Here is a 144,179-nt window from a genome sequence, read left to right on the forward strand (position 1 = left end):
ATTTCTACTTTTAAGTACATCAGCTGGACTCCATCGAATATCCGTGTGTTCCACTTCAATCCCACTATAACAATCTGGATCATTTTGATTTAATAGTAACGCCAGTTCTAAATTGTTGTTTTGCCGTCTGGTGGCTTCTAGCATTACTCGATCTCTACATTAAGGAATGCCCTCGTCTTTTTGTCAGATGCTGGCGCTGTGATCAGTGATGGGGCGCCAAACGCTCCTCTTTCAGCTAGAGACTATGTCCGAGGTTTACCTGAGTTTGTCAGGTTTTAGGCACACGTGTGATGGTTCATTCTTTACAAATTCGCCACTTACCTTCATTTAGTTGGAAAGCGAACAGTTATTAAGCGCCCAACGACTTTTTCATCTCTTCAATGAAATTTCAGACAGATTTGTTGTAAGTACTTAGCAGTCAGCGGATTGTGCTAATTTGGAATAGAAATACAAGGTCTCCGTTCACATCACTTCCAAGCAAGGCCAGTACATCAAAGTGTCGATTACTGACGTGGTGTGATTAAGTCTAGTTTATACCATTATTTAGTATGGCATCTGGAGGTTATACTTCCATGCATTTGTATTTTATCATTGCTATTTGTTTTGACGCACCATCTAGTTTCTCAGATGTGGCAAGATGTATCAGATTGCACTCATCACTTAATGTGAGGTATAATAGTGGTTCCTAAATAACTACCGAAGAAAATGCTTCTAGAAGAACGTAGAACTATTACCAGTATTATAATGTATGTCACTGAATAACTTATCAGTGTGTGCCGCTCAAAATTAGTTTCTACTTCTCTTTCGAACTTCAATCCACTGCTTGAGTCATTGTTTAGGAATAATTCTAGCCTTTCACTAGCCAGAAGTAGACCAGGGGTCCTTTTTTTACTAGAATCTATGACCTAAGCGTCCAATCTGTCTCTGACGAGACGATTTCCCGAAGTATTTATGAACTGTTATATTATACTCTTCATTCGCTGGCTTTAATTATGTGTTCTTAAGTAATATATTTTGTGCATTTTTAATAGGACGAATATCCAATACCGAGAACTATCAAATTTATCCTGATGTGAAGCTATAGGAGACACAAATTCAGATCGCTTGAAGAAAGCTTCTCGTCATCTTAAGAGCAGAAAAATTGTAGAGTATTCACTCGCAGCAGACTAAATTGCTTCGAAACTCTGACACTCCGACAGAATGCAGGAATGGTAGAGTTGTTATAAACTCTCAGAACTCTTCGAGATTTAAAATTAACGAAGCTAATAGAAAGCTACAGATTCTTGGAAAAGCATTCGACTGGATTAAGTGATCGAGCAGTGTTGTTTTGCTGTTGAGAAATTCTCGCCTTCCGATCATCTTCTCAATTGGTTCAATTCAGAGAAAGTCAGGGATTTTGACGAGTCCTTCTGTTTTTTGGATATAACACCTCGCCTCTCTCTTTAATAAGGTGTTACTTTAAGGGCGTGGCGCATCATTAATCTGAAGGTTAATACTAATGGCCTTTGATGAATACTGTGACTGTGCTGCTCCTGGTTTGCTAAGAAACGCCTGTTCTCGTGATGCGGACGGACAATGGATATTCTGTTGAAAGAAGAAAGAAAAGCGAAGTACTTTGTCCATGACAACTTAATCCAATTTTCTAATTGCATGTCACAGAATTCCATTCTGAATATCAGTTATTTCAATAGGCAATCCCATTTATTTCTTATAAAGAAATAAGAACTACATGTGAAACGACAGCGTGACACACCGGAATTGTATCACGTTTAGAATGTCCTTAAACATTGTACCTTCAAGTACAGACGTTATCTGAAACATAGATACTGCAGAAGAATTCTTATTTAGTGTATACGAGGGTTGCCCAGTAAATAATGCCCCATATTTTTTTTCTCCAGAAGTATTTATTCCACAACAATCAAATTTACATATGTGAAAGACTGATGTTTTGTCTACTTGCTTTATTTTTCCACATAATCTCCTTCAAGTTCGACGGGCTTTTTCCAGCGAGACACAAGAGCGTGTATTCCCTGCCGGTAAAAATCTGTACTCTGCCTACGGAGCCAGGTTGTCACTTCGTGAATCACTTCTTTGTCATCGGCAAAACGTCTTCCACGAATGAAATTCTTCATTGGCCCAAACAAGTGAAAGTCTGAAGGAGCCAAATCGGGGCTGTAGGGTGGATGGGGTAACACTATCCAACCCAGTTTCGCGATGTGTTCACAAGTCCTCAAACTTGTGTGAGGACGAGCGTTATCATGCTGAATCAAAACATCCTGTGGGTTAACATGACGCCCAAGGCGCCGGAAGCGCTGCTTAAGTTTGTCTAATGTTTTGACATAAGCCTCTGAATTAATGGTACTGCCTTTTGGCATCACATCAATGAGAATTACGCCCTCGCAATCCCAAAACACAGTCATGACTTTTCCGGCTGAAGGAACTGTTTTGAATTTTTTCTTCTGTGGAGAATAAGCATGACGCCATTCCATCGATTGTCTTTTTGTTTCGGGCTCAAAATGATGCACCCAAGTTTCATCACCTGTCACAATCCGTGACAAAAAGGCCTCCCCGTCAACGTGAAAGCGTCGCAACAAATCGAAAGAAATGTCTTTTCTTTGGGATTTGTGATCGACAGTAAGACACCGAGGAACCCATCTTGCACACACTTTTGAGTATCCAAGCTGATTGATAATCACATCCACACTTCCTTTGCTTACTGACAACTCCAGTGCCAATTGTCGAGTCGTAATGCGTCGATCCCGTCGAATGAGAACATCAGCCCGCTGCAACATGTCAGGCGTGACAGCCGTGGGAGGCCTTCCCGACCGCGGCAAATCTCGGAGCTCCGCAGCACCGCCATCTGATGCTTTCACCCTCTGTGCCCAGCGACCAACAGTACTCCTATCGACTGCAGATGTTCCGTAGACTTTGCACAAGCGTTTATGAATATTGCCCACGGTTTCTTCCTCTGCTACGAGAAATTCAATCACTGCACGTTGTTTATGACGGATGTCACCTGCAGACGCCATTTTAGAACATTCCTACACCACCGCTCTCTGTCGGAGGAAATTGAAACTTTGCGTACACACGCGGGAAACTTCAAATAACTCGCACCTAAAGTGTCACATTTCTAATATTTTTTATTTCGGAGAAAAAAAATATGGGGCATTATTTACTGGGCAACCCTCGTAGATTACCATGCCTATGTGCTCATACAGTCTGTTGGTTAACTCTGCTCAGTTATTTTATGACATGGTAAATTTTCCTACATCAAAATCTAAAGTTGTTATTTCGATTTTTCTGCATTTATAAATACTGAACTACTGCACATTCATCCACTTCTCCAGTTAAGGGCGTGTTTTACCTGCAGACAGATGTAAGCCCAAAAACTGTTTCAGAGTGAAACATTGCTTCATTGTGTGAACGTAACTGGCAACGCATGAATATGAGAGGTGAGTGTGCACTATAGAACGAGATGCTTAACGTTCTTGAAACAGTCCATGGGTATGGACAACATCGGTACAATTAGGTGCATCTGCTGAGTGCATTCTGTACAAAAGTACTGAAGTCGTGGGAACAACGATACCAGCGCGAATTTATTTGCATGCCATTACATATAGCCAAGTCATTGATGACTTACCCGTTCACAACAACAAGTGAGACTTAAACTTTCAGTTAAATGTTTCTGTAGTGTGATGTTACAGTTGACGAACAAATTCCAAGACTGAGGAAAGATTTGATAGCAGCGTAGGGTCAACCAAATGCTGCAAACCATTACTAGGATCGTGATCTCACCTTAACATCGCTGGGATGTCGCACTAGCACAACAGCGAGGCTGGCCGGAAAACTCAAAGCTAGCTTTTGGCACCATACGATTCTTATATTCTGTATTTTTCGTGTAACGTATGAGTGTAGCTAAATCAAGACTTCCTGTAGATTGTACAGTGGGTCGTTTCCGAATTTTCACAGCCGAAAGGAGAGTGGGAAAAGGACAAATGTGGCATTAAATTGACAAATGTGAATTCTAATTTTGTACAAAAATACTTCGTTGCTTGAATGAAATCCGGGTATTTAACAAATACTAATCAGTTATTTGAGGGAAAACGAATGCATCACGAAAAACTGAGGCTAGTTATGTAAGTAAACTCTCAAAAGAGTCATCTTCTCACTTTCTAATTATTTAGCGCAGAAAAAGTTACGTTAGTGTGATATTTAACACATAAAAAGACTTCTTTCGAATCAAGTACTAAATTTAGGACAATAGAGAACAGGAGACGATAGGAAAGTAAACGAGGTGTGAAAATGTTCTGATCTTAAAGGTTTAATATTTGATTTTTAAAGTGGTTTCCTTCCAATGAAATGCCAAATTTAATCCATTTAAAGAACAGCAGACATGGTTCCCTTCAAGCCAAATACTAAATTCATAGCACTTCGAGAACAGAAAAACTAGGACAGCAAATGAGTTCATACACTCCGAAAAAGCTTGAAAACAAATAAATTTTTAAAAACCAGTCAACTTCTTTTTGAAATGATTTGTCCGAAAGTAAGAAATGAAGTAGGTTAGAGAAATATGGTGCTCGGAAACATGTACACCAAATGAGGTGCACGAGAAGCTTCTCTAATCTGATTTACTTCCTACTTTCAGACAAATAATTTCACCAAACAAATGACCGACATTTATTTTAAATCCGTTCATCAGCTTTCTGACTGATTTGCTGCGTCCAGCAACAACTTCCAAACATGAACTAACCTTGTCACATGAGAACAGTGCCTACAACCAGTATCCTCTATTTTTGGTTGGATTAGCTGTAGGCTCTGTCATCCTCTACGGTTTTTTGCCATCAACGGCTCCATCTGACACTACAGCAGCTATTCTCTGAAAGCTTAGTACAAATTGTGTCATGCTGTACCTTCTTCTGCTTAGTGATTTCTATCTATTACTGTATTCTGTGGCTTTGAGATAAGCATCCTCATTTCTTATACTATCAGTCCACTAAATTCTCAGCAGACTTCTGTTTTGTCACATGCCAAAAGCATTTATGTTTCTCATTGCCTATGATTCGCATCTAGACAGTGTAGGGCGCCAGGATCATCGTTCTCTAGTTAAGACCACTGCTTGATGTTAGTAGACCTCTTTTGATGAATAACGCTCTCCTGCCAGTTAGTACGATCTATGATAGTAATGATAGTACTTCTGCCGCTGCTATTGAATACACTTTGCTTAACTCTGTCAGCACACTGTGCCCAGTGGTTTATGCATTCCATGTAATTGGCCCTGTAATTGTTACTCACTTTCATAGAGATTATAAAGAGAATCTTATATCCTGATCACTACTTCCATTCGTGAGACTTTCCTTTATTTGTCTGACATTTTCGTTGTGTTATAATGTTAGAACATCTCCCTTGGGCTCACATAGCCATATTTTCGTTCTTGGTTCTTCTACATATTACATACTATCGTGTAATTCCCTATACTGCAAAACAACATTTTAGGGTTTGAAATATCTTACAGATGTATTTTTGAGATCGACGAATTGTTTAAAAGGTTGTTTATGTTTCTGAAGTTTTTCTTTTGTTTCCAAGCAAGACGTCAGAATTGTCTTTACCGTTTGTAAAGGCATACAGGTCGTGTTGTAAGAAATTCTGAATTTATATTTCATGATTCTGCGTATTGTTTTTATCAATAATTTTCTTGGCGATTGTGCCACAGTTCTCAAATTTATCTGCACTTAATACTTTAGGGATTGTGTGTATGTTACTTCCGAAACTTCGACGCTACCGGGTGTGCCTCAAATCTCACATTCTGAACATCAACTTGAATTGTTGATTGCCACTTAGCACAATTATTTTAGAAATTACGAAGGAACCTTATTTATTACTAAAGCTTGAGTCCAAGTCTTCTGAAGCAGTATCAAACCTAATTCTGTCTTCAAAATCCATACAGATTTCTTTTTGTTTCATATCAGCAACCATTCATTCCCCTTGTAGATGCACTTTTGTCTGTTCGCTCTGTAGTCTACAACTCGTTTCGCACTCTTAATGTCAGTGACTTTACTTTTAATTTCGCCAAACCTATACACTGAATCTGTCCATCCCAAGATCGTCACTCTACGAACATATGACGGTTTTCCTGCAACCCTTAGCGTTTAGCTTATTTGTACATAATCTTATTATAGATTTCATGCCTAAGGGAAGTGTCTTGATACGAGTATTACACTTTCTTTTATTGAACGTTTTAATATTTCCTTATTTGGCTTATAAATCAAGTTATATCTAATGTTGGCCAAATTTCCTCAAGTTTATGTTTCTCATTACCATATTTCACCCTAACTTCTGTAATTATACACGGTCCAGTCATATTAGTGTGATCACCTGCTGTGTCCGATGTCAAAATTCAATAACCGCTCACAAACGGCAGATGGCAGCACTAGCAGGAGAGTGTATATAAAGATTGTCGGAGGGCAGTAGTACGCGGAAGACAGTGCAATCGTAAGGCGGAAACGGAGCGAACCCTCCGACGCCGAAAGGTACATGATATCACACTTTCTGGCCAATAGTGGAAGCATTTCCGAAATAACTAAGTCTTTAAACCGTTAGCGTGCAGCCGTGGTTAGAGCGTACCGTGGATTGCAAAATGGCGCTATCCAAAGCCGGCGCCGAGGTAACTGCCGTGCAACACGGGCCGTAGATGACACGAATGAATTATGGCTGTGGAGATGGATACCGGCGAACAGACGTGCAGCTGTTGAGCAACTGACAGCCCACATGAACCGAGGGGCTGCCAACAATGTCTTTTCAACGATCGTACAGCGAACGTTGCTGCGTATGGCTCTCAGTAGCAGGCCGCTTATTCATCCACCCATGCTGAATACTGTTCACCGGCAACCATGTCTGGAATACTGAAGCCAGTTCCGGAATTGGACGTCCGCTGTGTGGGGACAGGTGGCCTTTTCAGAAAAATAACTTTTTATGCTGCATCGGACGCAGAAGGTCTAAAAGCAAACCTGCAACAGACGTAGGAATGCTCCAGGCCGAAGGAGGAGGCATCACCTAGATTTTCCCGTTATTCTGAGACGCCCAATGTACGTCCGCATGTAAGCACCTATCGCTGCGGACTTTGTCCACCTCTGCAAGCGGTTTCTTTTATCCTCGCCACGATGGCAGGAGAATGCAACGTCTCACACAGCACACAATGTACGTGCGCGTTACGAAGAGCGCAGAAGTTTACCGTACTCCCCTGGCCAAATTCCACGAAATTAAACCCAATAGAGAACTTGTTGGACCACGTCGATGGGGCTGGTCGCGCGATGGGTCTTCAACCGAGAAACCTTGAGCAAATGGCCAAGGTACTTGAGCTGGCATGGCTTCACATTCAGTCGGTAACTTTCAGAACTTCATTGACTCTCTTCCTGCACGTTTCGCTACGGTCCATGCAGCAGATTGTAGTTAATCTGGCTTTTAATGGGTGGTTACATTAGTGTGACTGGACAGCGCACTTCCTAAAGATGTCGACTGTTCTCAGTAGAACTGCCAATTGTTGTACTCAGTATTGCAATATCTACAGCCTCAGAGAACTTCAGACATAGCTCAGAGTCCTACTTATTTGCACGTTGACTCTTCCTGACGGTTCTTTTAAGCCATATAGTCTGTTCAAAATTAGTTTAGGACTGACAGTTCAGCAGAAGCATGTGTAGAAGGGGAGCAGTGTTCCCACGCCGCGCACGCTACTCACGTGTAATCTTACATTCCATTAAAATCTCTCAAATGTGCCAAACACTCATTTTATAAATACGGAACTTGTTTCGTCGTGTTCTGGAAAAACTGCACTATGCTTCCATTTTATTGCGGCAACAAACTGTTAAGGCGATATACAGATTATTTATGATAATTTATTTTCTTACGACGTTACGGAATTTTGGACGTGCGGGAAAATTTAATGTTACTGAACTTTGGCGAACACCTAAAGCGAATCAAATTTCAAGGATACATCAAAGTTTCGTCTACTCCAATTCAGAACTCTGTCATAAATAATTTAAATAAGACAAACAATTCTCCGCTCGCGAATCAGGAACTAAACGGTCACCCGTATTGGTTTATTTCGAGAAACGGGTCGCTAGGTTTATATTTAGCCTGTTATTAACTTTTCTACACAACAAAGTATAAGATTTATGTGTGTTTATCTCTGAGAGAAAACAGATCCTAATCTTAAGTTGGTGTTTGGAGACAGAACAAAAGCGCTAAAATACTACCAGTCACTTAGAAATGAAATAAATAGGAAATCTAGCGAAGCTATGGCTTTACTATATGAAAAACATGAAGATATCGAAAAAGATACGATTGTCTGAAGAAGTGATTCAGCATATACAAAAGTCAAGATTCCAATGTCAAATGCATAGGAGGGAGCGAGTAGGTGGAAAGAGTATACTAAAAGCCTCTGTGAGGGGAAGACTTAATTCACGACGTGACAGATGAAAAATAAAAGAAGTCGATACAGAAGAGACAGGGGATCTAGTGTTAGAATCAGAATTTAAAAGAGCTTTGGAAGACTTAAGGTCGACTAAGGCAGAAGGGATAGACAACATTCAACCATAATTTCTAAAATAATTTGCGGGGTGGGGGTGGGGCGGAATGGCAACAAAATGACCATTCAGTTAGTGTCTAGAATGTTTGAGTGTGGAGATATACCACCTGACTTCAGGGGAAACATCACACAATTCTGAACAGAGCAAGAGCCAACAAGTGCGAGAATTCACAATCATCATAACAGATCATGGATCCATTGCTGACAGAAACAGTACACAGAAGAATGGAAACGAAAAGAATGGAAAACAATGAATGTGAACCTGCCGTAATTGACGAGATCCTTAAAAAGAACGCTGTTGAAAGAGTTACTACACTCGTCACCTTTGTCATTGAGTCCAACCAAAAGAAGAAGTTATTTTCTACTCTTTTCTTGGGGCCCATCTCCTATCAGATTCAACGCCTCCTTCGTAATAAATACAACTGCAATGTCGCCTTTTCAAGCAATAACAGTTTGAAGAAAAAAATATTCACAATTTGAAATCGACCTGTTCCCCTTTGAAAAACTCTGGTGTCTGTAAGATTTGCTTTTCTTACTACACAGGACGAACAGCACGTGATCTTACAGTCAGATACAAAGAACATCTATTAAGAAAAAATGGCACTAACACCCAGAATTCGTCTTTTGACGACCACCTTCTGGTTACAGGTCACGCACCCAAAGCTGTTCACGATATCAACATTTTGCACACTGAGAAGAAGGGGCGTAGATTAGATATTCTCGAAGAATTAGAAATTTTTAAACATCTTTCTAGAAATGATAGCCTCTTTCTTAACGAGCAGCTACAATTACGTAATAAAAGCTTCAGGTATAAGGCCCTTACTTGATATTTGATTTCGTGTTCCCTCGTGTAGTTACCGAAATATTTATTCTATCTAAGTCGATTCATATTTTTTTGTTTTTAAAAGATTCTATTAACTGCATTTCATGTTATACCATTGTTTTCTACTCGCTGAGTTATTCATCTCCTTTGTACTTCTAAAATGGCGTTTCCAGTCTTTAAACTGTATTTATAAGCTCTTATCTAGACAATTTGTTACCGTTTCTGCTGCTTTCAGGTAAAATTATTGCCCTTTACTTCATGTACAAAATATAGTTCATCGCACCATTTATCTCTCTACATTTTGAACGTTAAGAAGCCAGTTTGTATTTGCGGCTACTAGATGGCACTCATGATGAAATGTTCACCCGCCCGCAATTGCTAAGGCGAGCACCTCAGTTTACCATAGCTCGACGCATTTGAGCAGCCCATAGTTGCTTGCTTTTAATGTATTCTGTTGTTCAAATTTTGTGACTAAAGCTTTATCCTTTCATTTTTAGTTTAATATGTGACAAGCAAGTACTGAGTCTCTTCTTGTACTACTAGCCACTTGCATCTACACTTTACAAAATTTTATTATAATTTTGTAATTGTGTTATAGGCCAAAGTGATAGTTTTATTTCTGATGAAGACACTCGCAGCAGTGCCGAAACCTAGGTCGACATTTTTGCGACCGAGAGCTACTATTGCTGTTAATTTTATGTATTAAAGAAGAACCTTATATGAACAAAACTTAGGAATTTTGAGACAGTAAGACATTATTAAGGTCGCTAAACACCCATCACAACAAAATTTCAAGCGAAATTAAGGCGTTTCCCTCCGCCTCCTGCGGCTTCGCAGTGATTTGCAGAGCTCCACTCACCTTGTAGTGAATCCCTTCCTACAGGCACGATTATAGAAAAAACAGCACAGTACACATTGTAAACACAAGTCGCATTAAAATTGTTTTGTCGGTGGAAGGAACAGTTAAATGAAAATATTGATGTGCGCGAAATTTCACTCTGTTACGGTACGTTTGCGTGCACAATTAACTACCAAATCTTACTCTAAAAAGTCTAAGAAGTACACACATCATTCATATCCGTAGCCTGTTTATGATATTTATGAATTATTCTTCACCGAAAGTTAACAAATGGACTGTTCCTTTTCGAATAACTCGCTGAAATGTTGCTATAATCAACGTCATGGAACAAAATGTTCAAGTCCGTGAGTAAGCAACACCAAAGACGGAATTTTGCTATTTAAATGTCACCAGATGTTCCGAATTTCATACTATGATTTAAATGAAACTCTCTTTCACACTTTAAGGCACTTAACAAACACTTTGGTACCGAAATATTAATAATTTACATCGGAGCATCTATCAATAGGTCTGATCACTATGAGATCAAAGCCCCGACTCTACTCTTGTCTCTACACGAAAGAAATTTCTAGTTCCCAAAACACGCGCAAATATTCCAATCTCTGATTGGCAGAGAAACATCACAGCTAATCGGAAAGCGCATCAAGCCCGCTCTGTACCACACGAACATACAGAACCATTCAACATTTGACACTAAATCAGAACAGTAAATTAACATAAATAAATTTTGAAAATCCAAAAATATAAAATTAACTCTCTCTTAACAAAACTGCTTTACCGGAATTATAATCTCTTTTCCCCGGCACCATAAACTGAGAAATGTTTTATAAGAAATTCCCTGATACGAATGAACATTCCTCACGGGTCCAATTACTTCACTGTAAAGTATAAAAACTTAACATAAAACAATATTTCACATTCACACTTTCATTCACTCTTATAACTAAGTACAACTATAGTAGTAATTAACAAACAACTAGAAAATTAAACAAACAGAACCGGAAATAACATTGACATTATTATGACAGCAGCTCAAACAGTGTCCTTAAGGCAGTGACCTCAATCAGATCGCATAGAAACTACATACAACCAGACGCCATCTGCCCAACACGTGAATCATACTGCACGTCTGAGGATAAACCCGATGTAAACATTACACTATATATTCTTCCGCGTTTGCTTGAATCTCATTTGATTTCGTTTCATATGGAGCGGAAGCAAAGCTGTGACCAGTACAGTCAAGTACGATTATAAGGATACGTTTTATGCAGTGTTACACGGACATAGACTGAGCGATGGTGCGGGACAACAGCTTCACTGGCGCATTAAACTTGGACACCATTGGCCAGCCACCGGTCCAACTAACCTACAATGATGTGAGCAGTTGCAGTTCAGACGTAATCAGAAACGAGCAAAGAAACAATAGAATGTCATTTAATTTTTAAAGATAATGAAATAAAATTCGGAGAAACTCCAGCACTACCGCGCGCTTCTTCGGTCACCAGAAGGAAAGCGTAAAATGCACTTGTTCTCACCTGGCATGGTATTGATTCAAATGGCTCTGAGCACTTTGAGACTCAACTTCTGAGGTCATCAGTCCCCTAGAACTTAGAACTACTTAAACCTAACTAACCTAAGGACGTCACATACATCCATGCCCGAGGCAGCATTGGAACCTGCGACCGTAGCGGTCTCGCGTTTCCAGGCTGTAGCGCCTAGAACAGCATGGCCACTCCTGCCGGCGGCATGGTATTCTAATTACAAAGAAGAGTGATGAAAATATGTAACTTAAACATAGGGTAATTTTTCTGAGCGTGCTGTGCGTAACGCAAAAGCATACTGCAGTGGTTTCATCGTACCGTTGAATACTGAAGCCGCTGAAGGTATTAATTACAGTCAGTCGTCTGGTAATCTCTTAGCTCCTTCCTTATCCGAACTGTGAAATTCATTTCAGTTCCGGAAATGTCATGTGCTGCGTTGATAGCGAGCATATCAACAGAATCAATGAAGTCAACCAGACACCGCATTTTATCTTCTTCTTTAATGACGAGCCGTTCTATATCCCGCCATCCAGCCACATGTGAAAAAGCTGTGTGCATTAGTTCCAGTACCTCTGGCAGCTTAACAGTCATGTTACTTCTCGGGTCAAATCACGCAACTTGGCTCCAGATCAGTACTGTTGGGTTCATATTGTAATGGTACAGTAGCAAATGCAAAAGTGCAGCGTTTGTATACAGTGCTCGATGCTATGAAAATGATTGTTTTTCATGTTTCTTCGATACTTATCTACCTATGTGGTATAAAACGATGGATATAGTCCTAATAAAAAGGATTTGGGTTTTAAATTTTGCATTAAAAATTAAATTGTTATGTTTTCTTAATTTAAGAAACTTTTGTGAACAGTCTTTCATGAAGCATGTTCAATTAAGAATTTGTATTTGAAATGAAAAAGGAAATTCGCGTTCAATATGTAATTATTAAAAGAAGACTGTGGCCGAGCGGTTCTAGGCACTTCAGTCTGGAACGGTGCTGCTGCTACGGTAGCAGGTTCGAATCCTGCCTCGGGCATGGATATGTTGATGTCCTTAGGTTAGCTAGGTTTAAGTAGTTCTAAGTCTTGGGCACTGATGACCTCAGATGTTTAGTCCCATAGTGCTTAGAGCCATTTGAACCATTTTGAACAAGAAGATGTGCATCATTCATAAAAATGATGACGAGTTTTATAATTACGAGACGTAGGTATTTCAAACTGAACGAGAAAAAAAAGGATTCTGGGGAGACTTGAAGGATTAACTGTATTTTGTTAACATTCCATTACGCTGAAACATCCCCTTAGAGGAATTTATACATACGAAACGTCCACTTTGAACAACTTGTACAAGACTGTGCTTAAACTGACACACAGTATTTTTAGCGCAACGCAATCTGACTTTCAGAAATCCCTACAAAGGAATGGCCCTGAGTAACATTAAACTACACCTTTCAGAAATCACTTACCTCACAAAAATCTTCGTTACTGGAACTACGGCAATACGGCGAGCGCCACTACTGCCATCTAAATAAAAGATTCAAACTACTGAAGGCACTAACTACTGATAGGGATAGTTAGCAAATGAAAGATATTAATAGAGAACAAACACTGTATTTACCTTAATAGTCATCAATAGTCATAATATATACAGCAGCTCATGACATCAATTTTTACAAATTTCAAACTCCGCCATCTCTGTCCTCACATCCGCCACTGCTGGCGGCTCCCCTCCAACTGCCCAACGCTATCTGCTGTTCACATCCAGCTATAGCAGTTCATGACAACAATGGCAGGCAACAATGCAAACTAGCCACATACTGCACACAGCACAGCCAGTGATTTTCATACAGAGAGCGCTACGTAACGTTGCCAATAAGAAAACATAAACAGCAAACTTACATAAAGAAAACATAAACAGCCTACTTACATAGCCCCCATGCTCCCCACAAAAAATTTTACAAATGTTTTTGGCCAGTGGCCAATAATGATTTGATAAAATTTTTCATAATTACACTAACAAAGATATCCAATGCACACACTTATTGATACAATGTTGGTCAACAGCTAAAATTTTCTCACAGTCCATAAAGACAGTCCTGATCGTTCATCATAATAGTAATTACAGTTTTTTTTACAAAGTCTCATTAGTAAAAGAAATTGCACACAGAAGTAGTGGATTTCCATGCAGTCTTGAAGAAGTAGTGTTGTCCTTCCAACGGAAAGACAGTGCTGACTCTTGACATGCTGATAGGTAATGGGCCACAACAGCGCAAACCCACAGCAGAGTCAGTCGACGTTTCGAAGAATATTGGTAGGTAGGTCATCACAGAGTAGACCCACTGTAGTCCTGGTAGAGAGTATTGGTGGGCCACCAGACATGCAGACTAACTGTAGTCCTTGTAGAGATGGCCAGCAGCCATCTGCTGCGACTGTGCAGGTGCACAATCACCATTGAAGAGTCTTGCGGATAATAGAGCAAGTCCATAACCACCACTTGTGCACTCACAAAGTTTTTGGGAATTGTCCTTAGAACCAGCAATGCTGTTATCCAGTCCCTTGCTGAATTATTAACACACGTGCAAACACTATCAGTCCCCACTTCTCACATATTGTCCATATACTATGACCAACAGAAATGTGTGCAGTGAGATGGAACTTACAAGTTACTTAATTTGATCAACTGCTGTCAATTACAATTTTATAACATAAGAATACAATGACAAAGGTACAAAATACATAATTAAAAACATAACAATACAGATAACATTTGTAGTACAGGCTTTACAAAAGAATAGAAATAAACATATACATCAGTGTTACAGGAATGATGACATGAGTACAAAAATAAAAGATCAGAATCACTTTTGAAACGTCAACTTCACACATGAGCATTAAAACAAAACAGAATAAATAAAGTCTAAGCATCTTTACAAAGAAAATAACAGAGTATTAGAAAAATTCTACAACATAGCTCTCATCAGCTAAACACATAAAGACAGGAAAAACACAAATACACACGGGTACCCAAACACATAGTGGGATAACACAAAAGGAAAGGACAGGGTTTGTTTTCAGTGGAAAATTTGGTACTGCAGTCCACCCCACAACTTCATTCGATAGATCTTTCGTCTTATTTCAACATTTGTTTCCACCAAAAAAATCCTATCCAAGCATGCTTTCTGTATTTATATGTTCACATATTGCTTACCTCATCATTTATTTCCAAGAAAATCCTACCTATACCTCGTTCCTGTATTCTATTCATATTTCTTTCAAAATAATTATTTCTGATTGTACAATACTCATTGGGCCCAAATCTTTTTCATGTAACCTTGCAATGCATTCTTTACCTATTCTCCATAGTCAGTTTCATATATAGTCTACCCCCTCTTAAGCTAACTTAAATCTACTGAGCTCAGATATATATACCAAGGGACGAGGCAATGCAGCATCACAACAAATCAACACAAACAGAAATGACAAAAAATGCAAATTGGCAAAGCTAGCAGCATAAATTAGCAAAGCAAGTGCAATATTACAACTAATATAAGGCACTGTGCAGGAAACAAGAAAAACTAGCTTAGAAGAGTAACACGAAGTCCAATTCAGTAACACTATGCCTGGCAAACAGCAGCAATTTATACCTAAACATGACATAGCTCAAGCAGAAAAAATATTACAGTAAAAACAACAATGCAGACAAGGGAAATGCATATTCACATCTTAATGTCTATGTAATTAAAGTGTTGCACCATAACAACTTATTGTAAAAAAAATATTACCATGTACTTGAAAAGAAAATTATGTGTTACTGTTATTAGTTCCTTCTTATTGTTCTTTCCTTTCCAAGTGCTCCTTTTTTAAAGAATGTGGATCATAAAATAATTATTTAATAGATCTGTTGACAGAAAATATTCACATTAGCAAATGCATTTCATTTTATAAAAGCAATGCTGCAACACAGCTGGAAACCAGATATCAAATGAAATAAGCAATTACGCAAACCAAAGCATAAAAATATCATTCAGTAGTCATGTGACATTTCATTTCATAAGTTAATGGCTCTCAACTCTCGTAGAAAGACACTTGTCATAATCAGGTGAGCAGATGTACGAATATTTCCCATCAATTCATAAGCATTTCAATAATTAGCACAAAGTGCGAGTAATCATATGTTTTTAAGTAACGAGGGTGTCGCATTAGCGATGAAAGGCACACCTTAATGGCTTGTTCTCCAGGTGTTTGACACAGCTGTGTGCCCACAACGCATTACAAAAATCATATGTTTTCAAGTAACGAGCGTGTCGCATTAGCTATGCCCTCTACAAAGGAATGTCATAAACAATGGTATAGGCCTCTCTTTGTCCTTCTCTTCCACCTGTGCCTCTGGCACACCCTAATGGCTTTCTTTTCTACCTGAGCGTCTGAAAAGGCTTGTTCTCCAGGTGTCTGACACACCTGGGTGCCCACGTCACATTATGTGCAGGTGGTCACTTAACTTTCTTACGGAAATATTTACGACAGCAGTTTTCGCTACAGTGACAGTCTCATATAAAAATATTTCACAGGTCAAGAGTCCCTAACCACTATTCATTACTCCTTACCTTATTCGTCGACACTTTTTCCATATTTCATCATAACAGATACATAGCATAATCAAATAACTCATATAGCATCAGCTTATGGATCATAAACTTACCGCAACAGCATAATACACATCGTCGTCGTAAAAATAACCTCATAAAACCTCAGTCAAATCTCAAAATCGTCGTAGCTTCCTCCAATAATTTCAAAACCTAACAAAATTCTCTGCTCATGTCAAAGGTGTCATCTGCCTCAAACGTACTTTAAAATCATGCTCCCTTACCAAATACATCATTCAAAGTTCTCATAGTATCACAATGGTTCCAAAAAAATATGAACAGTGCACAAAGTACAGACAAAGTACAATTTCTTAAGTGTGAAGTAATCCAACTCTGTAATTGCGTAAACATGTGTCACTGACGTAGTAAAAGGATGTTTGTTTCTCTGTTAAATGATCAGATAGGTGTGTAATTTATGTGTTAGAGAAATATGGTACCGATGTGTAAAGTTGTATAAGCAAATACCATATTAGCTAGGGCTCCTTGTGCTTGCCAAACACATGGTACACAAAGTAGGCGTGTACCCCCCTGAGGTTTATTGTAATTATACCCTCAGGTGTTACAGATTACAGCAATGGAATGAAATTTATCACGGAAAACTTTCTTTGTAATTCAAAAATCTTTAAAAAGAAATGTTTTAAGTACAAAATTAATCACTCAAATACGTGTCCAGTAGCGCTAAATATGCGTCTTGCTGTAAGATAATCTCTGGGAAGTGTCGTAGTCATTGTCCTCCGAAAGCTAAGTTCTGCAGAAGTCAATGTACTTACCTCATGATAAACAAAGTGAAATGCTTTGCGTATAGATAACTTAGTTATTACGCTTATTGCCGTGATGAGGAAAGTACTGTGCTGTAACGTATTGTTGTCCTACGGAAAAGGCTGTCTCCTTGTAGCAATAGCACAAAAGTCACCACTAAAACATGTCTCACTTTATAGAAGAATTCAGAAAAAACTGTGCAGATATAAAACAGATACACCGCAAAAGCAACATTGTAAATTGTCACTCATTAGTAACGTCGTGATATAATCGTGTAGCTGTCACATAAACTAACCACTGTGTCATCTGGCATTTCACAGAAAGCACCTCAAATCCAGAATCCACTCGTAAGCAAACCAAAATGTTGCATGTTAACAGTTTCTTAAGTCTGACAAATTGTACAAGTAGCGTGAAGTGAAAATTGCAAAGACTAAGTTAAAAAGCAAATTATCTGTCAATAAATGGTTTGACATGAGAAATGTGGTGTAAACCTTTACTCTTCCTAGTACGCAGAGTTTCAACTTCAACGCAATTATCATGTGGTATACGTCGTTAAAGAATACTCGAATTTTGCTCAAGGTTAGCGTCAATGTTATTTTTCTCGGAGCCAGCCGGCGCACGCGGCAGCCTGCGGTGCAAGTCATTGTCTGTTTCTTTGTTGGCGCGCGCCGTTACTGGGATTTGGAGACCTAACTTCTACAAATTCATCGTGACGAGAGTGCTCTGCTCTATTTAAATCTCGCCAGTTCTGATGCAATTCAGGTCTGTCGTTACGATCATATCGTCTGTCGTCATGTCGGTAGTTTCCATAGTTTCTTTCTTGTCGGTCACATGGTGGAGAATTTCTCCTTGAATCGTAACTACGCGCTGGACCGTTGCGTCTAAAGTTATTCTGTCTCCCTTGATAATAGTTATTTTGGGTCCCATATTGTCTGTTTCTCTGATTGTCTCTGTGATAGTCATTACCGCGGAAAGGTGATCTTTCCCTGTAACTATTACTCTGCCAGTGGTTATCATATGGGTGGTGTCTGTTTTGGTCACGATTTACGTTGTAAGAATAGCCTTGTCGTGTATTATTTCTGTCATCGCGAAATTGTGACAGATGTGACCTGTAACTGTTGTACTCCTGTTTTCGCGTTCCGCGATTGTCAGTGTCAATTTCCAGTTCTTGTAACAGTCCCTGAAAAGCTTCAATGTCGTCTTTGCAACGTCCTGCTAAAATAATATGTCGTAAATGTTCAGGCAGTTTGATTAAACAAATGCGGATGAGTTCTGAGGGGCTGTATGGGTTTGACAGGTACTGATTCTTGTGCAACATGTCTTCAAAATATTTCACAAGACTGGAAAATTCAGATTGTTCAAAGTGTTTCATCATCATGATGCTATGTTTTACTCGGTCCTGTGTGGCTTGAGACCAATATGCTGAGAGGAAGGCATGGTAAAATTCTCCTTCACTGTGGCAATCGTGAATGACCGATCGCATTCTTACAGCTGGTTCATTCTCCAAGTAGCCACACATAAATTCTAATCTGTGTTCTAATGACCAGTTGGGAGGAAAACAATGAGAGAATTGATGGAGCCACGCTTGTGGATGAATGTCGTTGCCAGAATTCTTAAATGTTTTGAATTTACGTGTAGTAATGAACAGCTTATAGTCAAAATCATCATGTCGGCGAGTCACATATCGGTCATTGTTACGTCGTGTCGGCGGTTCCATCTCAAAATTCGGTGCACCTTGCCAATTTCTTTCATAATTACCGAAATGCTCTGTGTTATTATATTGTGGCTTTTCCGTATTTCTATGTCCCTCTTCCAGTATTGGGGCGCGAGTGTCCTCTGAAATACGTAATTCTTGTATCACCTGCGTCAACTGATCTTGTACTTCCCGGATTTCTCTTTTATACTGTGTATTAATTTGATTTTGATTTTGTTTGAATTTTCTTATTTGTTCATAGTCTTCTGTGTCAGTGAAGGCTACGGGTCTTGTGTCATTCAGATCATCATCTACCTTTGTAGATAAGTTAGTGACCTGATCCGAAAGTTCAGCTACTTTCTCCGATAGTGAACACATTTCCTCAGTGTGTTTTTCTGAACCAAGTTTCAGAGTGTCCATTTGTGTTGAAATCGAATCTACTGTGTTCTTTAAGTTTTCCTGAGTTTTTGCCAGTTGCGTAACCGAATCGGTAGATGCAACTGAGTCAATTTTAGCCCACAAGGTCTCATGATTTTCATGAACAATGGTTTGCAGTTCTTTTATGGCTGCTTCGTGATTCTGTAATGCATTTTCATGCAGCGAAAAAATAGGTTGGAAATGCTCACAAATTTGTGTTTTTACGTCATTACAGACTTTTTGACATTTCGATTCGATTTTATGTAACTCAGTAGTTAAATCTTCACGTGTTTGTTCAAGCGTTTGTTCCAATGAGTCTAACTTTTGAAGCTTTTGCTGTGTTTGTCTCTGATTTTGTTCCACTGTGTCTAACTGTTGCTGTGTTCGTCTCTGGTGTTGTTCCATTTTTTGCATTAATTGCAATAATAATGTATTAGTGTCTGGAATCTGTTTCTCTATGCTCTTTGGCAGTGCGTTTTCACCGGCAGCATTCACATTTTGACAAGCAGAAAATGTGTCTTGACTCATTTGAGAAACCGGTGAGGACCCAAAACCTAAGTCTACAGTATTTGCCATATTGTGTTCTGTCATTTCGGATTCCTGAGGCGAGCTGTTGCCGACCGATCGATCGATAATGCTTCCCTGTTCACTACCTGTTTCACTGCCTACGCCATTGTTTGACGCCCGCTCCATTTCCCTATGCACAGTTACCAAATTACTACTTTGAATATTAGTTAATTCATTACATGGTGGCGCTAACAAATTGCTTTCGTCTTCACTGTCGTTTCTTAGTTTACTTTGGAGCCGAGTGTTACGTTTTTCACACGCCATTATTGTGACAATATTTCACACGATAACACAGAAAAGCACAATTTGAATAGCAAAAATAAGAGAACACATTAACATAGCACTGAAAATAATATGTAGTTAATTACAAGCGCAGCTGCGAAATACTTGTTGCAAATCTACATGCATGCCACAACTGTTTTACATTACAACAATGAAAGACTGCAACTACAAAGGAGATTCTCTCTACAATTACGCACTATCAATAAACAAAAGCTACACTAAATACACAAACTACAAGAAAAAATCAGAAGATTCCAGTGAGGTATCATAGGCTAAGGGTCGACATATGAAACATCCCCTTAGAGGAATTTATACATACGAAACGTCCACTTTGAACAACTTGTACAAGACTGTGCTTAAACTGACACACAGTATTTTTAGCGCAACGCAATCTGACTTTCAGAAATCCCTACAAAGGAATGGCCCTGAGTAACATTAAACTACACCTTTCAGAAATCACTTACCTCACAAAAATCTTCGTTACTGGAACTACGGCAATACGGCGAGCGCCACTACTGCCATCTAAATAAAAGATTCAAACTACTGAAGGCACTAACTACTGATAGGGATAGTTAGCAAATGAAAGATATTAATAGAGAACAAACACTGTATTTACCTTAATAGTCATCAATAGTCATAATATATACAGCAGCTCATGACATCAATTTTTACAAATTTCAAACTCCGCCATCTCTGTCCTCACATCCGCCACTGCTGGCGGCTCCCCTCCAACTGCCCAACGCTATCTGCTGTTCACATCCAGCTATAGCAGTTCATGACAACAATGGCAGGCAACAATGCAAACTAGCCACATACTGCACACAGCACAGCCAGTGATTTTCATACAGAGAGCGCTACGTAACGTTGCCAATAAGAAAACATAAACAGCAAACTTACATAAAGAAAACATAAACAGCCTACTTACAACGCTATCAACTGCGCTATATGTAGGACGTGGACTAATGTGACAACTCTATTACATGAGGTGGCTGGGAACTTCTAAGACGATTATCTCCGTAAATTTATGAAAAACTTTAAGAACAGCCAGTTCATTGGCACTTTTTAACTGTATTCCACACGCCTCTTTCACTATGGAACAGAAAGCAGGCTCAGCCACTTTCATACTGCGCATTAACATCGTGGGAATCAGAGCACAACGCTGCAGAGGCTGTGACTGTACACGATTTTTAAAATAAAATCTACGTAGCTAAAGCGTGACTAAGAAAAACATTGATCGCTGTTCATACATTTGAATACCGTAAGGTCTCATTTAACGTAACTTAGTATTAATATTTCTAGTACATAAGTGGGACCTACTTCCAAGAGCGTAACAACACCGGTGCACGTGAGCTATGGCTTTTGACCAATCATCGCGTTTGTGTTTGTTTACATCAGATTTATTCCCTTGATGAACGGATTTATAATGTCAGATCTAATAGGGACGATATAGAGGCGCTACACCGCCCCCCCCCCCCTCCGAACTTCCACCACTTCCCCTTCCCACTACCAAAATGAAAGCACAGAATTCAAAAATAAGACAATTCAATCAGAACAGCGGCCCTCATCCGAAAATAACGAACACATTAAAGCGTTATAAACTCTAACACACATGAAGGTCATTGTTACATGTCCAATAGATATCTTCTTGTATACGTAATCCAGAACAAGCAGATGCCCAATGAGTGGCACATGTTAGCAGTACATATCATAAAGCACAAAAGAAACAGTGCAGTTGAAAATACCATAACTATAAGGAAACGGGACTTTTTAAAAAATCTATAAAACAGAATTGTGAATAAAATCTTTAGAACTTAAATAATTTTGCTAAAAAAGTCGTTACTGGTTTCATATCAATAGACATTCTTATAAAACATTTCGCTTGAAGATGTGTCTCTGTTGACACGAGATGGGTAGTGAATTTTTAATAAAAGTATTTTAACAGTCAGTGGGGAATATTTTATTACCATGTGGAATTTTGGCTACGGCTGCCTGAGTATTAAAATACGCACTGCTTTGGTCTTTCGTTTTGCAAGGCATCACAGATTCGTCAACCGACTTCAATAAAAGGTTGTTCGTGAGTGGAATTGTTTTTATCGAGACTATTTTGTATTACGAAAGGTATGTTGGTGGGATGGTGCTATTGTTGACTGGAACAAACAGAGATGTTGATTCAAAGACAGATAATAAGAAGTGTGTCTCTCCTGAGAGTCTTCAAGCGCGTTATCTCTGGTGTTTCGGCCGATATTTACAGTTTAATTTTTTGAAACGCGTTTGCTGGGATCTGCTCAAACAAACATCAGAGAAAATGTGCCCTATATTCCATAAGAGGGGCACCGTGTATAATACATCAAACACCAGAAGATTCAATTCACTTGTAAATTCACTGTGGTAGCTCTGCAGTTTTAGTAGGTTGGGTATTCCATGAGGAAACAACAGTCGTAGAATTACAATCCGCAGAATGCTCCACAACAACATCGTAATATGTGGGATTTTATGTCATCCAACTGTCCACAAGTTATCAGGCCTGCAAATCAGTGATGTAGGAAGCACATGAAATTCCACTTCACAAGGAAGATTTGGTTTTTTATTTTGGGTTATCAGAGTTCTGACTTTTTTTAATGCTGTCCGATGTGAGTCCCTCTCTTTTGCCAGCCCTCCCCCTCCCCCCTCGTCTTAGAATAGTACCTTACCCAACTTCCTAACGTGTGGAATTTGTGGATATATTCCAGTCTATCTGCCCCTTGTGTCTCTACCCTTTACACCTGTGTCTACACCCTACGCAGGTAATGTCTTAACACTTGTCTTGTAGCTCTGCTCTTTCTTTTCATCAACGATTTCCACGTGCTTCTCTCCCCGCCGATTTTGCAAAGAAGCTCATTATTTGTTTTCAGTCCATCCAATTTCCAACACCCTTCTGTAGCTCCGAATCGGGAACGCTTCGGCTATTTGCTTTTCCTGTTTCCATACAATCCATCAATCATCTCTACACAATTCTGTGCTCCAAATGAAGATCTTCATTAATTTCTTTTTAAATTAAAGATGATGGCTGATTGTAGTAGACTTCCTTTTCCACATGAATGCCCTATTTGTCACTGCTTTTCTTTCTTAGAGAATTTTTTGACTATGTACTGCCATTGTTTTTGAGTGGAAAATAGCGAGCAGTAATAATAAGTGGTGTTTCTCCATGGACATCATGTATGTACTCTTCAAGGAGCTACATAGTTTAACCACGCTGTTCAAAAATGGTTCAAATGGGTCTAAGGCACTATGGGACTTAGCATCTGAGGTCCTCTAGACGTAGAACAACTTGAACCTCACTAACCTAGGGACAACACACACATCCATGCCCGAGGCAGGATTCGAACCTGCGACCATAGCAGCAATGCGGTTCCGGACTGAAGCACCTATAACTACTCGGCCACAGCGGCCGGCAACTGCGCTGTCACAATACGTATATTCGCTAATGAAATTCGTCGTAAATCATCCATCACTGATTGAGAAGAATAGTGATGTCCATACCTACAACACCAGAAGGAAAAGTTGCCTTTAGTACCCATTACAAAGCAGTCAGAGGCTCATGAAGGAGTTCAGTATGATGGAACAAAATTTTTTTGTCATTTGCCCAATACCAAAAGAATCTGAAATAGGAAGCAAATCAAGTTTTAAATCTCACTTAAAGTAATTTCTTCTGGGGAACTCCTTCATGATCGATTAATTTAAACTTAAACACACACACACTTTATATATATATATATATATATATATATATATATATATATATATATATATATATATATATGCGGCGGCAGTTGTCAACAGGTGATTTCTCTCCCAAGGTTTTTAGTGCTTGCCGAAAACTGGTGAGCAGTGAGAATGTTGTAAGTAGATCTCACGTTTCGCAGGAACAAACAACCTTTGCTGAAGTGACGGTCCTACTAAGCACTTGGAGTTTAACATTGCTTGATAACAAAACAGTGAAAATTAGAAATAAAATTAAAAGTCTGAAATACCCAGTAGACTGGCGAGACGAGCTGTACACTACAGTAGAAGAACGTTGTTGCGGTGCATGAATGTTCTTGAGGAGGGTTACAGGGATAGCATGCTACATGTCGCAGATATTTTTTCCATTGTACTTGCGTTAAATTTATGGTTGGTGGAACAGTTTGTGTGTTCGACACAACAGCAGCTTCTGCTTTTGCACATTTAGGAAGTAGATTTACAGCACTGAACACCTATCTGTATGCAAATTCACCGCAAGCGGTAGTAAACACGAGCGTAATTTGCATTTTGTATAAGTCCGCAAAATTCCCAGCGTGCTCCCCTCGCAGCGTGCAACTGCGCACGACGACGGCCAGAGGGTCAGGAACAAGTTCCCGCTTCGGTTACACGACAGCTCCCATTCTCTGCATGGAACGCTCACAGCTCGCTGGCATTTCGCTGCAAAATCCAAGCTCTACAATGGACCAGGTCTCAAACCGTACGATCTGCACTCAAGAAACATATCTAAATTTGCAGAAGTGTCTCATCTGTCATTAATCAACTAATCATATCTGCAACAGTACTACGAAAATACGGAGGACAGAAGATATAGCTGCTAGTAGTATCTATCTTACATTAAAAATTTATGTATTTTATAATAAGAGTAATAATAACAACAATAATAATAATAATAATAATAATAATAATAATAATAATAATAGGTTGGATAAAGAAAAAACTGTACAGGAAACATGCGAATGGCAGCAGGCATTATCAGAACGATTGGCAGGATCGAGCAACTGGCTCTCCTACTTAAATCTGTATTCAGAAACTGACAGGTGCAATGAATGCAGCAATACAAGACCAGATCATTGCGATGAAATCTGACGAATGTATATGCTGGAGGAGCAAGATACAGATTATGCCTGTAGGAAGTGTGCGGACCAGGAGGAGAACTTCAGACAGACTACCCCTGGATATAAATATCTTGCATCTAAAAAATATTAAAAAGGAACGAAAACCTATGATGGTGTCCGCTATATAATCAAACGGTGTTTGGGATATAAGTTTATCTACACTACATAAATGATCCCTTCACTAGCATATGAAATGAAAACTTCAAAATAAATCGGAAGCCCAGTATAATAACTGATATACCGATTCTTTGTAATCGACATGATTCTTTACTTCCCGACCAAAAATATCCGAACACGTATTATTGGATATTAATATGCGGTTTGACCATCCTTTACCTTTATGACGGCTTGAATCATGCTAGGGAGTCTTTCAGTGAGGTGTCTGAATGTCTGTGGAAGAATGGCACCCCATTCTTCGCCCAGTGGCTGAAAGCAGAGTTATGGAGTGATTTCGACTTTCTAATTCATCTCGATTCTCGATGGTGTTCCACTCAGTTACGGTCGGGACTCTGAGAATCTCATTGTCCACAAACCTCTGCCTCGCGTGTGCTTCTCTATGAGAGGGCGCACTCTGATGATGACAAACTATCTACGGACGGTGCCTCTACTGAACGCAGTTTGCGATGCTGTAAAATGTGTTCGTTTCCTCCCGCACTTAACGTATTATTAAGAGCCATAAGAAGTTACGCACTAATCACAAAAAACACCCCCATACCATACCATCACCTCCTCCGCCTCTGTGTATTTGCCAAACCCAAACTGCTCCATAAATTTTCACACAGTGTATCTTGATTTATCACTCCAAATCACTCATTCCCGTCACTGGCTGTCCAGTGGCGTCCCTCTTTACACCAACCGAAATGTCACTAAGCACGCGTTGCAGAAATGTGTGTCTTATGAGAAGCTGCTCGCCCACTGTATCGACTGCTTTTAACTCCCAACACCCCGTCACTGTGTTTACTGTACTGTGTGACGGTACAGACATCCGTTACTAGATGAATAGGTCTAGTATGCAACATCTGTTTTGTGGAGAGCGAGCGCGCGACATGGTGCGCCATTCATGGAAGCGCATGGCGACCGCGCGAGATACGCAACGGTCGGTGGGATGCGTTCGTCGCCGGGCGGCCACGTGGCCCGCAGCTTGGGGCATTGTTTGATTTTTCGCGCATTACACGAAAACTATGTATCTTACCGTGAAGACAGATGCGGCAGTGGGTTTTGGTCAGCAATATGCATCTTCTGAAAGATCTATCTTTATTTTGAGTTACGACATGCCAGACCTATACTAACTTGAAAATTGTTTAATAACACGAATGCTGAAAGATTAATAAAAATAGTAAATAACAATTTAAGGGATGAGCGAGCGCTCATTAAAAACCGTCTCGCCTTAGCGGATCGAGTGCCTTAGTCATATGTTAAGATTCATAAATAATTAAGCTCGTAAAGAGGAATAAACAAAGTTTGATGGGAAATTGTTTATAAAATTAAATAGAAAATACATGACGTAAAGAAACGCACTGTATAATATTTTGGGTGGCATCACACGTATTGTAAACTAGTTAAGCTATACTATACACTTAACTTGCAATAGTGTTGGAAACAACATTCCCCCAAAACCCGATCGTCGGCTACCTCGTAAGAGCGACCTCGTTCATCACTACACTCATCTCACAGTTAATATCAGCCCAACCGGGCCAGCATATGGCTCACATACTAAACGCAGTAACAAAACTCTGTACTACCTACAATGGCTAACACACCACCACCGCCCCCTCACGCTAACAACCAAACACTATCACAGATCCTGTTCTGGATCGCTGACGGAATCGAAAACAAAAGAGGCGAACTGGCGGCACCAATGGAGAGGAAGGGTATCCCCATCGCTCTCATAAGCGAAACTTAACCGCACAACAACTTAAACTTCACCGGTCATTGCGTCTATCTTACCGACCGAATGGACGGTAGCGGTGGTGCCGGAACGGCCATCATAGTACACAGAAACACAGAGCACAAGAACATCGAGCTCCCTGTACTTGAAAAAATAGAGGCTACGGCCGTCAGGGTCAAGTTCAACGGAGCTTACACGGTGCTGATATCGGTCTACAACACACCTAGGAACATCAGCACACGAGATATCAGCTCACTACTCAACATAGCACCGCGAGTCATCGCCGCTAGCGATCTAAACGCCAACCACCCCGACTGGAATTCACGTGTACGAAACGCCAACGTCAAAAAACTATACGAACATGCACTAGATAGAAACTACATCACACTTGCACCGGTTGAACCGACTTATATTCCTTACCAAAGGAATCATAGAGCAGACGTGCTACACATGGCCTTCATCAAGGGCATAACAGTAACCCTCAACCTTGAGGTTGTAAACGATCTGCCCTCAAACCACACGCCTGTAATATTGCACACGGAAGAAACACTGCAGAACAACGAACCACGCAGGATACTGAACTATAAGCGCGCAAATTGGACGCTGTTCAAGGAAACGCTTGATAGTCGTATTCCTGAAACTCACGAGATTACACAAACAGAACAAACCGATGCGGCTGTCGTAGCTCTTACCACTGCTGTCCAAGACGCAATGGCTCACGCCATACCAATTCGACCACCACAACATCATTCAGCGGCGCTGCCTCAGGAAATACTGAACACTAACTCATTGAGAAACCGTCTCTGGAGATATTGGCAGAGGACCCGGCACCCGTTGTATAAACGGCACGTTAACAGGCTCCAGGGAATCATACGGAAAAAAATACGTACATTTAAGAACACACAGTGGGATCAAAAACTCGCTGGGATGGGTACCACACGTCCTGGAGTGTGGCAGCTAGCCAGACATTTCACCAGGGAAAAACACTACACCCCAACGCTACAGGGACCGGACGGCCCCGCCTACTCCGCGGAGGAGAACGCGGAGCTCATGGCCACCACACTAGCAGCGTCTTTCACACCGAACCTAGCTCCTTCCGACCCAGCGTTCATACTTGAAACTGACCAGGTGGTTACACAGTTTGTAGCCCAGCCAGCGCTCACCGAAATCACACGCACAACAACAAATGAAATCACATGGGCTATTATGCACTCCACACCTAGGAAAGCCCCTGGTCACGATGGTATTCAAAACCGCGTTCTCCAGGAGCTCACGGTCAAAGCCATAGAATATCTCACCTACATTACGAATGCCACCCTTAAACACCAACACTTCCATGCCTGTTGGAAGGCGGCCAAAGTCCTGATGTTCAGGAGGCCAGTGAAAGACCACTCCCTCCCACAAAATTACCGTCCCATCAGCTTGCTGAGCGCGCTCAGCAAGGTCGTTGAGAAGGTGATTCTAAAACGATTCACTCGGTTTTGCATTGACAATGACACACTGCGCCCGGAGCAGTTCGGAATCAGGAACCACCACTCGACAACACAACAACTACTGAGAGTCATAAAATATATAACACACTGCTACAACACGAACAAAGCAACTGGGTCAGTGTTCCTTGACATCGAGGAAACTTTCGATCGTCTCTGGCACAATGGCCTCATCCGCAAACTCACGGACGCTGAGTTCCCCGACGGACTCGTATGTCTCGCACACTCATACCTCACCAACAGAAGTTCCAACACTGACATTCAGGGTAAACAATCGACACAACATATTATCCAAGCAGGGGTACCCCAAGGAAGCATCCTAGGGCCCCTCTTGTTTAATCTCTACATTAATGATATTCCCGTGACACAAAACATGACAGTTGCCATCTACGCGGATGACACGGCCATCCTTGCGCAAGACTGGAAACCGTCAAACATTAATAACAGACTACAGACAGCACTCAGAACTGTCGAGCCTTGGTTGGAGAAGTGGCGTATTAAAGTAAACGTCGACAAGTGCGAGTCAGTTCTGTTCGCTCGCACGCCGAAATTACTGCGCAAACACCAAAACTGCAGACCAATAACACTACACGCAAGCCCAATACGCATCGCTGCGAGAGTCAGATACCTCGGTGTTTGGCTAGACCGGAAGCTCAGATGGGGGGACCACATACAATACATGACCAACAGGGCAAACGCGAGGCTCATACAACTCTCAAAATGGTTGAAATGGCTCTGAGCACTATGGGACTTAACATCGATGGTCATCAGTCCCCTAGAACTTAGAACTACTTAAACCTAACTAACCTAAGGACATCACACAACACCCAGTCATCACGAGGCAGGGAAAATCCCTGACCCCGCCGGGAATCGAACCCGGGAACCCGGGCGTGGGAAGCGAGAACGCTACCGCACGACCACGAGCTGCGGACTCAAACAATTCTATCCTATGCTCAACAGGAACAGTACACTAAAAAGGAGGATGTGTAGGACATTAAACATGACAATGATTAGACCGCGGATGATATACGCAGCTCCTGTCTGGGGATACGCAGCGTCCACACACCTGGACCGCCTCCAGAAAATACAGAACAAGGTATTACGTATCATAAGCAATGCTCCCCGGACAGCGGACCTTCACCGAGAATACCGGCTGGAGACTCTCCAGGAGGTGTTCAAAAAACTCGCCACACGACTGTACAAGAAATCAAGTCACTCGAACAATCCTCACGCCCTACACTTGGGCAACTACGATCACAACCATAGATGGAAACACAAGCGCCCAAAGACACTCCTTAGGGACTAGCCATCTACGGTAACTTCGTAACTAAGCAAACGACACAATGAGGCGAGCCCCTGCACACTAGCCACTGACTAGCATGCTAGCTGAGCCTCTGCCATGAGAACTGGCAATCGCAGGGAAGCCACACACGACGCACAAACAAACTCGCAACACATATCACCCTGCCAGTTCCTCTGAGGACCATCGAACTGACAAACCTAAAACGACATGGCTATGTTACAGGAGCGGCAGCAGCAGCTGGCCCAGGAGAGATCGTCGGCCCAGCAGCAGCCGCGCTTACCTCCTCGACAGGACTGATCATTCTATGACAATCTGGCATTACTTCTATGGTACTGATGCATGATATGCAACCGCTAACATAACCCTACCTTGCACGATCTGTCGCAGATAGCAAGGAACCGCTACTGCCCTTACTACCCAACCTGACACTGTGGCAGAGGTTTTTTTTCCCTTGGCACTTGCCTTGGCACTTTTTTCCCTCTGCCCTTAGAACCGCTCTTCTTTCAAGCTTGACTCTGTCGAGCTTTTTCGACCACTTCTATCAACCAGATGCGCCCGTATTAATGGATAACCCTACCCAGACGTACGGATAACATCGCAGCTCCTCGCTCCTGCGATCTCCTCGATGTAATTACTAACAACGCAGAGGTGACAGTAGACCTTTTGAGTTGGTCACCATGCTTGTGCGAGCGTGGAGGGGCTCACCCCTGGCCACAGGTCAGTCGTTGGGGAGTTGGCCGGTGGGTGGCGAGCGAGCCCCACTTGAGGGTGGCCCATGTGGTCGTTTGAGTAAGAATTTTTCGCGCCGATTCATTTCGACAAAGAGTATTGTTTAATAGTGCAACTGTGCAAGCACATATTTGGTGAAGTGGAAGTGCAATGATTATTTGTGTGAGTACGAATTACAATATACATCGGCGTAAGTGAACATGTGGCGGTCTGTGATTACGCGCGAAAACTGTTAGAACAAAGAGGACAGTGGGACTTGTGGTTCTGTTTGAGTTGATTGAGTAACTCTCGATTATAGCAGCCTACATTACTGCTGTTGTGGGCTCGGAGTCAAATTATTATTAAAGTAAAACTGTAAACCGTCTCACCAGTGCTAATTACATTGTGTGAATGAAAATGACGACGCCAATAAATGGGATTGAACTGTGCCGAGAAAAATTATTTTGCTATAATAATCGCCTAATTTTTGTTTCCTAGCATAAATTGTATTCATGTCTGAGTGAATATTAATTTAAAAACTATAACTAATGCGCGGGTGTGGAACAGTGTACTAATGTACCAAGTGTGGAAATCATCCCCTGAGACTTGCGTTAGAGCCAAAATTTGTGCTAACATTTTCTAACCAACATTTGTATATGCAAATTCGTGTAAACGCTTCAACCGCACTTATTTTCCGCTTCGTCGCAGCTCATCGTGGAACTTTGGGACTTACAATGAAATCTTTCGATGATATCGTTCTATATTTTACAACCACGCTCTGCAATGCACGGCGGTCGCTATTCGTCTGTAGATCACGTCTTGCCGGTCTTGACTTAGCCGTGGTCGCTCCTTCATGTTTACACTTCACAGTCATATCACCAGGAGTCTGTTTGGGCAGTCTAAGGAGGTCTGAATTGTGACGTTCTAGTCCACATCAGAAAGCACTGAGATTTACAGACTGGCCACTCTGCTCTTGCTGCTTCTCTGCTGAGAACAATGTACTCTTTCTAAATTGGTGACTCCATCTCTCGTGGCATGTAGCGCTCAGTTCCGCATTACACAAGCGTGTCCCGATTCTGTTGATCATACAGTGTAACAATAATCAGTAAATTGTGTGCTGTAACTCTGCCACAGTTGCATTTCATTAAAGTGGCTACTAGTTACGAACTAACAAGTTCATTTTCCAGCCAGACCTAATAGTGCTTGCTTAGACGACACATAGGTTCAATTATTCAAATTTGTGTGAATTTCTAAGAGACCAAACTGGTGAGGTCATGGGTCCCTAGACTTACACACTACTTAAACTAACTTATGGTAAGAACAACGTACACACATATGCCCGACGGAGGACTCTAACCACCGGCGGGAGGGGCCGCTCCATCCGTGGCATGGCGCGTAACCGCGCGGCCACGCCGAGCAGTGACACATAGGTAACCCACAAGTAACACACGGTCATGTGGAAGCCAGACCAATCTGCAATGTAGACATATTCACGAAGTGCAGTTCAACCAGACTATAGACTAGACCCCGGCGGGAACTAGAGTGTAGTGCAACTGCACTTCATCAATACGTCAACACTGAGAAAGTGGTCTGGCTTCCATGTGATTGTGTCTCGTGTGTGTATTATTTCTCTGTGGCCTAACCAAGTACTACTTGTGCATCTTTAATACGCCTGGCTTGAAAATGAAATTGATAGTTCGAAATTATTCGCCAGTTTAATGAAACGCAACTGTGACAGAATTACAATAAATTACAATAAATTATTATCCAAGTGGCTCGTCCTGACTTGACTTAATGTTGGAAATGCGCCGTAACCAGGAAGATTGAGAAAGTCACCTTCAAGTTACTGGTCCTGCCTTGACTTCATATTGGAAACGCGCCGTGACTAGGAAGACTGAAAAAGTCACCTTCCTCATTCATGTCGATACAACTAACACACAAAATTACCAAAGAAACATTGAGATGGCCAAATACAGAAGTCTGCCACATGAGATAAGAGCCATGTCGTAACTGAAGTATGTATGGTACGTTTTTACTTAACAGCTGTTTGTTTGACCTTTACATCTAAAGGGGGCGAAAGGGCTGACACAATAAAGTGAACATTTCAATTCCAATGGGTTTATTAGCTACCCAAAGCAATGACATAAGATTTGACAGGTGCCACTCGGGCAAGATTATTTAAGAGGCTTTCATTACATAAAATCATAAGTACGTTAATAAATTATCTTCCACAAACACTGACAACCGCCAGTCAGGCAAAATATTTAAGAAACTCTCATTACATAAGGTCAAAAACAAGTTAATAAATCATCTTCCATGATCTCGCACCAAAACTGACAGAACCCACTAAGGCCGAATTTAATCGTAACTTTGACAAACATCTCTAGTTAAGACACATTATTTAAGACCCTTTCAATTTCAACTTCAACATTACATGCAAAATAACAGTGGACACTCAGTCTGAACTTCATCACGAATACTTAAAACATATTTATTAAACGTGAACTCGGCAATCTTGCAGGGCGAACCCGAAATTATTCATATGCCAATTCACTTGTAATATGGACGTTAGGGCATTGAAAGTTACAACTTTGTACAGTGATAAATGTGTAACAACAGAAGCAAGGTCCAAGCTCGTAAGGCCGAAGTTTAACTACGAACGATGAAACCGACTGAGAGAAGTAAGCCGGTCGGAGTGGCCGATCGGTTTTTGGCGCTACAGTCTGGACCCGCGTGACCGTTACAGTCGCAGGTTCGAATCCTGCCTCGGGCATGGATGTGGGTGATGCCCTTGGGTTAGTTAGGTTTAAGTAGTTCTAAGTTCTAGGGAACTGACGACCTCAGATGTTAAGTGGTAAGTAGGCTGTTTAGGTTTTTATGTTGGTAACGCCATGTAGCGCTCTATATGAAAATCACTGACTGTGTTGTGTGCAGTCTGTGGCTGGTTTACATTGTTGAAATATTCTCTATTGTAGTGTTGGGCAGTTGGATGTGAACAGCGCATAGCGTTGCGCAGTTGGAGGTGAGCCGCCAGCAGTGGTGGATGTGGGGAGAGAAATGGCAGAATTATGAGACCGGACGATCTGGACGTGTGTCCATCAGAAAGAGTAAATTTGTAATATTGGATATCATGAACTATATATATATATATATATATATATATATATATATATATGATGACTTTGGAACATTATAACGGTAAATACATTGTTTTTTCTCTATCAAAATCTTTCATTTGCTGACTATACCTATCAGTAGTTAGAATCTTTTATATAGCTGGCAGTATTGGCGCTCGCTCTATTGCAGTAGTTCGAGTAACGAAGATTTTTGTGAGGTAGTGATTTATGAAAGTTATAGGTTATTGATAGTCGGGGCCATTCTTTTGTAGGGATTTTTGAAAGTCAGATTGCGTTGCGCTAAAAATATTGTGTATCAGTTTAGTGTTGATGAGAATAGGTAAAGAGCGAAATGTCTGACTACATTCAGTTCTGCTCAGCTGTTTGAAAATCAAATAATGTAAGAGGTTTATCAGCACAGACATTAATAAATTTTTCTAAGGGGACGATTCAAAGTCCCATAGTGCTCAGAGCCATTTCAACAATTTTTTGAGAGGAGTGATACTTAACTTCCAACCAAGACGTGGCTACGTTTGCAACCCCACGTCGAGTAGGCAACCAAAATGTGAGCCAAGCAAACGCTACTGAAGAGGAACACACGAGCTCAGGCGAAGTCCATCGCTCATAAGCCAAACTTGTAATGTAAATCAAAGCCCAGTGCTTCGATTGCCCACTGCCTCAGCTCACTGAAACACAGACCATACCCGACAACAGGAGGCAGAATAACTATAATTAACTTAAACACTTATGATTGACCAGTAAATTAACTCTACAAAATCAAGGCTAAACAACTACTAATTTCACTCGCAAGTGCTTCTGTTAAGTAAAACTGTACTTGATAAACAAACACTAAGAGTGGGAAATGAACTGGCCCCCGAGAACCGAAGCTCACTAGAACTTAATGACACACATCTGCAAATACATCAATGTTACGCGAAAGCAGAGCGCACACTTAATATGAGGCCTCAAATGAAGTCGAACAAACATAACATGACACGTATTGCCACGTCTTACTATAACAAAAGCGATCAAAATCACAGTTAACTGAGCGCTCTAAGTAATTAGCGTACTTAACTGGTCTTCTAGATGATGGGGCGATTTTGCGAAGATTTCAGACCATCACTTCGCGAGACCATAACAGCGCGTCCCTCCAAGCAAGCGGGCACATCCACAGCTCACGAGGTTGCCGGAGAATGCACAGCGCCGGCCAACTCCCGCCAACTCCAGTACAACCACGTGACAACCACCGCCCGGCCGCAGGCACGCCGTCTTCACTTCTGTTCGCCAGCCAATCGCCGACTCGCTCACCGCCGCGTTCCGTTCTCAAAGCGTTGTGTCCTCTCCTCCTACTCGCGGTCGGCACTCCCCTACATCTCGAGCCGGCCCAAGCCCAAAGACAAACTCCTGCACTAGGAAATCGATCTTACTCATGTCAGAGATACTACTGGCGCTAGAACCGCCACGGCTCAATGTATACATCGTTCCCTTCGTAATAATATCATCCCGAAAGAGACGGAAGAGCTTACAAGACAGAAAACTGTATCTTCCGCTGCAAAAGTACGTGCATTCACCACCTGCAGAATAGGTCGTCCGATTGTCCGAGAACGTAGTTAACTTCATGATATGTACTTATTTAAACCCATTATCAGTATATAAGTACCATCTTCTAAATGCGAGATACAATGAATTATAAAAGCAGTAATAATAGAAACTCCAAATATGTAAATACGATCGGAGTAAGTTGAAGCGTATGCCAAATCCATTACTTAGACTATGTTGTAACGAAATCAACTTAAGAAATATTAGCACAGGTGCATTGTACTCGCGATTGATGTCCAAGAATTTATTAGCGTAAACTACAAGTTTCGAACTGGGTATACAAGATCACGTTACTGCATCAAGTAACTTTGCGCGTTATGTTAAAAAAGACCATTCTGCCCCAAATAGCTGTCGTCACTACGGCTGCAATATTATAGAGAAGATACAGCTACAACGATCAGCTGTGTAACAACGATTGTAACAAAATATAAAAGCAGGAATGAAGTAGTTGGAGAAAAATTGCACTCAGATGAAACAAACTCTAGTGACAGACTAGTATACTTTGAATATGATTCTCCCCGAAGCAGCCCGTGGCAAATTCGTTGGAGCTAAACAATAAAACTAGAGCGCACATAATCCAGAGATGGTGTTGAAATAGTGTTCTGATTACATTGTTGATTAACATTCCAATTCCTAATTGCAGCAGTTTCGAACTATAGAATCTGTAGAAAATAAATAATTGTATTAAATCAACTGAAGCATAATAGAGACTGTGTCATATTGCACGTCTCTACCATAGCCCAATAATCTTTTGACGATAAGGAGTCATACCGCATACAGCGCGTGGAGGTCTAAGGGAACTAGGCTTGCCTTCGTAACTCTGAAAGCCGTGATACGTGCAACAACAAAAACACAGAAGATTTTCGTGAAAGTACGACCACTTACGCCGACGGAGTGAGATCTTCGCCGGCCACTGTGGCCGACCGGTTATAGGTGCTTCAGTCTCAAAACGCGCAACCGCTACGGTCGCAGGTTCAAATCCTGCCTCGGGCATGGATGTGTGTGATGTCCTTAGGTTAGTTAGGTGTAATTATTTCTACGTTCTAGGGGACTGATGGCCTCAGAAGTTAAGTCCCATAGTGCTCAAAGCCATTTCAACCATTTTTTGAGATCTTCGTCGTAGAGTCCGGCGTTTCTTGGCCGTTAAGAGATTGATGTTCAATTGTAGATTCCCTTCATTGCTTAACTATAATGAAGCTGTGAGGTAATTGACTTTCTTTGTTATATGTAGTATTTAGAAATGGTAAATCGGGCCCTTCATTGACTTATGCTGTCTTGACAAGCAGATCATTGAGTTATTATAAATAAGCATTTCTTTGAAAAGGAATATCTTTGAATGATGTGATGCATACATCTTATTGAACTGGAATTGTACTCCACGTAGAATTTCAATTTGAGTGACTGTTTGTTTCACGTAGTTGAACTAAAAACTTTACAAGAAAATATTGTATTTAACGGCTTAAGAAATGAAAGCAACAGCTGTAAGTAAAACGTATCGGAAAAATAGCCTGTTTTTTAAATCAGGTTAAGTAATTGGTTGAAAGTGGGCATGCATGTTATGTACAAGTAAAATGCGTCAAGCACCCAGAAAGGGAGGAGGAAACGAAGTGATACTTCATGTACTGAGAATTTATCTAAGCTTATTTCAGTGATGACGCAATCGAGTGAAATTTACTAAAACTTTGGCAGTTCGACGTCCCAACCCGTCTGGCTAAGTGACGTGCACCGATTCGGTTGGGAATGGTGTAATGAAGTCGTTGTGCCCTGTCCACAACTGTTGTAACAGGTCCTTCATATCGTGGATACTGGCACGGGACGGAGCTGGTGCCATACATGTTCTATCTCGCCGGCCACTGAAGTACATCGACATCATACAGGCACGTCTGATATGTTGACGAGCAGTGTCTTGTTGAAAAATAGCACCACGATGCTGTCAAATGACAGGTAGCAGATGGCGCATAATGTCTGTTACGTACCACTGTGACGTCAGAGTTCCCCCAGTCATTACCGGTAGTTCGGTGGCGCCGTACTCGCTGCTTCCCACACCGTTACCTTAGGGATAACGTCACTTTGCCCTTCCAGAACAATGAAAGACTGGGACCTCCTGCCAGGTCGTCCTCATACTTGCCGACGTTGGGCATTTAGAATAGTGCAGAACGAGGACTCATCACTGAGCACAATTCAGCGCCATTCATCAGCAGGGGCTTCCCGAGAAAGGCACCACTACAGATACAGGCATTGTGGTGTTAAGGCAGCCTATGCATGGGATGGAATTACCCAAGACCAGTGGCTGCTGGAATGCGACCAATGATGCGGGATGGCGTAGAATGTTGCACGAAGCCCGCTACTTGTTCTAGGATGGCAAATCCAGCTGCCAAGGGGTTAAGATGTGCTTGATCCACAATACGAGGTCCTCCCTTCTGGTGGTCAGGGTTGGTCGACCGGAACTCTGAAACGGTTGTCTGCCCCCTCGCTCCTACGCAGTCCAGCATCGGGCCACTGTCATATTCGAATGCCCCACATATTTGGAAGTTGTATAATTAGACCAGCCAAGCTAATGGAGACCCACAATTTCACCATTTTCAAATTTTATCCGATGCTGATAAACCGGTTTTAAACGAATACGCGACTTCTCCGTGTCAAAATCTGACGCTGTTCACGCCCTTTGCACACGCTGCCAGAGCAGGCAAAAACACTAAACACTGCCAACATTAATATACTATGGTGTCCACTATACCTGCCACAGAGGATTACATACCCGCAGATGGCGTGCACGTCTATGAAGGTACACTGACAACCGAATATGTCTTATGCATGCTTCACCTTTTTTTTATCAAGCAGTGTGTTTGTAATTTTGAAAGTGAACGTCGCCGGCTATTGGACTTAATTGTCCAGAACTGATGATTCAATTAGAAGTGTATCCAGTTATTTAGAAAGAAGAATGATGTTTCTTTCTTAAAATGGAATCCATAAGTATGTAGGTCACTTATATGCTACCTTTCGTGAACTAATATTTCATAAATCGGCTTCATATTTAGCATTAAAAAAGGCGTTAACGCCAGCTTACAGAAACTTCGTATTACAGTGGCAATGTTGTTTAAATTTTCATGTAATTGTAAATATAATTACAACAATGGGCCGGGCTGTGGCTAAGCCATGCGCCCACAGTATCATTTCTCCCAGGAGCGCTAATTGTGCAAGTTTTACAGGAAAACTTCGGTGAATTTTGGAAGGCGGAAGATGAGTTAATGGGGGAACTAAAGCTGTAAGAACGGACGATGAGTCCTGCTTGGGTAGTTGAGTTACTTATTCTGATTTTGGCGGCCGTGTTGAGCGGACCTCCGGTTAAGTCAAAGCGCCTGTTCCAGTAGTTAGCTGCGCTATTCGGCACTCTTGAAGGATTCATATTAGAAGCAGAGGTGGATCGACCTGATAGAAGAGACACGTTGAAATTTATGCTTGACCAGAAAGTTCAGAGAGCGAATTCGTTGGAAATTGAGACATGGGTAGTGGAAGTTGTGGAAATTTCGTATGAGAATATTGTAGGTATTCATCTTTCAATTGTGAGCAGTATAGTGTATGTAGAGCTTAAAAACACAGAATTTTGTGACAAAATTGTAGAATCTAGAGGCGGAACATTCAAGTACAAACCTCATGACGACAATGATAGTGAGGTTTTTGTTACAGATGCTGGATTTAGAATAAGGACTGTTCGTTTCTTTGAGCTATCTTTTAAAATCACTGCTGAACTGATCAGTTCTGTGATAGCTCCTTACGGAAGAATAATCGGTAATTTTGCAGAAAAGTAGTCTTCTGCCCACAGGTTCACCAGGTAGAATGGTGTGTGTATTGTGTATTGAACCGGGGACCTAGAAACGGTGGAGAGGCTTCATCCTCGCCGTAGCCCTCAGCGGTTCACAACCCCAAAATAGGCCATAGCAATCCAGTCACCCCACCGCCGCCCCACACCGAACCTAGGGTTATTGGCTGTTCCTTCCCCTCTTCCCCCTCCCCACCCCCTCCACCCCTGGCAACATCTCATACCAGAGGAGTGTACCCAAATGTTTACTTGGCAGAGTAATTATGGTGTACGTGTACGTGGAGACAGTGTTTTCGCAGCAATCGTTGACATAGTGTAACTGAGGCGGAATAAGGGGAACCACCCTGCATTCGCCGAGGCAGATGGAAAACCGCCTTAAAAACCACCAACCGGCTGGCCGCACACCGGACCTGTTAACAACGCCCGCATCATCAACGTTTATGCAGTGTCTGGCCACAATAAATGACGGGCTAGACTGGAAATTTTAAAAATTAAATCTTTCCTCTATTCGGTAAGAATCAAGATTACATAATTCTAGCCATTGGTTTTAATTCTGTCCTCAGCCCAAAAAACTAAACACCGAATTTCAACAAGTCTATGGAAATGGAAACAACAGACCACCAAATGTAGTTAACCGACACGAGGGAATACACCCATGGGGCACATCACGGGTTCACATATTTTACCAGCCAATCAGCAAGCAGGCTGGACAGGATCTACGTATCGTCCAACCTAAAGAACCATCTACTGAGGTCTGTCCCACTATGTTATCTGATCACGCTGCGTACAGCACTGAAACCTGGTTGGTAGGTACTCAGAGAGCGCAAAGGATAAGGATACGATTTTGGATGGGGCCGTAAACATCTACTGTGAGTTGCAGAGTCAAACACACAACTTTATTTTTCTAAGAACTACTTATTTACACATTTTTTAAAAGTCGCAGTCAGACGATACGGCTGAAGGCCTAGTTAAAGAAAACTTAGGATGCTTCCTGGGATAAAGGCCAAAAACCACATCAAAAATAAGAACGGCTGAAGGCCTGGCTTAGAAATTAAAAGCAATTAAAAATAAAAGGTAAATTTTAAAAAAAATTCAACTAAAAACAATTAGCGGCTGAAGTCCTACACTACACGTCTGAAGGACAACTCTAATTAAAACACATTAATAAATTTTTTTTAACCAAGAAATTTCTTTTTAAATTTACAACAGAAAGTCCAAAAGCCTAATTAATGAAATATTAACTCATTGCACGGCTGAAGGCCACAAACAAATTTGAAACAACGGCTGAAGGCCTGAACAACAAGTCAGACAAACAATTTAAAATAAACCCCTCCTTCTTATAAAAAATTCTCCTTTGAAGAGTACAGAGGCCTGAAGGCCTTATTAAAAGTGGTTCACATGAATCCTCAGCTGAAGGCCACACAAAACAGATCGAACCACTAACGGCTTAGGGCCTGGATTACAAACAATTTCACATAGAACAAATTTTAAGGGGAGAAAATTAAATAAAATCAATCTTGAAAATTTTAATTTAGCACGGCTCAAGGCCTTTATGTAAAATTTAAAGAGAACTGAATTAATACACACCGAAGGCCTCGAACAATACTTCAAACAAAAATGAAAATCACAATCTAAAACAAACTGAACAAGTAGTGCTCAGAAGTGTTCCAAGGGTCGACCTGAGGAGGTAGCTCAAACTTAAGGTGAGGTGAGAGAGGCAGCCAAGAGGTGAAGTAAGTAATCGGATGGCAACCCAAACTATGGACGGCCCAAGGACCGACCAACAGTTTAACAAATTCCGTTCCGTCCGACCAACAGCACTACGATGGAAAATATCGGCCGGGGACAAGGATACGAACACCACTACGTCTTCAGAAATTGGGGTCTAAAAACATCCAGGGGCAATAACCACTCTAATCAAAATATGAACCAAACAACTTAAAAGGCTGTCGAACTACAGGCTGTGCTGGACAGCATCAACACGACGAGGAAAGGCACACTGCCAAAAACCTACGCTAACGACCAGGGCAGGTAACTGGGGCGTTAACGGGCAAAGGGCTGAAAATACCGCTGGTGCACTTCACTGGCAAGTAACTGTCAATTTAATAATTAATCACAATATAGGAAGACGGCTGCAAGATTTCACGGACTCCAACACATCATACGTTGCTGCTAGCTCGAACGGCCCAGGGAGCAGCAATCCACAAATGAACGAAGAGATGTCACAACTGTTGAGGTTTGATAACAGGATAACTGATCACTCATCTTCAGCGTCCAGGTTCGGAGAGCAGCGAACTTTGTCGCTCTCTAAGCTAGCGCCTCACGATACGACAGCGCGTGCACGCTGGCCTTTCACCCAGGAGACTTCATCGCTGCTCCGTGCCAACCAACTGACTACCACCCGTAAATACTAGCGGTCACACCAAATATAGTACGACAGTACTAGTATCAATAAGCGCTGCTGCTGCCACTCAAGGAGGCAAGCCAGCAACTTCGCTACGCCAGTAAGTAAGGAAGAAACAAGACGCCACTCGATGAGACAAAATGTCAAACAACAAACAGCATGAACGTCTGCCACACACGGCTCAAGCACCACAATAAATTTGGAAAAATCATAGACTTACCTAGTGAGTAGCATATGAAAACTTAACATTTCACACCTACAAGATGAGGAATGTCAAGTGGCATTTACTAATGTATGGAAAGAATGCGAAAAACGATTCCCACTATTCAATTTGCCATAGTTACGTGGCTGCACTGCGCTAAGCCTAAAATAAGAAGTATACTGATCGTCTACTCACGACAGAAAAGATTCTGGATTAAAAAGATGAATGAGTTTTATTTTAGCTTTCTTAGAGACCTATATACCTGGATACAAGAATAATGGAGAACTATGCATGGAGTCATAAAATCAAAGCAAAACTTTTAGCACTGGAGCGGCGACAGTCAGAAGGGAAAGAGACAGCTATGTAACATGAAATGCGTGAGAATAACAGAGGAAACAGAAAAACAGTGACAGAAGTTAAATTACATGATGGGACCAGTCTCACAAAACCAAGTAAAATTAAAGACGCAGTTCACAAACGTATCTCTGATATGATGTCCAACACACCTACCGACGACAAGGTGCGGCAAGATCTTGTTAGGAACGTGTCAGACAGAATTAGCGCAGAGCAAAAAATGGTTCAAATGGCTCTGAGTACTATGGGACCAACTGCTGAGGTGATCAGTCCCCTAGAACTTTGAACTACTTAAACCTAACTAACCTAAGGACGTCACACAGATCCATGCCTGAGGCAGGATTCGAACCTGCGACCGTAGCGGTTGCGCGGTTCCAGACTGTAGCGCCTAGAACCGCTCGGCCACTCCGGCCGGCTTAGCGCAGAGAAGGTAGAAACTCTCAGAGCTGAAATAGAGGAGAACCAACTGAAAGTTGCAACTGCACAGAGTCCTAAGAATAAATCTCCAGGAGCTGATGGTATCCCTGTGGAGTTCTACCAAGTAGTCTTGTCACAAATGAAAAAGCAAGTTGCTACGCATGTTCAACGAACTCATGAACGGAAATGTTCAGGTACCCAAAGGATTTGCTGAAGGGATCATGGTTCTAATTTCTACAAACTCAGTTAGGAAATGAATTGAAAACCTTTGTCCGGTAACATTTCTCAACAGTGATTAGAAGCTTATGTAAGGAGAATGAAAATGGTAATTACCTCTACAGCTGGTCTGTACCAAATATGTGTAGGCAAAGACAGAAACAGCCTTAAGAATATGTGCGAATGTAGGGATGCAACCTCAATTGCACATGTATGCCGATATAATGTGCAATAGTTTCATTAGACTTCGAGAAGGCGTTTGATTGAGTAGACCATATGTATCTCCTCGGAATCAAGGAAAAAATGGGATTCGCACCAGCAGCTAATTCCAAACTGCATGCTATACATCACACAAATTCGCCCATGTGCGCGTCATGCAACCTTCTTGATACTGAAGAAGGTTTGTGAGTGAAAGAATAAGAGATATTTGGCATATAGTCAAGCGGCAGTCAACAGAATATCTCCCAACATCTTCACCGACGCAGATTTTGTGGCTAAAAGACCACACGCTGCTTATATCTTGCAGGCAGAAAGTAAAAGCACTGGGTGTACCTAACGACTCAGCACCATCATATCATAAAGACAAGAAAAATATAAAAAATAATTGCACTTGCTTCGTAATTAGAATCATGGAATAAAAGGGTTCAGAGAACAGTAATAGAAGAAAACTGGGATCGACTTCATAGATGTTAACCTTGCAGGTTTCCATATAACTTGTGCAAGAATGTCTTAGATCCTTTCATGAGGCACTGAAGAAACGTAATCAAGTCCCTGGCAAGAAATCCTCATGACGAATGTAAACAAAAAAATTTTTTTTGTAATCACCCTATCTCATTAGAAGTTTTATGTTCTAAAAATTTTTAACTTCAATTAGAAACAAGATTTTATGCTCTCCTTATGATTATGAGAGACTTCACGCTCAGTTTATTCTAACATTATTGTTTTTCCATTACCAAGGGGAGGATTTCCTTTGAATATCTTTAAGAAGGAGCATTTTTCCCCTTATGTTAACAAGCAAAAAAAGAAGAAAAGTGGTTTACGTGACATCCCACGCTCATCAGGAAATCAATGCTAAAAAGAAAAAAGACTGATAGAGAAATTGCCCGTGAAAGGCAAAGGTACTGGGTTCGAGCCCCGATTCGGCACACAATTTTAATCTGCCAGCAAGTTTATTATTTTAATGTTAATTATCCTATAATCAACATTTGAAGCTGTTGAATTATTAGCAGAATTTATGACTAAGAACTGAAGAATCGTGCTTTTGTTCTACAGCTAGTCTGCCTATTAAAATAAGATAACATAAAAACACAGTGGAAAATACAGCTACGGAGGTTGTATGTCCTTAACATTTTCATAAGGTTTTAGTTTTGTATTATTCACTTACTTTCGGTAATGACTGAAATGCAACTGAAAGCATATTATGGTATATCGAAAAGTCACAGACGATTAGAAGGTAACAATATCTAGGAATTAATTTTAAAGATGGCGGAATTCAATGCAAGTAGCTAGGGGCGTTACAAGTGTGATGCAGCTTACCAGGCTCTTTGGTGGCAAGCTAGTAGGGTCTTTTATAAATTTTACTGCTTTCGTTTCCGCATTAGGATCACCACACGCTGAGAAATTCATCCGAGTAGGCTTCAGTGCCTTGAAACACCCTCTAAGCATATCGCTAGGAGTTTACCCCATAACATGTATGTGAGGCAGTCAAGGATAGTAGACATAGAGCGAACTCGCAGCCATGTTGCTGGGGTCCTTACTGGCCAGTATAGCACAAACGAAGGCCTATACAAGAATGCCCGAGGAAGAAAAGTGGCTTTGCCCTCACGAAATGACGTTGAGTATATCCCGAGGACTGATGTTCGAGGAAGACTGTGAAGCAATTCTGTTCCCAGCTCGGAACAACTTGGTTAGAGGTCGTGAGAATACGATAAGTAGAACTAGGATGGTACGGCGGCATTTAGACAGTCATCGCTCAGTAGAAGGCGACGGAAATTCTCTATCATTGGTTAGGTCCTTGGGAGGTATTTGTGTGGATAAAACCCGAAATTATCGACCGACAGACTGACTGACTGGATGGAGAGTTTGCTTCTCTCTCAGCGTCGAAAGTAGGGGATGTTTAGGTATAGCAGCCGTCATCCTTTAACTCTGAGCATGATATTTCAACTGTACATCTGCTAATCATCTTCGATTACTTATCAAAAACCGATATTTTTTAACGTGAGGAACAATGCAATATCGTTTCTGGACCAAATATGCACACCAATTGTTACTCGGACTGAGGAAGGTGGAGGTGAGGACAAGGTTGCAGTGAGGAGCTGGCAGCTGTAGATGGATGACATGTACAATGACACTGTACTGTCAACTTGGACCTGAATGCATTAGATAATGACGCCACACATGTCTCTCTCCTCCTCCTCCTCTTGCCTCTCCACCCCATCCTAAGCAACACTTCGTTTTTGGAACTACACTCCTGGAAATTGAAATAAGAACACCGTGAATTCATTGTCCCAGGAAGGGGAAACTTTATTGACACATTCCTGGGGTCAGATACATCACATGATCACACTGACAGAACCACAGGCACATAGACACGGGCAACAGAGCATGCACAATGTCGGCACTAGTACAGTGTATATCCACCTTTCGCAGCAATGCAGGCTGCTATTCTCCCATGGAGACGATCGTAGAGATGCTGGATGTAGTCCTGTGGAACGGCTTGCCATGCCATTTCCACCTGACGCCTCAGTTGGACCAGCGTTCGTGCTGGACGTGCAGACCGCCTGAGACGACGCTTCATCCAGTCCCAAACATGCTCAATGGGGGACAGATCCGGAGATCTTGCTGGCCAGGGTAGTTGACTTACACCTTCTAGAGCACGTTGGGTGGCACGGGATACATGCGGACGTGCATTGTCCTTTTGGAACAGCAAGTTCCCTTGCCGGTCTAGGAATGGTAGAACGATGGGTTCGATGACGGTTTGGATGTACCGTGCACTATTCAGTGTCCCCTCGACGATCACCAGTGGTGTACAACCAGTGTAGGAGATCGCTCCCCACACCATGATGCCGGGTGTTGGCCCTGTGTGCCTCGGTCGTATGCAGTCCTGATTGTGGCGCTCACCTGCACGGCGCCAAACACGCATACGACCATCATTGGCACCAAGGCAGAAGCGACTCTCATCGCTGAAGACGACACGTCTCCATTCGTCCCTCCATTCACGCCTGTCGCGACACCACTGGAGGCGGGCTGCACGATGTTGGGGCGTGAGCGGAAGACGGCCTAACGGTGTGCGGGACCGTAGCCCAGCTTCATGGAGACGGTTGCGAATGGTCCTCGCCGATACCCCAGGAGCAACAGTGTCCCTAATTTGCTGGGAAGTGGCGGTGCGGTCCCCTACGGCACTGCGTAGGATCCTACGGTCTTGGCGTGCATCCGTGCGTCGCTGCGGTCCGGTCCCAGGTCGACGGGCACGTGCACCTTCCGCCGACCACTGGCGACAACATCGATGTACTGTGGAGACCTCACGCCCCACGTGTTGAGCAATTCGGCGGTACGTCCACCCGGCCGCCCGCATGCCCACTATACGCCCTCGCTCAAAGTCCGTCAACTGCACATACGGTTCACGTCCACGCTGTCGCGGCATGCTACCAGTGTTAAAGACTGCGATGGAGCTCCGTATGCCACGGCAAACTGGCTGACACTGACGGCGGCGGTGCACAAATGCTGCGCAGATAGCGCCATTCGACGGCCAACACCGCGGTTCCTGGTGTGTCCGCTGTGCCGTGCGTGTGATCATTGCTTGTACAGCCCTCTCGCAGTGTCCGGAGCAAGTATGGTGGGTCTGACACACCGGTGTCAATGTGTTCTTTTTTCCATTTCCAGGAGTGTAGAAGAATCAGTTTGCTTCTAAGCCAACAAATATTCTGTCTTGTACGGAATTTCAAACAAGCATGATAGGTAAAAAACACCATCTCCAAACAAGATAACATAAGATGTGTGTCAGAATATTTTATCTATCAAAATTTCTGCTTTCTTTTTTTTAGTTCCCTTATTCAGCCAAACACATCCAGAGTCGTTGCCAGTCTCGGTAGCAGCGCTGAAAAGCGTCAACAGGTAGAGCTTTTAACATGTTGGTCACAATTTATGAATGTTCTGCTGCTTCCCAAAATGATGTCTTTTAAGACATTTTTTTCAATTTATGGAAAAGAAAAACGGTCACAAGGACTCAGATGAGCTGAATGGAGGGGAAGGGGGCTGTGGAATGCCTATTGAGATCAAAAATTCCATGATGGAAGTGGCTGTATGACATGGAGCGTCATCATGATGCAGTATCCACTTGTTTGAAATTTCTGGTCTCACTCGATTTACCCTTTTCCTGAGTTTTCTAGGAAACCTTTGTAAAAGACTTGATTGACGGTTTGTCCTGGAGAAACAAATTCCGTATGCATGATACTCCTACTGTCAACAAAGTGAACCAGCATTGTTTTGATCTTTGATTGGCTCATTTGTACTTTTTCGGTCGAGGGTATGTCTCAGTGTGCCACTCCTCACTTTGGCGCTTTGTCTCAGGAATGTACTAAAAATCCAGAATACATCACCTCTGATCACATGATTAAACCATTGTAATAATTGGCAATACTTTCTAGATGATATGCAGACACGTTTCTTCGATTTTACTGCTGCTCAGTTAGGATATCTCTCGCACTATTTTGGCACAAATCTTTTTCGGGTGCAAACTTTCGGCCAAAATTTTACGTACGGTGAACGTGTTTGACAGATTTCATCGTCTTTGTTAAACGTCGGTTTACTCTCACCAGAGCACGGACGTATTCGAAATTTTCGTCGGTTTTTGTAAGCTGAAGGTCTACCTGAGCAAGGTTCATCTTCAACTGTTTGGCCTTTCAAAAATGATTTGACCCAGCTAAAACTTGTGCTCTTGACAATGAATGTTCACTATTGGCCTTTTTCAATTTTTAAAAAGTCAACTGACGGATTCCCTAAGTTTAACACAAAACTTTATTGTATAACGTTGCTGTAATGAAGAAAAAAGGAGTTGCGCAGACTGGACTTCGTTGTTTGAGGCTGGTTCAAAGTTTCGGTGCCAGAGGAAGTGTAGAACAAGGACGAGTAATAAAAACTTTCTACATCGAACTCATTATCAACGCGATTTGCCACTTTCATATGTGTGTCATTATCGATGCTACTGATGTAATTACAGTGCCCAACAATACAAACACTCCATAGTCGACTTGTAAAATTTAATTGACCTACTGTTTGCCACTCGCTGTCACTTTCGACGTCTTCAGTCTTAGAGCAGATTGTGGAAATAATGAGATATAGTGTACAATAAGTTATCTGTCAGTCATTAAGATAATCTGAAATCTGTGTCTCCTAAAGTGCCGCTTTTGTTGCCAAATTTACTCTTTGTCTCAAATTCTACTGGAAGTTCGACGAAGATACAGAGTCCGGCAGTATCCGACTTGGGATGCAAAAAGCAAATGCAGCCCCATGGTTACTTGAACACCCTTGCATGTTGCGTTTGTTCTGACCTTATTACGACACTGCACTCTCGTGTTATTTTATGATCTCCAAACTTCCGCAGTATAAATCACTCATAATCTCTCCCAGAATGCCTGCAGTATTAGATAAACTGCCAACATTCGGAACAAAGACCGTGGATTTTGTTGGAGTACTGTCCTTTGTGTCTAAAGGCTGGCTTTCATCGTTGACTTACAACGGCGTGTTAATTAGGTGTCTGGTATATTGGTTTTCCCTGAATACCGTTTTTATATGGACAAGCTGTGTTGGCAGGCTATCTGAATCGTACACAATATTGAGAGGTGGCATGAGCCCCCTCTCATATTTCTATCTTACGATTCTCCTCTCTAATTGCATGCGGTGGAAAGTTGCTATTCCTTCACACGCGGACTTCCCACGCAGCGTCTCTCGTCACCCGGGTGGTCCGGTGACAGGCGGGCTCTGCTGATCTGGAAAGCTTTAAGCCGACGGGTGTGAGGAAGTCGAGTGAATGCTTTGCAGACACCGACATTGTCAAGAGGCACGCCCGCAGAGCGTGAAGTAGCGGCTGGGCTAGAGGTTCCGTTACTTCGCAGAAACTTAGCGAAAACACTTTCTGACGGGCTACCAGCGAGACGTGGGAATGACTTGTGTACCCAGGCAGCTGTGGCGGGAAAATTCCCGCACTTTCTGCAAAATAGTAACTGTGATTGGCTTGCTCAGGGCATAGCTCCGTGACGTAGAAAGATCGGCGCAGAAATTGGCGCCAAGAATCTCCATTGGTGGAATGGTAGCGTTCCGGCAATGGAGTGGAATTTTCCGCCGGTTTTCGAGTTGCTGATTGGAACGTTTAACCACGGCCACTGTCGTGGGGGCGGGAATGTTCTGTGTTCGGTTTTTGTACGGGTGCTCTTGTAAGTAGTCGGCTCTCGCCTCTCGATCGAGGACGTCGAAGCAACCAGCCAACAGCTCCGGTACGCCAGATCGTGTCCTGGCAGTCAAGAAGACAGTTTGGTAATGTATGTCCGCAGCACCGGCAGATAGGGATTTTCCTAGGTGATAATCAGAGCTCAGCAGAGCGCGCCTGTTCGTCTTTTTTCTAACCTTGTTCTGTCTTGGGTAGCAGCAATTAATGTTGGGTTGGCTATGTGTTTTCTCTAAGATTTGAGTTGGAAGGAATTGGCTGCACATACCACTTCGTCATAATCCTCGCAATCTAGTTTAGGGACAACTTCACCTTCACAGCGTTTGTTTGAGTATCCCATTTGAGCCAATTTGATGTATTGTAAATGTTCATGTGTCTTTGTTTATTATTTTGTGTTTAGTCTTAATAAATCATATTGTTATTTTGGACCGAACTGTCATTCTGTTAATCGGTAGAGCAACCCCATCATTCCTCACTATGTTAATGAAACCTTCGTTTATTTAACTTATTTATCAAATTAAATTATTGCAGGTGCCAAACTCTCTTCTACTCCACTGGCAGGGTTGATTAGAGTCAGTTCGCGTATTTTTTTTATCCTTGTGCAACAGAAAAAGTTGGAGTTAGAATAGGGGGGGGGGGTTTAGAGCATCATGTACATATGTAAATTCTAGAAGAATTGAGTGTTAAAAACACTGCTAGCCCCGGCACCTCACATAAAATAGCGACCCTGCCAGGATCTTCCCTGTGAATCTCTGATAAGCAAACAGGATTCTTAGTAGGAACATTCAATTTTTTTCTCTATTTTTTTATTGATTAATACCCAAGTTTTTTTCTGGTAGTTCCGCGTTTAGTTTTAAGTAGCGGCGCATGATTACAGTTTTTGTTTTCAGTGTATATATTTCTTTTGTTCATTGTTTTTGTGTTCCTTTGATGGTGTGTCCGTATCACATCACACTTTGTCGGGTTTGTGTGCGGTTTCTGTACCACAACAAATCGTGCGTATAATTACAGTGTTGGAGAGGCGTTGTTGAAATTTTATGTCTATGTGTAAAAAATATATGGAGTAGATTAATTTTTTGTGCATTTTAGATAATTTGTTTTTCATGAATGTTAACGAGAAGGAAGGCACGACTATTATCGAGCGAAGCTAAAACAAAAGAGGATAGCATAATGGATAAGGGGCAGTTTACTGACGGGAATAGGTTCGGAGATGAGATGGGCACATTTTTAGCAGGACAGGACGCCAGGGTCATTGATGAGGAAGGTGATTTGGACGCGATCTCAATGCAGCGTTGCGGCCGTGATTATGATAGTGAGGTAAGGGATGAAACAGAGAGAGGCATACAGGTCGAGACGGTAGCAGAAGTTTATAATCAAACGAACGAGAGCAGACAGGGGCCAGCTCGGCCACGTCAGAGCTCTAGCGCCCAGGTGTCCAGAGTTACGTCACCCATGTGTGACGAGGATCAAAATGATGACATTAACCCAATACTGAGCTTCCTACGATCAATGAAAGAAGAAGCTGACGAACAACGTAAGAAGGAGAAGGAAGAAGCTGACGAACAGCGTAAGAAGGACACTCAGGCGATAATTTCGCATATAGGGAAAATTCGTGGGGAATTACTAACAATAAAGAAAGAATGTGGAGAAGCAAAACAAATGTCACTGGTAGCACCAAAAGTAGCCGGCCTAGCCAAAACGGCAGCAACAGGGGCAATGAAAGTCGCGGAAGCAACTTCTAAACTCGCAGGGCGCTTGCGACGTACAATTCAATCCCACTCAAAATCCCTAGCGTTCTTAAAAACTCAGGGTAATATCGCGGTTGCGAACAACACGAAACGAATGGAAGAAGTAGAGAGTCGGATAGCAAAACTAGAGCAAAACGGGCACACGAGCACTGCGCGTTCGGATACCAATGATGGAGTACACAGAACTGTGTCTCCGAGGAAAAGCCCGCCGTGCTCTAGCCCAATGACCGAGTGCGGAACTAACAATGCACACGCAGAAACAGCGAGTAATAGCTCCAATAATTGTAGCCCACTTGTGAATTCTGAGTGCCACTTCCACTGTGATACAGAGGTAGCACATCACAGTTATCAGCAGGCTAGAACAGGACACTCAACAGATGTGCAAGTATCGGAAACGAGTCACAACACCAGTGCGAGGATCGGACAGGATATTGATCAGAATCATTTCCTGTCGATACTAAAATTCCAGAAGTTCAAAGAAAATGGAGGGTCGATGCATCCGAAGAGCTGGGTGATGCAGTTTACAAATTCATTACCGGCATCATGGCAAACCCAGGCAAAATTAGAATTCATGTGTGGACACATCGAAGGCCAAGCCGCGGAAAAGATGCGGGGTGTAGCAGTGACGTGTCGGACTTATCAGGAATTTGTTGGTGCATTCCTGCGGACCTACTGGTCAAAGGAAACGCAGGACAGGATTAAAGAGGAAATAATATTTTGTCCTGAACTGGAAGCGTCCGGGTATAGGAGCGCAACCAAATTTCTTGATGAGTTACTCAAGAAGAATCAATTTTTAGATAGTCCATATAGCAACGGAGAAATCATTAAATTTTGCTTTTCCAAATTGCCAGTTAGGTACCAACAGACACTTGTCGGCAAGTGTGGATCTGACATAGAAGCATTCAAGAGTCTATTGCGCGAACTCGAAGTAGTCTTTGATAAACAAGACGCAAAGGACAGGAAGAAGGGGCAAAGTAACAAATACCACGGGCCAGGAAGGGAAGACGACAACAGATCGCATAATCGCACTGGTCAGTTAGGAAACCAGGGTTACGGAAGTCAAGGTTACGCTATTCAAGGTTATGGAAACCAAAGACACGGAAACCAGAACGTCAGGGAGCAGGGTCAATCTAGACTAGGAATCTGGGATAGGAGGAATAACGAACGGCAAAGCGACTGTAATTGGAGAGAGCGAAACCAAGGACAACAGTGGAACCAGGAGATTGAAACCAGACCCGCAAATCCTAATGCACATAAGAGGAGGGGGATCTTAACAAGGGATTGACGCCAGACTAGTGCGAACACAGGCCGCCGGAATTTCGCACGTAATCTCGGACCTGGCCAACTACGGATGATACATTACGAAGATTTATCAGAAATCCTGCTCGAGGAACATAAAGCAACTCCTCGACAAGAACGGCAGCCTCGTATCACAGTAGCAATAGCTGAAAAGAGTATGAATGCGATAATAGATAGTGGAAGCTACATAACAGCAATATCTGAGGCAGCATACAAGAGGTGCTCTCAGGAGATGGACTGGCCTGTCCTATCGGTTAAGAAAACCAAAATAAAAGGGGCATTAGCGGGTAAATGTACGGAGGTCACCCAACAAACAAGACTGGAATTCTCCTGCCAAGGACACGAAATAGAGTCTAACTTCTGGATCGTGCCAAATCTGGCGATCGACATGATAATAGGAACGGACTTCCTAAATGAACATGAAGCGATAGTTGATCTAGGACGAGGTGAAGTGGTTTTGAGGAAAGGGAATCCCGTCCACACTGATCCCAGCTCAACTACCGTCTAACTGTGTATGGATAAACTATGCGTGTCTGAAAGACAGAAAGGAAGAAGAGGTCGACGTTGCGGGTAGGGGAGAGGACACGGATGAGAATGAAGTCGGAATAATGGGAGAAATAAAGGAGAAAATAGGAGAAAAAGTGGAAGCAATAAAGAATATAAGATGCGACCACCGCAAAGAACTTCATAAATTACTAGTAGAACATGCGGAGGTCCTCCTTCCCAAGACAGGATCAATAAAGAACTTCCAATATGAATTTCGTGTACGTCCGCACAACCAGTTTCGTGTGCCACCCTATCCAATCCCCTTGGCATATCGACAGAAAGTAGCAGCTGAAATTGCGCGAATGCTGAGTGAAGGAATAATAGAACCTACGGCTTCAGCCTATAATAACCCGTTAAGAGTAGTCGAGAAGGCAGATGGTAGTATTCGTTTAGTCTTGGACTCGCGACAAATTAATACCATAATAGAACCTGAAACAGACAGACCGGAACGATTGGAGGAACTCTTACAAAATTTCCATGGAATATCAATCTTCTCATCAGTTGATCTAAAATCGAGTTTCTGGCAGATCGAGCTCCATCCAAATTGCAGACAGTACACAGCCTTTTTAGCATTTGGAAGATGTTACCGGTTTCGTCGTCTCCCATTTGGTTTGAACATTTCGTCTGCCGCATTCATTCGGGGACTGGACGGCATACTAAGCGATAATTTGAAACGTCATGTCACCAGCTATGTGGACGATTTGCTGATCGCGGAGAAATCTTGGGGAGAGCACAATGCGGTCCTCGGTGAACTCCTTGCGACATTCAAGGAATACGGAGTGACTATCAATATCGAAAAATCGAATTTTGAGACGTCCTCTGTCAAATTTCTAGGACATATCATCACGGGTGAGGGCATTGCGCCAAATCCCGAAAAGATCGAAGCGATTGAAAAGTTTCCCATTCCTACGACAAAGAAGCAGTTAAGGGGGTTCTTGGGGATCATAAATTTTTACAACCGCTTTATACATGTCAAAACTCAGAGCAGTCCTAGGTTGCATCAACTTACAGGAAAGAAGATTCCTTGGGAATGGGATGAGGCGGCCGAATCCGAATGGAAAGCATTAAAATTCGCATTATTACAAGCACCCATCCTATCACACCCTAACTTAGCAGAAGAGCTTTGCATAGTAACGGACAGTTCATACTCAGGTCTGGGTGTCATGGTGTTCCAAGACTATGTACATGAAGGAAACAGGGTGTGGAAGACAATTGCGTTTGGTAGCAGAGTACTAGCCAAGAGTGAGAGGAATTACTCAGTAACCGAGTTAGAGGCGCTGGCTATTGTATGGGCGTTTGAAAAATTCAGATACCTTCTGTTTGGTCGCAAGACGAGGGTCTACACAGACCACAAGGCACTCGAGTTCTTGATGACTGCAAAGCTTAATCACAGGCGGCTCATTAGGTGGGCATCATATCTGCAGCAGTACAACTTTTCGATAGAATATATCCCCGGCAGTCAGAACATTATTGCAGACGCCTTATCACGGTCACCGATCGGATTTGAGCACAACATGGAAGAAGATCTGGAGGAAAATCACTACTGCCTTTTCTATATGCAGAAAGTAGCCTTTGAAAATTTTATTACCTGTAGTATGCATGACATCAAGAAGGAGCAAGACAAGGACCCTGCCCTAGTGTTATTGAAACAGAAATGGATAGACAGAAGACACGCCACCATCAGGCAGTTCTACCTCTTGCGGAAAGGCATAATTTTCCACCGAAATTATGCCAATGACACTGAATGGGGGGTATGCATCCCTGAACACCTAATAAACAAGGTTATATGGCATACTCACCTCAGCTATGGACACTTCGGACCACGCAAGTGCAATCTCAAGCTAAGGACCATGTGTTACTTTCGAAACATGGAGCGTCGAATTCGGAGGGTACTGTCGGTGTGTAAAGACTGCCAAAAGGCTAAGCACACCACTGTGAGCATGCAGGCACCATTATACCCAATCGTACCGACCAAATTAAGACAATTAGCAGCAACAGATTTGATGGGAGCTTTGCCAAGAACAAGAAGAGGATATACTTACGTATTAGTGTTTGTTGAACTAACGTCCAAATACGTTACCTTTACGCCACTGAAGAGGGCGACAGGACGAACCGTATCACGAGCCCTAATCCGGGATTTCCTACCACAGGTTGGTCATGTGAGTAGAATTATTTCTGATAACGGGCCACAGTTTAAGTCAAAAACATGGAAGGAGACGTTGCGTCGATGTAAAATTGATCCCATCTTTATATCTTCATACCATCCGAGCTCGAATGCTGCAGAACGGGTTATTAAAGAACTCGGAAACTTGTGCCGGTTGTACTGTAACAAACAGCACACGACATGGGACGTTTTCCTTAAAGACTTCCAGGAGGTGATCAATGAGGCATCCCATGGGATAACAAAATTGGCACCCATTACAGTACTGAAAAACCGGATTCCTAAGGACTTGATAACCAAGGTCGTAAACTTCCCACCAAGATCGCGAACGCAGCACCAAGCCATAGTGGATTTGGCTCTCAAGAGGATACGGGCTGCAGCAGAGGTCAGGAAGAGACGTGCCGACAGGGGAGCTCGTCTACGACACTTCCAAATTGGACAAAAGGTGCTCGTTAAATCTTTCCGACTTTCGAACAAACAAAAAATGAAATGCCAAAAATTCTATTCTGTTTACAACGGCCCGTACCGTATAAGGAGAGCAGCTCACCACAATGCTTATGAATTGGAGACGCTGAAAGGAAAGAAGTCCATAGGACTCCACCACATCTCTCACATAAAGGAGTTCGTGGAATAGTAGTAGTGTACGAGGTGTACATAGTAGAATGGGCAAATACATGAACCTTGCTATAGTAGTAGTGTAAGTGGTGTACATAGTAGAATAGGCAAAGATATGAACTTTTCTTCGGGGAACAATACTCGTCGCATTAATAGATTAAGATTGTTAATTAAAGTAATAACACGCTGCGTTTTCTCGCATAAGAATGTACTGCTGTTAATTTTTTGTCTATGTTCTGGATCTCCTCTGTCGTTGCGATAAAAGGCACTACCTTTCCATGAGAAATGTTTTTGTCCTTTCCTATCTGGTGTCCATGTTGAGGGATAAGGATGAGTGACGAGATGTCGCACAAACGAGCGCATACAAGAACGTGCTCTTAGAAGCGTTCTGAGAAGCCGTGATACGCTCCATAGCGGCCACAGCCAGTTCGTGAGACGTTCATACCAATGCTTGCAGGCACGCGTCAGTGCACTGCAAGATTGTGGTATATTGCGTGATTTCGAGGATGAATATTGGCAGTATAGTTTTACAGTGATGCGCCAACATCGTTGTCTTGCAAGTCGGGGTGAACCTGTGAGCGTTTGACTCCAATGGTGCCCTAGGGCCTAGACGGTAGAAATGCGGGCATAAAGCCTACCATGCCAATGTGCTGGTTGGGGATTTAGCATGCTGCTTGCGACTGTCACAGATGAATAACCAGTGACTCATACTAGGATATTCGTGACATACTGTGTAGCTGGCGTGTGGTGGGCGACTGAATCCTCAACAGGAACCAGACTTGGCTGGGTCAAATTACATTGCCTCTGGAAAGGTGCACTTTCATTGCTAAGACTGCATCACATACAAAATTAAGTTCAACTATAAATTTATTGTCTTGTATAGCCATGGCTAACCCAGTCTCCGGAGTTTCAGTGAGGCGTAATGAAAACTTGGAGGTCATGTCGTACGGCGCGCACATCACTGTCGTCAATAGCGGCGAGCAGCGAGACATCTCAACGTAACAGGAATTATGTAACAGTATTGTATAAAGTAAACAAAAAAATAAATAAATAAAATAAATAAATAAATAAATAAAAGGGAAAGTACGTTATACTAGGATAAGTTAAACTGTAGGATTTAACAATAACTAGATCCTTAATAGTGTGGCGGTTTTCTACCACTAGTGTTCAGCACAGCGCGCCTGTTGAGATGCTATTTTTCAGGTCACCAAACCACAGACCCGAGATGGAGGGAAGACTGGCGAGCGAAAGTAGCATAGTTGCATGTTCTTTATAGCTCAGTAAAACTTAGACCTGCGTAACAACATAATTTAATTAAAAGACATTGTATGTAGATCGTTGGCAAATGGTAGTTAATTCCTGAGCATGTCTACTGTCGATCTATATAATTAATAGTAATATTAGTGCGGGCCCGCACATTTAGTTCTTCATCCAATATAGCGTCACGCACCATGTACAATAGTGAGATTGGTCTCTACACAAATATCAAGATAAATTATTTCCATTTTTTGTTATGATAGCTACAGATAAATAACTATAAAATTAAAATTACAGTGTCTGAAATGACAGACCATCAATGTATCGTTATGTAAATTTATTATAAAATAGAAGGTCATGGGGAAAAGTTAGGCATAGGATTTTTGTAAGAATTGTGCAGATGACGGGGATCGTGGCAATCCAGAGGCCAGCCGGAGGTCATCAGCTACCTGCAGGAGGAGAGCGTCGGCGCGCTACCTGACGTGAGGGGCGCGAGGGCGTCCGGTCCTACAAGCTGACAGTCACCAGGCCGTGTACCTGAGGGATTAGGCGGGATCCTCGCCGGGCCACAAGCGAAAGTGAGGCTGGCCGTTGACACTGGCACGCGACCCACGCGCGACAGCCCGCTAGCTCTCCGGTCGCGGCGGCCGTTTGGAGGGATTCCCTGCGGCAGGCCACGTTGTCGTGAGTACACGAAGAAGATCACATATCGTGTCAGAACCTGCGCCTCATGTGCCTCAGGACAGAAAGGGACGCTATATACTCACCTGTTTGGGTTTTTACAACTCACTAGCATTGGCCGATCTGCATACACAAAGCAGTATCGTGCCACACTAACAAATGTATGGTCTCATTTCTAACTTCTCCTCTCTGTTAGAGAGCAGTTTTAGCAATCGTCGCTCCTAGTTCGATCCTGTATGAATGACCTCACACACTTGTGGAGTCACTCCACGTGCCATCATCCCTCGTCGAACTGCAATATTGGGAAACGTAAAGTACTGTCCAGCGAGAGAAGAGACCTAGACTAGTGATGTATCCCAGCACATAGACCTCAGAGACAATTAATCGACATGAGGAGAGCCTATCACTGTGTCTTCCTACCGTACTGCCGTGATCATATGCGTGGGTCTGACTACAATCTCAACAGCGTACTGCAGACGCTCCAGCACTCCCTATTGCTGTTGCAACAACGTAGCAACAACACCCGACGTTTAGCCCTATGTGATGTCAGTACTGTGGCCCCATCCCAAAAGCCCCCCTCCAATGCTCAAGACATGGAACCACGTGCATCAATGCATATGACTCAACATGCCAACCCCCTCAGAGAAACTAATGAATTTGTGAAGTGCTTCGAACATTTCTAACAATGTGATTTAGTGCCTCATTCTCAGCACAGTCGTGAACAGTGTGCAATGTGCATGCACAACTTAATGTCCCATGAACCTTGTTTTTTTAAATTTCTTTCTCTAGTGTTGTTTTTGTAATGTATATGATACCTTGTATGTGTTTGTTTTACACTGTAATTCTTATTACAAATTACTGTATTGTTCTCCACACCATTTTTTTTATCTTGTATTTATTGTTGAGTGTATGGAAACAGTGTGCCTGAAGTCCCCATAAACTGAAGCAGATACCACCACTGTCATTGTGAATGGACCATCAGTTCAGGGAACATTTTGTAAAGGTTATTCTTGCTGCAGGGAGACAGAATGAATCGGAGGTTGTAATTAGATTCTGAAAGCTCACAAAGTGATTGTTAACTTAAATAGTATCATGTGTGAGTGAGTTCAGGTTAGTTTAATGATTAAAATTGTTGTAACATCTTGGGCATTTAATTGCGGAACACTCCAACTCTGATTGTAAAGAATAAATTGCTCCATATTTGGCTCACATGCCCGGGCCATATTTAGAGAGTGAATGTCTGTGTGAATCGGTATTTGGAAGGGGCTCCCTAGGTATGGATGTGTGATGTGAGTGTTAGTGTTCCATATTAAGAAGGTGAAGTTGGCTACATCATAAATAATCCTCCTTCTATGAGCTGCATTTTTCAGTTGCAGTTATTTTCTTTATAGAGTGCGGCATGTGCAGCCAGTTTGCGAGATTGTTCTTGGGCGATTGACTCACTACCTTGCTCCTAAGTGAGCCAACCGCTCACCAATTACAATCTAAAATGGCGTAGGGGCTATGAGAGGTGGCATGAGCCCCCTCTCATATTTCTATCTTACGATTCTCCTCTCTAATTGCATGCGGTGGAAAGTTGCTATTCCTTCACACGCGGACTTCCCACGCAGCGTCTCTCGTCACCCGGGTGGTCCGGTGACAGGCGGGCTCTGCTGATCTGGAAAGCTTTAAGCCGACGGGTATGAGGAAGTCGAGTGAATGCTTTGCAGACACCGACATTGTCAAGAGGCACGCCCGCAGAGCGTGAAGTAGCGGCTGGGCTAGAGGTTCCGTTACTTCGCAGAAACTTAGCGAAAACACTTTCTGGCGGGCTACCAGCGAGGCGTGGGAATGACTTGTGTACCCAGGCAGCTGTGGCGGGAAAATTCCCGCACTTTCTGCAAAATAGTAACTGTGATTGGCTTGCTCAGGGCATAGCTCCGTGACGTAGCAAGATCGGCGCAGAAATTGGCGCCAAGAATCTCCATTGGTGGAATGGTAGCGTTCCGGCAATGGAGTGGAATTTTCCGCCGGTTTTCGAGTTGCTGATTGGAACGTTTAACCACGGCCACTGTCGTGGGGGTGGGAATGTTCTGTGTTCGGTTTTTGTACGGGTGCTCTTGTAAGTAGTCGGCTCTCGCCTCTCGATCGAGGACGTCGAAACAACCAGCCAACAGCTCCGGTACGCCAGATCGTGTCCTGGCAGTTAAGAAGACAGTTTGGTAATGTATGTCCGCAGCACCGGCAGATAGGGATTTTCCTAGGTGATAATCAGAGCTCAGCAGAGCGCGCCTGTTCGTCTTTTTTCTAACCTTGTTCTGTCATGGGTAGCAGCAATTAATGTTGGGTTGGCTATGTGTTTTCTCTAAGATTTGAGTTGGAAGGAATTGGCTGCACATACCACTTCGTCATAATCCTCGCAATCTAGTTTAGGGACAACTTCACCTTCACAGCGTTTGTTTGAGTATCCCATTTGAGCCAATTTGATGTATTGTAAATGTTCATGTGTCTTTGTTTATTATTTTGTGTTTAGTCTTAATAAATCATATTGTTATTTTGGACCGAACTGTCATTCTGTTAATCGGTAGAGCAACCCCATCATTCCTCACTATGTTAATGAAACCTTCGTTTATTTAACTTATTTATCAAATTAAATTATTGCAGGTGCCAAACTCTCTTCTACTCCACTGGCAGGGTTGATTAGAGTCAGTTCGCATATTTTTTTTATCCTTGTGCAACAGAAAAAGTTGGAGTTAGAATAGGGGGGGCTTAGAGCATCATGTACATATGTAAATTCTAGAAGAATTGAGTGTTAAAAACACTGCTAGCCCCGGCAACTCGCAATATTTGATGTGTGCAAAACATTAAACAAGCCGATGGCTTCTGAAGAACGGTGAAATTTTTGTATGTTGTTGCTGCGGTCATCGGTTTGAAGACGGATGTAATGTAGCCTCGTCATCTCTGTACTGTTACTGTAATCTACATACAGTTGACTTTTTGATTGTTGTGAAACCTTGGATTAAGTCTAAATTTTTTATCGCTCGCACTTTTCTCTACTACAGAATTGAGACTTCCTTGATACTTCAATATGCATCCTGTCAACCGACTGCTTATTTTAGTCAAGTTTTGCCGTAAATGTCTCTTTTCTTCACAATACCATCCAGTTCCTTCTTATTAGTTGGCTTATCTACCCATCTAATCATTATGCTCGTATAGCACTAGGTACCAGAAGCATATATTTTCTTCCTGTCAGAACTGATTACGTCCACGTCTCACTTCAATAGAACGCCACACTTCCGACAAATACATTTAGAAAAGATTTTTAATATTAACAAACTTTTCTTTGTAAGAACTGCTTTTCTTGTCATTGATAATCTGTGTTTTAACTTCTCTCTACTTCCCTAGTCGTTAGCTACTTGTCAAATAACAAACTCTTCTAACTCTTTAAGTGTCTGCTTTGCGAATCTAATTCCCTCAGTATTCTTTGATTTAGTTCTACTGAAGACCATAACACGAAAAAGTGAGCGGGCATTGGATAAACATCAACGCTGAAGGCAACCATCATTATTCCGTATGATCAGACTATCTACGGACAGCAAAAGCCGCCATTCTGTGTCTCCATCGTCAAGCTATTCTTATAATTGTTTAGATGTTACAGCCCTATTAACTTCTCTTTTCCTAGTGGCCGTACTATGAAAGTATCGTCTCGGTACCTCCAGAGATCAAATGGTCTTAAGGCTGCTGATTTAAGTCCAGAAAGGCTTCTGTAAAAACTGACTGATTCTCGACGGACGGCTAACTTTTTTATGATTTTAGATAACATTGTTGGAAAACAGCGATCGGTCGGATAAATAAAATTATTAGAAACCGTCTCGAACACAATCATTAATTAGTAATGTAAACTGGTAGTAAAACTGCGACTGAGGTCAGCACAGCTGTTCCAAGCGTCATCATCGTGAGCCGGATGTCGCATTGTCTAAAGATGGCCTACTAGAAACCGACACTGGCCGTATTTTTAATGCGTGACAGTGCGATCGAGACGGTTTATATTAATTTTGTTAAAGTGTTTTGAGACAGCAAGCTGTTTAATATCTAGATTCAGCTCGGAACGAACGAAGGCTCACTGAAAATCAGAAAATAATCTTAAATGAGAGTTCATTACCACCGTTAAAATTTGTATGTTGTCTAGTTTGCTCCTAGTGTCTCCAAGAGCAGTAACTGTTAACAGTAATAGCTACTGTAAGGGATGTGGTACTGGCAGAGCGACATAGTGCGACACAGGTCTGATATTTAGTTCTGTGGAGTTAAATTTGAGTAAAATAGGAAGAAATGATTCGTTGCTACCGCGAAAGCTGTGAAGTTAGCTTTAATTAGCTCCAACGATGTTCCAGATAGAAGCAAGTGGTTAGAGCCCAAGGTGTCAGATACGTGTGCAGGATTAAACATTTCTCCCTGAGGATATGTTTGATGGATGAGTTAGGTCTCAAGTAGAGATTTTTTTTATCTTCTTTCAGTTATATGTGATTTATGCCTTAATTTACTGTGGTGAGTTACTTGGATAGCGTTTATTTATACGTGGGTTGTCCTCTGTGTATGAAACAAATATCAAAATATTATCTTCTTTCAAAGTCAGCAATAATACAGGATAACATATCCGATAACATCTGTTTTATCTGTATGTTTATCTTATGAAAAACACATCGTTTATTCACACATGCTGCATTTCTAATTATCGGCACCTGTGGGAAATCATACATCGCTCTGGGAGATAAACAGAGCACGGAATGAAAACATTGCAAAGCAGGGAGATAGGCATCGGCAGCGCAATTAAATGCGCTGGGGCGCTAAACAAGAGATTAAACATGGAGTGTAAATTCCAAATGCATTTCTCTTCAACTCTCAATCGTTGTATTCGTTCTCTTATTTTGTTTGTTTAAATATTCAGAGAAGTAATTCTCGCTAAAATATACACGATAGTTCAGCTAAGCTGGTCACCTTCGACATTCTCTGAGCCGTACTGAAAACTGTACCTGCTTGATGCTGGTTAGAAAATTTCATTTATCCTGAGACGTATGAGCTAGTGAAATATGCCGCTTGCCTATTCTCATTAAATTTAACTTTATCTCTGTGTCCTAACACATCTTGCTACTATATGGGCAGAAATTCACTATTACTGACCATAAATCATGCTTTATCAAGATTTAAAGTTAATTTAAGCAACTGAAATGGAACATTTTCTGTTTAAATTTCAGCAAAGTACGTTATTCATTAATAGTATGTGAATGGCTCTGGATGGGACATGGCTCGCAAAATAGAAGACACAGAGTTTGCTTAAGACTCCAAGGATAACTTTTTTTCGGTTCCAACAGAAACAAAAATCACATGAGCCAATAACACTCTACATAACGATAACCTGCGTTCATAATAAGATTAACCAGGAAGATGAAATTACGAGGGATCTACTCCCGTTTATATCAGTTGTGTCATAAAAGTGGGTGCAAGGTGGCAGGCCTTCTGGTCTCCTAATACACTTAGGTTTTCGTGCTCACGCTTCGATCGGTCTCCAAGGCAGATCATATCTCTAAGCAGTGACCGCTGATGAGTAGCAGCCGTTACCAGCACGCCGTCTTGCGCTCAAGTGTCAGTAATATACATCGCTCTGGACTATACGGTTTCACTTGATTTTTCAGCTGCCAAGAATTCAAAATGATGTTTCTTATCGGTGGCATATTTGAATCACTTTGCCACCTTAGCTGATTTTGTGGACTGCGGCAGAAGAGGTATGGTCACAGGATTCCAGTTCCATTATAGGATTTCATTTGTAGATGCTACTCTTGTTGTCTTATATTGGGAATCGAGACGAAAACACGACATTAAATTACGTAGTACAGTAGTGTTCATCGAACAGACTTGGCAAATATTCTCTGGTGCAGTAAGCACACGACTTCTCACAAACCTAGTGTTGGATAAATAAGAAAAGGATAATTAATTATAGACGATTACGTAACTACCCTGAGAACTGAGCTAGTTTACTGAGTGCTTATACACGTCGGGCTAAATTAAACAACATATTGCACTGTTAATAATATTCCTGCATTAGTTATTTCTCTTTTACGCTGAGCCATTGCATTAACGTGTATTTCTTTTTTGTATAAATCACGGCTCATACTTTATTTAATTACATTAAAGTACATGTGTGCTACATTTAAACTCTTTGCGTTTATTATGCATTTTCCGCAAAGAGATAGCATATCCAGTTCCTCCTGATGTATTTTGAAGAAGTGGTGCCCCACAGCTCGTAAATATTTAAAAAGAAAGTCATGAGTAATTGCCTTGAGCCACTGATAAGAATGTCTTTTTTGTACTACACGTTTCGGTCCTTAGACCATCATCAGGTATCATAAAACAGTTACAACAGCATTCAAGGAGCAGCGAAATTAAAGGCCACAAATAATGTATGGATTTTGTATTATTTGATACCACTGATTTTATTGCGGTTTGTATGCTGGTTTATAAATGGTCTGTGGGCTGAAATTGGTTGTATAGTAAAGAAACTCTTATCAACAGCTCTTAGTAGTGAATCATGTCTCTTACACCCAAACCTCCAGTTATTAGGCACTCATATCGATACCAAATGTTGTATGTCGATAGAGTATCAACCAAAACTCCGATTTAGTTCGTAGTGTGAGCTGCCGTCCATCTGAACGAGTGTAAACGTTAATTGACAGTAACACCAGAACTACAGAGCACCGGAAAAGTACAACTGTGAGTTACTAATACGTACAGCTTAAGTGGGCAAGTTAGTAGACCATAGTACCAAGGGTACTGGGTTCATCCTCCAACGATGAAATATTTTTCGTGTATTATGTGTGAAATTGTTATATGGTACTATTAATACTTCCGCAAGAGCGATGCAATTGTTTTATTATTCTACTGCTTGATGGTTTATGTTTATTCTGTGAAACTACAAATGCACTAGCTGCTTCATCATGAGTGGTGCCTGTACTGTCGCACATGTTTGACAATGCACCACACCTACCTTTACAAATGTAGACTATAGGTTTGCTACTTTCAACTAACGAAACTAACGAAGCGAAAGCAGATTGCCTAAAGAACACTGCCACAAACTCCAAAATATCTTTTTACATATCCGGAAAGTGTTCTCCCATATAACAGTTTCACGCATAAACATTTGAAACAAATAGTCACCTCTCGGGTTTTAACCCAGAATCTTTGCCAGGACGATCTCCTGCTTTACCAACTCACTCACGCAAAATTTTCAAAACTGTAACTCACAGATAAGCCTTTCCTGTGGTAGGCAGTTCTAGTGTTGCTTTTAATTACCTTTTATGTATGTTCTACTGGGCGACAGCGCAAAGCACAAACTAAATCGGAATTTTTGTTGGTACTGTATCTACGTACAACTTCTGGCACCGATCTGAGTATCTGACATCTGGAAATTTGGGTGTTAGTTTCTCTTGGTTCATAGAGAACATACAGTACATCTTTTCGATCGACCAGCACTTCGACACACATGAACGACCCAGTCACAATCAAAGCTTGGTTTTTTCGGTGCTCCATTTAGTACATCACCATGGTGCAAAATACTGTTTCCTTCTTACAAAAAATAACTTATTTCCTTATTTGACTATGAAATTACGAAATTCCGCATAAGGCGGCAGGCTGTTCTGTGTTAAAAATGAATAATCCCTGCAAATAATAATATGATTTTATGAGTTAATTATCGTTGAATTCGTCTATTCTAAAATTACAGTATTCCGAATTGAAAAGGCAAAGTTGATACTTATGGATCTGTAATTAGCAGAGCTATGAAAAGAGGGTCTAACGTGTGTCACACTGGATCTGATCTATCTTCCTACCACAGTTCCGCAAGGGTGCTTTGTGAGTGTTATTAGGAATTCGTGTTAAACCTACGGCTTGGAAGGTAGGAAGCCTCTAGCTCACCGTGCAGAGTTCAAAAGAGTGCAGCAGGATGGACAGTGATGTAAGGCGACAATGATCTCAGTGTCAGAGCCACCACACTCTCTGTAAAGGAATCATTATCGCTAACAGAAATTAGTGTACAGGTTCAGGCGTAATTATATGTTAGCAAAATATGAAAATCTTAGATTAAGTTTCATTTTTACTCTAAGTTTGACTTCATGACGTATCAGTCATAATTTTTATATACACAGGATCTTAAAATATTGATATTCGGTGTTCACAACTGTGATGCAAAATTCCGAACTATTATAAGGTTCTTTAATAGTAAGATGGTTGATGACCATGTCTGGGGGTCGATAAAATATAAATTAAGTAAATACAATTGAGGAAAGAGATATCAATTAAGCTAAAAATGTACAATTAAAATAACCAAATAACATGTGGGGGTCGGCAAAGAGCAATCAGAAAGAAATACACAATCAAATCAATTCAATAACTTCAGGATATAAAGCGCTCTACAGTGCCTGATTAATTCTTTTTGTTAAATAGAATATCTCGTGTTTGTTCTTCAGTTAAGCCCAAAAGTTGTGAATATGTTTAATTACAGGTCATTGTTGAATGAACAAAAAAAAAAGAAGGAGTGATGGAGACAACCACAGGTTTGAGTGTTAATTGAATATCACTTGATGATGTAGCGTGAGCATGTGTGTTTACCTTTTGTCGGCAGCGTCAGTGGCTGCTGTCGGCACTAGCTGTGTACCTGAGAATCTATTCTAAATTTCCCTCAACTGTTAAACACCAGTCTGATATGTTTCCTACGTTTTTGGTAAAGCCGAGACTCCTACTTTTACCATAGCTCAGTTAGTTGGTACAATACACGCTATTTGGCTGGAATAGCGAATACATCGTTGCCCTCAAATCGCTCGCGTGCTTTAACTGTCAGTGCTGTGTGCAATTATCCATACTAGGAGACTTTACAGCTTAACTCCTTATGAGTTAATACGAGCCTGTGAACAAGTGTTCACATGATTACTCTCGAAATTGTCTCAGTGTGGTGCGAGTCGCCTTGTTCAAACACTCGACGATTTGCTGCAAGAGAAGGAGCGCATTTCTCTGCCTACAATTTGCCTGTGTCAAAGGTGATGGCAACGATTTTTCTTTCTGGCCAATCAGAGAATTTGTACTTCTTATAACTCCACCCATTAGAGTTTCTGTAGCCTGTCACAGGCGTTGTTTCTTTCATAAGGCACAGTTTACCTTTTGCTATGTAATAGTGAAATAAGCAGCTTCTTTCCACATGGCTTTTAAGCAGGTGGCCACAGTGATTCACCAATGTCTTGAGTTGGATTTCTCAGGACGTTTATCTGCCATCTCCAGTCATGTTCTGTAAAAAGCTTGCCGAAGGGTGGTCTTTAAGAAGAGAGGCAAGGGCGGCTTTGGCCTACACTGTCGGCATCTCCTTGCGTCTGCTAGATGTCCTGCTGTGAATGTTTCGGCCTAACATTGGGACAGGCCGTTACTGTAGTGAAATTCTACTTCCCTCAGAACTGCATCCCATAGCTCGTGTCTCAGAAATTACTTGTGTGGGATTACTAGTGTGAGTGTTGGTGGTTTATATTCGCGAAATGCTTATTCGATTTGCATATCAATAAGATTCATCACATTTTCATATAACTATGTTGTATAACATAAAGATTTAATCAGAATTGTTTCAAGAATTCAGTGGAAGGTATGTTATTTGTTTGACACCTTACAAGGCTATATCTCATTTCATGATGACTCCTGCACAATTCATCTGGGAAAAAAAATACGGTATCTTAAACAGACCCAAAGAAACTTTTAGACTATCCCAGTGCCTGCTGCTTTGCTCATGTAGACTGTATGGTCTGTACAGATTCCTTTGCTTTTCTCTAATGGAATTTTTATCTTATTAAAAAACTGCAACAGCTTCTAAATTATTCAAGATAATTAAGGTAATATAAGCATGGTCTCTTCCAAATCTACTTCTGACCAAAAAAGCGGTCCTGGTAGATGGAGTCAGAGGTATTTGTTAATCCTGCCAATTGAGTTCTTTTGTTGATACTCCCATAGAAACTTTGATCACTAAAGATTTGTCTGTTTCTAACCAAGAAGTTAAATGTCAATTTTTTAATCTCTTGTTTCACTCCCTCAGGGGTTGAAATCCCAGAAACATTGAAACTCGAATTATTTTATTTCTAACAGAGCATTCATACAGCAGTTTTCATAGATGTAGCTTTAAAAATGATTTTGTAGTTCTTTGATTACATTTTGTTTTCGAAATAACTTTAACTCGCTAGTATTTTTCCTGCGTGTGAATTTACGAAAACGCTGAAACACTTACCTTTTTTCTTACTGAGAAAGGGTATCCCAATTTCCATGGCTCAGCCTTCAAAAGTGACTTAGCAGCAACACATTTCCAAATACCCTTACATCCTCTGTTTCACCTCCTTGGGAATGGAATGTCGAACAATCTCTCCTTAAACCATGCCTACAGTATAGCATGAACGGCCTCTTTAGATTTTGCGTATCCTTTCTTGATGTTCAAATGGTTCAAATGGCTCTGAGCACTATGAGACTCAACTCCTGTGGTCATCAGTCCCCTAGAACTTAGATCTACTAGTAGATAGGATATGTATGTTCTGGACCAACTGCCAAAATCAGCTAGTTAAACCCTATTTTATGGTTATTTTTAGACCATTTTATATCGAAATAAGCTATTGTTCATATGTTTACAATGATACAACCACAAAATTAGGTAAATGCCAAAATGAGACACTTTTATAATTTTTAACTGTTGATAGCAATGAAAAATGTATACATATATACAACTATAGATGGTGTTGGTTAATCTAAACATATACATATATACAATGAATGATGATGAAACAATAATACACAATATATTTACATATATAAAACATAGACAACAAATAGTGGACAACAAATACTTACATTTTTTTCTATAATAAATGGACAACATATCAAAGAAGTGTACCAAATGTGATATGGTAAAAGATATATCTGAATATGGACTTAAATTAGGTAAACCAAGGTCAATATGTAAGAAACGTATAAATCAAGATAGAAAAATAGATATTATTCAAAGAACACTAGTAACATTCAAAATGAAACAGTAAAAAAATGTACTAAATGTGAGATGATACAAGATATATCAGAATATGGAATGAAATTAGGTAAACCAAGATCTATAAGTAAGAAATGTATTAATCAAGATAGAAAAAATAGATATCATGCAAAGAAAACCAGTAACATTCAGAATAATGTAAAAAATGATGATAGTAGACTAGTTCAACAATTCGAAAAAGCAGTTCAAATTGATATACCCGATAATATACATTATCCATCTGAATATTATGCACCTGAATATTGTCAAAATTGTTCACAATGGAGTATTGATGGTACAAGATGTTATATTTGTAATTCTGATAAAGTAAGTGTTCATAATAATAAAAAAATATAGATTTGAATATTTTAATAAACATTTAATGAATTTATGTATAACTATAGAAAATGGTGCAATAGTAGATATGTTTACTGGTTATGAAAAGGATCGTATTATAGCGTTATTTGAAATGTTTAATTACTATTACAAAGGTAAGACATTACCATACAATTTATAATTGCAAAGATAGCTGAACTATTAAATATTGAACATCAAATAAAAATACAAAACACAAAACGTAATATTAGTATATGGGAACAATTTTTACATGAGAAAAAGAAACATGAAGAAAATGAGAATAAGAAACAAGAAGATGAAGATGAAGATATTGATATATGGGATTAAAAGTTCTCTGTCAGTATTCTGTGTTGTGCATCATAAGTGAGATTTTTCTTTCCATACATGACTATGTAGACTAGTGTATTATCAGGTATTTTATCATTAAAACTAGCATATAACTTCATAGTTGTTTTTTGTGTAACTACTGTATTTTTTCTATGTGCCATATTAATCATATAAATAGGATAATTTGTTATATAATTATATGGATTAATATCAACACTTGCATCTCCATATTGTTTTAGCCTTTTAAAATCACGAAATGAATCATAAGCTTTCAAACAATCGTATGGTGGATCTAAATTCCACATTTCGTGAGGAAATACTTCATTTCTTCCACTTTTCTGATATAGGTTTTGTAACATAACATGATTGTATAATGATGAATCAAGAAATTGATTATTTTTACGATTAGTTTGAAATACAACAAATATAAAGTAAGGCATATCAAAGTCCATTGAGTTATAATAATTTGTGATGTCTAATTCGAATTTTTTCTTACCATTTAATCCAGCTACTTCTACAGTTTGCAATTCATAGAATGATATCAGAATTTTTGGATTTTTCAGTATATTTTCTCGTAGTTCAAGTTCATAATTAGGTTCAAATTTAACAACAGGTACACGAATTTCCATATTCTCGACTATGATTTTACCTTCACTTGGAAGTGTATCTTTAATGTCAACTCCAGCATTATTATAATCAGCCCATCTCAAAATACAATCATTTGCACTTGATGACCATGTGAAACATACAGTAAGATCACCTTCAAACATCATTTCTTCGTAATCTTTAAAAAATCTGCCTAACATTTCAAATGGATATAATACTTCATTTGTCTTCTTTCTTAATTTTCCATTGTTAACTATATGTCCTTCCATACTTATTTTATCAGTAACACTTGATGTTAAATGCAACAGAACTGATGATGACATAAATGGATGTTCAATTCTAGATAAAACATGATTGCCCTTTTTTATGGTTATAAAGTCAAATAGTTTTGCTACATCGTTATCAATTAGCATCTTATTGGATTTTCCATCATATGTTGGATAATCAGTTCCATCATTTTTAATAATACTAAAATTCATGTGCAATTGAGTCATATTAGGATGCAACCATCCGTCACCAACATGTATGTTAATTTCTATATCCTTATTGGGAATATTTGGGTTATTTTTTGTTTTCTCATTCACTGGGAATGATTGAAATTGGTAGCTTTCAATTTTCTTCATTTATTAAAAATAAAATTCTAGAATGACAGTTACAGTAGCACCACTGAAATCGATTAGATTATCATTTTCATCTGTTATAGTTACCACTAAATCCTGAATTTTATCATGGATAGGAACAAATAAAGGATGATAAGGATCATAAATTATTGGCACACCAAATTCAACATTTGGCTTAAATGAAGCGATAATATTTGTTTCATGATGAAAATGATCATTATGCTTTACATACATTCCATCAGCTAGTTTAAAATTTACATTTATTAATTGAAATGGAATAATATTAGGAACATCTTTAGCAACAGTCTTTTCATTTGCGTTAATGGTCTGATTACTAAATCCTAGCAAACTTGCTGTATTATCCTCTTTTTCAGTGCCCATATACAGTTTAACATCACTCTCAATTGTAACTCTATTTAAATTTTCATCTGCTTTAATATGGATATTAGGATTCTTTGTATGAATATATTTTTCCAAACTTTCCAGAGTATATTGCCCAGTTGGAATTATTATTGTTGCACCATCACAGTATAATTTATTATTTTTTATTGTAACATTTGGAGTTAAAAATGTAGTATAAAATCCAACCAATGCTACACTTTTAAAGTTGTTTCCCATAGGAACAGTTAATCGTTTTTTGAGTACTGGTGAATTATCACTTACTTGAATTATTCTACTCATTTATTGGTAATTAAATGAGTCACAAACGAAACTCCTCCAGCTGTCACAAGACAGATTGGGAACCAAAAATAAGAATTCCAGAAAAGAAATTAAAAAATAAACATGGTAAATTATTACCTAATTCCTTTAGATGTGCAATTATAGGACCAAGTGGCAGTGGAAAAACCACATTAATGATTGATAATTATATTATAGCTCCAGGATGGTTAAACTGGAATACAATTAACCATTTGTACATCTATTCTAAAAGTCTAGATCAGCCAAAATATAAAGAATTTATTAAAAAATGTAAAAAAATTGAAGAATCAACAGGTGACTCTTTGACATCATTTATCAGTAGCAATGACGAAGTTATACCATTAGATGAATGTCTCGATAATTCAGTTGTAGTATTTGATGACTTTATATTGGAAAATCAAGATGTTGTAAGAGAATATTTTACTAGAGGAAGACATAAAGGAATAGATTGTTTTTATCTAGCTCAAACATATTCAAAAATACCTAAACAATTAGTCAGATATTGTCTCAATTTCTTAAATATATTTTGACAGGACGACACAAATCTGCATCATATTTATAATGAATTTGTTGGTGGTGATTTACGATATGATGAATATAGAAATATGTGTAATCATTGTTGGAACAGTGATGGTTTTGGTTTTATAACGATAGACATGACACGTAAATCAAATGATGGAAAATACAGATCACAAATAAAAGACTTTCTAACAACCAACATCAAACATAAATGTAAATGTGAAACATAAACATAAACGTCAAACATTAACGTAAACTTTAAATATAAACATTAACATAAACATTAAACATAAACATAACGTTAAACATACACATGAACGTTTTTATGTTCTATAAATGTTTGCAAAATACGATCGTCCTAAAGGACTTAGTACACTTTCAGTGTATGATCCAGAAGTTGTTAAACAAGCTAAACGAAACAAAAAGAAACAAGAACAATTAAAAGAAGAATTTAAAAAATGGAAAAAACAACCACCTACAGAATATGAAAAATATAAAAAAAAGATCAACCTGTTATTGATGCTATAGAACAAGTAAAACAAGGACTTGAAGGAGTAGGTGATAATGTTCTGAAAGCTATTGAAGGAAATAGAGAAGCTGAAAAACAAATGATTCCATATCATATACCAGAAATCGAAACATATGATAGCTATAGTGATTTAAATGAGTCTGAAATATACGATGTATTGAATAAATATGATGAAGAGCAAAAATCGAAAAATCGAAAAAAATTAATGTAAGTGAAAGAATGTTAAAATTTATCAATCATAGTGAAGATACAGTCTTTGGATTAAAGCCTGTTGGTATGTTTAAGTATATTCATAAGTTACCAGTAAAATTTGATGGAAATAAATTAATTATTGGTGGAAAGGAGTATGAAGGAACAGATAGATTGATGACACTTTTAACTAAAAAACATGTTACTATGGATGATTTGAATGATAAATTTAATTCTGTTGATTTATCAAATTATGCAGATATACTATACGAATCACATGCACTATATTCCGATAAAAATCCTAATAAAATCAAATCAAGTAAAGGTGTTAAATACAATAATTTGATAAAAGATATTGTTGATGTTTATTTCCCAAGTTTAAGAAAACCAACTATAGATAGTTCACCTGAAAAAACAGGTAAAGGATTTGTTAAAAAATATACTGAAAAACCAGTTGAATATGTTTGGATGAATGATGTACATGAATTAATCGATAGATTAGCAGTAATTCATGGTGAAGAATTAGCTGGAAATAAAAATTATCATAATGAAAAAGTTGGCAAACACAGATGTTAACAAACAAATTTAGTGATTTCATCATCAACAATCCAAAAGGAATTCCATACTTGATTCGTTTCTCAAACAATTTACCACACACTTTCAGGCAATGTGAAAAATATGGTAAAGGATTAGTCAACACTTTGATTAACAAACTTCCACTTGAAATGCATCTTCCAGGATGTAGATTTTGCGGTCCAGGAACCAAATTAGATGAAAGATTAGCACGTGGAGATGAAGGAATAAATAAATTAGATGAAGCTTGCAAACAACATGACATTGCCTTTCGTGATCGCAAAGATTTAGAAAAAAGACACGAAGCAGATAAACAACTTCAATTAGCTGCAAAAGAAAGAATGCATGCTTCTGATGCTTCATTTGGTGAAAAAGTTGCAGCAACAGCTGTTAGAGGAATAATGTATGGAAAACGGAAATTAGGAATGGGAATTTATCTTGATGAGATAGATGGGGCTTATGATGCACATAATTTTTAATCTATATAAATGAATACATTTAGTATTGACTATACTTTACTACATTGTGGAAAAAATAAACCAAAAGCAGTTAAAATTAAAGCACCAATGATCAACTAAATAGTATTGATCAGTTTTTAACTGATGTTCAGAAACAAAAGAAAGAGATAAAAACTGGTGGTAATTTACTTATTACACTAGGTATTCCAGTTGTGAAAAAGATTATTGAATATCTAACAAAAAAGAAAGAAGGTAAAGGATTAACATAATATGAAGGTGGATTTGTACCACTATTATTAGCAGTATTGCCATATTTAGCCAGTATTGGTACACTAGCTGGTGGAACAGCTGCTGTAGCAACTGCAGTTCTGAATAAAAAGAAAAATGATGCTGAATTAGAAGAACAGAAAAGACACAATTTACAAATGGAAAAGAAAGGTGCAGGGTTAAAAAACGTTCCAAAAAGTAGTCGATAAGTATCCAAATGCATTAAGTAACTTTGACATCGAAAAACTTGCAAAACATTTAAACATTAAACACTTTAGAAGTGTCTTCATGATTGACGAATTACCAAATAAAACACAAATTGTAGGATGTGGAATAGTTAAACTAGACACATCTGATCATCTTGGTACACATTGGATTTGTTACTATAAGAATAATGGTAAGAAATTCGTGTTTGATTCATTTGGTGGTAATGTACCTAATCAACTAGTTTAAATTTAATGAAGTAGTATGTAGTCATTTATATGTATTTATGCTAAAACTACTATCAGATGGTTATAAATTCAGTGATATATTGAATCTAATAAATGGACATTTTTGGAAACAAACTGTGACCTAAAAATGAGCAAAATAATGAAAAAATAAATAATTTAGTTAAGGAATTACAAAAAGATTTGATTAAGATTTTTAAAGTTACAAATACTTACATTAGTTTTAAAGGTAGACGATTAGTAAATATAAAAGATTCAATTAGTGGTTACGATGCAGTTACAAAACAGTATTTAGAGAAAGAATATGTTATGAAACCTGAATACATGTCTATTTTAACACAATTTAATAACTATGTTACTAAAACAGAATTTAATGAAAAAGTACCAGATCTAACAAATTACTTTACAAAAAAGGAGATTGAAAAGGATTTGTCACATTATTTCTCAAAGTCAGATTTATCACCATACATAAATAAAATAAATAATCTTGAAAATAAAATCTGTGATAAACAAACAATTGAATCTACTTTTCTGACTGGTAATGAAGTAATAGAACATCAGATCGAGTACGATGTAAAAATTAAGAAAATTATTATATCTGGAGCCAATATAAATGGTGAAGTGTATCCTGTTAACTTTACAGTAAAATTAAAAGAACTACTGATAAGATACAAAATGTATATACTGATCAACTATATAAAGTACATGAAATGAAATGGAGGGATAAAATGCTGATATCTATGAATCAAACAATTAAAACAGTTCCAGTAGATGTATAGATATTTTTATTTGGTGAACTGTTGGATTTATGTGAAGATGACAGTTTAGAACCGTAACATTTTCCCACTATATAAATGAATGATCACTTATATTGTTTAAAGTGCAAAAAATTTACAGAAACCCATTATCCTCTCAGAGTAACAACAATAAATGGACGACAAAGAATTGAAGGTCTTTGCACAGTATGTAAAACTGAAAAGAGTAAATTTGTTAAAAAATTTGTAGGTGAAGGAATAAAACCTAATGTTCGTGAAGAAATAATAAATGAATTACATAAACCTATGAGAAAAAATTACAATAGAAGAAATGTAGTATCATTTGGGATTGACGATTTAAGGCAAGCTGATTTAGTTCAAATGGATTCAGGAAATCTCAAAGGAATATCAAAAATAAATAAAGACTATAAGTATTTATTGACTGTATTTGATGTGTTTTCCAAATATGCTTGGGCTATTCCAGTTAACGATAAATCAGGTAAAAATGTTGCTGATGCTTCTGAAAAATTATTTAAATACAGAACTCCAAAAAATTTGCAAACAGATAATGGAAAAGAATTTTATAATAAAGATTTTCAAGAACTAATGAAATAATATAATATCAATCATTATTCGACATTTAGTGAATTAAAAGCATCTGTTGTAGAAAGATTCAATAGGACATTAAAAGAAAAAATGTTGAGAAAATTTAGCCTTCAAGGCAATTATAAGTGGATAGAAATGTTCTCAAAATTAGTTGATGAATAAAATAATACAATACATCGAACTATAAAAATGAAACCAATTGATGTTAATGATAAAAATTATAAACCTAATGTAACTGTTATACATCCAAGTAAAACAAAAAATTCTATTGGTGATAAAGTTAGAATAAGCAAACTAAAAGGAATATTTGAAAAAGGATATACTGCTAATTGGTCAACAGAATTATTTGAAATTCACGATGTTATATATTCATATCCAATTACATACAAATTGAAAGATATTAAAGGAAATTTTTATGAACATGAACTACAGAAAACAAAATATCCAGCTGTATATCTTATTGAAAAAGTGTTAAGAAAAAAAGGTGATAAAGTATTTGTAAAATGGTTAGAATTTGATAATTCACATAATAGTTGGGTCAGTAAGGACAACGTAATTACGTGAATAATTTTTATATATATATATAAATGAAGAAGTTTGCACTTCTGTTTTTTCTATCTGTCTGTTATCCTGATGATGATTTATCTATAATCATTAATCAGTTAAATGATGAATCTTTGAATTATGTATATGATCTGAATGATGAGGAAATATGTGTTGTTTCTGAAGATTTTAAGAAACAAACTGTTTATTTTTGAATTTAGTAAATGAGGCTGATTGATATATCTAACATTCCTTTTTATTTAATTGATATTTGTATTCCTAGTACTTGAAAACTATATCCGAATTTATTCCTTTTAGAATATCAATTCATGCATTCCCTATCTTCTTCTTTGATTTAATTTCATATCCTTTTGATTGAATTAATTTTTGAAATGATTTCCTAATTACATTTGCTTTGTTAGGATAGTCTTCATACAATTCAGAAATTATCAGAACTAGTTGATCGTGATTTAAGTCATCTAACACTATAGGTTTTATTTTATGCATTTTATTTCCAATCTGTAACTGTAGTATAATTTCTTGTTCAATAGCAATTGGATCAAAATAGATTGGTGGTTTAGTTAAAATATTGCTGTATATAGTACTTCTATATGAATTTATCATGTCAACATATTTATCTATATCCTGACAAAATAGTTTAATATACTGAGATAAATCTTTAAAATGTATTTGATACATTTCTTTATTTGTATCAATTCGATGTACACCTAAATATTTCTCAACTATACATTCAGTTAGTTTGTAATCATAACATTCGTGAATAAAAATATAAAATAATTTATCACCATCTGGCCTACCACTATTATACATAGAAAATCTACCTTGTAGATGCAATTTAGAAATTACACCACCAACTTTGAAGTAATTTTTTCTAGCATATATTTTAGATGTAGCAATATATATGATTTGAGCTTTTTTCATTTCTACTACATCAGATATTATATTTCTTGGTTATAAACATTATTCATATTTTTGTTTTAGTTGTTGTTGTAATTGTTCATTTTATTTCTAAAATTTATATTCACCATGTCTTCCAATTGATGGTAACACATCACTAGTTACCCATTTTTTAAACTTTTTAGCTTCATCCTTCTTAGATTACAAAATAAGTGAATATAATCCTGATTCATTGATAAATATGGTTTGTTTTTAGTTGTATATAAGGCCCTCCAAATTGGAGGGTCCTAACTTTTCTAATATAGTTTTATCATCATCATCAATATGTTTGAATGCTTTATCAGACTTCTTATATTCTAATATTTCAGCCACATCTTTTCCTTTAAACCATGGATTACTTTCTTTATCAACAAAAATATGACCTTGTTTATTATTGTATGTAAGTTTGTTGATTATGATATCTACAGCTGACTCCATTTATATATAAAAAATTTATTATGGATTGTGGTCCATTGGTACAAATAAATTTTTTATATAACAAATGGGGCTGATAGAATTAAACATTGATTTTTATTTACATAATAATCTTAGGGTTGGTTACATTAAATATGAAAAAAAATGTTGTATACGACTTATAGAATCATTATTTCTAATTATGATGAAAAGGTATTTATAAATTTTAAAGAATCAATTACATCATCTGATTGCGAATTTTCTTCAACTATAGATAACCATATTATTGATTTATATTTTAGTGATAAGAATGAGAATATTAAGATTGAATTTTTTAAGTGTATATAAATGAAAATAATTATATTCTTATTGTTGTTTAAAATTATATATGCCAATGATAAAAATGATGTTATAAAATATTTCAGTGACAATGGACATTTAGATATTACAAATGTTAATGATAATACTCATGTTAGTGATGACGCATTTAGAGATACAGTAATGTTATTTCAGTTAACATATAATCTTGAAATAAGTGGTGAAGTAAGTGATGATACTTTAAATTTTATGAACATGCCTAGATGTGGTGAAAAAGATGAATTTGGTAACTATAGAACTAGTTTGTATAAATGGAATAAGAAACATATCAAGTGGCATTATAAAGGTGCTACTAAAAAAGTGTTAAATGTACCTGATGCAGCATTTAATTTATGGCAAAAATATATTGATATTCAGTTTCATCATGATAGCAATAATCCTGATATCTTAATTACAAATAAAAGACAAAAACATAGGTTTGAAATTAGTAAAAATACCCATTGTTCAAGAGATTTAGATGGAAAAGGTAATGTGTTACGACATGCATTTTTTCCAGATATGAATAATAATCCTGTAGAAATACATATGGATGATGATGAATTGTGGTACTTGGAAATTGATGAAAATACACCAAAATATCAAACGAATCTATTTGAAGTGTTAGTGCATGAAATTGGTCATACATTAGGTTTACGACATTCAGATGATTATGGTTCAATAATGTATGCATACTATAATGGATCGCATTTAGAATTATCTCAAGATGATATTGATGCTATTGAAAGTTTGTATGGTAAAATGTCACAACAAACTTTACACCAAAAATAAGTGTAAAAATACCTACACCATCTACACCAATTGAACCAGCTGCATCATTATGTGAAATTAAACATTTCGATCACCTACTGTTCGCAAATGGAATGTTATATACATTTTATCAGAAATGGGTATGGATTGGTGATGATATGAAACCGAAATTAATAAACGATTGATTAAACTTTTTACCACAAGGTTTAGAAAAAGTAAATGGGATGTTTTAAAGACCTGGTGGTGAAGTTGTAATATTTGTTGACAATATGATCTATATGATGTATTTAGATACATTGAAATAAATTTCAGGATATACAAAACCATTATCTAGCACAGGATTACGTAATAATTTCCAATTAAATGGAATAGTCAACACATATTCAGGTAGAACATTTTTATTCTTTAATGAATTTATCTATGCTGAGTTGGATGAATGTAATTTTAAATATAAAGTACATGGTATAATAAGCAGACAATTTTCAGGATTACCAGCAGATATAACTTCAGTATTTAGGTACATTTTTGGAATATTGTATTTTTTCAAAGGTGAGACATTTTATGAATATAATGAATTCACGAATAGGTAATAAGAGTAGGTACAACTGATTTGTCGTTATTTGGAATAGACTGTGCAATAATATCAGGACTAAACAACACATTACATATACTTGAATATTTTTCTACTATATATTGGAGGTATTAACTAGCCTTAATAGTGTTAATAAAATTACACCATTGTTGAAATTATGTGACATTGAAGTGGAATAAAGTGTATCATATTACAAATGTAGAAATCAAAAATACTAAATTAGGTTATAAAATATTTATTGAATTTAATAATGAATTTAATATAATATTACCAGATTGATATGCAAAAATGATTGGTTGGGATGATTGTACAACTATAATTCGTTGGAATATTGTATATAAAGGAATGATTGACAGATCAGATAAAAAGGTACATGTATTGGAATTTAGACAACAATAATTGAATGATTTTTATCAATAATAAATGGATACTATCAAAAAGTGTAGTCGATGTAAAAATGTAAAAAATATTAATGAATTTCATTATGATAAATTTCAAAAAGATGGACATCGTAGAGTCAATCAGTGTGCATATTATTATAGTAAAAACTATTATGATAGCAATAAGGATAAAATTTTGGAAAAGGCAACATGTGAATGTGGTAGATCATTAGTTAAATGTTTATTAAAAAGACATTTAGACACATTAATTCATAACAATATCATGGCACTTAAAAATTCGGACTAATAATTATATATATAAAAATGTACATCTAGTTATTACTAAATATTCTGAATAATAAATATGTACATAAATATAAACATCTAACTGAATATTGTTTATATAAAAAGACAACAAATATAGACAACAAAAATAATAGTTTTTATCCTTAATAAATGGAGCTACAATCGATGAAGCATATTGAACTCAAGGCCTTTGCTAAGAGTGTAAATCTGAAACAATACTCTAAACTATGTAAAAATGAGTTGATAGAGTATATTCAATTTCAAACACTATTTCCATATGCTACAGATATATTTGATGATAATAACAAACCAAAAAGAAAAATAAGAGCTAAAAATGTATCTATTGCTGATATAGAAGATCAAGATCCATCAACAATAAATATTAATTAACTGAAAACTATAGCTAAACATTTAAATGTAAGTGGATATTCTAAATTACGAAAAAGTGATCTATTGAATATAATTCAAAATAGTCAAACACTATTTCTATTTGCTACAGATATATTTGAACATCCTAATGAACGAACAATTCATGTTTATCATTCAACTGAAAAAGCATTCCAAAATAGATTACAAACATACAATATTGAAAACAACTTAAAAATTATAGATCCACAACACATTATGACATCAGCAAAATCTATTGTATGTCAGTTAAAAAAAGATAATCTTAAAATATACAATGGATTAAAGGTTAATCTAATATTGTACTGTGAATTCAAATTGAATACTACTAATGAAATAAAATAATTTAGATTCTCAACCTACAATTGTACAATCACAAATGAAAAATATTTAAATATATTTTATACAGAAGGTAAACAACAAATATTAATACGCATGAAAAATTTTCAAGATAGAGGATCAGGCTGGATGTTAAATAGTGTAATTGGTTTACAATTAGGAATTTACAAATATACACCACTTAATGGTTCATCATATATTGAACTGCCTAAAACAATAAAAGATAAAAAAGCATGTATAAATGTTAAAAATAATGATGAAAAATGTTTCTTGTGGTCTATAGCATCAGCACTAAATCCAGCTGAAAAACATGTCGATCGAACTAGTAACTGTATAGAATGTATGAAACAATTAGAAACTAAAATTGGTCAAATAGAATAACCAGTTATAACTGATACTATACCGAAATATGAATGTAAACTTAATATATCGATTAATGTGTATGCATATGATGAAAAGTATGAAATATATCCATTAAAGATAACTAAAGATGAAAACTCAACACATATTGATTTATTATACATGAAAAATCATAATAACTCACATTATTGTTGGATTAAGAATCTATCTCGATTAATTAGATCTCAGTGTACAAAACACACTGAAAATATCCACCTATGTAAAATGTGCCTACAACACCTTAATTCAGAAAGTAAACTAAATACACATAAAGAAGATTGTTCTAAAATGAATCAGTTAAAATTAGAATACCAAATAAAGATGAATACATAACATTTCAGAATTATAAACATACAATGCCTGTTCCATTTGTTATATATGCTGATTTTGAAAGCTTATTATTAAAAATGGACACATGTGAACCAAATCCAAATGAATCGTACACAATGAAATATCAAAAACATGAGCCATCTGGATTTTGTTACTATGTGAAATACATTCATAATCATAACAAAGATCCTGTTGTTCATAGAGGACCAAATGCTAAAACTAAATTAATTGAGATGATTAAAAATGAAGTTGAAGAAAAAGGACATATATATTCACAAATAGAACCAATGAAACAGTTAACACATAATCAAATAAAAATTCATAACCAATCTAAAAGATGTACATTATGTGAATATACATATATATACACCAAATAATAAAAAAGTACATCATCATGATCATTTAACTGGTAATTATATAGCACCATTATGTAATGAATGTAATCTTAAACTTCAACAACCAACAATTGTGCCTATATTCTTACACAATCTAACTGGTTATGATTCGCATTTGTTTGTAAAAGAACTTGGTTATGATGATAAGGAAATAGAATTGATACCAAATAATGAAGAAAAATATATAAGTTTTGGTAAACAAACAACTTAAAAATGAGATTTATTGATACATTTAGAATCATGGCATCATCATTAGATAAACTATCATCTAATTTGTCAAAAGATAAAATGAAAAATATTGAATTATTCTTTCAAAAAGATAAAGTAGATCTAGTTGTTAGAAAAGATGTTTACACATATCATTATATGGATAATTGGGATAGATTCAATGAAACACAATTACCACCTAAAAATGAATTCTATAGTAAGATAAATGAATGTAATATAGGTGATGATGATTATGAGCATGCAAAATTAGTATGGAATAAATTTAATATAAAAAAATATGGGTGAATACCATGATTTATAATTGAAAACAGATGTCTTATTATTAGCTGATGTATTTGAGAACTTTAGAGATACATGTATGAAATAATACGATTTAGATCCAGCATGGTATTATACAGCACCTGGTATATCATGGGATGCAATGTTAAAAATGACTAAACAACCACTTGAATTATTACATGATTATGATATGATATTAATGGTTGAAAAAGGCATTAGAGGTGGTGTAGCACAATGTTGTAAAAGATATGTTAAAGCAAATAATAAATACATGAAAGATTATGATGATGAAAAAGGATCAAATTATTTAATGTATCTCGATGCTAATAATCTATATGGTTATGCTATGAGTCAATATTTGCCGTATGATGGATTTGAATGTGAAAATAATTTAGATATTGATGTAATGAACATCCCAGATAAATCTGAATATGGATATATATTAGAAGGTGATTTAGAATATCCAAAAGAATTTCTTGATTTACATAAAGATTTACCATTAGCACCAGAAAATGGACATAAATTATTAACAACATTAAATAATAAACATAAATATGTTGTACATTACAGAAATTTGAAACAGTATTTAAAATTAGGATTGAAATTAACAAAAACACATCGTGCACTAAAATTCAGACAAAGTGATTGGTTGAAAAAGTACATTGACTTAAATACAGATATGAGAACAAAAGCTAAAAATGATTTTGAAAAAGATTTCTTTAAACTATTGAATAATAGTGTGTTTGGAGAAACAATGCAAAATATAAGAAACAGAGTTCATATAAAATTAGTATGAGATGGTAATAAATGTGATAAATTAATAGCTAAACCAAATTTCAAACATAGAACAATATTTAATGAAAATCTGGTAGCTATTCATATGAATAAAACTGAAATTAAATATAATAAACCAATTTATGTTGGAATGAGTATATTAGATTTATCAAAAGAATTAATGTATAGTTTCCATTATGATGTAATGAAACCTAAATCTGGTACAAATATTGAGTTATGTTATCAAGATACTGATAGTTATATATACAATATAAAAATAGATGATTTTTATGAAGATATGAAAAATATGATTGAACATTTTAATACAAGTGATTATGCAGCAAATAATGTGTACAATATACCACAAATGAACAAAAAGGTATTATGCAAAATGAAAGATGAAAGTATTGGTAAAATAATGACTGAATTTGTTGGTTTGAGAGCTAAAATGTATGCATATTGTGTAGGTGAAAAAGAAAATAAAAAATCTAAAGGTGTTAAGAAATCAGTAGTAATGAATAAAATATCCATTGATGACTATAATGACTGTTTATTCAACAATACTGAATTATATAGATCAATGAATTTAATTAGAAGCTATAAACATGAAATATATACAGTGAAATTAAATAAAATAGCATTAAGTGCAAATGATGATAAAAGACACATTCTGAATGACGGAATAAATACATAACCACTTGGACATTATAGTTTATTGTAAATATTGTATATATGTATATATTATATTTACATAAATATTTGTAATTGTATATATAAATATGTACATAATTATTAGTTGTTTTATATTATATTTACTATTTAAACATCTTATTAGTAGTTTTATATATGTATATATTTTTCATTGCTATCAACAGTTAAAAATTATAAAAGTGTCTCTTTTTGGGATTTCCCTAATTTTGTGGTTGTATCATTGTAAAAATATGAACAATATCTGATTTCCATGTAAAATGGTCTAAAAATAGCCATAAAATAGGCTTTAAATAGCTGATTTTGGCAGTTGGTCCAGAACATACATATCCTATCTACTACTACTTAAACCTAACTAACCTAAGGACATCATACACATCCATGCTCGAGGCAGGATTCGAACCTGCGACCGTAACAGCAGCGCGGCTCCAGACTGGAGCGCCTTTCTTGATGTTTTGGTCTGGATGATGATCAGTCAGTGAATCGGTAAGGCCTATTTCCCTAAACAGTTAAACACATATCTTGTTATTTCTAATCGAGAATCAAGTTACAAATTTCGTAGATATGTCCTTAATAATACCTTCATAAGGAAATATTTTCATGAAACCTTCCATCCCCTAGTTCACCCTCTCAGGGCCTGAATTTGCAAAAACGGTGGAACACAAATTTTTTTATTTCTACCTCAAAAGGTAAATACAATTTTTCAGAGATTTACCTTAAATAATGCTTCAAATTGGAATACTTTCTTAAAAACTTTCATTCCATATATGACCTCCTTAAGAGCTAACTTTCTAAACACACTGAAAATATAGCTTTAAAAATAGTTCAGTAATACTTTAATAATCATTTACAAAACAAGAAATACCACCCACTATTTCAACTCCAGTATGTGTTAAATCTCAAAAATGTTGAAATACATATTTCTTAATATCTGACTGAGAAACCAGATAGCTATTTTCGTACTTCTAGCTTCAAACCTGCATTAATAGGACTTATTGTCATCCGCTATTTCTTTCTCTTGGGGTGGAATTTCAAGAATTCTCTTCTTAGAGACTGATGACCTCAGATGTCAAGTCCCGTAGTGCTCAGAGCCGTTTGAACCAGAGCCATCTCTTCTTCGAAGATGCCTACAGTATGAGATGATCATCGTTTCTGAATTTAAAGTTGCTTTCCTTCGAAGTCTGACCTGGGCAACGATGAGTCAGCCAGTCTGTGAGTTGGGACTGTCCTTTTACCTGTACAGAGATGAAGAGCGCAACTGAATCGCCCTGCGTAACACTAAGGAAGAAATAATTTTCTGAGTATGTAATCTACTAAAAATGAAAGCCAAAACGATGAAGTCGGGAGATACTAAACCCGAAAGGTACGAAACTTCATGACGGAATGAGGACACATTGATGGCAAAGGGACTTCGTACTTTGTTATCAAACATCACACAGCAAATCACCATGAGGAAAAGGAGATAGTCACCGTTAATAGGAGAAGATCAGGCATCTGGGTAACACACAACGAAACACCTATTAAAGTTATACCCACTCGGAATTGCGATTAATGTTCAGATGAATAACAACCATAGTTGTCTGATTACTTGCCTATCATCTTAGAATAAATTCCTTTTCTCATGAAATATTATTTCACTTTAAATAGGATGACAGAGATGCGTAACCCATGTACATGTGCAATTTGAAACGAGCACAGGTCGATTCTTGCTTGTGTTCTAAAATAATGTGCTGGTCCCACATGTTCCGAAAACGGCCTTGTCGCAGTGGATACATAAGTTCCTGTCAGATCACCGAAGTGAAGCGCTGACGGTCGTGGTCGGCATTTGGGTGGGCCACCATGCGCTTTTGCAATTTTTCGGAGAGTACTCAGTCTTGTTATGCCAATTGAGGAGCTAGTCAACCGAATTTAAGCGGCTCCAGTCAAAGAAAACCATCATAACAACCGGGATAGCGGTGTGCTGACCACACGCCCCTCCCATCCGCATTCTCAGCTGAGGATGACTCGGCGGTCGGGTGGTCCCAATGGGCCACTTGTCGTCTGAAGATGGAGTGCTTTTGAGTGCCACTTGTTCCAATAAAATTATGGTCCACAAGATGGTTTTTACTTTCAGACAATACACAGAGGCTCGAAGTTCCAAGGCAAAAGAACTTGTGAATGATTTGTGCCGATGAAATGACGTTTCTTCTTCCTTTTTTGATCCAGACATCCGCAAATGCTGCTTTTTCAACTTGGTATAGAAAAGTTGCAAACTAAATCAACAGAAGTGTTTCATTTTTAATTATTGGAAACGCGAGCCACAGTCGTTTCGATCAATAAAAATAACTTTACTATTTCTGGTGCAGCGCACTAATATTTGTCTCCTGTTTAAATTAGTGTTTCCTTTGTGACATGGATAGCATAAAAAAAACCTTGTGGATTCCTCTTTATGAAAATGTCACACATTTTATGAGAAATCTGGTTTTGCACGTGGTTATAAGCAACATTCGCCAAACGCTGCACCGATCTAGTACAATTTTGTGACGCTAACTCTCCAGGGAAACTGTACCATTCTCTTTCCTACCTTATGATTAAGGTGTTTGATATTCCTAAAGGCATCTTATAAATGAAGACAGTAACTGAAGCAATTAACTATTTGTCCTGAGGCAGCAACACAACTTTAAGAAATATTACTGTTGCATTTGGTAAAACGAGTCTCGTATTTGAATCCCATTAGTATTCTGCCACGGACGGAAACTGTGAGCAGTGAAGAGAAACGATGCCGCTCCAGCAACCTTCCAACACAGCTTCAAACTCTTTGCTCCATCTCGTTCAGAAAGACTTCCGGTTTTTAATCCGATTACACAGCTGACGCCAGGCTACAGGGCTTTGCTAACTCGCTAACAAGATCTCGCGATTGATTGTGGCCTGGTGCGCTGCAGTGACAGGGCTCTGTGCCCTTTCAGATTTACCTGTCGTTGCCTGATTCCACGACACCAACTGAAAACGTACTTTTCCTGAATTAACTTTTCATAACTGGAATTCACAGTCATGTTAAATTTCTTGGAAGACATCATGTTTATGCCAGTGACTGTTAAACCTTTTGTTTCCACTATGGTAATTTCGGCATTAGGCCATTTTCAAGTGCAGATGTTTTGGCTTTAAGTCAGGTCTACCATATACAAGGTGACACACATATATGCTGTTGTCATCTGCTGTTATATACATTCTTAACGCACTACTCAGCACTGCTTAGCAGTGTTACGAATGTATATAACTGCAAATGACAACGACATACAAATGTGTCAGCTTGTATAAAGTAGAAATGGCTTAAAGCCAAAACATCTGCACTTGAAAATGGCCTAAGGCCGAGATTACAATAGTGGAAATAAAAGGTTTAGCAGTCACTGACCTAAACATAATGTTTTTCTAAAAATTTTCCTGAATTCTTCATTCAGCCACCAGGAATTTCTCCAATACAGTATATCAAGAGGGACCAATGAAACATAAATTTTATTTTGAACTCTTAAATGGCGTCTAAAATACTACAAAACAATTATACAGTGGTCACAAGAGAAGCAATATTTTCAATGTGCCCAGAAGTTGATAACGAGATATGCGCCTATTGACCATCGTAGGAAAATGTCGGTTACATCGATGCTTAGGGAAATAAATTTGATCTTATCTTTAACTGAATTCTGTTTAAGAGTGAAGCAAACAAGCACAACCAACTCTCAAGGAAATGTGTCTGCTACATTGCAGGATGTCGAGTGCCTCGACTAATTTTGTTTCTACATTCTTTATGTGTGGCAAATGTACATGTTGTTAACCTGAAGGATTTTTTCTCCTGTATTGGTTCACTTCGTCTTTGAGTGTGCGGTGTGAGACAATCCTCTAATTTCCGATTACTTACACTCATAGGTTGAAAGCAAGAAAAATATACACAACTGGCCATTAAAATTGTTACACTAAGAAGAAAAGCAGATGATAAACGGGTATTCATTGGAAAAAAATATGTTATACTAGAACTGACATGTGATTAAATTTTTACGCAATTTGGGTGCATAGATCCTGAGAAATCAGTACCCAGAACAAACACCTCTGGCCGTAATAACGGCCTTGATACGCCTGGGCATTGAGTCAAAAAGAGCTTGGATGGCGTGCGCAGGTACAGCTGCCCATGCAGCTGCAACACGATACCACAGTTCATCAAGAGTGGTGACTGGCGTACTGTGACGAGCCAGTTGCTCGGCCACCATTGACCAGACGTTTTCAGTTGATGAGAGATCTAAAGAATGTGCTGACCAGGGCAGCAGTCGAAAATTATTTGTATCCAGATAGGCCCGTACAGGACTTGTAATATGCGGTCGTGCATTATCCTACTGAAATATAGGGTTTCGCAGGGTTCGAATTAAGGGTAGAGACACGGGACGTAACACATCTGAAATGTAACGTCCACTGTTCAAGGTGCTGTCAATGCGAACAAGAGGTGACCGAGACGTGTAACCAATGGCAGCCCATACCGTCACTCCGGGTGATACGCCAGTATGGCGATGACGAATACACGCTTCCAATGAGCGTTCACCGTGATGTCGCCAAACGCGGATTCGACCATCATGATGCTGTAAACAGAATTTGGATTCATCCCAAAAAATTACATTTGCCATTCGTGCAGCCAGGTTCGTCGTTGAGTACACCATCGCAGGCGCTCCTGTCTGTGATGCAGCGTCAAGGTTAACCGCAGCTGATAGTCCATGCTGCTGCAAACGTCGTTGAACTGTTCGTGCATGTGGTTGTTGTCTTGCAAACGTCCCCACCTGTTGACTCAAGAATGGAGACGTGGCTGCATCATCCGTTACAGCCATGCGGATAAGATGCCTGTCATCTCGACTGCTAGTTATACGAGGCCGTTGGGATCCAGCACGCCGTTGCGTATTACCCTGTCGAACCCACCGATTCCATATTCTGCTAACAGTCATTGGATCTCGACCAACGCGAGCAGCAATGTCGCGATACGATAACCAGCAATCGCAATAGGCTGCAATCTGGCCTTTATCAAAGTCAGAAATTTGATGGTACGCATTTCTCCTTTTTACACGAGGCATCACAACAACGTTTCACGAGACAACGCCGGTCAACTGGTGTTTGTGTATGAGAAATCGGTAGGAAACTATACTCATGTCAGCATCTTGTAGGTGTCGGCACCGGCACCAACCTTGTGTGAATGCTCTGAAATGCTAATCATTTGCATATCACATCATCTTCTTCCTGTCGGTTAAATTTCGCGTCTGTAGGACGTCACCTTCGTGGTGTAGCAATTTTAATGGCCTGTAGTGTATTTTATAACAAATATGACGTTTTCATTTCCTACAAAGATCCTATAGCAGAGGTAGCCCCGGAGTCGCTAAACAATGCATTCGCCCTCCTTACGCCTCCAAATTACCTCCTTTGGTAAAGATGTTTTCTTACCACGACGTCTCCATGTTGTCTGATGTAGTATAGAGGTACAGCACCATGTGTCTACGCCACCTGGTTTGTTAAACACATCTGCTTACTATGAGATCTGCATGCCATATGCATCGCAAGAAATAAGAGTATAGCAATAAATGAATCATCGATTAAGTACTTTGTTGTCCAAGCAATAGCATAGAAATATTATTATTTTCAGTTTATTGATTTGGGTAAAATATCCGATTAATCATGTGTACTCCCTGTCATCTGGTTTGGTGAAATATACTCACCATGACTTCTCCATAGTATCTACTGTAGTAAACACGTCTATTCAACACGACATACCAATACTACCCACTTTGGTGGTCTCATCCGAACAGTCTAGCTATCTCCTCAACCTCACGGTGCAGGGTACACTGGAAAAGTTGAGCTTATCAGTTACACAGGGTACCCAACTTTGCAGTAAAAAAGAACTCAACAGTAATCATAAGTGGAATCATGTAAGAAGCAGAGAAACCTAAGCGACACTTTCCAGCTCGGAAGAACATCCTCAGAAATAAAAATATGAGAAATATCGATCAAATAAAGAAAAGCCTTCTCCGTTAACAGTTACTTACACAGGCAGGTAAGTATATTACAGCAGTGTTTCCTATGACATCTTCATCTGCTCATACGCAGTTAGGAGCCACAGCGTAGAAATATCAAATCTCAATACATTTCATTTACCCTTGTTAATCAAGCAGCTCGGTATAATCAAAGAGCTCTGGGTATCAGACAGACGATAGTACACTGTTAGATCTTATGCAAGCGGAACGACCGCCATTTCCACCTGTTCAGGGATATAATCTGAGTATTTTGTCCTTTGGGAACAGTAATTTCCAATCGCTTGTTACAAATAATGTAATTGAAATTAATTAGCTTTGTTAATTCGATTAGCCTTGTTCTTGCTCAACCGTCTTGACAACAGTAGAAACCAAATACTTACGAGCAACAATTACGAACAACTGGTAAATTGGAAGGCTCACGTAGATAATTTTGTTTGGAAGGCTAACCAAAGACTACTTTTTATTGTAAGAAAACATGTCTACTAAAGAGTGAGGCTACGTTAGGCCGGTCCCTCTTCTGCTAGAGTGTTGCTGTGCAGTGTTGGATCATTGCCTGATAGCATTGTCGAAGGACATCGAAGAGCTCCAAAGAAAGGCAGCTCCTTTTGCATTATCGCAAAAGGGGGGTGAGATTGTCACTGATGTGGTAAGCGAATTGGTGTTGCAATCACTAAAAGAAATGCATTTTTCCTTGTGACGATATCCTTTCACGAATTTTCAGTCACCACCTTTCTTCTCTGAATGCGAGAACACTTTACTGAAGCAAAATTTCATGGCGAGAAATCATCGTCATAATACAATAAGAGAATTCCCTATAAGAGGAACAATTTATGATTTCATTTTTCCCACGCACTGTTCGAGAGTAGAATGGTAGAGAAACAGCCTATAGATGATTAAGCTCAGAATTAAAGGTAACAAACAGATTGGTATACAAAAATACACAACTTTTAGTTAGTAATTACTAACAAGCACCAAACATATGGGTCTGAGCACTATGCGACTTAACATCAGAGGTCATCAGTCCCCTAGAATTTAGAACTACTTAAACCTAACAAACCTAAGGACATCAGACACATCCATGCCCGAGGCAGGATTCGAACCTGAGACCGTAACAGCCGCGCAGTTCAAGACTGAAGCGCCGGCCGCGGTGGTCTCGCGGTTCTAGGCGCTCAGTCCGGAACCGCGCGACTGCTACGGTCGCAGGTTCGAATCGTGCCTCGGGCATGGATGTGTGTGATGTCCTTAGGTTAGTTAGGTTTAAGTAGTTCTAAGTTCTAGGGGACTGATGACCAGAGATGTTAAGTCCCATAGTGCTCAGAGCCATTTGAACCATTTGAACCAGACTGAAGCACTTAGAACTGCTCGGCCACACTGGCCTGCCAGCACCAAACAAGAGTGCAAATATTGCTTTCCTACTTAGGCAGGTGCAAAGGTAGCACAAGGACAAAAGCGTTGCCAGATGTGCCCGTAACTTAAGATGACAGCCTACTAAGCGAGTTTCCATAACACCGGGATAGGAATAGAAAATTACCATTACTTGGCGACAGGGTAAACATGAGGGCGCTTTATAAAATACAGGGAGAACATTAATAAAACCAATGCCTGACTGGAAATGGAAGAAGAAGGACCTATGAACATGGATAGTTGCTGCAGTAGATGGCGCTGACGAATGAAAGTTCCTCTGACTACGTGCCTTGTCTCGCTTGGGGGTTTCTGGCTGAATGTTCACGGAGCGTACTGTAAGCATCAGAATGGTCAAGTATTTGTGTCAGCAACAAGCCGAGATGATGTTTTTGTACGGTCAGGTAGATGGAATCACTCGAGAGGCAGCACTGTTGTATCAAAACAAGTACCCTCATGGACACAACCACATCACACAACATTTCAAGCCCTTTTTGGGCGTTTGTGTGACGGTGGATCCTTTCAGACTGAGGTCAAAAAGGGCTTGAAATCTAGTGTGATGAGCTTGGTGTCTGTGAGGGTACTTATTCTGATAAAGCAGCGTTGCTTCTCGACCGTTTCCATCTGCCTGCCCGCACAAAAGCACCATCTCGGCTTTCTTCCGACCATTAATATGGGTAATATGGGTAATAACCTGACTTCCGCAACCAGGATTGGTGGCCTGCGGTCCTATTTCATTTCATAACAGTGCCAGTTAGATTGTCTTCCAGGGCACTCTTACAGCTTAACAATATGTCGATGATTTTCTACACTCCTTTCTGTTGCCCTTTATGGCGAGCCATATTCGACTTACATTTCAACAAAATAATGCCGTCGCACACGACAAGGTTCTACTGCTTCTCTTCATACTTGCCTATACCTACCATGGCCAGCAGGTTCACTGGATCTCTCCCCAATTGAGAATGTCTGGAGCATTATGAGCAGTGCCCTCAAACCATCTCGGGTTTTGTCTTCAGGCTTGCCAAACCCCACGTTATCCAGCAAGGTCGGCGGATCGCTCCACAATTGAGTATTTTGGGAGCATTATGTGCGGAGCCTTCCAAACAGCTAAGAATTTTGTCGCTCTAAAGCGCCAGTCGACAGACATTGGCACCATATACATCTAGGTGCATCCAACCACTCCTTCAGTCAATGGCAAACCGAGTAACTGCTTGCATAAGGGCCGGAGGTGAACCAACGCATTACTGACGTACTCGGTTCCTGAAGCTCGTTGTCTTGAATAAATAACCTAATTCTTCTGAAACTGTACTAATTTCTTTATCTGTACATGTACATCACATCTGCTAAATTCCGTCCCATTCGGATAAGTTCTAGATGGTGCGTAGCGCTTCTTTTTTCCTTAAAGTGTAAAATTTCACACTTTTGTGGCGTCAGACGATACGCAAAAATAAAAGATCTAAGAGTAATATTGGAACTCAAATCTTTAAAAATTAGGGAAGGAAGAATTTTAGTTTTAATGACAGGAATATTACTTTAAAGGAAGATGACTTTGTTTGGGGAATATGGTAGATGGGTAATTGCCCATTCATATATTTAGCTGCTGATGGAAGACATCTAAGATGCTAATATGGACTGAGATGTTTAGGTCAAGTGAAGCCAGTACCTTCACCACGAAGACCACGTAGCTTCAGTCTTGCAGATTTTTCTCTCTAGGGTCATCTCAAAAGTGAAGCTTGCAGCACTCTTGAATAACTAGAACAATGAATCGTATATGTATGTCAGTGGTTGAAATGGCTCTGAGCACTATGGGACTTAACATCTGAGGCCATCAGACCCCAATACTTAGAACTACTGAAACCTAACTAATCTAGGAACATCACACACATCAATGCCCGAGGCAGGATTCGTACCTGCGACCGTACCAACGGCAGCGCGGCTACGTACTGAAGCGCCTAGAAACACTCGGTCACAGCGCCCGGCTGTATGTCAATGTTTACGAGATCGTCCTGGAATGTGTTTGACAGAATATGCAGAAAAGGGCGCGGTATTAGATACAAATATGTGATGATATGTGGAAGATCTCCTTTAACAGATACGAATATAGATAAGATACAACGTGATGAAGCAGTACTGCATTTCATTATGGGTGAAACATGAACTTGATTAGATGCTGATTTCTTCGGAAAGTGTACATTTCTAATTCATTTCCACTAACAAGGATTCAGCACTTAAGTCAATGGCTCATTTACACATTACTTTAACGATTTTGCTTCCACAATAATCCTGTTTTCGCTGTCAATTATTCTACACTCTGTGTATAAAGCACAAACTAAAATTTGAGATCATGTGAAAGACACATAACTTTGTGCGACATTTACTGAAATGCAAAAACCACCCAAGCACTAATTACCGGTAGCCTTTACCGTCTTTGGTATCGACGATCTTGTAATTTTCTTCAGGAGTGTGGAGGTCGTCGGCATACATTACTTATGACTCGTGTGGAGGAAACGGCTGCCAATGGGCTGGACTGATTTATGGGGGCGCGTCGGGGAGCGGTAGGCACCGGCCAGGGAGGCGCCGGCTTCCGCCCCAGAGGCCATTATCGCTTCCTCCCTCCCGCCCTCCACTTCCTACTTCTCGTCACCTTTCTGCTTGGAGCCGACCGGACCACGCCCTCTGCGTTCCTGCTGGACGAAATCCTGTTCTTCTCTCGTCTCCTTGCGAGTATGCGTATTTAAATTCTGAAAACAACGGCAGAAATATTTGTGCTAAGAGGGTAGTCTTAGTAACCTAGTAGACTCAATAGGCGCAGCATTTTGTGCTAGTAATTCTGCTTAGTGGAAACGACCTCAGAATTACTTATAATCTTCCATATTACACTACCTAACTTTCTTCTGTCCTCCACGATATGGGGTGTTTGCAGTGACGTGCCTATGTTTCGAGAGCAGAATTGTGTACCTCCAATATGAGAATGTCTAACATTGTCTCCGCGCATATACCATGCGCTCACGTCTGGTGTAACAACACTGTGTTCATTGTCTTATTGTACATAAGTGTTAGCAGTAGAGTTCAGCGAACATCATTTCCTCGTATACATGTGAAAGCGACGAACTTAAAAATCTTGAAATCTTGCTTGGCCATTATGTTCAGTTATACTTTGATCTTTGAGTTCACTGCAGGACATTAGTTTCCCTATTCCTTATTCGTCTTACATCTGTAACAAACCATGTAGCTAAGTGTCCTACACGAACTGAGTAACGCAGTTTATGCGCTTCTTGGTTCTTTCGTGGAATTTGTCCCTCACAATTTTTTCACGAGATTCAAAACATAAACCTCGACATGACAACCTCTCTTTATTAAAAATCGTTCCTTGGGAGTTCTGGTCATTAGGTATAGACAGTATTATCATTGGAAAACATTTGCAGTTTGCATTTCGCTTTTTCTTATTATACCTGTCAGTTTTCCTCGGAATGTACACAATTGTGAAACAAACACATTTAACGACATTCAGTCTCTATCATCGTTATGATTTCGGTGAATGCATATTCGGTTAGTTTGCTCACTACCGTTTCGTACTAGGTGGGTTTATTATTTGTCTCGTATCTCGTACTGCAAATCACGCAATAGACAAATAATAAAGTGATTGTAGAGTACAGAATGTGTAATATTTTATTGCACCCAGCAGCTGGAATAAGTTTCTTAACTATATATAACTGCAATACAAAAAAAAGAGAAAAAACTACCGTGGTGCTAGATTACAAGACAAATTTTCCTTGCCACACACTTACAGATACGATCTGCTAGATTACAAGACAAATTTCCCTTACCACACACTTACAGATACGATCCTAGAGGCTATGTAGCAACTGGCCAAATGCTCCGACTCGAATGATGCATAAAACTGCCATCACATTCTGTTCAACATCTTTAAAATGCACCCTTTCCGTGGGATATTTCAGTCTGACGTCCGCATGGACCAGATATTCGTGATCTGTTGTCAATTTTGGACCAAAAAGTGACACGAGAACGCTTCTATAGACCGCAAAATGATATAGAATAAACACGCTCCATTGTAGATCTCGTGCGCCCTAAGAAAGTGCCGTAATTCTTCATTCTACCTGGTCGGTCCATGCACAACAGTATACGTTAGCAATATGTCACAAAAAGTTGCGCACAAATTTTGATTTTTCAGGTGGTCATATCTCTGAACCTATTGGTCACAGGGTTAAAGGGGCAAGTGTTTTGGAAAGCATTGGCCTAGCGACGATTTATAAACCTATCGGAAGAATGGGCATATTGTAGCTACCCTACAGTATACGGTCAAAATTTAAACATTACGTATATGCTCCAATTGAGGCAAATTGACAAAAAACTGTTTTTTAGCCATTGTCTCAATTATCTAGATAACTAACCACAGCGAATGGCTCAAATTTTGACTGTGTATTCCTTAGACACTTATCTAGAAACGCCGTTTTCCCATTTTGGAAAATATTTATCCGTCATCAAGGTACACCAGGAAAACCATGAATGTTGGGTACCGGAAGTATCAATTGTAGGAATGTGCACTTCTGTAATTTCTGTTCACAGCAAAACGTCGAAATTTTTACCATACGTTGTTGAGAAGAGGTTCTCGTCGAATCATTAAACTTATTCCATATCATTATCTGTTACTAATATCCAGAGGTTCGAAGTTACAAGCTTATGCTCGCAAAATATATCCGTCCTGAGGCTGGCGTCGACAAATTACTCGTACCTTCTGCAGCACGGACTGCTGAGAGACATACAGGGAGAGAGTCACTGAGGTTCTGGAAGGTTCTGGCATGGATGTGGAGCCAAGAAGACTCCCGTGCCATGGTCAGCCGCGCAAGGTTTCTCGGTTGAATATCCACGGCACTAACAGCCCGATACAGGTAGTCCCACACATTGTCGATTGGGCTTAAATCGGAGCTTCTGGTGGCAAGAGGTGACCGGTAACACATCCTGATGCTCTTTGATATACGCAAGCACACTGCGAGCTGTGTGACACGTTACATTGTCCTGATGGTAGATGCTTTGTACCGAGGGAAAACGGCTGCATGTAGGGGTGGACATGGTTCCCAAGGCTAGATGAATACTCGTGTAGAACCACTGTGCCTTCCAGAATAACGAGATCACCCACAGAACGCCACAAAAACATTCCCCAACCCTAACTCTCCTTCTTCCGACCTGGACCCTGCTGACATTTGTTACAGTGTGTTTTCTTTCGCACATTTCACGCCTTACGGGCCAAGGCACACCTGCCTGATGGATCATAAACGGTGGTTCATCTGGAAAGGTCACCTGTCGCCAATCAGCGGACGTCGAGTTGCGGTATTGGCGTCACCATTCCAGCCTTCGTTGCCGATGAACAACAGTAAGCATGGGTGTATGGACCAGGCGCCTGCTGTGGAGCCCCGTGTGCGGCTACTTTCACTGGCCAGTCGTTGTGGAGACACTGTTAGAAGTCCCTCCATCGTTGGTAGTCCCTTCGTTCATTTGAACTGTCAGCTGCTTAACAGTTACCCATGTATTCGCCCATACACATCTTCAAAGCCGTCGTTACCCCCGTCAAATATGGCCACAGTTCCCTCGGCGCCAGTTTTCGGTGGCGCCATTTTCCCATGCGCGGCATACCCTAACAACGGCGGCACCAGTGCAGCTTAAAAGCTTAGCCATTGTGGAAATGCCGTTTCGGACGTCAGATAAATCGCTCCTTATCGGCATTACGATAACGACTGCACTTTTTCCGCATTCCCCTGAGACTCTTTTTATACTCTCCATTGCAAGTGCTGCCGTCTGCCGTCTGTGAGAGGTTATTACACGCTGACGTCGAACGTACGTGGTGGTCACATTAATGTGACTTGACCGTGTATATTGTCATACGAAATTCATTTTAATTGCAAATGAAACGTCACTTTATTATTATACTGTAGGAGAGACGTAAAAATGATGTGAATTTGTATCCAAGGAATGAAAAATGAATTTGCATTGATTGGGAGTCCGGTTCTCACTTTAAACAACAGGAAGCATCTATTTTGTGGTGTGTTTACTTTATATAGAAAACTTATACTTTAAAATTTATTTTTATTTCTCATGCGGCAGTGGTATTTTTTTTTTAATTTGGCATAGGATTTAATTTGTATCTACATCTACATCTACATCCATACTCCGCAAGCCACCTGACGGTGTGTGGCGGAGGGTACCTTCAGTACCTCTATCGGTTCTCCCTTCTATTCCAGTCTCGTATTGTTCGTGGAAAGAAGGACTGTCGGTATGCCTCTGTGTGGGCTCTAATCTCTCTGATTTTATCCTCATGGTCTCTTCGCGAGATATACGTAGGAGGGAGTAATATACTGCTTGACTCTTCGGTGAAGGTATGTTCTCGAAACTTTGACAAAAGCCCGTACCGAGCTACTGAGCGTCTCTCCTGCAGAGTCTTCCACTGGAGTTTATCTATCATCTCCGTAACGCTTTCGCGATTACTAAATGATCCTGTAACGAAGCGCGCTGCTCTCCGTTGGATCTTCTCTATGTCTTGTATCAACCCTATCTGGTACGGATCCCACACTGCTGAGCAGTATTCTAGCAGTGGGCGAACAAGCGTACTGTAACCTACTTCATTTGTTTTCGGATTGCATTTCCTTAGGATTCTTCCAATGAATCTCAGTCTGGCATCTGCTTTACCGACAATCAACATTATATGATCATTCCATTTTAAATCACTCCTAATGCGTACTCCCAGATAATTTATGGTATTAACTGCTTCCAGTTGCTGACCTGCTATTTTGTAGCTAAATGATAAAGGATCTATCTTTCTGTGTATCCGCAGCACATTACACTTGTCTACATTGAGATTCAGTTGCCATTCCCTGCACCATGCGTCAATTCGCTGCAGATCCTCCTGCATTTCAGTACAATTTTCCATTGTTACAACCTCTCGATACACCACAGCATCATCTGCAAAAAGCCTCAGTGAACTTCCGATGTCATCCACCAGGTCATTTATGTATATTGTGAACAGCAACGGTCCTATGACACTCCCCTGCGGCACACCTGAAATTACTCTTACTTCGGAAGACTTCTCTCCATTGAGAATAACATGCTGCGTCCTGTTATCTAGGAACTCCTCAATCCAATCACACAATTGGTCTGATAATCCATATGCTCTTACTTTGTTCAATAAACGACTGTGGGGAACTGTATCGAACGCCTTGCGGAAGTCAAGAAACACGGCATCTACCTGTGAACCCGTGTCTATGGCCCTCTGAGTCTCGTGGACGAATAGCGCGAGCTGGGTTTCACATGACCGTCTTTTTCGAAACCCATGCTGATTCCTACAGAGTAGATTTCTAGTCTCCAGAAAAGTCATTATACTCGAACACAATACGTGTTCCAAAATTCTACAACTGATCGACGTTAGAGATATAGGTCTATAGTTCTGCACATCTGTTCGACGTCCCTTCTTGAAAACGGGGATGACCTGTGCCCTTTTCCAATCCTTTGGAACGCTACGCTCTTCTAGAGACCTACGGTACACCGCTGCAAGATCTGAACGAAACGGACGGCAAATCCCATTCTTAATTAATTGCAATCTACAAACAAAGTATTCAGAAAAATGTGAAGGTGAGGATTTTGTGTTAACCTATTATTTTGCATACTTATTTGTGGTTTGCATGTTTCAAAGCATAGAAATGTGTATATAAGAAAAATATCAAAATTATACTTAAGTAGATAATTTGTTTTATATAAGCAGTGAACCTGTAATCCCTGGCACAGTACTCGTTAAAGCCTGTACTATGGTAAGTGAGCGGGATTCACCTTATGAGAAAGGATTGTCGCATAGATACCGACCGCGTGTACCTGAATGGTGGCAAATCAGACTTACATCCACACTGTAATAACAATGACCCGTCAAGTATGTTTGAAATGCAGTCACGAGTCAAGATGGATCAAAAGCAGATCCAGAAGATGCTACTAATGTGATAATAATACGGTCGTCTGCCTAATTAGGCATTAACTGAGTTTCTTCACTGTACAAGTTGGTATATATTCATGCAAAATAACAGGTTGTAACACTGCATAATACAGTAGAATTTTTGAACCAGATAATTTATTCAACTAATAGTTTCACATTCTGTACTGATATAGATAGTCATGAATACATAACACTACACTATAATGTTTACTTTACAAAACTTTATACTGTCTCTTAATCTAATTAAAATCGAGCATAGCTTACCCTAGAAATTGTAGTTTCGTGCCAAACACAAAGTGTCAATTTTAATAAAGATAAAAAACTGATAAATTTTAACTTTTATATTGACTTTAACTTTTGCTAGTCAAACCAAATTAGAACACCTCAGAATTCAAATGAATGAGGGAGGACCCTGAAACCGTTATGATCGCTCTATTTAAAAAATTGATTACTGAATTTATTATGCATCCAAGATTTTCAGTATATAAGTTACTACTCTTTTCATCTTATTTAATGCTCATTTAAATGCCTTTAAATCTGTCTCGAAATAATAAATTTCATTACTATGTCATTACTAAAGTTATATTTCGATTTCGTTAGACCTTCCCTATTCATTTACTGGTTCATTAATAAAGCATTTCTTTAAACATCATTCTAATATAGCTATTTCTGCAAATAATTATTATTAACACAAATTTTAAGTTTCATTTTGGGACACTCAGATTGCACAACGTTTGCCAAGGACCCTGTATAGGCTAGTTGTTAGGATAATTAAATAATGGAAAAGGTCCGGTAAAATTTAGGTTATTATTGCACCAGACAAACACAGTTCACTCTCTGATCCATACGAATACAATAGTAAAAGTTTCAATCTGCTAGTATCGATGGGGCAGTTGGCGGGCGGCTAGTTGGGCAGGCAAAGAGCACACATACAACCACAGCTATGGCTCTTGACGTATCGGCACTTTAATTCTTCTTAGCGTCGCAATATTTTTCCATTTAGTGCCTATGGAATTTTGCCGTGCTCTGTGGGCGTTGGAACGGCATACCCGAGGCTCAGTGAAGCTATGTCTTCCAGGAGAGCCTCCTCCCTCCAGAAGGTTTTGCTCAAGCCAGTCCCAAACTCCAACTACTCCTGTGCCCATCGTGCCGTGCAGTGCCCGCATGCATTTTCCCGCACTCACCTTCCATCCAACTTTTACCGCTCCCTGACAGACCGGGTATTCACCCGAGGTTTTGCATTCTACATATCATAACACTTTGCCTACATATGGACCAGATGCACAGTTTCAATTTTAACCATCTTACAACAGTTTCAACATCTGTTACATTTCAATTCTGTTACAATATTGCTTGACATTGACATAAACATTAATATTCACATTGAAACGTATTTACAGTTTTCTTAACATAAAGCCCTGAAGCATAAAGAAATGGAATCAGAACATCAATGACACAGGTTTATTGTAAAATCAGATGAAAGGAATTACTTATATGTACAATAGTACAGAGTTGTTGTTGTTACACATGCCCCTGTTTCCAGTAAATTTCACTAAGTGCAAATTTGATGTGAACACTAAACTGTATTTTTATATAGGGGTTCTGAATCTCTGTGTGAATGTACTATCATAAAATTTTTATATCACTAAACTTTCCTTCACTCACACCTTGTAATATATCAAGAAAATTTACCTATCATTTACTTAATTGCCTTTGGCACACACCTAACCTCCTATCACAACATGATTTAAGTAGCAAATTACTTATTATTATTACATTTGTAAGATAAATAAAATCAAAATTAGGAACACTAACACTTAAGTACAAAGCATATACAAATACCTACATAGATTATAAAAGAATTTGTTGCTGCTTGCATTGAATGGCAGTCCATTTCCTTATTTACTAATAAACACACAACGCTATTTAGAAAAATCACTACATATATTTGCTGCCTATTATTCATATTTGGGCAGTTCATTTCACATCATTTCATCACATCACCTGTTCCACACTTCACCTGTACCACACTTACAATTCTCCTTTGACTATTTATCTGCCTTCTTTGGTGTTTGGCAGCCCTTTATATCATGACTCATGTACTGCTCACTTTGATTTTTGGCAGTCCCATCTTATGTTTGGCTTGCAGCATTTGCTTCTTCTTTCCAGCCCTTTTTTCCATACATCTTAAATTTAGAGTGCATTTGGTAATCTGAAACTTACATAAGTACATTAGCACACTGACATTAGAATAGATACATTTACAAAGTTTTGTTGCATTTAGAATAAAATAGTTCCATCTTAAGATACAGTACATTTACTGCAGTTTGCTTTCTGATTGTACTTAGGTCACTCACTCCTAGGAACATACAATTTCAGGTCCACAACGTTTCTGGACCTGGTCTCTTGGATTTTGGGTAGATCAGGTAGTAAGCATTATCGTGTGGAATGTTCTGTATTATATACGGTCCATTATAAATATATTTAAATTTGGAAATTTCATGGTTCAGTTCACTAAATTTTTTGTGGTTTTTTTAAAGAACATAATCCCCAATTTTAACTTTTGAAACTTTCAAATTTTTATCATGTCTTTTAGATCTAGATTCAGCTGTTTGCTTTGCTTTTTTTCTGATTAATTCTTTCTTTTGACTGAACCCCAAGCTTGCACAAGGCGGAAACTCTAGTTTCTCCTCAATTAAACTTTTACTTCTGCTGCCTAACAAAATTTCTTCCGCAGGGAAGCAAGTAGACTAATGTAAGGTGTTCATGACATTCTCAATGTCCAATAAATATCTGCCCCAGGCTCTAAATCATGCCCCTTCCTGTTTTCTCCACAACGCACCTTGGTCGACTGTAACATCATCCCAAGATACGTTCCTGACCGTTGAACCATTTATATCTGGTGGCTTTCTCGGTTTCTGGAGTTCAAAGTCTTTACTTACTTGACCTCTTTGCAAAATGACACTGAGTCGTCCGGTGGCTCCTTTTTTATGTGTTCTGTCTCAATATCTGGGTTTTATTTTGAAACTTTGTCATCAGTAGGAACAATATTGCAGTTAGTCGTATTTCCATTGCTTTCACTAGTACCGAGATACTCGTCATCTGAACTGTTGTCAGAATCTGGCCATTCTGGATCGCTTTCAGATTCTAACATAAAAGCTTTTCTGAGTCAGGCAATAAGTTCTTCCTCTGCATTTTTGTCCGGCTTTAATTTTAACGCAATATCCTCTTTTGGCAAAACGACCTCATTATCAGCTTTCCTCGCATCCAATGTTACTTCATATTTAGTGCAATCATCGTGGACTTCAGTTACTCGTAGGTAATTACCTGCCCCTTCCCCATGGTGCCTTTCGGTAAGAGCTTGTACTGTTGGTGGATCGTTAACAGAAGTCACTTCCTCGACAAAGCTTAGGATTTCATCCTCCAATTCCTTCCTATCTTTAACCATCATCCTATCAGCAGCACGCGTACTTTGCACAGCGATATTTACTCTCTCCTCCTTAAATTCGAGCCACGTCACATTATCGATGTCCCCATTATTTCCTTTTTCACTAATTAACCTCCTTGCCTCATATTCCTTCTTAAAATCCTCCCACTCACATTGCTTGAGGTCCTTGTACAGATCATCGATCTGCACATGTCAATCAGTTACTTCTGCTAATTCATTCTCGCCATTTACTTCATTGCTAACACTGCTAACCACACCTCTGTGTATCCACTGTTCCGTCCACTATTTCCTTCACCACGAAATTACCACTTGTGATGTATTCGCCACCTCTTATGGCAATGATCGTACCTAATTCTGCAGCCTTGCTAGCGACTTCTCTCTGAACAGCTGATCTGCTAGGCTGGGCCGTTGCTCTCTGATGCTCCAATCGCCTGTTAACATGTAGCGCACTGTGCGGTGAAGATGAATCATCTGCGCACGCACCTGACACTTGTTTCACAACAACACGCTGCGTCGTTCCATGCCTGTCCCTAACCTGTCTCATAACTTTACTGCTAGTCTGGTATTGTTTCTTAAATCGGGGCCGGTATGTTCTGTCCGCTTCCGTTTCGCCCGCAACGTTCGTGGAAATCAGTTTCCCGAGTCGTTATTATTTTGCGCAGTGTACCCTCTACCGCGACCTGGACAACCCCCTCTTTCTCTTTCTCTGCCTCTACCTTTCTGTATCATGTTGGTGCGAAAACCATCGCCGTCATTCCTCTCGTCATTATTGCGGTTATTCCTGCTACTAAAATTCTGATAATTGGCAAGACTTTCGCGCCAGCGGTTTCGTCTTCAACCCTTTCGAGAAACGCTTGGAAGCTGCGATGATTGCTTCCCACATATCTCTTTGAATCTTATGGAAGCTTTTTATATAGCTCCCATACGATTTCAGAATCGGATCTTCTCCCTCTTATGTGTGTCAACTTTCGGTACCAATATTCGCTGAAATCTTTCAAAGAATTCCTGCCCTGTTATCACGAAGTTTGGCCATGATAAACTCGCGCCACAAATGATCCTGTTTTTGTTCGGACCAGTATTCTTCTGTAAACTTTTGTTTAAACTCTTCGAACGTCATTGGTTCGGTATTCAAGTTAATTCCCAGCGCATAGCGTCACCTGCTAAGGCGCTAATTACTACGTTTATCTTCTCCTGTCCAGATAAGTGTTTAGGAAAAATCGTCTCGCAATTTTTGATGAAATACAACGGATGTCATCCGTTACGGTTTTTGTCGGGATCGAAGCGTTCCTCACCTTCCAACAGCTTCGTAAGTGGCGTGCCATTTCAGACAACACCAGGCCTATCTTTGATTTTACTCTCGAGATCGAAAATTTTGCCTTTAATTTTCGATGTATTTTGTTCACACTTTTCTACACATCCGGTAACTTTTTCGCCTAAATCTCTTTCACTATCTGAAACTGCCTTTTTCAACTGTGAGATTCCATGTTGGTATTCTTTTACGATCTCAGTTTTAAGGCTGAAAACTTTATCGTCTACATTTGTATCAACTAGAGGCTCTACTTTCTCTTGGATGTTGAGAATTTCAACATCAAACCTACTGTCAATGTCTTCAATTTCCCCCTGCATAGTATTCATATTTTTATTAATTGTGTCAATTTCAGATTTCATAGTATTTACTGCAGAACTTAAATTACCCACTTTTTGTTCTACCTGTTCGATTTTTTTACTAATTTTAATTCCTTGTTCTTCGACCTGTGCTTTAAGCTGACCAACCTGTGTTTTGAGCTGAACATCGACATGTGTTCTGAGCAGATCAACGTGTGTTTCAAGCTGCCTAACCTGATTACTGACTTGTGTTTCACGCTGATCATTCTGTCCTGCAATTTTTTTGGTTGACCGTTCAAATAAGTGGTTCATGCTTAAAATTTTCATACTGTCTTGCTGTCTTGTTCTACGGAATCGGTGTGTTCCGATCCTACTTCAAAATTTTCTTTCAGTTCTTTCTTTATCTGTGGTGAATCAAACATGTCAGTGGATTCGTTCACGTACCCACTATCATCTACAAAGTCATCCTCTGATTCCTGCTTTATTCCTTGCTGTGTTCGAGGCGATCTCGACATTTCAATCTGTTCGTTAACATATTCGTGGTATTGTATGTACGCCAATTGTCTACCGGTAACGCAATCTGTTATCTGGCCGCGTAAACTCCTGTCATTGCCAGCCCCATCTTTTATTAAGATCGGCGCATCTACTGTGTTTACGTTCTTGTCCATACCGAACGCAAATTACACCTCACTACCGTACTTGACGTTCACTGCTATTTACTTCACTGGATATTATTGCAGTTCGTGCCACTGAACATCTAGAGTTCGGTATTCACGTTAATTTGTGACCGGAAACAACTGGATGTTGTGACACCGGAAAGCCACTTGTAACATCCGTGACACAGTACTCGTTAAAGCCTGTGCTATGGTAAGTGAGCGGGATTCACCTTATGAGAAAGGATTTTCGCATAGACATCGACTGCGTGTACCTGAATGGTGGGAAATCAGGCTTACATCCACTCTGTAATAACAATGATACGTCACGTAAGTTCGAAATGTAATCACGAGTCAGGATGGATCAAAAGCAGACCCAGAAGATGCTACTAATGTGATAATAATAGGGTCGCCTGCCTAATTAGGCATTAACTGAGTTTCTTCCCTATAACAGTTGGTATAGATTCATGCAAAACAACAATTTGTAACACTGCATAATACAATAGAATTTTGAACCAGAAAATCTATTCAACTGATTGTTTCACATTCTGTACTGATGTGGAAAATCATGAATACGTAACACTACATTATAATGTTTACTACAAAACTTTATACTGTCTCTTAATCTAATTAAAATCGGGCATAGGTTACCCAAGAAATTGTAGTTTCGTGCCACACAAAAAGTGTCAATTTTAATAAAGATAAAAAACTGATAAATTTTAACTTTTATATTAACGTTATCTTTTGGTAGTCAAACCAATTTAGAACACTTCAGAATTCAAATGAATGAGGGGAGGTCCCTGAAACTGTTATGATCGCTCTATTTAAAGAAATTGATTACTGAATTTATTATGCATCCAAGATTTTCAGTACATAAGTTACTGCTTATTTCATCTTATTTAATGCTAATTTAAATGCATTTAAATCTGTCTCGAAATAATAAACTTCATTAGTATGTCAATACTAAAGTTATCATTCAACTTCGTTAGACCTTCGCTATTCATTTACTGGTACATTAATGAAGCATTTCTTTAAACATCATTCTAATATAGCTATTTCTGTAAATAATTATTATTAACACAAATAATAATTTTCATTGCGGGACTCTCGGATTGCACAACATTAGCAAAGAACCCTGTATAGGCTAGTTGTGAAGATAATTAAATGATGGGAAAGTTCCGGTAAAATTTAGGTTACTATTGCACAAACACAGTTCACTCTCTGATCCATACGAATACAGTAGTAAATGTTTCAACCTGCTATTATCGATGCTGCGGTTGGCGTGCGGCTAGTTGGGCAGGCAAAGAGCACACATACAACCACATCTATGGCTCTTGACGTATCGGCACTTTAAATCTTCTTAGCGTCGCAATACTTTTCCATTTAGTGCCTATGAAATTTTCCCATGCTGTGTGGGCGTTGGAACGGCATGCCCGAGGCTCAGTGAAGCTATGTCTTCCAGGAGAGCCTCCTCCCTCCAGAAGGTTTTGCTCAAGCCAGTCCCAAACTCCAACTACTCCTGTGCCCGTCGTGCCGTGCAGTGCCCGCATGCATTTTCCCGCGCTCGCCTGCCATCCACCTTTTACCGCTCCCTGAGAGACCGGGTATTCACCCGAGGTTTTACATTCTACATATCCTAACACATTGTGTACGTATGGACCAGACGCACAGTTACAAATTTACACATCTTACAACAGTTTCAACATTTGTTACATTTCAATTCTATTACAATATTGCTTGACATTTGACATAAACATAAATATTCACATTGAAACTTATATACAGTTTTCTTTACATAAAGCCATGAAACAAAAAGAAATGAAATCAGAACATCAATTACACAGGTTTATCGTAAAATCAGATGAAGATATTTACTTATACACTCCTGGAAATGGAAAAAAGAACACATTGACGCCGGTGTGTCAGACCCACCATACTTGCTCCGGACACTGCGAGAGGGCTGTACAAGCAATGATCACACGCACGGCACAGCGGACACACCAGAAACCGCGGTGTTGGCCGTCGAATGGCGCTAGCTGCGCAGCATTTGTGCACCGCCGCCGTCAGTGTCAGCCAGTTTGCCGTGGCATACGGAGCTCCATCTCAGTCTTTAACACTGGTAGCATGCCGCGACAGCGTGGACGTGAACCGTATGTGCAGTTGACGGACTTTGAGCGAGGGCGTATTGTGGGCATGCGGGAGGCCGGGTGGACGTACCGCCGAATTGCTCAACACGTGGGGCGTGAGGTCTCCACAGTACATCGATGTTGTCGCCAGTGGTCGGCGGAAGGTGCACGTGCCCGTCGACCTGGGAGCGGACCACAGCGACGCACGGATGCACGCCAAGACCGTAGGATCCTACGCAGTGCCGTAGGGGACCGCACCGCCACTTCCCAGCAAATTAGGGACACTGTTGCTCCTGGGGTATCGGCGAGGACCATTCGCAACCGTCTCCATGAAGCTGGGCTACGGTCCCGCACACCGTTAGGCCGTCTTCCGCTCACGCCCCAACATCGTGCAGCCTGCTTCCAGTGGTGTCGCGACAGGCGTGAATGGAGGGACGAATGGAGCCGTGTCGTCTTCAGCGATGAGAGTCGCTTCTGCCTTGGTGCCAATGATGGTCGTATGCGTGTTTGGCGCCGTGCAGGTGAGCGCCACAATCAGGACTGCATACGACCGAGGCACACAGGGCCAACACCCGGCATCATGGTGTGGGGAGCGATCTCCTACACTGGCCGTACACCACTGGTGATCGTCGAGGGGACACTGAATAGTGCACGGTACATCCAAACCGTCATCGAACCCATCGTTCTACCATTCCTAGACCGGCAAGGGAACTTGCTGTTCCAACAGGACAATGCACGTCCGCATGTATCCCGTGCCACCCAACGTGCTCTAGAAGGTGTAAGTCAACTACCCTGGCCAGCAAGATCTCCGGATCTCTCCCCCATTGAGCATGTTTGGGACTGGATGAAGCGTCGTCTCACGCGGTCTGCACGTCCAGCACGAACGCTGGTCCAACTGAGGCGCCAGGTGGAAATGGCATGGCAAGCCGTTCCACAGGACTACATCCAGCATCTCTACGATCGTCTCCATGGGAGAATAGCAGCCTGCATTGCTGCGAAAGGTGGATATACACTGTACTAGTGCCGACATTGTGCATGCTCTGTTGCCTGTGTCTATGTGCCTGTGGTTCTGTCAGTGTGATCATGTGATGTATCTGACCGCAGGAATGTGTCAATAAAGTTTCCCCTTCCTGGGACAATGAATTCACAGTATTCTTATTTCAATTTCCAGGAGTGTATGTACAATAGTATAGAGTCGTTGTTGTTACAAACCCTCCTGTGGGAGGAAAAAGAAGGGAACCAACGCAAAAGCTCCTCTGTCATTACACAAAAATGGCTAATATCTTTACTCCAACAGGAAAATCGGAAACTAGTGAACTCTAACGTTATCCTGCATTTCTCATCAAAAATTTTGCCTTACAAGTATTTTCGCAACTTCTTGGACGGAAACAGACCAGCAGAAAGACGGTGGAAGAGAGAGGAGACAGTGCCAGTGGAAGAGAGAGGAGCTACTGCATGTGGGGAGATAAAGCGGCAGTGAAAGATAGAGATAGGTGAATGAAGACAATAGGAGTAGGAGCCAAAGAGAGAGGAGATATTGATTTTCAATATTCCCCTATCGCCGTATATCGAAATGCTAAAAGTAGTTTCCCTGTTTCCGCCATCCGCAGAACTCACGTGTTAAATTTTCCCAGACTATGGCTCAAACACGGAGCAAACATTCTCCAAGGACATGGGTGGGAAGGAGACAGTGGTAGTTGAAGAGATGGATGACAGACTCTAATCGAGAAATGAAGGGCGGCCGGAGTGGCCGAGCGGTTCTAGGCACTACAGTCTGGAATCGCGCGACCGCTACGGTCGCAGGTTTGAATCCTGCCTTGGGCATGGATGTGTGTGATGTCCTTATGTTAGTTAGTTTTAAGTAGTTCTAAGTTCTAGGGGACTGATGAGCTCAGAAGTTAAGTCCCATAGTACTCAGAGCCATATGAAACATTTTTTTTTGAGAAATAAAGAGATGACGGCAAAGGGAGAGAAAAAATGTCACAAAGATAATAGCAGTGGGGCAGACAGACAGTGAAAATAAGAGAGCGGTAAGGAAGATCTAGAGAAAAGGATGAAGACAAACTGCTAAGAATGCCAATCAGTGGGGGGGAATAGTGAGAGAGAAACATATATAGACATTGACAGTGATAGGGAGATGTTTCGTACGAAGACTTAAGTACATAAAGAGACTCATAAATGTATTTATAACGTTCTCTCATCAGGCGAAATTTTTTTGTCAAGGACGGGTTGAGGTTGCTGGCTCCCCGCTTTTCTTTCAGAATCTTTTAAAGAGGAACATATTCGACTTAATGTACTCAGAAAGGAGCATTTTATTGCTGGTTGCATATTTGTTCGAGTAATAGAGCCACTTGATGTCTCTTTTACAGAGGAACTTATTGGTCACTTTTATTTTTTACTTTTTAATTTTTATTTCTTTTTCACTTTTTGCTGATACAGAATCATTTTTCCACCAGCTGTATATTTGTTCGATTAGCAGCGACACTTAATTTCTGTCAGAGTCCTTTAGAGAGGAACACACTCACATTTTTGTGCGCTGACAGGAGTATTGTTCCGCTGGTTGCGTTTATATTTGAGTAACAGCTCCACTTAATTACCATGCAAAACCTTTATTACGAAATGGACTCGACTATTTATTTGGCGGTGAAGATTTTTTTACTCATTGACGATACAAAAATAGCTTTCGCTTGCACCATAATTTTTGTGATGCTAGGGATTTGTTGATGTTGACTGGTCCAACAGATATGCTGCTTTTCTTAGCTTAGTGCTAGAACGATCTAATCTCGTCCCGATTTTTTTATTAGTGAAGATGTAAATGGATATCCTACAGGACATTAGATACTTACATATTCGCTAACTTTGCAACCACTACACAGAAAAAGAAGCATTAAATTGTATCCAGATGGAGAAACTGACTGGAAAAGTGAAAATTGCACACTGGATTGTTTGCAAGTAAAGGACGAAATTATGGAATGGAGCAATGTGTAAGGATTAGCATTTTGTCTTGAGTTCATAACTTCTGACAAACCTATTTAACTTAGTTCCAACAAAATCTATATTGGCAGCTTTTGAGAAATCATTGGTATAGCTGAGATACTTACACAGGATGGTGAGGTATTCGAAGATGAAAGAGGAGTCAGTGAAGAATGTTCCATATGGCTGAAATTATTCTCAACAGTCCTGGAAGATGTTTTCAAATACATTGACGTAAAAAATGTGTAGCAGATAGATTGAAAGGGTACAGTACCGCCCGACATTGAAAATAGGTACAACATACTTCATTATTTTTGTCAGAACAACACTTTTTGTAAAATAACTCAATTTCAATTAATACAGCGAAGCCGGATACCAGTGTGGGAAAAAATGACAATTTATTTATTTAATTGATCACATGTGCACTCCCACAAAGTAAATCCCTACGTCCAGTTTGCTGAGATCTTTTGAAATGAATGAATGTATGGTCGTCTGCTAACCACAGATCGTGAATGTGAATATATGATCATCTTTGAGTCGATCCTTTGGCCAAATTTGATGGGACTAAAGAGACGAAATTTACCTGAGCTTTGAGCACCTGAAATGTGGCTGACCAATAGGGTAGTAAGGTGCTCCCCCACTTCGACAGAGGTGTGAGAGGACCTCGAGAACGGCCATGTTTCAGCACTCTGCCGCTGGATCCTGTGCTGTTAACACCTGTTTTAGTTGTGCTCCGTAACGACGAAAGAGTGGAGTCATGGTATGCATGTGGAATATTTAAGAGTAGTTTGAAATAATAATTTCTCTATTTCAGGAACTTTTGTGGGGAGAATTAAATGTCAGGCAGGTAATATTAATGGGATTGTAGTAATCTTCGGAAGTTACCAACGGTCACAATGAAACCACGTGTAGAAATAAATTGAAATACTTCTGTGTACTTAAGTTAAGCTGATTTACTAGCGTGTGTACAATAAGTTGAAATATTTAAGAAATAGCGTGTGCACCGTAAGTTGAAGACGAGTACTTCCACGTGGTGAGTACTGTGTGAGTCTCAAACTGTGTATGAGACAAAAGATAAAGAGAAGTACTCGTCCATGGTATCAGTTGAGGACTCGCGTGTGTGATGAATAAGTTCTTAATATTACATTGCGTGAAATGATTCCGTGTGACGCTAGATTCAAACTCTGAGAGAGAAGCAAGGTGAGTCGGCCGTCTATCCAGCAACGCCACATGGCTTGCATTGCACAGGAAGACGTGCATATATCTCCAGAGTTCATAGTAGGAAAGTAGAATTACAAAGTGGGGCAGTGTCGTGTGAAACTGGGATACATATTAATTGAAGTGGGAAAGCTGAAAGTGATAATGTGGTGACTATTCACTGTCTTGTATTTCATATTGTAGTGTGGTGTATGTCATGTAATTTGGGTATGTGTGGTTTGCATGGGAATGTAGCGAGGTAGTTTCAAAAGGTTAGTGGGTTATGCTTGTTCCTTCTGTACCGCTTGGTCTGGAGGAAAGTTTCGTGATGATGATTGTGAGAGTCGAAGTGTGAGGTATAATAAAAGATCCACCATCCTGTCCAGAAAGTGCACTGTAGCGTTAAGTAATTACGAGACCATAATATAGAGATTCACCAATGTATAGTCATGCCCACTGGGCGGAATTTCTCATGTGTTATTGTTGTAGGTTATAGAATTTGTGTGTTTAGGTTAGAGAATTTATCGGAATAAATAAGATTGTGAAAAGAAAAAGATTGGTGGACTTTTCCATTGAGTTGTATGTTGCCATAATGTCCCGAATTTATAATGTGTGCGTCGTTCATATTCAGTGCGGTGGCCAAGTGTAGACAAAAGCCATTAAATAAAGAAAGGAAAGAAAATGTGGTATTGCCAGTGCGTAGTGTACAGTCAGAGTTCTGTAAATTACTGATAGTCAGATGCGTGTTTCCGTTGCGTATTATTCATACACGAGGATAATTTGTAACTTAATTGTGAGTACGAGAGTTCATGTTACTCGATAAATAAGAATGAATCCACTCACTTGGTAGACCACTCATCTTGCAGGCCTGACTACTTGATGCCACAGTATGAGCAAGGCAGGTGGGTGCCTCTCATAATTTCGACCCTGCCAGGATAATTTGGCCAGGATTTATTTTGCCAGGATATTCTGCTGTTAGGGTTTGCTGTTAAGAATTTTTAATGGAATGTATTGTGATAGCTCTAAGAAGTAAAAAAAAATTTTTTGTTTGCAATTTCTTTCTGGATTGGTGAGGTTCTTTTATTTTTTTTGTAATTAATTGCTATATCTCCCAAGGCTGGAAGGTCGTTGTATAATTTTTTTTGCGTAATGTCCGTAGTAACTAGGTCGCAGTCGAAAAGCGTAGCCACCATGGAGAATAGCGATTCTGGGGTGAACGTAGCAGTGCAGCAGGAAGTAGCTGTTGACCATTTGTTAATGAGCGGGGACGGCAAACACTCGAAAGGGGCTGAATTGTTCAGTGGACCGCTGCAAGGTGATCCTTTGAGCGGCGGGCATTGTTCACAATCGGGGGCTTTTCCCGACGACGCGGGCGAACCGGGACTAGGTCAGGTATGCAGTGAAAGTGCAGCTACCCTTAGCAAAGCTACGGTTTCTCAGGCGAACGAGGTGAGCGCACCGAAAGTAGCAAATGACAGTGTGCTACTGCAGTTTTTACAGAGGATGGATAGAGATAATAAGGAGAGAGATAGGGAGGCTAAAGAGAGAGATAGGGAGGCTAAGGAGAGAGATAGGGAGTTTAAGGAAATATTGGACGCGATGCATAGAGATAATAAGGAAAGATGGGAAGCGATGGATAAAGGTAGTAAGGAAAGTATGATGGCATTGGATAAGGGAAATAAAGAGGCAATGAGGAAGCTAGACTCAGTTATCGATGAGCGTCTGCCCGCAGTTAATAATTGGTTAGAAGAGGGGGAGAAGAATCTGGGTGTGTTGAAGCAAGTATGTGATGCCGTGAAAGAAAAAGCTAATAATTTGGAGGTACAAGTATTTACAATAGAGAGTGATACTACTGAGCGTAGGGACGTGTTGCTGGATGAGCGAATCAAAGAGGTAGTGGTCAGAATGAATACGATTAGTGCAGATGTAGAAAAGCTCAGTATAAGAGGCGAGACAGGTTCTGACAGTACGCAGCGAGAGGTTTATGCCGACCAGGGGGAGATACAATCAGTATTACAGCTTAAAGAGGCGCAATTAGAAGTAAGTAGGAAACATAGGGAAGAACTAGCACAGTTGCAATTAGCGTGCAGTAGCGAAGGTGACACACCACCAGGTAGATTGCAGAGGGAGAGTGAGATAAACTCAAAAAGCGAAAATAGGCAGAAAGAGGAAGACGAATTCAGAGAGTCAGAAGAACGGTTGTGTCGGATAAAACAGGTGGCAAACCCAACTGGGTATAGTCCAAGGCTGTCTCAATTTCAAGATTCATTACCTTCATCATGGGGACCGCTCCACAAAATGAAGTTTGTGTGTAACCATTTGAGGGAAGAGGCTAGAGCGAAAATGCAGGAAGTTATTAAAGACTGTAATAGCTATTTGAATGAATTATGGACGAAAAGTAAGCAGGACCAGGTTACGCAAAGCATATTGATGATGCCAAATTGTAACAAAGGTGGTATAAGGGATCCAGTGGCGTGCTATCAGGAAATGCTGAGACGAAATAGGTATTTGGATGTGCCATACGAAACTGGGGAGTTCATTAGGATCTGTATAACGAAGTTGCCAGTGAAATTGCGCAGAGATATAGTGATGGCAAGCAGAGGCTTAGACGAGTCAGCGTCACTTCAGCACTTGTTACAGGAACTGGGTAATGAGAGCAATATCGTGAACGGAAACACGACTCATAGGTCAGATAGTGGCGAGGATAGGAACGGCAGAAACTATCAGAATGACAGGAGAGCGTGGAATCCTGGCATTTCATTCTTGTCATAATGGATTGAAGAATAGGAAAAACTAATCCAACATATCAGCCCTTAGCATCTTGCCTTAAAACACATGCAGCTGGCACTGAAAATTGTCTATGTAGCAGACAAACTCTACTGATATGTAGGAGTGCAAATACCACACATACTTCTGATCACAGAATAAAACACCAGTAATGGAATCTGTTAGGCTGGTATCTCAGAGCAAAATTTGCAAATTTTTATTTCGAACAGTAAAGTAAAAGGACTGTATCCTCAAAACAAACCAGTTGCTAAAAAATATGTTACGTAATAATGCCAATGAGTCCAGGTTAATTAGTGCGATTTGACTATTGCAGGTACTTAACACGTAATGTAAAAAGTCAACATTGTGATCGAAGTTTTTAGATTAGCTGCCATCTAATCGGTAATATGTCATTGTCATAGTGACAGTTATAATGAAGTGCTGTGTGGTTGTTCGGAGTCTGGTGTTAGAGAAAGAGGCCACTAGCACCTAAGTTTCTAACACTTGGGCTGCCCATTTCTCCCAGCTTGTATATTCTCTGCACACATTTAATTTTCATGTAAGCTCAGATTCCTAACTAGCGAATTCTTTACTGTGTATAGTGGACCATCCAGAGTGAGGCGGATTGTCCAGGAAACTACTGTACTGATTGAGACGATCAAGGGAAAACAATCTCGTGGGCTTCATCACATTTCTAACATCAAATTATGGAAAAGTTGAGGATAGATCGAAAGTAGGCAATTTATGGTAGATAGTCAGTGTATTTATTTGTGGTGTGTAATGTTGTGCAGGGGCAAATCGAACATAAGAATTTTCAGGCGGGATGTAAGGAAGTATGACAGAATAGACTGGTCGAATGAGTCATGAACAGGAGTCGACAGAGTGGTGTATGTACGTATTTTTTGTCATATGTATAAGGATCAAGCAGAAACGACGTGGTGATTAATGAGTGGATAAAGATGGTAGATAGGGAAGCGACGTGATAAATAGTAGTGGAGAAAGGTGATATTGAAGGAGAGAAGCGACGTGGAGCAGTGTGATTAATAAAAAGAGATTCGACGTCATGAAACAGTGGTAAATAAAGGTGAGTAGAATCAATAATGTGGAGATGTCTTAGATGTATGTTACAGAGAGGCCTGTGTATGCTGCAATAGAGATTGATGCCAATGGCGAAGGAAGACCAGGAAATGATGGAGTAATGGACGGACGGAGAGTCGAAATACGAATGAAGAGATGAGGACAACTGCACAATGTGAAGGGACATGAAGGGAGTATGAGATCCAGATGGTGAACGTTGTGGAATACTGACATAAGATGTAATATAAGTGTAAATCTAATTCTTACCATAACAGTTGCATTGTGAAAAAAATAATTTTTGTTGTTGTTGCTGAAGCCTGGTACCAGTATAACTAATCAAAACGGTACCAAGAATGTGTACAGTTATTTTGCAGGATGAATAATTTGTGTATTTTTTGTTCTTAGATGAAATGTCGCAATTCTAAGTGATATTTAGCAGAATGAATAATCGGTGAAATGAATGCAGAGGTAAGCCGATGGAGAGAGGTGCCATAGTGAAAGGACGAATTCGGAGACTGGAAAGCTATCTCTGAAACAGCTTCATGTGTTATGAGGTTGAGTATAAGGGAGGAAAGGTATGGTATGTTGTCGCGAGTGTGGTGGTATTAAGGTTAGCTGACTTCTAGACCTATTCTGTTAGTGTATTAATGGATTGAATGAGAAGGAAAATGTGATGTCTGGTGAGTGAGAGTCGTAGAATTTAGTGTGATCAATGCGCACACTCCTGTAAAGGGGATGCTACCGATCCATAACTAAAACATTATTGTGTTTTATTGTTTGATTGGGATGAACCTCGATGGCAGGTTACTATCTGACATCATGTGCATGGTTCATACATGTCCTAGAAATGTTGTTATATATAATAAAAAGGTAAAATATATAAAAAGATACTAATTTCAGTCTGTCACAAGCACAAAGGTGCATTGTATGTTGTAGATTTAGAGTCACCAGTTTCTAAAATGTTTATTGTGTTAGGATGTTAAAGTAGTTTACTGTTTAATAACATGTGGTAGGTAATTGTGAGCTGTGTAGATTATTTATTATTTTTTTGTTAGAACACTTTCAAGGGGTATTAATTTCAGTCTATCACAAGCACAAAGGTTCACTGTATATTGTAGTTTTACAATAAACAGTTTCTAATATTTTCACTGTGGTAGGATGTTAGAGTAGCCTACTATTTGATATTCTAATTATGAGCAGTATAGATTGCTTATTACTCCTTTTCGTTTTTTTTTTGCACTTTCATGTTTTGTAGGAGGGACGACAGGTACAATGAATAGTACGAGTGTGGGCTGTATAAAGAAAAGAGATAAATGTTGATGTTGTATGTGTAGAAAACTAGGGTGTATAGTTTTATGTTTTTTAGAACAAACATTCTTTTATTACCAATGTATCTAATACACTCCTGGAAATTGAAATAAGAACACCGTGAATTCATTGTCCCTGGAAGGGGAAACTTTATTGACACATTCCTGGGGTCAGATACATCATATGATCACACTGACAGAACCACAGGCACATAGACACAGGCAACAGAGCATGCACAATGTCGGCACTAGTACAGTGTATATCCACCTTTCGCAGCAATGCAGGCTGCTATTCTCCCATGGAGACGATCGTAGAGATGCTGGATGTAGTCCTGTGGAACGGCTTGCCATGCCATTTCCACCTGGCGCCTCAGTTGGACCAGCGTTCGTGCTGGACGTGCAGACCGCGTGAGACGACGCTTCATCCAGTCCCAAACATGCTCAATGGGGGACAGATCCGGAGATCTTGCTGGCCAGGGTAGTTGACTTACACCTTCTAGAGCACGTTGGGTGGCACGGGATACATGCGGACGTGCATTGTCCTGTTGGAACAGCAAGTTCCCTTGCCGGTCTAGGAATGGTAGAACGATGGGTTCGATGACGGTTTGGATGTACCGTGCACTATTCAGTGTCCCCTCGACGATCACCAGTGGTGTACGGCCAGTGTAGGAGATCGCTCCCCACACCATGATGCCGGGTGTTGGCCCTGTGTGCCTCGGTCGTATGCAGTCCTGATTGTGGCGCTCACCTGCACGGCGCCAAACACGCATACGACCATCATTGGCACCAAGGCAGAAGCGACTCTCATCGCTGAAGACGACACGTCTCCATTCGTCCCTCCATTCACGCCTGTCGCGACACCACTGGAGGCAGGCTGCACGATGTTGGGGCGTGAGCGGAAGACGGCCTAACGGTGTGCGGGACCGTAGCCCAGCTTCATGGAGACGGTTGCGAATGGTCCTCGCCGATACCCCAGGAGCAACAGTGTCCCTAATTTGCTGGGAAGTGGCGGTGCGGTCCCCTACGGCACTGCGTAGGATCCTACGGTCTAGGCGTGCATCCGTGCGTCGCTGCAGTCCGGTCCCAGGTCGACGGGCACGTGCACCTTCCGCCGACCACTGGCGACAACATCGATGTACTGTGGAGACCTCACGCCCCACGTGTTGAGCAATTCGGCGGTACGTCCACCCGGCCTCCCGCATGCCCACTATACGCCCTCGCTCAAAGTCCGTCAACTGCACATACGGTTCACGTCCACGCTGTCGCGGCATGCTATCAGTGTTAAAGACTACGATGGAGCTCCGTATGCCACGGCAAACTGGCTGACACTGACGGCGGCGGTGCACAAATGCTGCGCAGCTAGCGCCATTCGACGGCCAACACCGCGGTTCCTGGTGTGTCCGCTGTGCCGTGCGTGTGATCATTGCTTGTACAGCCCTCTCGCAGTGTCCAGAGGAAGTATGGTGGTTCTGACACACCGGTGTCAATGTGTTCTTTTTTCAATTTCCAGGAGTGTAGATCATACATGTAATCAATGAGTATTTAAATACTGTAAGAATATCCTTTTGTCTGTAATGTTGCGAGTTGCACGGAAGGGTCTGACTGATTGGGTGTCGTAGCGCTGAGGGCTACACCGAACACGCCCGTACCACATAAGCCAAGCAGACGTCGGCAACAGAACCGCAGCACTCGCCACTCCACTGCCGGTCGGGGTACGCTCCACGCGCCCGCTACAGCAGGTCAACGGCCTGGGGCGACACGCACGTACCACTGGCCATTCATAAGTTCCGCCACCCTTACAACTGGGGAAAGTATCCCGCGGAGGCAACAGCGGGTGGTTTCTTCTGTGCAACGGGGCGTGCAGCGGCGCCACGGCAGAATGGACGACGCGCGGCAGAGCCCGGCGGGCATTTGTTACCAGCAACTATTAACTAGTACTGGACTGTGGAGCCGTGAAACAAGACGACTGTTCGTATGTCTCCATAAGGTGGAAAGTGAAGGACTGGTGTATCCACGTTGTGAGTGGTGGAAAAGATTTTGTCTTTAGCAGACAGGACGATCGTTTTGTTTTGTTTTGACCACTGAATGGTGGGATCCATAAACTTTTGGCAGTGACTTGTTAAGTGTGCTTTGTGAATTGCATGTGGGACGCTTGGTATACTTAAAGAGGACAGTTGGCGTTTGGTGACTAATTATTGTATGAACGCAAGAAACTAAAGTGGGACATTGACATTTGCGTCTGTAGTAGGAGACACTTCTTGAATTGGTGCGGGAATAAGTGCTGTTTGTTGGAACTTACGACTTTTAATTACACCATGAACTGAAAGGACAGAACCGTGGTAATAGTAGTTGTAGGGCCATTTTCTGGACGACCAGATTCGTGTAGATGCTGTGACTATGACATTTGTGTTTGATGTGAGATACAGTTTACAGTTCAGTGCGTGTTCAAAATGCCGATTTGAGTGACTTAAAGACTTTCGTCCGGGTAACCATGGGAGAGCTTTGACATCGAGACAGTGTTTCTAGGGAACCTGTCAGCAACTTTTTAGACCCCAAGAAAATCACAGAATGAAATGATTCCGTGTGACTCGCAAGACAGGGAATAATGTATTTGTAATTGTAATTGTGTGAATTTTTTTTATTATATGTTTCATTCCTGAAGGGACAGCAAGTGTAATTGTATTTTATTAACATTTGTGTGTAGAATAGTTAGTGTGTTTCTTGTGTTTGTTCTGGGTTATCAAGTACACGTAACATGTTTATTAGAATATTTGGTACAATGATGCTTTAATTATTAGCCAGTGGCGTAATAGTAACGTAGCGGCTCTTGTTGCAATGGTCAGTAAGGTTGTCACAGGGGAGAAGAATTTGCATTGCACAACAAATATCGGAATTAATTGATGCATTTTGATGTCGTGGACAGTAATGATCTTGTTGGTGTGTTGACTGAAGCCACTTATTTTATTATCACAGTGGTGATATTTCACATTATAGTGTAACGAAGGCTAGTCGAAATGCAAGTTCTTGTCGTCTAAATGTGTTACAACGGAGAAATGAGCAGTAGAGTAAGATACAAGAGCTACTGGTGGATTCAAGCACTTATTGCTAAACTATTTACTGCGTGTATTGATCAAAGTTGATGGACTGACTGGCTCAGCAGCAGGTATTTGTACTGGTGGACAAGGATAAGGTTAAACTCACAGTCGAGTAGTGGTGGCAATTGCTTAAGTGATGATAGTTAACGAGGTATGACATGATGTCTTAGTTTGACTATATTACGTAACCAGTATGTAACTTGTGGTATATTTCATTGTTTTTCTTCTCAGTTTTATTTCTCTGTACGTTTGATGTATATTTTAGAGTAATGGTATGGAGCCTGACATTCTACATGTAACTGGTGTACGCTGTTTTTCTTTTGTTGATTTTGTTTTGTATTTAGACTTTGCTGTGTAAAGGTTTTTACCCCACAATTTATGAATGTCAGATTAGTTGCTCTGTGTTTGGACGGTGAGCTATTTAAAATTTCATGAGTACAATTAGTATTATTTTTATTTGTCATAGAATTAGTGAAGTTTGGATTACTCATAAAAATAACGAAGATCCCAGTAAATAAGCAAATTTTTATCTCACCATTATTTTTTATTTGTATGATGTAATGTTTTATTTGTCATGTGGATTGTTGTAAATTTGTATGTGTACGCTACTCCGGATGTGGAGAGTACAATAATACAACAACTGTGTCAATAATTTGGTAAAGTAACGACATTTGGTCGTCAATTTGAGGTCACCAGGGGCTAAGGTCTCCTCCTGGTTATTTTGATGACATGCTATGTTTGTTCTAATACAGTTTTCTTAAAAAAATGTTCGGAACTACCCTCGCATTGCAAGGATAGTACCGTGCCATTTTTTTCTACATGGGTAGCCGGTGGTGAAAGGGTACAGTACTGCCCGACATTGAAAATAGGTAGAACATACTTCATTATTTTTGTCAGAACAACACATTTTTTTGTAAAATAACTCAATTTCAATTAATACAGCGAAGCCGGATACCAGTGTGGGAAAAAATGACAATTTATTTATTTAATTGATCACATGTGCACTCCCACAAAGTAAATCCCTACGTCCAGTTTGGTGAGATCTTTTGAAATGAATGAATGTATGGTCGTCTGCTAACCACAGATAGTGAATGTGAATATATGATCATCTTTGAGTCGATCCTTTGGCCACCTTTGGTGGGACCAAAGAGATGAAATTTACCTGAGCTTTGAGTGCCTGAAATGTGGCTGACCAATAGGGTAGTAAGGTGCTCCCCCACTTTGACAGAGGTGTGAGAGGACCTCGAGAACGGCCATGTTTCAGCACTCTGCCGCTGGATCCTGTGCTGTTAACACCTGTTTTAGTTGTGCTCCGTAACGACGAAAGAGTGGAGTCATGGTATGCATGTGGAATATTTAAGAGTAGTTTGAAATAATAATTTCTCTATTTCAGGAACTTTTGTGGGGAGAATTAAATGTCAGGCAGGTAATATTAATGGGATTGTAGTAATCTTCGGAAGTGACCAACGGTCACAATGAAACCACGTGTAGAAATAAATTGAAATACTTCCGTGTACTTAAGTTAAGCTGATTTACTAGCGTGTGTACAATAAGTTGAAATATTTAAGAAATAGCGTGTGCACCATAAGTTGAAATATTTAAGAAATGGCATGTGCAGGACTTGAAATTAGAGACGAGTACTTCCACGTGGTGAGTACTGTGTGAGTCTCAAACTGTGTATGAGACAAAAGATAAAGAGAAGTACTCGTCCATGGTATCAGTTGTGGACTCGCGTGTGTGATGAATAAGTTCTTAATATTACATTGCGTGAAATGATTCCGTGTGACGCTAGATTCAAACTCTGAGAGAGAAGCAAGGTGAGTCGGCCGTCTATCCAGCAACGCCACATGGCTTGCATTGCACAGGAAGACGTGCATATATCTCCAGAGTTCATAGTAGGAAAGTAGAATTACAAAGTGGGGCAATGTCGTGTGAAACTGGGATACATATTAATTGAAGTGGGAAAGCTGAAAGTGATAATGTGGTGACTATTCACTGTCTTGTATTTCATATTGTAGTGTGGTGTATGTCATGTAATTTGGGTATGTGTGGTTTGCATGGGAGTGTAGCGAGGTAGTTTCAAAAGGTTAGTGGGTTATGCTTGTTCCTTCTGTACCGCTTGGTCTGGAGGAAAGTTTCGTGATGATGATTGTGAGAGTCGAAGTGTGAGGTATAATAAAAGATCCACCATCCTATCCAGAAAGTGCACTGTAGCGTTAAGTAATTACGAGACAATAATATAGAGATTCACCAATGTAAAGTCATGCCCACTGGGCGGAATTTCTCATGTGTTATTGTTGTAGGTTATAGAATTTGTGTGTTTAGGTTAGAGAATTTATCGGAATAAATAAGATAGTGAAAAGAAAAAGATTGGTGGACTTTTCCATTGAGTTGTATGTTGCCATAATGTCCCGAATTTATAATGTGTGCGCCATTCATATTCAGTGCGGTGGCCACGTGTAGACAAAAGCCGTTAAATAAAGAAAGGAAAGAAAATGTGGTATTTCCAGTGCGTAGTGTACAGTCAGAGTTCTGTAAATTACTGATAGTCAGATGCGTGTTTCCGTTGCGTATTATTCATACAGGAGGATAATTTGTAACTTAATTGTGAGTACGAGAGTTCATGTTACTCGATAAATAAGAATGAATCCATTCGCTTGGCAGACCACTCATCTTGCAGGCCTGACTGCTTGATGCCACAGTATGAGCAAGGCAGGTGGGTGCCTCTCAAGATTCATTTGAAATACTTGACCCAGTTTTGAAATGTTAACGAAACTGTAGTGTTTGACTCTAATGCAGATGAGATTGAATAATGAACTGAAGAAGGTACTATAGCAAATCTGAAAGTATTACTGAATATCACAATAAGGCTATAATTATGTGTAAGCAACATTTCGCGAATATAAATGCAGAAATTAACGATAAGTTCAAGGAACCTCTAGATGAGTTTCTACATATTATGCTGCTTATGATGACAACTTAATGGGCTACAGAAGAAATAAACACAAGACTGTAAGAGAGCTGGAGGCCTTTAGTAAACGACATAAAGTTTTCCAAACTAATTTCTCAGTACAAAGAAAACAGGAAGTCTAGAGACATAGCAACAAATGTCAAATGGTCACAGCTGCGCTTGTTGTAAGATTCAAGGGTGGACTGAGGACTGATTTCTGGGGAACCTCTTAGTGTAAGAGACACCAAACACAATCTATCCTCCAGTCTAATCCGCTGCAACCTTCATTTGCTGTTGAAGCCGCGCTCCATTGCGTCTCTGAGTTTACGTTTCCCAAGAAGTATTTTACGGTCTTTTCGAGGTTACATGTTTTGCTGGTTCTGCATTCAGAAGGGGAGGGCGTCCTTCCTGGTGGATAGATTACCTAGCAAAGTTTAACGTTTCGTGGTCGGCTTTTTAATCTAGTGATTTATTTTACAATGTCATGGAGGAATGCCAGCTAGAAACACCCGTACGCGATTTCCACCATTATTACTTATTTTGTTGTGAGGTATGAGGTTGTGATTTGTGTAGGGGTTGTAAATTCTATGAGTTCAACATAATTAAGTGCTGTATATTAAAGCTATTTGGACGATATTGCTTATTTTTTAGTTATTAAGTTCGTGGAATGTAAAATTGTGTATATTTTTAAAAGTAGTTACATAACGTGTGCACAGTTAAGCCATACTTCGTCGATTGTGCACCATTTGAGACGTTTAAACAGAAGAACGTTTTCTGGCGCGCAACATGGAAAATGGAAAATGGACTGACTTTCTTTAAGGCCTTGACAATTTTCTCTGTCTCTGTGTTCGTTACCAATAGTTGTTATTTAATTTTTCTAACTCGTAAGTGCTTTTTCATAATACCTCTTTTAATTTAATTTCATTTTCTGATTATTGATTCTTAATAGAATAGTAATGTAACAAATACACTACTTAGTACAGTACTGACAAGATTTGCTTTACGAGAGTTATTGATGCTAGGTACCGCCCACACAAGAGCTTTTCGCATTTGGATAAAATTTTCTTTTCCTGAGTAATTTTTACAATTTCAGAAAAGTCTGCCGTACACAAGTGGATGCTATCATTTAAAAATGGAGTGGAAAGTATATTAAACTTGCACAGGGTGGAGCAAATAAAAGTGGCACGGAGAACAGAGTTCCAGGGTACAAAGAAACACAGCAGAGGAAAGGAAATACAGTACTAACCTGACTATAGCCTATGTAGAAAGTGAGCACCATTCTTCTCTTGGCACTTCTGGGCCGTGGTCAGCACGTTTCTGAAGGCGGATCGAAGATGCACTGCTGGAATAAATGCAGTCTCATCCGAAATATTCTGCTTCAGTTCTTGAACACTATGAGGGTAGTTGCGATACAACTGAGACTTGACGGTTGCCCACACAAAGAAATCGCACATTGACAGATCGGGTGGCCTGGATGACCATACTGACACTTGCTTATAACTCTGACAGGCGTGAAGATTTTGTAAATGTGCTCCAAGTTTCGGCCGGCTGTATGGGCAGTTACCCCATCCTGTTGCAAAAAGCGGTAGGTCTTTTCCTCCTCCGTTAGTGTTGCAACAAACGGCTTCAAAATATTGCTAATGCAGCGAGTGTCTGATGAAAGAACATGGGACCAAAAATGCGGGCTGCAGACACTGTACACCAAACCCCAACCGTCTTCGAAATGATGCGGATTCTCTGCTTCCTAGAATCTGTGATTCTGTGAGTTGACATAACCAATCCTGTGAAACCACGCTTCATCAGCAGTAAAGAACAGATTCATGTCCAACCAATTCATTGTTATGTCAGTGAACAGCCACTCACAAAACAGGAGGTGCTTAGGAGCATCTGCTGGCTTTAATGCATGAACAACAGACACACGGTAGGGATTCATGTGCAGGTCCAGGTGGAGTATTCGTCCGCATGATCGACGTGATATGCATGTCCCTTGCGGCAGGTGTCTAGTTGATTTGGTAGGACTCTGAAGCATTTTCTGGTAAACTGCTGATACATTTTCTGGTGTGTAGACACTTTTGGGAATGTTTTTTGATTTGTTTAAAACAGACTCTGAAGCCATTTTCGATCTGAGCGTTGCACGTTACTCTTTGCTGGCACTTTAACAACACCAAAAATCTCAGCAAACAACTGACCACACCGTTTCAACGACTTTTTTGTCACGTAACTTTCCACAACGAACACCCGCTCCTCCACTGCACCACCGTCCCCTCAGCGCTGTTCCACTCTCACTGACAAAGGCCGCACTACGCTCTGAAGCCGTGTAGATCACGTTGAGGGCGTACTCGTGGTGTGCGGGTCACGGGGTTTGGCTATACGCGGTCCAATCGTATCCTCTCGTCTGGGTCACTTTCCCCACTGTGTACTAGAGGGTGCACTTGAGGCCAAAGTCTTAAAAGTGTTCCACAACAACTCTCCCCACGGCGTAGGAGGACATACTCATAAGAGGTATTCAACAGGAAATTGAGACTTCTGTGTCTACAAATATACATACATACTTCGAAAACTACCGTACAGCGCGTGGCGGAGGGTAACCCGAATACCCTGTGACGTACTCGCAAAATCATCAGTCTGTGTACCTCCGTATGAGGCTAACCTCTTTAATCTTATCTTTGTAGTCCTTACCGTATTATACGTTGGTGGTAGTAGAATCGTCCTGCAGTCAGTCTGGATTGCCGAGTCCGTAAATGTTCGCAGTAGTGCTCGTCGTAAAGAACCATCTCCGTAACATCTGCGTATTGCTCGAACCTAAAATTTAGAAGCCCGCCTCTGAGTTGCTTCGATGTCTTCCTTTAATACGAAGTGCTGCACATCCCAAACACTCCAACCGTACTCAACAATGGATGGCACTAGTGTCCTAAATGCGGTCTCCCTTACAGTTTGGAAGTAGGCTATTTAGGTTTTTATGTTGGTAACGACACGTAGAGCTCTGTATGAAAATCACTGACTGTGCTGTGTGCAGTCCGTGGCTGGTTGACATTGTCGGAATATTCACTATTGTAGTGTTGGGCAGTTGGATGTGAACAGCACGTCGCGTTGCGCTGTTAGAGTTGAGCCGCCAGCAGTAGTGGATGTTGGGAGAGAGATGGCAGAATTTTGAGAGCGAACGATCTGGACGTGTGTCTGCCACAAAAAAGGAAATTTGTACACATTGTTGTTCTCTATCAAAATCATCATTTTCTGACTATGCCTATCAGTAGCTAGTGCCTTCCGTAGTTAGAATCTTTTATTTATCTGGCAGTATTGGCGCTCGCTGTATTGCAGTAGTTCGAGTAATGAAGATTTTTGTGAGGTAAGTGATTCATGAAAGGTATAGGTTATTGTTAGTCAGGGCCATTCTTTAGTAGGGATTTTTGAAAGTCAGACTGTGTTGCTCTAAAAATATTGTGTGTCAGTTTAGTGTTGATCAGAATAGGTAAAGAGCGAAATGTCTGAGAACGTTCAGTTCTGCTCAGCTGTTTGAAAGTCAAATAATGTAAGAGGTTTATCAGCACAGTCACTCATAAATTTTTCTAAGGGGACGTTTCACAGTCAGTTGACAAAAGCGATCGGAGTGGGAAGGGGATATGGATATGTACAGGAGGCGGCAGTATCGGGTACACAAGGTATTCATGTGAAATGTTTCCGATGTCATTATGGCAGCACGACGGGAATCAACAGACTTTGAATGAGGAATGGCAGTTGGTGCTCGACTCAAGGGACATTCCATTGCGGATATGGGAATTTTTTAATATTGGATATCATGAACTGATATATATATATATATATATATATATACACATATATATATATATATATATATATATATATATATATATATATATATATATATATATATATATGGACTTTGGAACATTATTAAGCTAAATACATTGTTTGCTCTCTATCAAAATCTTTCGTTTGCGACCTATGTCTATCAGTATTTAGGGCCTTCAGTAGTTAGAATCTACTATTTAGCTGGCAGTAGTGGCTCTTGCTGTATTGTAGTTGTTCGAGTAAAGAAGATTTTTGTGGGGTAAGTGGTTCATGATTGGTATAGGTTATTGTTAGTCAGGGCCATTCTTTTGTAAGGATTACTGAAATTCAGATTGCATTGCGCTAAAAATATTGTGTTTCAGTTTATTGATGATCTGAATCTGCATTAACTTATATTTTTGTACATTTAGATCCAGCTGCCATTCATAAAACCTACTAGATTTTTTGTGAAAGTCCTCTTAAATTATCGTACGTTATTCATCTGCGACACTTTCCCGTACAAAATAGAATCAAATCAAACAACTGAATATTGCTACCAACCTTGCCCGCCTGATCGTTTATGTACATAGAAAATACGAGGGCTGTCCAGAAAGTAAGTTCCGATTGATCGTGAAATGGAAACCACAGTGAAAATCAGATATGTTTTATTTGTAACTGTTAGCTGCACCTTCCAGCTACTTCTCTACGTATTCGCCGTTCTGACTTAGACCTTTGTCGTATCATTGTACCAAATTTCCTATACCCTCATCACAGAAGACAGCCGCCAGTGCTTTCCGCAAATACTCTACGCTGGCCTACAGCTAGTTGTCTGTGCCAAAATGTTGTCTTCATAGCCGTCGGTTCATGTGAGCAGAGATGATACTCAGAGGGAGACAGTTATGGACTGTGTTGTGGGTAATCAAACATTTCCACTTGAAAACGATGCAGGAGCGTCTTCATTGCCCCTGCAGAATGCGGCTGAGAATTGCCTTGAAGACGAAACCGCACGATAGTTATGTACTGTTGGCTGCATAGCTTCAGGCGAAATTTCTCACCAGGCCCTCGTACATGGCGGGAGACACTGTTCTAGGTATCTTTATGTGCTCCCTGTGCTCTCAGAACTAAAAAGAACGAGGTAATACGATTGACGGGCATACTAGGGACACTGCCAAACACACCTGTGCAAAATGTCATCGGATTTTCACTGTGATTTCCACTTTGCGACCAATCGGAATATATTCTCTGGACACTCCTCGTAACAGCAAATCCATCACACTTCCTTGGGGTCGTCCAGGTGATTACGTTGTCTCCGATGCACACTTGGTATCGAGGAAAAGTCGTCGAGCCTTTCTCTGGGAAAAATGTCAAATGCATGCCGGAAATCTAAGAATGTGGGATATGCCCATGATCAGTCTTCCATAGCTAGCAGTACATGATGTGGAAAAAGGACAAGCTGAGTTCCCCAGCCAGCCGTGGTGGCCGAGCGGTTCTAGGCGCTACAGTCTGGAACAGCGGAACCGCTATGGTCGCTGGTTCGAATCCTGCTTCGGGCATGGATGTGTGTGATGTCCTTAGGTTAGTTAGGTTTAAGTAGTTTTAAGTTCTAGGGGACTGATGACCTTAGAAGTTAAGTCCCATAGTGCTCAGAGCCATTTGAACCATTTTTTGAGTTACTCACGAGCGACGCTTTCTAAGACTATGAGGATTCGTGGACATAAACTACTCGTTGTCAGGAAAATTTACTATATTCTAACTGAGAATATATTCAAGGATTCTGCAGCAAATCGATGTTAGGGATATTGCTCTGTAATATTACGGGTCCGTTCTTTTGCCCTTGTTATACATAGAGGTCAGCTGCTCTTTTCCCAGTCGCTATATACTTCCTGAACGAGAGATTCACGATAAATGCAAGCACAGTAAGTGGCGTATTCTATATAGTAATATTTGTAAAATTAAACTAGGATTCCAACAGGACCTTGCGACTTATTTGTTTTCAACTCTTTCAGTTGTTTCTCTATGCCAGGAATTTGAGCTTGTCACCTTTCCTAAAGAGGATCTTCATAACTCAATTTTTCATTACGCATTTTTAAATCTTCCCATCTCCTCCATATATCTCTTTTGTTGTTACGTAATAACCGTCTCCTCTATATCTCTTTTGCTCCCTTCTACAGTAACCTATGAAACCTTTCCTTAGGGTTCCTATCTCTTGCTTAATAATAACAAATGAAATCTTCCCTTTGAAATTTATTCTCTTTCTCAATCTTCGCATACAAATTTAAATGCTGCTTATTAAAAGTGATTTTCTGATTATTCCGACGTAACACAGAATGTGTCGTGGTCGTGGCCCTCAGTCGTTACCTGCAATAACCCAAAACTGTTCCTTACCTGTTTTACTGTTAGTGGATCGCCATCTGACTGCTACATCGAACTGCGACATGAATATACTTAGTCTGGTTCACTGTATTTATTACCAAGGCTGTCGTTATTCTTTAATACCAAAGCTGACATCATTCTTTAATTAATTTGACTGAAGTTACGTAATTCATAGTTACTCTTTTTCTTGACAACAATAAAATTTTTGCAAAGTTTTACGTTGATGGTTTTTGGGATTGATTATAATCTGTAATGCAACACTGCTGACAAAAATTATATTCTGAAGACGTTTGTCTTCAAATGTGACTTAATTTTTACAATAATCTTACAACTGGCATTGCGCAAACATAACTTCAGTAGTCTTTAGTTTCGCAAAGGAGATAATTCAATATTATTAGTTCCTCTTAAGGTAATAGTTAGCTGATGTCTCTGTAGATCCGTTTACAATAACTTGTATATCTTGTAGATGGTGGCTGGCAGGCACACTGCTCCTCGCAACCTCTCGCTTCAGACCTGCTACCGGCTCGCTTCACATCTCGCTTACTAGTGACTTCATCAATGCGCGGTCTTCCCCGCTCTTTTCTTAAAATGTTTCCATACGCGGTCCCTCCCGCCCTTTTTAAAATTATATCAATGCGCGGTCTCTCTCTTGCCAACAATACTTTGGTGCAGACATTCCCTGCTACCACAATTATTTCCAACATGACAAATATTAATTATTCCTACTTAATCCTATTAATAAAATATAAACGTCTTTCATAAATTGTGGTTTGACAATAGACAATAGAAATATACACGTCTTAAAATTTTTTCACATTTCAACTGCCTACTGTGACCACTACTTCGTCTCTGTCCTCACTCCACTGTTGCAGTATCCCGTACCTCAGTGCTTACACTTCGTGAGTTTGGGGGCTGGGATGCGGAACTGGGTGAAATTATAGCCACCAACTAAGCAGAACAGAACAAGAAGGCCCGGCATTGCTCGAAGCCGGGCAGACGAGTTAACGGAAGATGGCGATAAGGAGAGCAGCTGGAACTTCAAAGGCGGGCAGCGCGTGCTAGCGGACACCACCCACCGCTTCCGCCCCCACCAGACTCTCCCACCCCCGCCTCGCTGCGACCGCTGTTTAATTATAATTTGAATGCGGCTGCGGCACAGCCTAACGAGGCCCGCCATTGTTTCGCGATGCGGGCTCTGCTGCCGTTCCTCCGGTCTGGTCTACCGCTACCACTACCACAGGGCTGGTGCACTGGTTCCCGAACTTCCGGAGCCAGACCACTGGAGAGGAGCTACTTCGGTACGAACCACTGGAGAAATATTGGCTCGGGAACATACTCCGTTTCAAATAATGTGCTTTCACTGTAGTAGCGAAATTTTAGTGGCGCATGCGGGACAATAACTTGGATGCTTTGTGTCCAGTCTTAAGACAAACCTAGGTAGTTGGGTAATGTCACTTCTAGTGAAAGGATAGAGCCTGCCCGCATCTCGTGGTCGTGCGGTAGCATTCTCGCTTCCCACGTCCGGGTTCCCGGGTTCGATTCCCGGCGGGGTCAGGGATTTTCTCTGCCTCGTGATGGCTGGGTGTTGTGTGCTGTCCTTAGGTTAGTTAGGTTTAAGTAGTTCTAGGGGACTTATGACCACAGCAGTTGAGTCCCATAGTGCTCAGAGCCATTTGAACCATTTTTGGATAGAGCCTAAATACAGTGTTGCACACTGTTAGAATCTGTAAGGACTCTCCACTGTGTATTATAGAGCCACGGCTAGAGACCAGCTCTGCCGAAGCGCAGTCGTGTTCAAATTATAGATATTTTTTCTGACGTCGGATCTAACGCTGTTTCGAAATATATAGACAGCAAATTAAAATACAGGTTGTATCTGTTTTTGAAGAAGACTGACATTCAAAGCAACTGTTTGGCTCCTTTACATTCGTTTACTCAACTCTAACCGTCGCCGAAAAGTAGCCGTGTTCAAAATATTGATGTTTTGGCTCTCTAACGTATCTAAGGTTGCTTCTAAATAAATGTACAGGAAACTGGAAATAGGTTACATATATTTCTGAAGAAGATGGGTTTGCATCCGTCTAAACCGTGATCAAAAACTGAAAAAAAATCTCGTTTAATTGCAACCAGATGGCTACATGGTATTCATTTACTGATTACTAAACAATTTTGCTATCAAAATGAAATTTTCCGATTATCCACTAGATGAGTTCGTCGAAATGGCCATCAATGGTGGGAACTCATCCCAAGGAAGCGGCTTTTCGGTGACCTCACCGATTCAAACCTGGAAACATACTGAAAGAACTTAGAGCAGAAAAAGAGCTAGATTATAGCGAAGAGATTGAGTACTTTTCCAACTCCCAAGGAGATTCAATTTCAGATCATTGCAATCAAAAATATAAATGAATTTACAAACATAGAAACATATATACCAAAATAAAACATAAGACCAAAAGCTGCTACTAGTACCTCAGAAGACAAAAGTAACGAAACTTCGTAAATCACTCAATGTACATCACACGTTAAAAAAAAAAAAGAACAGTGAGTATATTCCGTGCAAAGTGGAAAACTGCAGTCAATCAGTCTTAATTAAGGTTGTAAAGCCCCACCTGCCACGTGAGATTACACGGACAGCACTCAGTAAACGCACGAAAGGATTAGAAGCCTGGGAGACAAATTAGCTTCATTGAATGTCATGTTCATTGCCACGAGATTAAAAAGGGCCACTCTTTACTGTCTCTCGTGGCAGTATCAGAGTCTGTGATCACACTCATCGCGATAATGGCAACACCACAACCGCTGCGAAGTTCGCTGTTTCCTACGCAAGCGTTCGAGGCCCACACTGACTAATTCGGTCCCATTACCACAGCTCAGCAAATATGTCTCGAGTCAAAATCACGAAGCTCGAGGCAATAATGACGCTGTGATTTACCTCAGATGTTAAAGAAAGGCAACCGACGTTTCTAGGTTTATAGGTTTGTGATTTACTGACTATGTTGATTGGAATAAATTCTTTGAAATTCTAAAGGTAAATGGGAACGAATGGTTATTTACTGCTTGTATAGAAACGAAACTGCAGTTACAGGATATGAAAGTCTTGAAAGGGGAACAATGGTACAGAAGGGAGTTGGACAGTGTTAATGATGTTATGCAGTATGCGCTGAATAAGCAGTAAAAGAAACCAACGAGAGATCTGTGAAGGAAATTAAAGTTCAGGGACAAGATAATAAAACTTTGACGTTTGCCCATGGGATGGTAATGCCGCCAGGAGCGGACTCGGAAGAATAGTTTGATAGTATTCTCAAAAGAGCTAACGAGCTGAAAATTAACAAAAATAAACGAACAGCAAGAAAAATAAAGCAAGTGAAGGCGAATTAATTCATACGATGCTGAGGGTATGAGACTACGAGTTACGTTATTTGGCAGCAAAATAAATGACGATTACTGAGGTAGAGAGGATATAAAATGCAGATTGACTACTATAACCAAACGTTTCTAAAAAATTGGAATTTCTTGGGGAAGTCCTATCTGAAGGCATTTCTTTGCAGTGTAGCCTTGCACAGAAGTGAATAGTGGACTATAAGTAGTTCAGATAGAGAACAAACTTTGGAAATGTGATGGAACAGAAGAAAAAAGAAAACGCTGAAGAATAGTTGGGTAACTAATAAAGAGGCACTGAGTGGAACCGAGGAGAAAATAAATGTATGACACATCTTACCTAAAAGAAAATATAAGTTGACAGGGCAAATAATGAGGCATCAAGGAATTGCCAACCTGGAAGTGAAAGAAAGTGTGGAAGTCAAAAACTGTAGACGGAGACAAAGGGATGAAAACAGTAAGAAGGTTCAAATGGAAGACGGTTGTAGCAGTAATTCAGTGATGAAGAGGCTTGCGCAGGTTAGACAGACATGGAGAGCAGCATTAAACCAGTCTTCGAAATGAAGGATATAACAATACCTTCAGCTCACCCATCACTCTTGCACCTACTAACACAGTGAGATGTAGCTATGGTGCTGCCAATTAGACGCTGTCGTATTCGATGACTCTAGGCCTTTCTGGCTGCTTGACATGAACAGTATCAACGGCCTTGCTACTGCTGTGTTTGCTTTTACAGCCCACTCTTGTTTGCCTACGGTGAGGAACTGACACGACATAGTTTTCCACATTCACTCTCAGCCGAACGATGTTTCCTCACTCATTACATCGTTCTTCTGGACTACCATTTGCTTGCAACTAGAATCACAATCCGGAGAGCTACACATTTCAAATGTATTATCCTCCATTTTGTTCTAGCAGATTGTTCTAAATACTCTTGACGTTAACAGAGAAACCTCGTTAAATTTTATATGTTTTAAAATAAATTTTCTCTACATTGTGCTATTACGTAAGGTCAAACAACAATGAAGCTGCAAGTAATACTCCAAACCCAGCAGTACAACAATTTAAATATGTCATCAGCCCCACCCTACCCTTGCTGCAATGTTTAGCTCGCTGTAATAAACTACGAGGGGCGTCCAATAAGACATCCTACACATTTTCTTTCTGAGCCAATTTCGATTGAGGAAATGCAGACTTCTTTGTGAGACACCGCGGAATACACCCGCTTCAGTCCCTATGGTTGCCGGAAGTTCAGATAGGTAGCGACGCTATATGTAGCCTTCAAAGTGTCTACACTGGAGGAGAGATGCCTTTGAGTTTCTTTTGGCGAAAAATCAGAGTGCACAGATATTCGCAGGTGACTGCAGTTGAAACGTCCCCTTAGAAAAATTATGAATGACAGCGCTGGAGAAACTCTTACGTTATTTGATTTTCAAACAGCCGAGCAAAACTCTACGTACTCAGTTTTCTCTTTACTTATTCCGGTCATCACTAAACTGACGCACAATATTTTTAGCGCAACATAATCTGACTTCCAATAATCCCTACAAAAAAATGGTTCTGACTAACAATAACCAATACTTCTCATGAATCACTTACCTCACAAAAATCTTCGTTACTCGAACTACTGCAATACAGCGAGCGCCAATACTGCCAGCTAAATAAGATTCTAACTACTGAAGGCACTAACTATTGATAGGCATAGTTAGCAAATGAAAGATTTTGATAGAGAACAAAAAATGTATTTACCTTAATAATGTTCAAAACTCATCATATATATCAATTCATGACAACCATGTTTACAAATTTCCTTTTTCTGGCGGACACACGTCCAATTCGTCCGCTTATAGTAACCTCTCAAAACTCCGCCATCTCTCTCTCTCCACATCCACCACTGCTGGCGGATCACCTCCAACTGCCCAAAGCTACGTGCTTTTCACATTCAACTGCCCAACACTACGTAAGCGAATATTCCAACAATGAGTCCAACCAGCCACAGACTGCACATAGCACAGTCAGTGATTTTCATACAGAGCGCTACGTGGCGTAACTGACATAAAAACCTAAACAGCCTACATACACAGTGAACAAAAGCAAGGTGAGTCGTTGAGCGAGGCGTTTGTCATCATCCCAATAAGTTTGCACAATCCTGTCCGACTTCTCGACTGCTGGCCAACTGTGATTACTTCAGTGTGGGATCGTGCAGACACTCTCATTCGAGGTGATCAACAGATCACAACCAAACATCTCGCGTCCAACTGGACGTCTCTGGTGGTAGTGCTGACACGCGAGTTGGGATACGGAAAGGTGTGTTCCCGCTGGGTTCCTCGCCGCCGTTGACCATAAGGAATTGCTTTTGTGTTACGAGGTTGATCGTAACAACTTTTTGCAAAACATAGTCATAGGCGATGAGACATTGGTTTTTCACTTCGAACTGAAAGGAAAACGGCAACGCTTGGAGTAGATAGGAGTATACAAGTAGCTATTATGGACGCTATGATAATAATACAACAGCCACAGTTATTTTCGTGAGCACTATTTTTAATGACACGTTTCTAAAGTATCATAATCAGTTTCTATTAAGGGAACAGACACCACATAATGTACTCAGTCAACTTAAGTAATGATATTTTCTAAATGCGCCTTTAAAAAGTGCGGTTACAAAAATAAATGCAGCATTTTACTGTTATCTTAACGTCCGTAACAGCTATTCAAGTATTCCTATTAGTATACCTCATTTGCGATTTTACATCGGAAATTCAACGCATGGAGTGGCGTCACACTTTCTCTGAAAAAAAATTTCAATGCCACACCCTCAGCCAGTAAAGCCATGGCGACGGTTTCCTGGGACTCTTAAAGGGTTCTGTTTGATGTCCTCCTTCATGGTGCAACAGTCACCTCTGAAGCGTATTGTGCTACTCCCAGGAAATGGAAGAAACTTTTTCAGCATGTTCGTCGCCACAAAACACAAACGAATTCCTCCTTCTCCAAACCAAGCTAAGGCCTCGTACAAGTCTGCGCATCCGAGAGAAGCCCATAAAACTTCGTCGAATTGGTCTTCCACATCCACCATAAATCCGGATATCACACCTTCCGATTTCTGTCTGTTTGGGCCAATGAAGAGTGCACTCCGAGTGTATCAGTATGTTGATGATGGGAAGATTGTTCATGCAGCAAGACGTTGGCTCCGATGTAGAGTGGTACCTTGTGGCCCTTGGGGCCCTTCCTGTAAGGTGGCAGAAGGCTGCTTTCAGAAGAAAGATGTGTTACGTTATTTACCGAACGCGCTCATACTTGTTCAATGCATTTAGGCTGAGTTTCAACGAAATAACTCAATCATTAAACATACTCGAAACACAGTTTTCATGTGCTAATAATAATTGTGTGCGTATCTTACTTCAGATAGAAACTGTCATGTATACTTCACAGTTCTTGAGTTTCGTTTTAATAAAATGAGTATCCCAAGTAATGGGGATTACGCTCACCAGAAATTGTAGGCTGCACCATAGAACTAAAAATTCTGAAACGTGTCACTTACGATCGTTCCATGGATAATCCACAAATCAGACAAATCTGGATTCCTAGTAGCATTCACTTACTTTGACGCACATAGGGGATCATAGCGAGAATATTTCATAACCTGATGCAGCCAGCCTGCTATATATTTTTTTTAAGAAGCACCAGAACTGCAGTTTAGAATTTCATAGTATGAACAAAAAACTCTCGTCCCAAAGTTTAGTAAGCTGTGTAGGGCTAACTTTAGTGTTTGGTGACTAGGCCCTATGCTACTACTTCCCGATCCGACTAGAAGTCTTGAATGACCGCCGATTGAGGAATGAGGAATACGAATTGCATTTAGATCCTTATCGTCATTCTTTGGTTTATCCTGTGGTTATTAAATTTTCAAATCTTTCGTTCACCTTAGGTAACAAGTGTCTTCCCGCACATTGTTCCCAGCTTCACTGTACTAATATTAAAAGCTAGATTCTCTTTCCATTCTAACGCCAGAAACAATAAACGAAATATACTCAGTTTCAGACACGTTCAAATGTTGCGTGGGCTCCTTACAGTCTTGTGTGTTGGTCTCATGCGTTCCCCCCGTGCATCAGAGCTTCTGATTCTGCATTGGGAAATTGTGTATTTGCTAAATAAATGCTTGAACTGCGTGTTTTAAATAGTAATCAAAACGTCCTCGGTCCCGTGTTCGAAACCCACAACCGCTTAAATTTTGATTAATAATCAGCATTGGCGGCCGAAGATTTCTAGCATAAGAAGTTACCTTGCCAAAGAGGGTGGTGGGAGTGGAAAGAGGTTCAAGACGCTCTCTTGTCCTTCGGGTGGGGACCTGCCCCTAAGGGCGGAAGAATAACAACGATAAACGACATGAGGATGCAGAAGGAAATGTCAACCACTCCATTACAGACACGTAACGTGTATCCACAGGACATGTGCCCTGTAATTGAAAAAGTGTCATGATGATCTCTCCATTGGCAAAAGATTCCGGAATAGTCCCCCGTTCGGATCTTCAGGAGGGCTCAGACAAGGGGGAGGTGACCATAAGAAACAGACTGAATAACCAACCTACGATTCGGGGCGTGGAATGCCAGAAGCTTGAACGTGGTAGGGAAGCTAGAAAATGTGAAAAGGGAAATGCGAAGGCTCTATCTAGATATGGTAGGAGTCACTGAAGTGAAGTGGAAAGAGGACAAGGATTTCTGTGCAGATGAGTAAAGCATTATATCCTGTCCGCCGCTCGTGGTCTCGCGGTAGCGTTCTCGCTTCCCGAGCACGGTGTCCCGGGTTCGATTCCCGGCGGGGTCAGGGATTTTCACCTGCCTCGAGATGACTGGGTGTTTGTGTTGTCCTCATCATTTCATCATCATCCAGGAAAGTGGCGAAATTGGACTAAGCAAAGATTGGATAATTGTACGGGCGCTGATAACCACGCAGTTGAGCGCCCCACAAACCAACCATCATCATCACATCATCATCATTATATCGACAGCAGCATAAAATGGTACAACGGAAGTAGGCGTCATTACGAGTAGGAAGGTAGGGCAGAGAGTGTGTAACTGTGAACAGTTCAGTGATAGGGTTCTTCTTATCAGAATCTACAGCAAACCGACAGCAACAACGACAGTCGACGTCGCAAGCTGAAGATGATGAGATAGAGAAAGTATATGAGGATACAGAATAGGTAATATTGTATGTAACTGGAGATGAAATACTAATAGTCATGGGGGACTGGAATGGAAAGGAGTAGGAGAAGGAGTAGAAGAAAAGGTTGCAGGAGAAAAAGTGCTTGTGATAAGGAATGAGACGGGAGAAAGACTAAGTTCTGTAATAAATTTCAGCTACTAATACTCTGTTCGAGAAAACAAGATGGGGAGGTATACTTGGAAAAGGCTGGGTTACAGATGAAGAATTCAGGTATATTACATCATGGTCAGACAGAGATTCTGAAATAAAATACTGGATTGTAAGGCGTACCCAGGAGCAGATATAGAGTCGGATCACAATGTAGTATTGATGAAGGGTAGGCCATTGTTTATGAGATTTGTCAGGAAGAATCAATACACAAAGAAGTGCGATACGGAAGTATTAAGGAATGACGGGATACGCTACAAGTTCTTAAAGGTCATAGATACAGAAATAATGAATAGCTTAGTAGGCAGTACGGTTGAAGAGGAAAGAACATCTCTAAAATGGGCAGTCATAGAAGTCGGACAGCAAAACATCGGCACAAAGAATGTAACTGCGAAGAGACCATGGCTAACAGAAGAAATGCTTCAGTTGATCGACGAAAGAAGGACGTATCAAAAGGTTCAGGAAAATTTAGGAATGCAGAAATATAAGACCCTGAGGAATGAAATAAATAGGAAGCTAAGACGAAATGGGTGCATGAAAAATGTGAAGAAATCGAAAACGAAATGGTAGTCGGAAGAACTGAGTTAGCCTATGGGAAAGTCAAATAAACCATCGGTTAAATTAAAAGCTAGGTTGGTAATATTAAGAGTGCAACGGGAGTACCACTGTTAAATGCAGAGGACACAGCGGATAGGTGGAAAGAGTGCATTGAAGAATTCCATGAGGGGAGAGATTTGTCTGATGGGATAGAAGAAGAAATAGGAGTCGATTAGGAAAGACAGGGGATTTAGTATTAGAATCAGAATTTAAGAGAGCTTTTAGGACTTAAGACCTAATAAGGCAGAAGGGATCGATAAAATTCCATCACAGTTTCTAAAATAATTGGGGGAAGTGGCAACAAAACGATTGTTCACGTTCGTGTGTAAAATGTATGATTCTGGCGTCATACCATCTGACTTTCGGAAAAATAGTGTCCGCAGTATTCCAAAGACAGTAAGAGCTGGCAAGTGCAAGAATTGTAAAACAGTCAGCTTATCAGCTCATGGATCCAAGTTACTGACAAAAATTATATAGAGAAAAATGAAAAAGGAAACTGAGGATGTATTAGAGGACGATTAGTTTGGCTTTTGGAAAGGTAAAGGCATCAGAGAGGAAATTATGATGTTGCGGTTCATATTGGAATTGAGATAAAAGAAAAATCAAGATACGTTGATAGGATTTGTCGACCTGGAAAAAGCATTCGACAATGTAAAATGGTGCAACATGCTCAAAATTCTGATAAAAATAGGGGTAAGCTATTGGGACAGACGGGTAATATACAATATTTACAATATATACAGCATTGTATGGTAGCGAAACATCAGCTGTGGGTAAACCGGAACAGAAGAGAATCGAAGGATTTGAGATACAGACCAATGTTGGAAATTAGGTGGATTGATAAAGTAAGGAATGAGGAGGGTCTGCGCTGAATCGGGGAGGAAACAGATATGTAGACAAGACCACTTCCGTGGTAGTAGAGAGATCTCTAGAGGGCAAAACTTAGTTGAAGACAGATTTTGGAATACATTCAGCAAAGAACTGAAGACGTAGGCTGCAAGTGCTGCTCTGACATGAAGAGGTTGGCACAGGAGAGGAATTCGTGGCGGGCCACATCAAACCAGTCAGAAGACTGTTGATTAAAAAAATAAAAAAATAAATAAAGTAAAAAGGCACCTCTTATCTCTTTCATGTGGAACTTATTATCCCGTGTTTATGTTCAATTAATGACAGTAAGTGTTGGTGGTTCACAAGGGCGCTCTGTTCATGGGATGAATTAGGAATCTCCGTTCCCAATTTCCGGCAGTGTGTTTGATCAGCGAGTATGAATAATTTTAATGGTAAACTATAATAAATAATCGAATCATACGCAGCCATTGACAGATATATCGTATTCATTAATATATACTTGAGCACTGAAAAACCTGTTACCTACGTTGGCTGTCTTTAAAGATGAGACAGAAACAACAAGGAATAAAAAAAATAATTTAACAGCTCGTTGTGCATTTATCTTTTGATTTGTAATATTGGACGCTTATTTGTTTGGGTTATGTCCTCTGACGTTCCAAAAACACTACAAGATAACTTTATTAACAATTTGCTACGAAATGCAGTCAGATGTGAAAAGAATTAGCACCAGGTGCAAAGATTCGCAGCTGTTGCTGAACCTAAATAAATGTAATATAATCCTTGGAAACCGACGAAACGATTCGATGCCGATTGGCTGTTTCATTAGAAACCAATCACTAGATTCAATTACAAGCTGAAGAAATTTAAAATGGGACAGTAACACAAAGAGGGTCATACTGAAAGTGGATGCAGGACGCAAATCAGTTACGCGGAAAGGATGCCACTCGCAAGATCTTTGTTGAACCAACTATGGGTTACTGCTTGAAAACATGGGGTCCTCGACAAGTAAGCTTAACGGAAGAGGGAGAAAGATTTCAAAGTAGATAAAGGTAATTTTTACCACAACTTTGTTTGGTCACTGTGCTGACAAGATCAAAGTATGTTCAACTAACTATAGTTTGGGACGCTAGAAGTAAGACCCTGTGCATCACTGAATTTTACTCAGAATATTCAGAGAGCCATTGTTCCTTAATTAGTTAGTAAATGAACAATTCCATTCAACATGCGTCCTGGATAATGCACATGATGGCTAAATTATGAAACTTCACACACATACATACCAACAGTTTTTTCTTTCAGTGGGTTCTGCACAGTTTGGCTATGATACAGGGTAGCATCCTAATGTCTTGGTTGAGACAGGAATGGCTACCACACCGAAGTTAGTAGCAGGAGGGAAAGAGAAGTAAATATAGTGAGGTGATAAGTCGCTGGATATCTTCTAATATCGCACGAATCTCCTTTCGCCCGGAGTATTGCTGCTATTTGACGTGGTATGGACTCAACAATTCGTTGGAAATCCACTGCAGAAATATTGAGGATTGCTGCCTCTATAACCATTAACATTAACAAAAATGTTGCCAGCACAGGATGATGTTCACGAACAGACCTCCGAATTTCGCCCCATAGATGTTCGATGAGGTTCATGTTGGGCCGCTCGGGTTGCCAAATCATTCGCTCGAATTGTCCACAATTATCTTCGAACCAGCTGCTAACGAATGTTAGCTGAGATTGTGCATTCTCATCAATAGAAATTCCAACTTGAATGGCTGCGAATGGTCTCCAATTAGACGAACATAGCCGCTACCAGTCATCCCACATAAACACGGCGCACACCGTTATGGAGCCACCGCCTGCTTGCTCGGTGCCTTGTTGACAACATGGGCACATGGCCTCATGGGCTTCGCCACACTCTAACCCCACCATCTGCCTTTACTAACTACAATCGGGACTCAGCAGGCCACGGTTTTCCAGTAGTCTTCGGTCGAAACGATATGGTCACGAGGCCAGGAGAACCTCTGCAGGCAATGTCGTGCTGTTAGCAAAGGCACTCGAGTCGGTCGTCTGCTGCCATAGACCGCTGACGGCAAATGTCGCAGCACTATCCTAACGGATACGCCAGTCGCATGTCCTACATTGATTTCTGGGTTATTTCATGTAATGTTACTAGTCTGTTAGCAACGACAACTCTACGAAACGCTGCATGTTGAAATGTGTGTGAATGCCTAAGCGAGCAAACTGCTGAGGTCATCGGTCCCTAGACTTACACACTACTTAAACCACCTTAAACTAACTTATGCTAAGAACAACGTACACACTCTTGCCCGAGGGAGAACTTGAACCTCCGGCGGGAGGGTCAGCACAATCCGTGGCATGGCACCTTAGACTGCGGCAAACACCGCATGCATTCGGTCGTTAAATGAAGGCTATCAGTCATCGCGTTGTCCTTGGTGAGAGGAAATGCCTGAAGTTTGGTATTCTCGTAGCACTCTTGACAATGTGGACCTCCCTAAGGTTTTCCGAAACGGAATGTCCCATGCCTCCCTCTCCAACTACCATTCCGTGTTCAAAGTCTGTTAAATCCGGTCGTGCGGTCATAATCACGTCGGACACCTTTTCATATGAATCACAAAGTACAACTGACAGCTTCACCAGGGCCCGGCCTTTTATACCTTGTCGCCTCATTGTCCTAACAGATACGTTCGTCGTACGTTCTACATTTGACAATGCCAATCTCGGAATATTAAATTCCCCATATCCGAATGGAATGTCCCTTGAGTCGAACACCAACTGCCATTCCTCATTCAAACACTGTTGATTCCCGTCGTGCTGCCATTATGACATCGGAAATATTTCACATGAATTTCTCAATTACAAATGATAGCTACCCCAATCCACTGCCCTTTTATACCTTGTGTACCCGATACTGCCGCCTCCTGTACATATGCATATGCCCATCCCACTGCGATGACTTTTGTCAACTCACTATGAAAGGTCCCCTTAGAAAAATTTATGAATGACTGTGCTGATAAACCTCTTACATTATTTAATTTTCAAACAGCTGAGGAAAACTGAACGTACTCAGACATTTCGCTCTTTACCTATTCTGATCAACACTAAACTGACACACAATATTTTTAGTGGAACGCAATCTGACTTTCAAAAATCCCTACAAAAGAATGGCCCTGACTAACAATAACCTATACCTTTCATCAATCACTTACCTTAAAAAAATCTTCGTTTCTCGAACTACTGCAATACAGCGAGAGCCATTACTGCCACCTAAATAAAAGATTATAACTACTGAAGGCACTAACTACTGATAGGCATGTAATCTTTTCTCCTATCTACGTAATTCTGTAGCTCTCAATTCGTTCGAGCAATCAATCATTCATGATAGGACACACAGTCATAGCTCAGTCACTCCAAAATGATTCTGAAATTTTACCTGTTAGAAGGAAATCAGGCGATGATTCTTCTTCTCTGCAGGCTCGTGCTTTACGGCAGTCTGCTAATCTGTACAAATAAAATGCGTCGTAATTTTGGGAGCGTTGTATAATCAGTCGGGAAACCTCAGATCAAGCGGATATTTGGCTTTGATGAAGTTTAACCTTCCGAAGAAGTAATGGAGCTCTTGGATTATTAAATGCAGGTTCGTATCCAGTCTTTCGGAAGTCCCTTCTGATTAACAACTACGCAATATATCGATAAATATCATTAATTCTCAAATGTAAAATACACACCTTTGTATGAAGGAGCAATCTATATATATATTTCCTTTTTAATCGTACAGTTCGTATCAGTTATCTTTTGTGATAAATCTCAATAATCAAATTACAGTTCTTCCAAACCAAGCTCATGCTAATCGGCACGAAGACAATCTCGGAAGCTCCCTTTTCTCCTTTTTTTTCTAACAACCACCAGAGAGAGTACTACAAAGAATACTTATGCGCTCATGGCATACTATTGTATGAAACTATTTTGCGCATGGATTCTGCGAGTATGAAGATAGAAAATTTGTAAACGTCATTCTAGGGTAGAATTGTATCAGAATAATTCATCGAATATAAAGAGATATTACAGGCATATTAGCAAATGAAAGATTTTGATAGAGAACAAACAATGTATTTACCTTAATGTTCCAGAGTCATCATACATATATCAGTTCATGATATCCAATATTACAAATTTACTCTTTCCGATGGACACACGTCCAGATCGTCCGCTCTAAAAATTCTGCCATTTCTCTCCCCACATCCACCACTGCAGGCGGCTCACCTCCAACTGCGCAACGCTACGCGCTGTTCACATCCAACAGCCCAATACTACAATAGCGAATATTACAACAATGCCAACCAGCCACAGACTGCACACAGCACAGCCAGTGATTTTCATACAGAGTGCAACGTGGTGTTACCAATATAGAAAGCTAAACAGCCTGCCGGCCGGGGTGGCCAAGCGGTTAAAGGCGCTACAGTCTGGAACCGCGCGACCGCTACGGTCGCAGGTTCGAATCCTGCCTCGGGCATGGATGTGTGTGATGTCCTTAGGTTAGTTAGGTTTAAGTAGTTCTAAGTTCTAGGGGACTGATGACCTTAGAAGTTAGGTCCCATAGTGCTCAGAGCCATTTGAACCATTTGAACCTAAACAGCCAACTTACAACTGTAGAACGAAACGAGTGCAGATGTGAAACATATGGTTCCAAAACAAAATAACTTTTCCCGTAGACCATTCGCGAGTGGAGTAAGCTATAGGTAGGCAGATAGTAAGTATACACATTCCGCCACGCACTCTGCGGTGTATTTCTGAGTGTAAATGTACGTGCATGTGCCGAAAAGAAATAAAATAGTAAATTGGTTCTGCGACTTGCCCTTCTTTCGCTTTGCCGTGTTTCCCTTCTTATAGCGAGCTTAACACTGGCGTACACGAGCAGCACCAACGGGAAACATCCGGGTTGTGAGGCAGGTCGTATTGACCAGCGGGACCGCGGTGGGTGGGGCGGTTCCTCTGCTCATTATGCTGACGGCCAGTCCCCGCGGACGTCATCGTGTTCACTACCAGCCGCTCGGAATAGCCGCGGAGTTGGGTTGCAGCGGTACCCAAAGCCAGCACAGCTACTGTTCCCATCTCGTAGCACTGCAGTTACCATCTGCAGCGGGTACAGAGGAGCTTACCATTGAGCGATGCTCCTGAAATACAGACTGACTTCGATAATACTTCTACCTGGTAGAATGATTGACGGATGGACTAAAATTAGAATAATCCCTGTAACAGACATAATGCCTACAAGGCAGGAAAGGTAATGCCCGAAAATTTCAGTTTTTCTTTTATTGTGGTTAATGACGGATAGATTTTCCAGCGGTTCCAAACTGAAGGCAGTTCCAACGCTGTCTGATTATTTATCACAGACAAATTTACAATTTAGCTGAGACAAAAATTGCGGGGTTTTATCGCACAAAATAGGGTAAAGCCCCGCAGTGCAACGCTCATAGCGTATTTCTACATCTACATCTACATGGATACTCTGCAAATCACATTTAAGTGGCTGGCAGAGGGTTCATCGAACCACCTTCACAATTCTCTATTATTCCAATCTCGTATAGCGCGCGGAAAGAATGAACACCTATATCATTCCGTACGAGCTCTTATTTCCCTTATTTTATCGCGGTGATCTTTCCTCCCTATGTAGGT

This window comes from Schistocerca cancellata, chromosome 7 (assembly GCF_023864275.1).
Source record: "Schistocerca cancellata isolate TAMUIC-IGC-003103 chromosome 7, iqSchCanc2.1, whole genome shotgun sequence".
NCBI classification, from domain to species: domain Eukaryota; kingdom Metazoa; phylum Arthropoda; class Insecta; order Orthoptera; family Acrididae; genus Schistocerca; species Schistocerca cancellata.